Here is a 128,761-nt window from a genome sequence, read left to right on the forward strand (position 1 = left end):
CACATGACTTCACCTGCGTTACACTCGCAGCACGAACGCGTCACCAACAAAACACGCTGCCTTCGGGCAACCCAGGCATCCACGATAGCGTCACAGCTGCACAATACCTTAATAAGTTTATAATGGACCTATGGAACTATTAAACAATGAAAGAATGCCATGTTTGCCGAAGATGCATGCCGGTAGTGCATGGAAAACTTCGCAGTCCTGAACTTTTAACGCAATTCGTCAGTATTATAATTAAAAAATCACTTTATTCGATAACTTTTTTAGACTCCGCAGATTTTCTATTCAAAGTGCTTGTAAATAATTGTTGGTACGATTTCATATAATCGATCGTGCAGAAACGTCGCTTAGATTTAATTTAATCTTATTTTCTATGGTAACTTTGACTCGTTCTATACATATTTTTTTAATTTAAATTCTTGTACATAATACAAATTTTGTATACAATTTAATTTTCATGATGAGATTGTTACATATAAAGTAATTAGTGCCCTCGAATGTCGTGCCCTCGAATGTCGTGCCCTCGAATTCGCACCTCCGTGTCCTTGTTTCGCTGAGATTCTCACTTCTAAGATTGTTATGCTTCTTCCAGCTTCACAAATGCTTCTTGAAGCTATTAGGTTTCTCGTAAACTAATACATAAACCCTAATCACGCATCAAAAAATTCAGAGTTCGTTTATTTCAGTCATCTAAACTTCTACTAAAGAAGTTCATACAGATTACTTATGTCTGGCACTCATTGAGAGTTTTATCGTGTTCAGTAACACTGGTATATGTATGAGACTTCTAATCCATTTAAGGATATTCACCTTATTAAGACCTTCTTAATATAATGTAATCTACTTCTGATCTTAGATTGTAACATAGGTACATGGATACTGATGATATGACGCATTTTTAGGGATGACTGATGTAGATTCTAGTCGACGATGCACAATACATTTTCCCACTATGAACTTTGAATACATTTCGTCTCTAACTATCTATATAATTTTTTATTGTTTGCATTAATTTCAATTACTGATGTTTCATTCGAAAACCAATTATGGCTCTAATGTATTCGTTTATTATGAATTATTTTTACATAATTCAGAGTAAATTATATTTTACGATGGTTTCCGGTGTTCCTTATTTATGGAACTTATGAAATAATTGGTTTCAATTCATTGAAAAGTTCCCTAATGTTAATCTCACCGATATGGCCCGAACCTTAACAAAACTAATAACGGAAAGTGAAGAATATAATAGCCCCGAGAAAATTTTTCAAATTTAGACCTTCCGTAATTAGTTTTGTTAAGGTTCGGGCCGCATCGGTGTGATTATCATTTGGAAAATGTTCAGTAAATTGAAACATATTTTTTATAAATTAAATAAAAAAGAAAACAGCGGACGATCGTAAAATATAATTTACTCTGAATTATGCAAAAATAAATCAAAATAAACGACAATATTAGAGACATAGTAGGTTTTGCAATGAAACATCTGTAGTTGCAATAAATGACAACGGTGACAAGAGAGTGCATTCCCGACACGACTATAACTAATTTTTGATAATTCCATTTATAGGAATGAAATTATAAAATTTTTATGGAAGGGTGATCTATTCAATCTTATACATGGAACGGTCAATTACCTGCAATTACTTCTATATTCATCTCAAGAGGTTGTCGCATACGCGTATATTTAAACGAATTAACAATTTGTTGGAAATGAAAAACAGTTGGCTGAGCTGTGACCGGCACAGTATAGCACACGAATCTACTTCAATCTTTCAACCTTTTCCTTTACTTTTATTGGCCTTTCGGCTTTCAAAATATAAATTTGCAACTTCTATATTTAATATTTCATACAATTAGGTGCGCCGACATGAGTACATGGGTACTGATAACATAGCGCAATCTCTGGTATGACTAATGTAGATGCTGGTCGATATTGCAGAGAAAATTTTCCCACTTTGAACACATTTCGTCTTTAACATTTAATATATCTCATCTTATTGTTGACATTTATTGTAACTACTGATGTTTCATTCGAAAACAAATTATGGCCCTAATGTCTTCGTTTATTTTGAATTATTATTTTTAAATAATTCAGAGTACATTATATTTTATGATAGTCTTCTTTCTTCCTTATTTATAGAGCTTATAAAAATTGCTTAAATTTACTGAAGAATTCCCTAATGTTAATCTCACCGATGTGGCCCGAACTGTAATAAAACTAATAACGGAAAGACTAAATTTGAAAAATTTTCTCGAGGCAGTTTTCCTTCACTATGAGTGAAGGAAAGCGAGGCAAGTCTTTCATTCATTCTTATTCATTTATTATCATTAATCGTCGACGTCAGAGGTGGGGTACCAGCTTACGGTGACGTCAGACGTGAGGTACCAGCTGACGATAACGTCAGACGTGAGGTACCAGCTGACGATAACGTCAGACGTGAGGTACCAGCTGACGGTGACGTCAGGCGTGCGGTACCCAGCTGACGGTGACGTCAGATCAGACGTGCGGTACCCAGCTGACGGTGACGTCAGACGTGCGGTACCCAGCTGACGGTGATGTCAGACGTTCGGTATACCCAGCTGACGGTGACGACAGACTTGGCCCCCGATCTCTGCCGCGTCTACGTCGTGGGTGTACCCTGGCCTGCGCGTCGACTGGATGCCCGGCTTACTCGCGGGCCAGGCCAAACGGCAGAGGCTCCCCCGCCCGGATCGCTACCGGTCGGAGGCGCCTTTCTTCATTTTTTCGACCAAGGGTCGGGGATCCTCGGCCTTCCCTTCCCCCTACCCACTTCTTTGGCCGCATATCTTTCCTGAGGCACAATATGCCCTTCTCTCCTCTCACCTTTTCTTCCTATTCGTCCTTCTCCTGACCCAGGGAATCCGTCCCAAACCTGGCCCGCACCCCTGCTAAGTCTGCTCCCTCCTGCTTACAAAGCGATGTTACTCGTTCCTGTGCTCCACGTGCAACGCCTGGTGTCACAAGCGGTGCTCTGGCCTTTGCTCCATCAACTGGGTGGGGTTGATGACTTGCTCCATCAACTCCGCAGACTGGGCCTGCCCTACGTGCAGACGATCTGACCCCATCCCAGCCCCCCACCATCGTAAAATATATTTTACTCTGAATTATGTATAAAATAATTCAAAATAAACGAAGATTTGGGATTCAAAATTTATTTTAGACTGAAACATCAGTAGTTACAATAAATGTCGACAATAAAATAATATATATTTCATGTTAGAGACGGAATGTATTCAAAGTTGAACAATTTGCTGTGCATCATCGACTCGTGTCTACATTAGTCATACTTGAAATAGCGCTATTTCATCAGTATCCATGGACCAATGTCGGCGCACTCACCTTTCATTACGTACAGTATGTAGCGATGTATGCCAGAGCTAAAGTATTTTTGAAGGCTGGAAAGCCAGTAGAACTTAAGTGAAGAAATTTTAAGATAGCAAAATTTGTTTGTACTGCTCTTTCGGTCGAAACTCGGCCAACTGCTTTTCACAGCCAGCAAAATTGATTATCGTTTAAATCTGCGCGTTTACGACAACCTCGTGGGAGCAATAGAGTAGTAAAGGCAGGTAAATGAGAGTTTCATTTGTTTCATTTCTTCCTTCGGTAAACATTTTATAATTTTATTCCTACAAGTGGAATTATCAAATTTAAGTTATGGTCGAGTTGGGAATAAAATGCATTCTCTTAACATTACATAACATAGAGATGTCGGCGCTGAAGGGTAGGCCTGATGTGGCCTGTCGCCGATTCTTGAACTTTTCGTGACATGTTCACAGAAGATCTAAAATTGTGTCATTTGACCGGATCTTTCAGGACTGACGATAGTTTGAAATAGCTACTAGACTTCCACCGAGTTCGATATGGTGCAAGGCATTTCAAGTCTGAACATGTATTTTTCCATAGCTTTATCTAGTCTGTTCTTGAACGCGTTCATACTTGGAGCGCCAACGATGTCATCGGGGAGGCTGTTCCACATGTCGGTGATTCGAAGCGAGAAGAAATGTTGTCGCGTGGACAAGTTGCAGCGCAGTTTTTTAGTTTATAGCTGTGGCACTTGGTGTTGTGGCACTGCTCCAGGTCACCATGCAGACGTCGATAACTGAAGCATGAAAGCTTCGTAATCTTTAATCATTCTTCCTAAGATTTGCCCTTGAAGCCTTGAATTATCCTTGTTGCACGACTTTGAACACCCTCTACTAAATTTCTGTCCTTTTCAAGTCTCGGTATAGTTGGGCAGGCATTTTCAGTCGTGTTCAATTGACATTTTGGTATCATATTATCATACCAAACTATTATTATGTAAAGCATATATATTATTACTCTATTTCTATTGATATTGGTATAGTTTGGCCGGCATTTTCGTACGAGTTCTGACGTTGCTTGGGATTGATTATATATCTTTAACTAGAAAACCTCGTTATTTGGATGAAATTTCATAAATAAATTTTATTTTCATAATAAATTTAAATTTTCATAAATAAATGAAAATTTCACAACGTGTCAGTATTAATGGGTCCGTATCAGACTGGGCTTCAGTGCGCAGCGGCGTGCCACGCAAGGAAGCGTTCTCGGGCCTATTCTATTCGTTGCGTTTATAAACGATCTGCCAGAAGCTGTGTCTAGCGTTTGCTCGATTTATGCTGACGACACAAACATTTATAATACAGTGAAGAATATGTCGCAAAAAATACAGTTACAAGGTGATCTTGACAGGCTGGTTGACTGGGGTGATAAGTGGCAGCTGTGTTTTAACGCTGACAAATGTAAAGTTATCCACCGTGGCAAGAATAATGAACAGCAAGATTACAGTATGAGAAGACACGGTTGCAACGACAGAGTGATGAAGTCGAAGTCACCAATGGAAAAGGATTTAGGAGTGTATATCGGCAATGAGTTGAAATTTTCTAAGTATATTGAAGGTGAAGTTAATAAAGCCAATAAACGACTTGGACTGATCAGACGCTCTTTCGAGTTCCTCGATGCAGAAACGATGAAGCAGTTGTTTGTTGCTGTCGTGCGCCCGAACCTAGAGTTTGGAAACGTCGTGTGGTCACCGAAATTTGAAAAGGACGAAAATTTAGTCGAGAGTGTTCAAAGACGCGCAACAAGGATAGTTCCGACCTTGAAAGGCAAGTCCTATGAGGAAAGATTAAAGATTATGAAGCTTCCAAACCTCAGTTATCGACTTTTGCGGAGGGACCTCATTGAAGCATACAAGTATACTCATGGCTTATACAAGGTCCCAGAAGGATTACTAGAATTTGAAACAAGAACCAACACCAGGGGCCACGGCTATAAACTAAGAAAACGGCGTTGGAACACATCCATGCGACAACATTTCTTCTCGCTTCCAGTCACCGACATGTGGAACAGCTTCCCTGATAGCATCGATGACGCTCCGAGTATGAACATATTCAAAAACAAACTAGACGAAGCTATGCAGGAGCATATGTTCAGTCTTAAAATGCCCAGTAAATTACGGACCAGGCAATAAAACTAGCATCTATCTCAATCAATCGTCAGCTATGAAAAGATCGGTTCCAAAGGCCGGATCCCTTATGAATTCAAGTCACGAAAAGTTCAAGAATCGGCAACAGGCCATGGGCCTATTTCTTCAATGCTGACACTTTTATTTTACTTTATTCTATTCTTATAAAATACTGTAGTGCGCCGACATAGGTCCATGGACACTGATGACATTGCACTAATTCAGGTATGACCAATATAGACACGAGTCGATGATGAACAAAAATTGTCACAATTTTAACACATTTCGGCTTTAACATCAAATATATATTTTTTTATTTTTTTTATTATTTATAAATAAATATTTTTTTTTTATTTATTCGCATAACATTTATTCCAACAACAGATGTTTCGTACGATAAATTTTAATAGCTCTTATGTAATTAAAAAATTTATTTACATTAGTCAGAGTAACTTATATTTTACGATCATCTCCTCTATTCCTTATTCATAGAATTCATGAAAAATCCGTTTCGCTTTACTGAACATTACCCTTATCACACCGATGTGGCCCGAACCTTAAGAAAACTAATAACGGAAAATTTAAATTTGAAAAATATTCTCGAGGCTATTATTCTTCACTATGCAAGCCCTTCATTCATTATTATTCATTTATTATCATTCATCGTCGACGTCAGACGTGCGGTACCCAGCTGACAGTGACGTCAGACGTGATGTACCCAGCTGACGGTGACGTCAGACGTGATGTACCCAGCTGACGGTGACGTCAGACGTGTTGCATCCAGCTGACGGTGACGTCAGACGTGACGTACCCTGCTGACGGTGACGTCAGACGTGAGGTACCCAGCTGACGGTGACGTCAGACGTGAGGTACCCAGCTGACGGTGACGTCAGACGTGAGGTACCCAGCTGACGGTGACGTCAGAGATGATGTCAGGAGGTTACAAGCGCACGTTTAATAGTTCTTTAATTTGAGGCCACAGGCCACAGAGGACGCATTACGATGATAGTTTATGGTAACGTTGTCATGTCACCATAATTATGAGCCACCATCCATGTCACTATTAATTATAATTAATTAATGAGTGGCCCAGTGGTAGCCTACAGAGTGGCCCAGTGGTTACAGTTCAGAGTACCAGGATTGGAGCAGAGAGCTGCGGGTTTGATCCCAACTACCTGCGACAATTTCTGGTCAGAATCGGCGAGGAGACAGGGCGTTTAGGCAAAGCAGAACTGGAGCAGTGAGTTGCGAGATCGAGACCACACCGAGCTGTGAATGTTCTGTGATGTTAGGAATCGGCGACAGGCCTACGGCCTTATGAACGCTGATACCGCTGTATGTATGTACAAGATGATGGGGCCTTATGCTGTACGGTTACAGAAACTGTCTAGAGTTGGCTCATTCAGAACTCAAGCAGGTTCTCCTAACTGTCTTGCAGGCTCAGTATTGTAATATCGACCAGTTTTAAAATTGTTATTACGATATAAAACAAAACGTGAAGTGACACTTGTGCACCAAAACTGACATTAGGCAAATGTTGAGGTACTGGTTGCTTTGTAAGTTAATTATCCGTACTCATGGCTTTCTGATTCACTTCATTAGGACAAACTTGTATATTTTGTGTTGATCATCGCTTCGGAGGAAAGATGGAAGATGAGTGTTGTACATCGATATTTCGTGGCCGGTGGCCTTAAACTCATTTTACCTTAAAACTTATGTCATAATTATAATTGTTTTACTTTAAAACTCATGTCATATCCGTGTGTATGAAAAATGTGATATTGAAATTCTGTCATGAAGGGATTTTTACTGTAGTGAATGAAAGTTGAGATATTTTGGTCTGGCGAGCGAGATACGAGAAAAAAACGTGCCGAAACGTCGCACAGATTTAATTTATTCTTATTTTTTTATGGAAACTTTGACTCGCTCGATACTTGATATATTTTTATATAAATTATTGTAGATTTTACAATTTTCGTACACGATCTAATTTTCTTGTTGGAAAATCTTATATATAAAGTTATTCATGCCCTCGCATGTCTTGCCCTCGAATGTCGTGCCCTCAAATGTCGTGCCCTCGAATGTCGTGCCCTCGTGTCCTTATTTCACTGACATTCACTTCTCAGATTGTAATCATTCTCCCGATCATCACAGATCTGCCGCCATGTTTTACGGTTGGGAGGAGGCAGTCGGGATTAAATGACAGCTACACAAGTGCTTCTTGAAGCCATTAGGTTCCTCATAAACTAATACATAAACCCCATCACGCATCCAGAAAATTCAGAGTTAGTTTTTCCGTTATCCAAACTTCTACGATAGCGGTCATACCGATCCTACTTATGTCTGGCACTTATTAATTAAGTGTTTTCACGCATTCAGTAACATTCGTATATGTAAGAGACTTTGGACATGTTAAGAATAAGCACTCTAGTATATACTTGTCAATAAAAGAGAATGCAATTTTTACATTGAATCTTAATTATACAAAATTTTTAAATGAACCTAATTTGTTTGTGATATTAATTCAAAGATTACAACTAAGTTCTTGTACATTCACTCTGTAATGTCTAGAGTGTTTATTCGAAATAAGATCCAAGACTGAGTTCTCCAAGGAGAATGATTGGTAAATTTGATTTAAATTAGTTTAAATTCACAATTTACTTAATGTTTTGTTTACCATAAACTTGTAAATAATTTTAGACGCGGCTGCAGAATTTTGGAACCGGGCTATTAGGTTGCGCTACGCATGACTGCAATATAATTACCATCAGATGGCATCTGTATATTATTGGACCAGTTTAATATATAATATAAGAATACGCCCCTAAAACGAATATATAAGAACATATAAGACCTATATGACCACACCTATAAGAATACGCTGCACCTAAAATGTGACAAAAGAAGGAAAATTTGTTTATGTTGTAATGGCACGCACGCGCTGGTGAACGTCCAAAAACGCAAAGAAACTGACTTGAACTTCATCACGTACAAAGTAGCCTTTTTAATGAAGCTTTGGAAAGACCTTCAACCAAAACATTTAAGCTCGTAGCGCTTTATAGTCTCACCCAGTCTATTAAATTCTTAGTTGCACCGCACGCATATATTTTGGTATAGTTCGGCAGGCATTTTCATACGAATTCGGTTGACATTTTAGTATTATATTATTATGCCAAACTATTATTATTATACAAAACAAATATATTACAGCTATATTATGATTTGTGTTTGTACAGTTTGGCAGGCATTTTCATATGAGTTCAGACGTTGCTTGGGAATGATTATATATCTTTAATTAGATAACCCCGATGTTTGGATGAAATTTCGAAAAAAGTTAATCAAGGAAAAACCTCTTTATATTAACTCATAGAACTCCCATTCACTCCTCCTTCCTCCATCCTCAGTATTTACTATATACGAGTTGGATCGGTGGCAAGAGAATGCATTTTATAACTAACTATAATATAGCTGGTTAGCCTGGCGTTGTCGAATAACTTCTATTTGATAATTCCATTTATGTGAATGAAATTATAAAATGTTAATGGATAGAAAATCTATTCAAACTTACACATGGAACGGACATTTACCTGTCTTTATTCCTCTATTCTTCGCAAGAGGTTGTCGCATACGCGCAGATTTCAACGAATTAACAATTTGCTGGCATAAAAATCAGTTCGCTGAGCTGCGATGGGCACAGTAGAAGACGCAAGTAATTTAATCTATCAACCTTCCCGCTTAACTTCTACTGGCCTTTCAGCCTCCAAAAATAGATAAAACGTCATGAAGTTACGACCCACTCGCTAGTAGCGCAAATTCGTCGACACCGGTCCATGGATACTGCTGACATAGCGCAATTTCAGGTACGACTAATGTAGATACTGGTCGATGTTGCACAGAAAATTTTCCCACCTAGAACTTTGAACACATTTCGTCTTTATCATAAAATATATATCATTTTATTGTTTACATCTATGGTAACCACTGATGTTTCATTCGAAACTAATTATGGCTCTCAAATGTTCGTTTATTTTGAATTATTATTACATAATTCAGAGTAAATAATATTTTACGATGGTATCCTGTGTTTTATATATATGGAATTTATCAAAATTGTTTGACTTACTGAATAAATCCCTAATGTTAATCTCATCGATGTGGCATGAACCTTAACAAAACTAATAACGGAAAGTCTGAATTCTAAAAATGTTCACGAGGTTATTATTCTTCAATATGCATGCCTCTCATTCATTCTTATTCATTTATTTATTTAGAATCTCGGCCCAAGAAGGCCGAGTTTCTTAACCTCCTGATCTCCACGAAACCAGACATCATAATGGGAACCAAAACCTGGCTTAAACAGGAAAACAACAGTTCAGAGTTATTCCCTCCAACCTATAGTGTCTACCGACATGACAGGATGGGAGGCTGAGGGTACGGAGGTGCTCTTGTTGCTGGGAAATCCACCCTCATTTCCCACGAAATACCGATCAGTTCAGACGTTGCCAGGGATTGATTATATATGTTCAATAAGATAACTCGTTGTTTAGAATAAAATTTCAAAAATGTTAATCAAAGAAAAACCTCTTTATACTAACTCATAGAACTCCCATTCACTCATATCTCAATCCTCAGTTTTTTATCGGCTACAAGAGAATGCATTCTATTCCCAACTCTTACAATAACTTAAATTTGATAATTCCATCTATAAGAATGAAATTATGAAATTTTTATTGAAGGAAGACCTATTCAAACTTACAAATGGAACGGTCAATTACCTGCCTTTACTCCTCTATTCTTCTCAAGAGGTTGTCGCATACGCGCAGATTTCAACGAATTAACAATTTGCTGGCAATGAAAAGCAGTTGGTTGAGCTGCGACCGGCACTGTACCACGCGCAACTAACTCCATCTTTCCGCCTATTCGTTTAAGTTCTGATGCCCCTATAGCCTCCAAAAATAGATTCTATAGTTTTTTTAGGCGATTTTACCCTTTATGATCAAATGTGCCTACATATGTCCATGTATACTGATGACGTGTCGCAATTTTTGGTATGACTAATGTAGATACTGATCGATATTGCGCAGAAAATGTCCCCACTTTTAACTTTTAACACGTTTCGTCTTTAACATAAATATATTTTTTTTATTGTTGACATTCACTTAAATTACTGATGTTTCATTAGAAAACTAATTTAGGTTCTCAAATCTTCGTTAAATTTTAATTATTCATACATAATTGAGAGCAAATTGGATTTTACGATAGTCTACTGTATTCTTATTCGTGGAAATTATGAACAATTTTGTTACACTTTACAGAGAAGTTTCCTCATGTTATAAATCTCACCGATGTGTCCCGAACCTTATCAAAACTAATACGGGAAGTATAAATTTCAAAAATATTCTCGAGGCTGTTATTGTTATTCTTCACAATGCAAGCCTTTCATCGTCGACGTCGGACGTGAGGTACCCAGCTGACGGTGACGTCAGACGTGAGGTACCCAGCTGACGGTGACGCCAGAGATGATGTCAGGAGGTTTCAAGCGCACGTTTAATAGTTGTGTAATTTGAGGCCACAGGCCACTGAGGACACATTATGAAGATAGTTTATGGTGACGTTGTCCATGTACAATGATGGGGCCTTATGCTGTACGGTTACAGAAACTGTCCAGAGTTAGAATAGAAAGAATGGAAGTGTGGGCACTGAAGAAATAAGCCCATGGCCTGTTGCCGATTTATGTGCTTTTCGTGACGATTCCACAAGGGATCCTGCCTTATGAACCCGATCTTTCCAGGCTAATCCAGAACTGAAGCAGGATCTACTAACCGTCTTTCAGGCTCAGTATTTTAATATGACCAGTTTTAAATTGGTATTACGATATAAAACATAACATGTAGTGGCACCGGTGCACGAAAACTGACATTAAGCAAACGTTAAGCAACCTCACGTACGGCTTGCTTTTTAAGTTAGTTTCCCGTAATCGTGGGTTTCTGTTTCTATTTGTCAGGGCGAACTTGCTTATTCAATGATAATTCTCGATTCAGATTAAAGATGAGTAAATTGTATTGATATTTCGTGGTCATGCACTTGTTTTACTTATGTCATATCTGTGTGCTTAAAAAATGTTATATGGAGATGCTGTCATTTTACACGACTAGACAAACATATAATCTATCAGGAGATAGAAATTTTAGGACAAGTTGCTAGTCCTTATTTTAACAGTAGTTTCTATTTATGCTTCTTAATTTAGGCTTATTAACAAATTCTATAAACCCAGGGCGAGGATTTTTTCTTGATTTAATTAGACGACTTCCTATTTCCAACAGCGATAGATTTTGCTATGACTAAGAATCAATAGGACCATGAAATGTTAAACAAAATTTCCGTTTTTTATTAACGTAATCAAATCACTCGTACGCGTGATAAATATATAGCCTCTATAAAGAAGTGATAATGGCTAACTATTTCACAGACATTGATGATCTATGCCAGACAGTGAAGGGATTTTGTAGCGTAGTGGAAAAAAAACAATGAAACCGATGAATAGTGACAACTTGATACCACTGTACAATTATAGTCAATTTAGGTTATAGACTATATTATACAATATAGCCTACAATTATAAGCAATCCTATTAGAATGGATAAAAATTATCCTGAAGCATCTTCAATGGACATGGAAAAAGAAAAATACAAAAAACACAATCGGTTTAATTAAGCAGAATATTTTATTAATTTAAACCAAATATGCATTTAAACACACTTACTTAATTAGGTTTATAATCAACATTAACAACCAGCAGTTGAAATGTTCTTTAAATTGACAATCAAGTCACCGACGTGAGACTGGCGATAAAAATTATTAAATTAATTATATTGAAATGCTTAATTAATTATAATTTATCAAAACAATTAAGACTGAGATAACAACATCCAGGGCGGTAATGTCAGAGGCAATTGTAACAAGCAGAGTTTATTAATATATTTTTTAGAGAGGGAAATGTTCTTTATAAAAAATGTAGAGTATTTACAGATGGTCAATAAAATGGAACGCACTTAACACGGTTCGGCAAGAGAAAATTTCCTAGAGCACAAGCAAAACTTTTACTAGAGCAAAAAAATTGTCCTACAGTAAAAAAATCCTAGGAAAAAAATTTTCCTCGTGCATAAAAATGTTGACAAAGAAAAAATCCTAGAGCATTTATTATTATGGTACAAAATTCCATCAGTTGACATCTGTATATTATTGGACCAGTTTACCAGTTTCATGTATCACACGACTTCACCTGCGTTACACTCGCAGCACGAACGCGTCACCAACAAAACACGCTGCCTTCGGGCAACCCAGGCATCCACGATAGCGTCACAGCTGCGCAATACATTAATAAGCTTATAATGGACCTATGGAACTATTAAACAATGAAAGGATGCCATGTTTGCCGAAGATGCATGCCGGTAGTGCATGGAAAACTTCGCAGTCCTGAACTTTTAACGCAATTCGTCAGTATTATAAATAAGAAATCACTTTAATCGATAACTTTCAAAGACTCTGCAGATTTTCGATTCAAAGTGCTATAGTAAACAATTGTTGGTACGATTTCATATAATCGATCGTACAAAAACGTCGCAAAGATTTAATTTAATCTTATTTTCTATGGTAACTTTGACTCGCTCTATACATATTTTTCTCATTTAAATTCTTTTATATAATACAAATTAAAAATAGGGCTCTACAATAAATATACAAATACAAATTTCGTATACAATTTAATTTTCGTGTTGAGATACTTACATATACAGTTATTCGTGCCCTCGACATTCAGTGGCCAGTGCCCACTAGAACATGGTAGATTTGCAACCTTTTATTTCTTCGCGTAAGTTTTAGTGGCTTCTCAGCCTTCAAAAAATTTTTAGACTTAGCACCAATTACCATAACGATAAATCTTCCTGATTGCGCCGACATAAATCCATGGATACTGATGACATAGCGCTATTTTAGGTATGACTTATGTAGAAATGAGTCGATGATGCACAGAAAATTGCCCCACTTCGAACACATTCCGTCTCTAACATGAAATATTTGAAATTTATTTTTTTTATTGTCGACATTTATTATAACTACTGTTGTTTCATTCCAAAATAAATTTTGCCTCCCAAATCTTTGTTTATTTGAATTATTTTATACATAGTTCAGAGTAAATTATATTTACGTTGGTGTCCTGTTTTCCTTATTCCTGTAATTTATAAAAATTTTGTTTGACTTTACTGAATAGTTCCCCAATGTTAATCACACGGACGTGGCCAAAATTTTAACAAAACTAATAACGGAAAGTCGAATTTTAAAAATGTTCTCGAGGCTATTATTCTTCACTATGCAAGCCTCTCATTCATTTATATTCATTTATAGTCATTCATCGTCGACGTCAGACGGGAGGTACCCAGCAGATGGTGACGTCAGACGTGCGGTACCAGCTGACGGTGACGTCAGACGTGCGGTACCCAGCTGACGGTGACGTCAGACGTGCGGTACCCTGGTGACGTCAGACGTGCGGTACCCTGCTGATGGTGACGTCAGACGTGCGGCACCCAGCTGACGGTGACGTCAGACGTGCGGTACCCTGCTGATGGTGACGTCAGACGTGCGGCACCCAGCTGACGGTGACGTCAGACGTGCGGTACCCTGCTGACGGTGACGTCAGACGTGCGGTGCCCAGCTGAAGGTGACGTCAGACGAGCGGTAGCCAGCTGACGTTGACGTCAGACGTCCGGTACCCAGTTGACGTTGACGTCGGACGTGCGGTACTCAGTTGACGGTGACGTCAGAGATGATGTCAGGAGGTTACAAGCGCATGTTTAATAGTTCTGGATTTTGAGGACACATTGTGAGGATAGTTTATGGTGACATTGTCCATGTCACCATAAATGGACCCATTGTCCATTTATGGGTGGCCCAGTGGTTAAAGTTCAGAGTACCATGATTGCAGCCGAGAGGTGCGGGTTCGATCCCAGCTCTGTGCGCCAGTTTCTGGTGAGAATCGGCGAGGAGGCCGGGCGCTTTAGCACAGCAGAACTGAAGCAGTGAGTTGTGAGTTCGAGACCTCAACAAGCTGTGAATGTTCTGTGATGTTAAGAATCGGCGACAGGCCTACGACCTAATACACGCTGGAACCGCTGTATGTATGTACAAGATGATGGGGCCTTATGCTGTACGGTTGAGTTGGCACATCCAGAGAGTTGGCCGGTCCAGAGTTGGCACATCCAGAACTCGAGCAGGTTCTCCTAACCAACTTTCAGGCTCAGTATTTTAATATCGACCAGTTTTAAATTGGCATTACGATATAAAACAAAACATGTAGTGGCACCGGTGCACGAAAACTGACATTAAGCAAACGTTAAGCAACCTCACTGAGGACACATTGTGAGGATAATTTATGCTTACGTTGTCCATGTACAATGATGGGGCCTTATGCTGTACGGCTACAGAAACTGTCCAGAGTTAGAATAGAAAGAATAGAAATGTCGGCACTGAAGAAATAGGCCCATGGCTTGCTGCCGATTCTTGTACTTTTCGTTACTTGATTCATAAGGGATCCAGCTTTTGGAACCTGATCTTTCCAGGCTAATCTAGAACTGAAGCAGATTCTCCTCAACGTCTTGCAGGCACAGTATTGTAATATCGATTAGTTTTAAATTAGCATTACAATATGAAACTGAACATGAAGTGACACCGTTTCACGAATACTGACGGTAAGCAAATCTTACGGCAACCTCAGGTATTGGTTGCTTTTTAAGTTAGTGCCCCGTACCCATGTCTTGTTTTTATTTTCGTTTATTAGGGCAAACTTGTCTATTTTGTGATAATCATCGATTCGGTGTAAAGATGAGTAAGTTATATTGATATTTCGTGGGCATACACTTGTTTTACTTATTTCATATCTGTGTGTATCAAAATGTTATATTGAGATGCTAACCGTAAATGAACATTCTGAGGAAACCATAATTAAACATTTAGTCCTCGCGTTTCTCAATAAAAACCACCATCAAATCTATTTATCTTGACTATGTTGTGTGTTAGTTTATATTAAAATCTAAAATTAACCAATTAATTCAAACCGTGTTCACTAGAAATAGAGATAATTTCATGAGAATTTATTGCTTTGCACGTCAGACTTATTGAAGCTTCCCAAGAACGGAAGTAGTTAGGTGTTTAATGACGTCATGAATAACATAGCAATTACCGTGACACTTGCATGCAAAAATCTTATTATAACGTTTTCCATATTGCGGTATTGATACAATTTGGAGGAGGGCTAAAAATTTTTCAATATTCAATTCAACTATGCACAAACACACAGTTCAAACATACAAGCACCCAAATTCCAATTATTAAAGTGGTCTCAAACAAGAGAAATTTTAGACCATAAAACATTATTGAATAAAATATCATACAATCAAGTTTTGCAATCATCCGCAATATTTTTACCACTAAAACATATATAATCAAATGTTGCGCGCCTGGATAAATTTATTTAACAGACTAACTCTACTTAACCGAGTGAACCCCCTCATCAGCTTATATTTTGTACTTCGAATATAATCAGTGCATATTCATTTATAAAAAATTATAATCCACTGTAGGAGTTGTCATGTAAATGACGTAACAGCGAAGGAAGAAGTTTTGCCGCGTACAGTGTGTCCGTTTGCTTATTAAGAAAATTATTGATAATAAGTACTTTCTGGTCTTCAATCAAACCTGTATAAATGAAGAACTTCTGCTTAACTACACTAATACAAATTTTGTACAAAATTTAACTTTCGTGTTGGAATTATTATATATAAACTTATCCGTGCCCTCGAATGTCGTGCCCTTGAATGTCGTGCCCTCGAATGTCGTGCCCTCGAATTTCGTGCCCTCGCATGTCGTGCCCTCGAATGTCGTGCCCTCGCATGTCGTGCCCTTGAATGTCGTGCCCTCGAATGCCGTGCCCTCGAATGTCGTGCCCTCGCATGTCGTGCCCTCGAATGTCGTGCCCTCGAATGTCGTGCCCTACAGCTGACGGTGACGTCAGACGTGCGGTACCCAGCTGATGGTGACGTCAGAGATGATGACAGGAGGTTGGAAGCGCACGTTTAAAATTTCTCTAATATGAGGCCACAGGCCACAGAGGACGCATTACGATGATAGTATATGGGAACGTTGTCGTGTCACCATAATTATGAGCCACCATCCATGTCACTATTAATTATAATTAATTAATTGGTGGCCCAGGGGAACCTTAACAGGGTGGCCCAGTGATTAAAGTTCAGGGCCGTATTATCAAAACTTCGTAACTTTTTGTACTTCCGACAAAAAGTTACGTGTTACGTAAGTACACCTTAATTTTGGCATTATCAAAACATTCGTACGTAAGACTTAGCTAAAAGCGTATTATCAAAACCATCTGGCCAACTGACCAATCAGAGGCTTTGGATTTGTTTACATTCTGTGAAATTCGATGGCGGGAATCGATGCCTTCGATGGTATCGACTATCGAATGCTGTCTGTCGTTATAGCTCCTTGTTGGCCCAGAAAAAGCCGTTCTAAAATAGTTGATAACTCTTTTTAATAAACAGCGTGAGTTGAAGAAGAAATCTGTGTACGGTGCTAAAAATTATGGTTGGCAGAGATATAAAGTACCGACTAGAAGGAATGAATGATGAGCGTTGGGTTTCTGGCATTAACTCAATTGAATTTTTTTCCAATAGCACTGTTTAGCACGATCACATATTTTGATCGTGCAAATGTTACACGATCAAGTAGTGAAGCCATCACAAGTAGAGCCATCGTTCTATGCGTGTATAATCCGCGCTGTCGGATTATTAACAAAATTCTATCACAAGTCAAGGTGTTGCTACTTGCTAGTTAATAAATAGTTTCCTATCGCTTCAGCAGACACTATAACTTGTGCGGAACTCCACTTACGACACCTCCGAGCAGGCGTACAGTTACGTTACGTATCTTCCCGCGCAAATGTTTTGATAATGCCACCTCTAGAGTTACGTCATCAAGTCAGCACCTACGCCACTCGTAAGTCGATTTTGCGTACTTATGAAGTTTTGATAATACGGCCCCTGAGTACCAGGATTGGAGCAGAGAGGCGCGGGTTCGATCCCAGCTACCTACATCAGTTTCTGATCAGAATTGGCGAGGAGGCCGGGCGGTTAAGCACAGCGAAATTGGAGCTGTGAGTTGTGAGTTCGAGAGCTCAACAAGCTGTGAATATACTGTGGTGTTAGGAATAGGCGACAGGCCTACGGCCTACTAAACGCTGAAACTGCTGCAAGAATGTACAAGATGATGTGGCCTTATGCTGTACGGTTACAGAAACTGTCCAGAGTTGGTTCATTCAGAACTCAAGCAGGATCTACTAACCGTCCTTAAGGCTCAGTATTCTAATATCGACCAGTTTTAAATTGGTATTACGATATAAAACTAAACATGTAGTGGCACCGGTGCACGAAAACTGACATTAGGCAAATGTTGAGTTACCTCACCTACGGGTCGCTTTTTAAGTTAGTTGCCCGAACCTCTGGTTTTCTATTTCTATTTATTTGGGTAAACTTGTCTATTTTGTGATAATTATAGATTCTCGGTAAAGATGAGTAAATTGTATTGATATTTCGTGTTCATAAATATGTTTTCCTATGTCATATCTGTGTGTATAAAAATATTATATAGAGCTGCTTACCGTAATTAAATATTAGTCCTAGCGTTTCTTAATAAAAAACTTTCTCAGCGTCAAATGTATCCATATTTATTATATTGGATCTGAGTTAATATTGAAATCTAAAACGAACTAATTAATTCGAAACCGTGTTTGCTAGAAATAAGGATAATATCATGGGAATATATTGCACGTCAGACTTATTGAAGCTTCCCAAGAACGGAAGTAGTTAGGTGTTTAATGACGTCATGAATAACATAGTAATTACCGTGACACTTGCCTGCAAAAATCTTATTATAACGTTTTCCATATTGCGGTATTGATACTGTAGCGACCATGTATATACGTTTCCTCAAGTTACCCCCGCAACTCATATCCTGAAATTGTTGCTAGCCTATTATAATTTAGCGGAGTTGCCCATCAACTCTAACTCAATATCATTATTCATGTTATCGCCTTAAATAACACAATTAGTTATGAACTGGGATTGAAGTACTGTTAAATGTGAATTAGGTTTTAATTTAATTTCAGTAGTCCTAATTATTTACACATCTATAATAAAGTGCGCAACCTGGTCTGCAGACCTAGTTACATAAAATAGATGTCCGATTGTGTTTCATTCCGCGATACGAAATATAATTGTGAGACGCAGTCTGTTAACTAATTTACATACCTTTGCGTAGCCGAACCACAGGGCGTTTGAAACAATCAAACGTTTGGCACGAGTCATAGACTTTCAGGGACTCAATACCGCGCCGCTAGCATTCCCACGTCTTACAATACAATTTGGAGGAGAGCTGCATTTTTTAATATTCAATTAAACTTTGTATAAACTCACAGTTCACACATACGAGCACCCGAATTTCAATTATTAAACTGGGTTAAAACAAGAGGAATTTTAGACCATAAAACATTATTGAAAAGAAAAATTTTACAATCAAGATGTGCAATCATCCCCAATATTTCTACCACTATATATAAGCATACATAATCAAATGCTGCGAGCCTGGATAAATTTATCGAACAGACTAACTCTACCATGCCAACCCCCTTCATCAGCTCATCTTTTGTACTTCGAATATAATCAGAGTATATTCATTTTCAAACATAATCTCCCATGAAAGAGTTGTCATGAAAATGTCGCAATAATGAAGGAAGAAGTTATGCCGCGTACAGTGTGACCGTCTCAAGGACATTTAGGCAAGTCAGTCCATTCCACATGACTTCACCTGCGTTACACTCGCAGCAAGAACGCGTCACCATCAAAACACGCTGCCTTCGGGCAACCCAGGCATCCACGATAGCGTCACAGCTGCACAATACTTTAATAAGTTTATAATGGACCTATGGAACTATTAAATAATGAAAGGATGCCATGTTTGCCGAAGATGCATGCCGGTAGTGCATGGAAAACTTCACAGTCCTGAACTTCCAATTCAATTCGTCAGTATTATAAATAAGAAATCACTTTAATCGATAACTTTTATAGACTCTGCAGATTTTCGATTCAAAGTGCTTGTAAATATTTGTTGGTACGATTTCATATAATCGACCGTGCAAAAACGTCGCAAAGATTTTATTTAATCTTATTTTCTATGGTAGCTTTGACTCGCTCTATACTTATTTTTTTCATTTCAATTCTTGTACCTAATACAAATTTCGTAGACAATTCAATTGTCGTGTTGGGAATCTTATATATAAAGTTATTCGTGCCCTCGAATGTCGTGCTCTCGAATGTCGTGCCCTCGAATGTCGTGCCCTCGAAAAATGGCACGCACGCGCTGGTGAACGTCCAAAAACGCAAAGAAACTGACTTGAACTTCATCACGTACAAAGTAGCTTTTTTTAATGAAGCTTTGGAAAGACCTTCAACCAGAACATTTAAGCTCGTAGCGCTTTATAGTCTCTTCCTGTCTATTAAATTCTTAGTGGCACCGCACCCACATATTTTGGTATAGTTCGGCAGGCATTTTCATACGAGTTCGATTGACATTTTGGTATTATATTGCTATACGAAATTATTACCATTATACCAAACAAATAAATTATTATTATTATATTTTGATTGATATTGGTATGGTTTGGCAGGCACTTTTATTCGAGTTCGATTGACATTTTGGTATTATATCATTATACCAAACAAATATATTATAATTTTATTGTTATTGGTATAGTTTGCCAGACATTTTCGTACGAGTTCAGACGTTGCCAGGGATTGATTATATATCTTCAATAAGATAACTCGTTGTTTAGAATTAAATTTCAAAATGTTAATCAAAGAAAAACCTCTTTATACTAACCCATAGAACTCCCATTCACTCCTTTCTCCATCCTCAGTTTTTTATCGGCTTCCAGAGAATGCATTTTATTCCCAACATACAATAACTTAAATTTTATAATTCCATCTATAAGAATGAAATTATAAAATTGTTATTGAAGGAATACCTATTCAAACTTACAAATGGAACGGTCAATTACCTGCATTTACTCCTCTATTCTTCTCAAGAGGTTGTCGCAAACGCGCAGATTTCAACTAATTAACAATTTGCTGGCATTGAAAAGCAGTTAGTTGAGCTGCGACCGGCACTGTACCACGCTCAGCTAGCTCCATCTTTCCACCTGTTCGTTTTACGGTCTGATGGCCTTATAGCCTCCAAAAATAGATAGAAATTTTCATTTACGTAATGCAGCCAATTGATTTTAAGTGTGCCGACATATGTCCATGTATACTGATGACGTGTCGCAATTTTAGGTATGACTAATGTAGACACCGAACGATATTGCGCAGAAAATGTTCCCATTTTTAACTTTTAACACATTTCGTCTTTAACATAAATATATTTTTTTTTATTGTTGGCACTCACTTAAATTACTGATGTTTCATTCGAAAACTAATTTAGCCTCTCAAATCTTCGTTAAATTTTAATTATTCATACGGAATTCAGAGCAAATTGGATTTTACGATAGTCTAACGTATTCTTATTCGTGGAATTTATAAACAATTTTGTTACACTTTACAGAGAAGTTCCCTCATGTTATTAATCTCACCGATGTGGCCCGAACCTTAACAAAACTAATAACGGAAAGCATAAATTTTAAAAATGTTCTCGAGGCTGTTATTGTTATTCTTCACTATGCAAGCCTCTCATTCATTCTTATTCATTTATTATCATTCATCGTCGACGTCAGACGTGAGGTACCCAGCTGACGGTGACGCCAGAGATGATGTCAGGAGGTTACAAGCGCACGTTTAATAGTTCTTTATTTTGAGGCCGCAGGCCACAGAGAATGCATTACGATGATAGTTTATGGTGACGTTGTCCATGTGCAATGATGGGGCCTTATGATGTGCGGCTAGAGAAACTGTCCAGAGTTAGAATAGAAAGAATAGAAGTGTCGGCACTGTAGAAATAGGCCCATGGCCTGTTGCCGATTTATGTACTTTTCGTGACGATTCCACATGGGATCCGGCCTTATGAACCCGATCTTTCCAGGCTAATCCAGAACTGAAGCAGGATCTACTAACCGTCTTTCAGGCTCAGTATTTTAATATGCCCAGTTTTAAATTGGTATTACGATATAAAATATAACATGTAGTGGCACCGGTGCACGAAAACTGACATTAAGCAAATGTTGAGCTACCGCACGTACAGGTTGCTTTTTAAGTTAGTTTCCCGTAATCGTGGTTTTCTGTTTCTATTTGTCAGGGCAAACTTGCTTATTTTATGATAATCCTCGATTCAGATTAAAGATGAGTATATTGTATTGATATAATTCGTGGTCATGCACTTGTTTTACTTATGTCATATCTGTGTGTTTAAAAAATGTTATATGGAGATGCTGTCATTTTACACGCCTAGACAAACATATAACCTATCAGGAGATAGAAATTTTAGGACAAGTTGCTAGTCCTTATTTTAACAGTAGCTTCTATTTATGCTTCTTAATTTACGCTTATTAATAAATTCTATAAACCCAGGGCGAGGATTTTTTCTTGATTTAATTGGACGACTTCCTATTTCCAACAGCGGTAGATTTTACTATGACTAAGAATCAATAGGACCATGAAATGTTAAACTAAATTTCCGTTTTTTATTAACGTAATCAAATCACTCGTACGCGTGATAAATATATAGTCTCTATAAAGAAGTGATAATGGCTAACTATTTCACAGACATTGATAATCTATGCCAGACATTGAAGGGATTTTGTAGCGTAGTGGAAAAAAATCAATGAAACCGATTAATAGTGACAACTTGATACCACTGTACAATTATAGTCAATATAGATTATAGACTATATTATACAATATAGCCTACAATTATAAGCAATCCTGTTAGAATGGATACAAATTATCCTGAAGCATCTTCAATGGACATGGAAAACGAAAAATACAAAAAAATCAGTTTAATTAAGCAGAATCTTTTATTAATTTAAACCAAATATGCATTTAAACACACTTACATAATCAGGTTTTTAATCTACATTAAAAACCAGCAGTTGAAAGTCTTTAAATTGACAAATTCAAGCCACCGACTTGAGACTGGTGGTAAAAATGATGAAATTAATTATATTGAAATGCTTAATTAATTATAATTGATTGAAACAATTAAGACCGAGACAACAACATCCAGGGCGGTAATGTCAGAGGCAATTGTAACAAGCAGAGTTTATTAATATATTTCTAGAGAGGGAAATGTTCTTTATAAAAAATATAGAGTATTTCCAAATGGTCAATAAAATGGAACGCACTTAATACGGTTCAGCAAGAGAAAATTTCCTAGAGCACAAACAAAACTATTACTTGAGCAAAAAAAATTGTCCTACAGTAAAAAAATCCTAGGAAAAACCATTTCCAAGAGAAAAAAATTCTAGAGAAAAAAATTTTCCTGGTACAAAAAAATGTTGACAAAGAAAAAATCCTAGAGCTTCTATTATTATGGTAAAAAACTCCATCAGTTGACATCTGTATATTATTGGACCAGTTTACCAGTTTCATGTATCACATGACTTCACCTGCGTTACACTCGCAGCACGAACGCGTCACCAACAAAACACGCTGCCTTCGGGCAACCCAGGCATCCACGATAGCGTCACAGCTGCACAATACTTTAATAAGTTTATAATGGACCTATGGAACTATTAAATAATGAAAGGATGCCATGTTTGCCGAAGATGCATGCCGGTAGTGCATGGAAAACTTCACAGTCCTGAACTTCCAATGCAATTCGTCAGTATTATAAATCACTATCACTATAATCGATAAATTTTATAGACCCTGCAAGAGTTCGATTTAAAGTGCTTATAAAATAATTATTGGTACGATTTAAAAATGATCGACTGTAGAAATACGTCGCAAAGATTAATTTAATCTTATTTTCTAGGGTTACTTTAACTCGCTCTATACTTATTTTTTATTTATATTCTTGTACATAATAGAAATTTCTATAGGTTGGCAGAATTCCTTCTTTCAAACAGGTTTCATTGAAGACCAGAGAATTTGTTTTATTCGCAATTTTCTTATTAGTTTTTTCGATATATCGAACAATATTTTTAGTTTGAACTGGCAAATCGAAAATCAGGTTACCGATGGACATTTTTATTTCGTTAACGACGTTTCGAATGTTTCAATCATTCATTATCAAGTTAAAAGGCGCATTGAGTGATGGAATTGGGATCGAGATAAGTAGAAAATCAAGTAAATAGAATACTATTCAAAACACAGAATTGGTTAGAAATAATGCCTAGCCACTAAAATATTAAGAAGAAAAATCAAAAGAACAAAAATTACACCGAAAACAGTCTCAAGGTTCTGACAAATCCAGTAGCTTGAAGGTTGATGGCTGGGGTCCTATCCTTAATGATGAGGGCCTCAGCTATCATGAGTCGGTTGGCGTCGGGGCATCTCATGACGACGCTGGTGCATTCTTCCAGCACCGTACGAGTGATGGTCTCGTTGTGGGCTTCCATCAGGTGGTTCCTTGGTCCACCAGACTGAAGGTGGCACGTGAGACGTCGGCTTAATGTTGTAGTTGTGAGCCCGATGTAGTCCATATTGGGGAGAAGTCTACAACCTTCTCTATTGCAGAAAAACTTATAGACTACATTGGTCTCTTGGAAAACTCCGTTTTTTTAGAGTTTTTGTCTCTTGGGAGTTTTCCTTACTCCCAAGAGAGAGGAGTTTTAAAATTTGCAAATTACTTATTAGTAAATAGTTACTTACTTACTTACTAATTACTTATTACTATTATTACTAAATTTAAAAATTACTTATTAGGAGTTTTATTAAAGAAAGAGAGATTTAAGAGAGGTTAGTATGAGTTTTCGCGTTTTCAGCAACATTGATATATGTAAGAGACTTCGGATCCTGTTATGAATATGCACCCTAAGATATCCTTTTTAATAAAGCGATATGTGTTTTTTTACATTGAATTGTAATTCATGAAAAATGTTTAACTAAAAATAATTTGTTTGTATAAATAATCCAATTAACCTTGTTAAGAATACACACCTCAGTAATATCTGGGGTACTTATTGTTAACAAGATACTAGACTTCGTTCTCCAGGGAGAATGATTGGTAAATTTGATTTATATGAGCATAAATTAATAATATACTTAATGTTTTGTTCACCATAAGCTAGTAAATAATTTTAGACGCGGCTGCAGAATTTTGGAACCGGGCTATTAGGTTGCGCTACGCATGACTGCAATATAATTACCATCAGTTGACATCTGTATATTATTGGACCAGTTTAATATATAATGTAAGAATACGCACCTAAAAAGAAATATAAGAACCTGTAAGATAAGACCTATAAGAACCGCACCTATAAGAATACGCTGCACCTAAAATGTGACAAAAGAAGGCAGGAAAATTTGTTTATGTGGTAATGACACGCACGCGCTGGTGAACGTCCAAAAACGCAAAGAAACTGACTTAAACTTCATCACGTACAAAGTAGCTTTTTTAATGAAGCTTTGGAAAGACCTTCAACCAAAACATTTAAGCTCGTAGCGCTTTATAGTCTCTTCCTGTCTATTAAATTCTTAGTGGCACCGCACGCACATATTTTGGTATAGTATAACAATATAGTCATCGTTCGACATGCATTTTTATACGAGTTCGATTGACATTTTGGTATTATATTATTATACCAAACTATTATTGTTATAGAAAACAAATATATTATAACTATATTTTGATTGATATTGGCATAGTTCGGCAGGCATTTTCATATCAAGTTCAGACGTTGCTTGGGATTGATTATATATCTTTAATTAGAAAATCCCGCTGTTTGAATAAAAACTCAGAAATGTTCACATAAGAAAAACCTCTTTATACTAACGCATAGAACTCCCATTCACTCCTCCTTTCTAAATCTTCATTATTTTATCGGTGACATGAGAATGCATTTTATTCCCCTACTCGACAGTAACTTGAATTTGATAATTCCATTTACAGGAAAGAAATTATAAAATGTTAATTGAAGGAAAAGCAATTCTTTAACTTACACATCAAATGACAACACTTACACATGGAACACTAACTTACTAACAATGACACTAACTTACACATGGAACGGTCATTTACCTGCCTTTACTCCTCTATTCTTCTCAAGAGGTTGTCGCTTACGCGAAGATTTCAATGAATTAACAATTTGCTGGCAAAGAAAAGCAGTTGGCTGAGCTGCGACTGGCAAAGTGGCACTCGCAAGTTATACAATCCCTCAGACTCTTTGCTTAATCTCCATCGGCCTTTCGGCCTCCAAAATTTATTTTTACTTTTTTATAAACATTTCTCTTATCTCCATCTAGGAGCAAGTGCGCCGACATAGGTACATGAATACTGATGACATTGCGCATTTTTAGGGATGACTAATGTAGATATCAGTCGATGATGCACAAAAAATTTTCCCACAATGAACTTTGAATACATTTCGTCTCTAACCATATATATATTTTTGATTGTTTGTATGAATTTCAATTACTGATGTTTCATTCGAAAACTAATTATGGCTCTAATGTCTTCGTTTATTATGAATTATTTTGGCATAATTCAGAGTAAATTATATTCTACGATGGTCTCCGGTGTTCATTAATTATGAAATTTATGAAAAAAAATGGTTTCAATTTACTGAAGAGTTCCCTAATGTTAAGCACACCGATGTTGAACGAACCTTAGCAAAACTAATAACTTGAAGTCTGAATTTTAAAAATGTTCTCGGGGCTATTATTCTTCACTGAGCATGCCTCTCATTCATTCATATTCATTTATTATCATTCATCGTCGACGTCAGACGTACGGTACCCAGCTGACGGTGACGTCAGAGACGATGTCAGGAGTTTGCAAGTGCTCGTTTTACCCTACACCGCCTGCCATGAGCAACCGGGGCAATATTAGTAGTATATTAATATTACTAATATAATATAATAATATTAGTAATAATAATAATAGTAACCGGAGCAATAGTTTCACAAGCCTATTTCCCAAAAGGGATACGTTCTAGTGAGCACAAAGTGACTTGCACTGATGGTTGCCGCCACTTACGACAACATTAAATGTTCTCTGTTGCGTACTAACGTCCTCAGGTTACTACACTCAATAGTTTACGTATAATTTAAGTTGAAAGTTATGTTCCCGGAAAGTGACGTACTGCGGTAGATGCTTGATAGTTCTGGGTTTTGAGGCCACAGGCCACTGAGGACACATTACGAGAATAGTTTACGGTGACATAGTCCATGTGCAATGGTTGGGCCTTATGCTGTATGTTTACAGAAACTGTCCAGAATTGGCTCATTCAGAACTCAAGCAGGTTCTCCTAACCGTCTTGCACGCTCAGTATTTTATAATCGATCAGTTTTAAATTGGTATTACCGATTACGATATAGAACAAAATATGTAGTGGCACCGGTGCGCGAAACTGACATTAAGCAAATGTTAGGCCACCTCAGGTACTGGTTGCTGTTTAAGTTAGTTTCCTAAATCTGGTTTTCTGTTTTAATTTATCGGGGCGAACTTGTCTATTTTGTGATAATCATCGATTCGTATGAATGAGGACTGAAGTACATTGATATTTCGTGGCCATGAACTTGTTTTACTTATGTCATATCCGTGTGTAAATTAATGTTATATTGAGATGCTGTCATTTTATACGCCTCGAAAAGTATATAACATATCAAGTGATAGAGATTCTAGGACGACAAGTTGCTAGTCCTTATTTCAACAGTAGCTTCTATATATGCTTCTCAATTTACGCTTATTAATAAATTTTATAAACCCAGGGTGTGGGCATTTTTTTTATTTAATTAGATGATTTCCTTTTTCAAGCAGCGGTAGATTTTGCTATGACTAAGAAGCAATAGGACGATGAAATGTTAAACCAAATTTTCGTTTTTTATTATCGTATCCCAATCACTCGTATACGTAATAAATATATTGTCTCAATAAAGGAGTGATAATGGCTAACAATTTTACAGACATCGAAAACAGTGAAGGGATTTTTTAAATAAGGCATATATGTAAGAGACTTCGGATATTACTAGAAATAAGCACCTTAGTATATCCTTGGTAATAAAACGATATGTATTTTTTAAAATGGAATTGTAATTCTAAAAAAAATGTTTTAATAGCCCTAATTTGCTTGTATTAATAATTCATTTAACCTTGCTAAGGATACAAATAAATTCTTGTAGATTTACTCAGTTATGTCTAGGGTGTTTATTCTAAATAAGAACCGAGACTTCGTGCTCCACGGAGAATGATTGGCAAATTTGATTTATATGAGCTTAAATTAATAATATACTTAATGTTTTGTTCACCATAAGCTTGTAAATAATTTTAGACGCGGCTGCAAAATTTTAGAACCGGGCTATTAGGTTGCGCTACGCATGACTGCAATATAATTACCATCTGTTGACATCTGTATATTATTGGACCAGTTTAATATATAATATAAGAATACGCACCTAAAACGAATATATAAGAACCTGTAAGATAAGACCTATAAGAACCGCACCTATAAGAATACGCTGCACCTAAAATGAGACAAAAGAAGGCAGGAAAATTTGTTTATGTTGTAATGGCACGCACGCGCTGGTGAACGTCCAAAGACGCAAAGAAACTGACTTGAACTTCATCACGTACAAAGTAGCTTTTTTTAATGAAGCTTTGGAAAGACCTTCACACAAAACATTTAAGCTCGTAGCGCTTTATAGTCTCTTCCTGTCTATTAAATTCTTAATGGCACCGCACGCACATATTTTGGTATAGTTCGCCAGGCATTTTTATACGAGTTCGATTGATATTTTGGTATTATATTATAATACCAAACTCTTATTTAAGTATTAAAATCACTTGACTGCTTAAATCGCAAGTTTATCAAAAATTTAAAAGCAAAGAAAATAGCCAGAAAATTCACCATTTCTTAAAAAGTCTCCGAAACGTTTTCCTTTTTAAGAAATGGTGAATTTTCTGGCTATTTTCTTTGCTTTTAAATTTTTGACAAACTCTTATTATTATACCAAATAAATTTAATATAATTATATTTTGATTGATATTGGTATAGTTTGGCAGTAATTTTTATACGAGTTCAGACGTTGCTTGGGATTGATTATATATCTTTAATTAGATACCCCCGTTGTTTGGATAAAATTTCAAAAATGTAAATAAAAAATCTCTTTATTCTAACTCATAGAATTCCTTTCTCCATCCTCAGTATTTACTATATACGAGTTCGATCGGTGGCAAGAGAACGCATTTTATTACTAACTATAATATAGCAGGTCTACCTGGCGTTGCCGAATAACTTCTATTTGATAATTCTATTTATCGGAATGAAATTATATAATGTTTATTGAAGGAAGACCTATTCAAACTTACACATGGAACTCTCATTTACATGCCTTTGCTCCTCTATTTTTCTCAAATGGTTGTCACATACGCGCAGATTTCAACTAATTAACAATTTGCTGGCAATGAAAAACAGTTAGTTGAGCTGCGACCGGCACAGCAGGACGAGCACGTAAATAATATTTTCAACCTTTGCACTTAAGTTTTATGGGCTTTTCGGCCACCAAAAATAGAGAGCTTAACTGAGACTTTTTATTGGTAAAGACCAAAGTACGATCAATTGCGCCGACATAAGTCAATGAATACTGACGACGTTGCGTAGTTTTAGGTATGACTCATGTAGACACGAGTCGTTGTTAGACAAAATTTACCTACTTTTAACTTTGAGCACATTTCGTCTCTAACATTAAATATATATTTTTTTATTGTTTGCATGTATTTAAACTACTGATGTTTCATTCGAAAACTAATTATAGCTCTCAAGTATTCGTTTATGTTGAATTATTTTTACATACTTCAGAGTAAACTATATTTTGCGAGGGTCTGAAGAAGAGGGTTGGTTTTCTCTACTACTTTTTCAAATTTCACAGCAGCCATCCCTCTTCCTTAAAGTTATTTGAGCACGTATCGTGGGGGGTTGGAGTAAAGACTGTGAAGCTCAGATAGTTTATTGGAGTTGAAGAACTAAGACGCCGACCAACACCTGTCCGTGTTGCAGGGTTGTTAGAATAAACATGACATGAACACAATGGAATAACGAGATAAAAAGAATTAAGGAAAGAATCACTGTATCACTTGGTGATACAGTGATGACAGTTACACTGAAATATTTCATTGCATTATATGAATTTAATTCTAGTTAAGAACCTAGCATCTTACCCCTTAGCAGATGTTCACCTAACGACGTCGTCCAGAAAATAACGCTTAGCGATTGGCTAATATTTACCCGCTGGCGCGGTCTAGAAGAATTCACAATATTTGATTGTACAAATTGAAAATAGAAATAATTTCCTCGTTCACTGAATTTTAATTAGTCATAAACTACGCGAGTGTTATTCGTGTACGAGAATTGACAAGACTTAATGACCGAATATTTTATAATTATTTAATGGTGAAATGATGAAATGCGAAATAAGCAATCGCGTTCAAGGTAATGAAGTTACATGTAGTTACAGAGATTTATGATTGCCGAGTTTCAACGTTTAATAAAATTAATTACGGCATTGACAAGAAATGATTATTGACAGTGCGAGTTATGCATACGAGTCGCTGAAGACCTCCTGTGTTCCTCATTCCTCGAATTTATAAAAAATTTTGCTTCACTTTACTGAAGAGTTCCCTAATGTTAATCTCACCGATGTGGCCTGAACCTTAACAAAACGAATAACGGAAAATCTAAATTTTAAAAATGTTCTCGAGGCTATTATTCTTAACTATGTAAGCCTCTCATTCATTCATATTAATTTATTATCATTCATCGTTGACGTCAGACGTGCGGTGCCCAGCTGACGGTGACGTCAGAGATGATGTCAGGAGGTTACAAGCGCACGTTTATTAGTTCTGGATTTTTGGCCACAGGCCACTGAGAACACATTGTGAGGATAGTTTATATTAACGTTCTCATGTCATTATAATTATTAGCCACCATCCACGTTACCATTAATTATAATGGAGTCCAAGTGGTACCTACAGGGTTGCCCAGTGATCACAGTTCAAAGTACCAGGATTGGAGCAGAGAGGTGCGGGTTTGATCCCAGCTACCTGCTACATTTTCTGATCAGAATCGGCGAGGAGGAGGCCGGGCGGTTAAGCACGGCAGAATTGTAGCAGTGAGTTGTGAGTTCGAGACCGCAACAAGCTGTGAATGTTCTGTTATGTTTAGAATCAGAGACAGGCCTACGGCCTAATAAACGCTGAAACCGCTGTATTTATGTACAAGATGATGGGGCCTTATGCTGTACGGTTACAGAAACTGTCATTTCATTCAGAAAACAGGCAGAAACTGGCTCATTCAGAACTCTAGCAGGATCTACTAACCGTCCTTCAGGCTCAGTATTTTAATATTGACCAGTTTTAAATTGGTATTACGATATAAAACTAAACATGTAGTGGCACCGGTGCACGAAAACTGACATTAGGCAAATGTTGAGTTACCTCACGTTCGGGTCGCTTTTTAAGTTAGTTGCCCGAACCTATGGTTTTCTATTTCCATTCATTTGGGTAAACTTGTCTATTTTGTGATAATTGTAAAATCTCGGTAAAGATGAGTAAATTGTATTGATATTTCGTGTACATAAATATGTTTACCTATGTCATATCTGTGTGTATGAAAATGTTATATAGAGTTGCTTACCGTAATTAAATATTTGTCCTAGTGTTTTTTAATAAAAAACTTTCTCATCATCAAATGTATCCATATTTATTATGTTGGATCTGAGTTAATATTGAAATCTAAAACGAACTAATTAATTCGAAACCGTGTTTGCTAGAAATAAGGATAATATCATGGGAATATATTGCACGTCAGACTTATTGAAGCTTCCCAAGAACGGAAGTAGTTAGGTGTTTAATGACGTCATGAATAACATAGCAATTACCGTGACACTTGCCTGCAAAAATCTTATTATAACGTTTTCCATATTGCGGTATTGATACTGTAGCGACCATGTATATACGTTTCCTCAAGTTACCCCCGCAACTCATATCCTGAAATTGTTGCTAGCCTATTATAATTTAGCGGAGTTGCCCATCAACTCTCACTCAATATCATTATTCATGTTATTGCCTTAAATATCACAGTTAGTTATGAACTGGGAATGAAATACTGTTAAATGTGAATTATCTTTGCATTTATAATATCAACACAGACCTAGAATATTGCAACATTAAGTAATTTCAGTAGTCCTAATCATATACACATCGGTAATAAAGTGCGTAATGTGGTCTCCAGACCTAGTACCAGTAAATTAGAAGTAAGATTGAATTAAATTCCGCAATAAAAAATATAATTGTAAGGCGGTAGCGGAGTCCGTTCTCTGATTTACACGCCTTAGCTGTAAGACTGGGCGTTTGATTCAACCTAACGTTGGGCACGAGTCCCAGACTTTCAGGGACTCAATACCGCGCCGCTAGCATTCCCACGTCTTACAATACAATTTGGAGGAGAGCTGCATTTTTAATATTCAATTAAAGTTTGTATAAACTCATAGTTCACACATACGAGCACCCGAATTTCAATTATTAAACTGGGTTAAATCAAGAGAAATTTTAGACCATAAAACATTATTGAAAAGAAAATTTTACAATCAAGATGTGCAATCATCCCCAATATTTCTACCACTAGAGCATACATAATCAAATGTTGCGAGCCTGGATAAATATATTGAACAGACTAACTCTACTTAACCGAGTAAACCCCCTCATCAGCTTATATTTTGTACTTCGAATATAATCAGTGCTTATTCATTTATAAAAAATTATAATCCACTGTAGGAGTTGTCATGTAAATGACGCAACATTGAAGGAAGAAGTTTTGCCGCGTACAGTGTGACCGTCTCAAGGACATTTAGGCAAGTCAGTCCATTCCACATGACTTCACCTGCGTTACACTCGCAGCACGAACGCGTCACCAACAAAACACGCTGCCTTCGGGCAACCAAGGCATCCAAGATAGCGTCACAGCTGCGCGATACTTTAATAAGTTTATAATGGACCTATGGAACTATTAAACAATGAAAGGATGCCATGTTTGCCGAAGATGCATGCCGGTAGTTCATGGAAAACTTCGCAGTTCTGAACTTCCAATGCAATTCGTCAGTATTATAAATAAGAAATCACTTTAATCGATAACTTTTATAGACTCTGCAATTCGATTCAGAGTGCTTATAAAATAATTGTTGGTACGATTTCAAAATGATCGACTGTGGAAGTACGTCGCAAAGATTTAATTTAATCTTATTTTCTAGGGTAACTTTAACTCTCTCTATACTTACTTATTATTTAAATTCTTGTACATAATAGAAATTTCTATAGGTTGGCAGAATTCCTTCTTTCAAGCAGGTTTCATTGAAGACCAGAGAATTTGTTTTATTCGCAATTTTCTAATTAGTTTTTTTTTTTGATATATCGAACAATATTTTTAGTTTGAACTGGCAAATCGAAAATCAGGTTACCGATGGACATTTTTATTTCTTTTACGACGTTTCGAATGTTTCAATCATTCATTATCAAGTTAAAAGGTGCATTGAGTGACGAAATTTGGGTCGACATAAGTACAAGATCATGTAAATAGGATACTACTCAAAAAACAGAATTGGATAGAAATAATGTAATACCTAGCCACTAAAATATTTAGATGAAAATTCAAACACCAAAAATTACTCCGAAAACAGTCTCAAGGTTCTGACAGATCCAGTAGCTTGAAGGTTGATGGCTGGGGTCCTATCCTTAATGATGAGGGCCTCAGCTATCACGAGTCGGTTGGCGTCGGGGCATCTCATGACGACGCTGGTGCATTCTTCCAGCACCGTACGAGTGATGGTCTCGTTGTGGGCCTCCATCAGGTGGTTCCTTGGTCCACCAGACTGAAGGTGGCACGTGAGACGTCGGCTTAATGTCGTGGTTGTGAGTCCGATGTAGTCCATATTGGGGAGAAGTCTACAACCTTCCTCTATTGCAGGAAAACATATAGACTACATTGGTCTCTTGGAAAAGAGAGATTTAAGAGAGATTAGTATGAATTTCACGTTTTCAGCAACATTGATATATGTGAGAGACTTCGAATCCTGTTATGAATATGCACTCTAATATATCCTTTTTAATAAAACGACATGTGTTTTTTACGTTGAATTGTAATTCATGAAAAATGGTTAACTGAAAAAAATTTATTTGTATTATTAATTCAATTAACCTTGTTAAGAATACACACCTCAGTAATGTCTGGGTGCTTATTGTTAACAAGATGCAGATTTCGTTCTCCAGGGAGAATGATTGGTAAATTTGATTTATATGAGCTTAAATTCATAATATACTTAATGTTTTGTTCGCCATAAGCCTGTAAATAATTTTAGACGCGGCTGCAGAATTTTGGAGCCGGGCTATTATATATATATATATATATATATATATATAATCACCATCAGTTGGCATCTGTATATTATTGGACCAGTTTAATATATAATATAAGAATATGCACATAAAACGAATATATAAGAACCTATAATGTAAGACCTATAAGAACCACACCTATAAGAATACGCTGCAAATGAAGCTTTGGAAAGACCTTCAACCAAAACATTTAAGCTCGTAGCGCTTTATAGTCTCTTCCTGTCTATTAAATTCTTAGTGGCACCGCACGCATATATTTTGGTATAGTTTGGCAGGCATTTTCATACGAGTTCGAAAGACATTTTTGTATAAAATTATTATACCAAAATATTATTATTATACCAAACAAATATATTATAATTATAATTTGATTGATACTGGTATAGTTTGGCAGGCATTTTCATATCGAATTCAGACGTTTCTTATGATTGATTTGATTAATTAGAAAACCACGTTGTTTCGAATAAAATTTCAAAAATGTAAATCAAAGAAAAACCTCTTTCTACTAACTCATTCAACTCACATTCTCTCTTCATTTCTCAGTATTTATTATATACGCGATCGATCGGTGGCAAGAGAATGCATTTTATTACTAATTATAATATAGCGGGTTAGCCTGGCGTTGCCGAATAATTTCTATTTGATAATTCCATTTATAGGAATGAAATTATAAAATGTTTATTGAAGGAAGACCGATTTTAACCTACTCACGGAACGGTCATTTACCTGCCTTTACTGCTCTATTCTTCTCAAGAGGTTGTCGCATACGCGCAGATTTCAACGAATTTACAATTTGCCGGCAATGAAAAGCAGTTGGCTGAGCTGCGACCGGCACAGTGGCAAAGGCAACTAATTCAATCTATCAACCTTATCGCTCCTTTTTTGATGGCCTTTCGGCCTCCAAAAATAGATTTAATATCATCGTCAGACTATATCCCTTCCGTAGTTCAAAATAATATGCGCCGTTATAGGTCCATGGATACTGATGACTTGACGCAATATTCGGTATGACTTATGTAGATACGAGTCGATGATGCACAGAAAATTGTCTCACTTTGAACACATTTCGTTTTCAACATAAAATATATATTTTTTTATTGTCGACATTTTCAATCACATATGTCGACATATGTCGACATGTAACTACTGATGTTTCAATTCAAAATTAATTATCGCTCTCAGGTCTTCGTTTATTTTGAAATATTTTTTACACAATTCACAATTCCTACAATCCATTTTACGATGATTTCCAGTTTTCTTTTTACTTGGAATTTATAAAATTTGTTTCACTTCACTTAACATTTCCCTTATGTTAATCACACCGATGGAGCCCTAACCCAAAACTAATAACGGAAAGCCTAAATTTGAAAAATGTTCTCGAGGCTGTTATTCTTAACAGTGCAAGCCTCTCATCATTCTTAAAAATAGCGTCTCACAAGGAAATATTTTTTGTGTGGCGCGATAACACGCCTTCTTCGTCCAAAAAAGAGCCCTTCAGCATTCACAGGAGGGGCGGCGTCGGAGCCACGCCATCATGCGTGACATGAACAAGAACAGCAAGATTACAGTATGAGAAGACACGGTTGCAACGACAGAGTGATGATGTTGGAGTCGACAACTGAAAAAGACTTAGGAGTTAATGTCGACAATGAGTTGAAATATTTTAAGCATATTGAAGCTTATGTTAATAAAGCCAATAAAAGACTTGGACTGATCAGACGCTCTTACGAGTACATAGATGCTGAAGCAATGAAGATGTTGTTTGTCGCTGTCGTGCGTCCGAACCTAGAGTTTGGAAACGTCGTGTGGTCACCATAGCTAGGAAAGGACAAAAATTTAGTCTAGAATGTTCAAAGACGTGCAATAAAGATAATTCTGGGATTAAAAGCCAAGCCTTTTGAAGAAAGATTAAAGATTACGAAGCTTCCAATCCTCTGTTATCGACGTCTGCGTGGTGACCTCATTGAAGTATACATGTATACCCACGGTTTACACAAGGTCCCAGAAGGAATCCTAGAATTTGAAACAAGAACCAACACCAGGGGCCACGGCTATAAACTTAGAAAACTGCGTTGTAACACATCCATGCGACAACATTTCTTCTCGCTTCGAGTCACCGACATGTGGAACAGCCTACCTATAGCTGATAGCATCGTTGACGCTCCGAGTATGAACGCCTTCAAGAACAGACTAGACGAAGCTATGCAGGAGCATATGTTCAGTCTAAAAATGCCTAGCAACTTACGGGCATTGCAATAAGTCCAGCAGCTATCTCAAACAATCGTCAGTTATGAAAAGATCGGGTTCCAAAGGCCGGATCCCTGGTGAATCAAGTCACGAAAAGTACAGGAATCGGCAACAGGCCATGGGCCTATTTCTTCAGTGCCGACACTTCTATTCTATTCTTCTATTCTATTAAATTCTTAGTGGTACCGCACGCACAAATTTTGGTATAGTTTGGATGGCATTTTCATTCAAGTTCGATTGACTTTTTGATATTATATTAATAAACCAAATTATTATTATTCAACCAAAAAATTTAATATAACTATATTTTGATTGATATTGTTATATAGTTTGGCAGGCATTTTCATATCGAGTTCAGACGTTGCTTGGAATGATTATATATCTTTAATTAGACAACCCTGTTGTTTGGATAATATTTCAAAAATAAAAATCAAAGAAAAACCTGTTTATACTAACTCATAGAACTCACATTCACTCCTCCTTTCTCCATTCTCAGTATTTATTATATACGAGTTCGATCGGTGACAAGAGAATGCATTTTATTACTAGCTATAATATATCATTAGCCTGGTGTTGTCGAATAATTCCTTTTATAGGAATGAAATTATAAAATGTTTATTGAAGGAAAAACAATTCAAACTTAAAAATGGAACGGTCATTATCCTGCCTTTATTCCTCTCAAGAGGTTGTCGCATACGCGCAGACTTAAACGAATTGACAATTTGCTGGCAATGAATTGCAGTTAGCTGAGCTTCGACCGGCACAGCAGCACAGGCGATTTAACCAACCTTTTAACTATAGCCCTTATGTCACCCTAGCCTTTCGGTCACCAAAAGAAAGATATAGCATTTCTTATGCGTAAATTATTAACACAATTCATAAATGGCGCCGACATAGGTTCACGGACACTGATGATGTGGGAAAAGTTACGGTATGACTAATGTAGACATGAGACGATTTTGCGTATTAAATTGTCCCACTTTGAACACATTTTGTCTTCAAGATAAAATATATATTATTTCATTGTTTACCGTACAGCATAAGGCCCCATCATCTTGTACATACATACAGCGGTTTCAGCGTTTAGTAGGCCGTAGGCCTGTCGCCTATTCTTAACACCACAGTATATTCACAGCTTGTTGAGGTCTCGAACTCGCACCTCACTGCTACAATTCTGCTTTGCTTTATCTGCCCGGTCTCCTCGCCGATTCTGACCAGAAATTGTCGCAGGTAGTTGGGATCAAACCCGCAACTCTCTGCTCCAATCCTGGTACTCTGAACTTTAACCACTTAGGTCACCCTTTAGGTTACCATGCACTTGGCCCCCATTAATTGAATATAATTGATCATGACACGGATTTTTGCCCATAATTATGGTGACATGGACAACGTCACCATAAACTATTCACACAATGTGTCCTCAGTGGCCATTGGCCTCAAATTAAAGAACTATTAAACGTGCGTTTGTAACCTCCTGACATCATCTCTGACGTCACCGTCAGCTGGGTACCTCACGTCTGACGTCACCGTCCGCACGTCTGACGTCACCGTCAGCTGGGTACCGCACGTCTGATGTCACCGTCAGCTGGGTACCGCACGTCTGACGTCACCGTCAGCTGGGTACCGCACGTCTGACGTCACCGTCAGCTGGGTACCTCACGTCTGACGTCACCGTCAGCTGGGAACCGCACGTCTGACGTCACCGTCAGCTGGGAACCGCACGTACGACGTCACCGTCGGCTGGTACCGCACGTCTGACGTCGACGATGAATGACAATAAATGAATATAAATGAATGAGAGGCTTGCATAGTGAAGAATAATAGCCTAGAGAACATTTTTTAAATTTAGACTTTCCGTTATTAGTTTTGTTAAAGTTCGGGCCACGTCGGTGTGATTAACATTGGGGAACTATTCAGTAAAGTCAAACAAAATTTTTAAAAATTCCAGGAAAAAGGAAAACAGGACAGCATCGTAAAATATAATTCACTCTGAATTATGTATAAAATAATTCAAATAAACGAAGATTTGGGAGACAAAATTTATTTAGGAATGAAACATCACTAGTTACAATAGATGTCGACAATAAAAAAATATATTTCATGTTAGAGACGGAATGTGTTCAAAGTGGGACAATTTTCTGTGCATCATCGACTTGTGTCTACATCAGTCATACCTAAAATAGCGCAATGTCATCAGTATCCATGGACCTATGTCGGCGCACTCACTTTCAATTATATGGATTGCCATTCCTGCTGTTGTTATAGTAATTTTGAAGGCTGAAAAGCCAGCAAAACTTGGGCGAAGAAATTAAAAGAGTGCAAAACTTTCACGTGCTACTGGACAGTGGCCCAGTGGTTAAAGTTCAGAGTACCATGATTGACGCAGAGAGGCGCGGGTTCGATCCCAGCTCTGTGCGTCAGTTTCTGGTCAGAATCGGCAGGGAGGCCGGGCGGTTAAGCAAAGCAGAATTGGAGCAGTGAGTTACGAGTTCAAGACTGCAAAATGTAAATGTTCTGCAATGTTAAGAATCGGCGACAGGCCGAATGTCTAATAAACGCTGAAACTGCTATTATTATTATTATTATTACTGTCCAATCACTACACTACCTTGCCTAACTCTAGCTCCCTGTCTAACTCAAACTCTTCTTCCTCTTATCACCTGTTAAAGAGAGCACGCCACGGCGGAGCCGTGGTGTGCTCTCTTCAAGAAGACGCCACGTCTTCTTTCTCGTCAAGAAGAAGACGCCCGTGGCGTCTTCTTCTGGCGTTGTACCGTGCCACGGCAGAGCCGCGGAACACGACAGAGCCGTGAAATACGGCAGAGCCATGTAAGATGTAAGATCATTTCATTCATTTGTAATAAGATCATTATTCATGAAACCGAGGGGTTTTAAAAAATCGGCTACAAGTCAATATAGATTCCCAAAGCATTGGTTTCCCACATTGATCTATATGCACATAGACCTCCTCAGAGAGGTGGCCCAACAACCAATTCAAACTGTGCATCCTAACGCTGAAGAAGTTTAAGTACGTCTTGGTAATTGCGTAATTAAAAGACAATGGTGCCCCCACCTGGGACGACGACAAAGGGAAGAAGATCGAGCATGCCCGAAACGAAGCGAACAAAAGCAGAGCCTCCCTCCCCCCACGAAAGCCATTACCAGGTAACGCATACTAATTTATTATGAACTAAGAAAAGCAATTCAGCACCAAAATGCAAATTCGAATTATATTCATACAATTCTATTGCCCAGTCCGAAGCAATGTCTTTTGATACTAAATTAAGTAAAATGATAATAGTGAAATTTATATGTAACGAAACCAAAAGAAATCAATACAAAGAAAGAAATTGAATAAGATAAAAATTCCCAGCCCAGTTAGTGGCAATAACCATGCCCTAATCAGCGCCTCACATGGGGTTGTATAAGTAACTGACAAGTGACCGAAAGTCCAGCCTTGGGGGGGGGGGCAGCCTGGAGCTACTGTGGACTCAATAGCTAAAGCAAAGTTCTGCTCTAAACGCACAGAAACAGGAAAAAACATGACCCTCTATGGGCGGGACTCTGAAGGAGATGAAGGTTAATTTGCAGTAAGAGGAAAAAGTAGCACCCCGCACATGAGGCAGTCATTACCTTGACACTAATAAACTGTGAATAATACTAAACTGTATGGAGTGCTCTTTTTTCCATTCTTTTTTCCATTGCGAGCGACGCTATCTCAATCAATTAGTCAGTTATGGAAAGATTGGATTCAAAAGGTCGAATCCCTTGTGGAATCAAGTCACGAAAACAAGGTTAATTGAATTATTAATACAAATAAATGAGGTCTATCAAAACATGTTTTTAACAATTACAATTCAATGTAAAAATAACACTACGTTTTATTGAAAAGGATATACTAGGGTGCTTATTCTTAACAGGATACGAAGTCTCTTACATATACCAATGTTGCTGATAACGTGAAAACTCCAATAATCTCTCATAAATCTCTCTCTCTCTCTTAAATAAAATTCCTAATAAGTAATCTTCATGACGGCTATCGTAGAAGTTTAGCTGACGGAAAAAACGAACCCTGAATTTTTGTATGCGTGATGGGGTTTATGTATTAGTTTATGAGGAACCTAATGGCTTCAAGAAGCACTTGTGTAGCTGTCATTTAATCCCGACTGCCTCCTCCCAACCGTAAAACATGGCGGCAGATCTGTGATGATCGGGAGAATGATTAAAATCTGAGAAGTGAATGAGGGCACGACATTCGAGGGCACGACTTCGAGGGCGTGACAATAGAGGGCACGACATTCGAGGGCACGACTTCGAGGGCGAGACATTAGAGGGCACGACGTGATGAAGTTCAAGTCAGTTTCTTTGCGTTTTTGGACGTTCACCAGCGCGTGCGTGCCATTACAACATAAACAAATTTTCCTGCCTTCTTTTGTCACATTTTAGGTGCAGCGTTTTCTTATAGGTGCGGTTGTTGTAGGTCTTATCTTATAGGTTCTTATATATTCGTTTTAGGTGCGCATTCTTATATTATATATTAAACTGGTCCAATAATATACAGATGCCAACTGATGGTAATTATATTGCAGTCATGCGTAGCGCATCCTAATAGCCCGGTTCCAAAATTCTGCAGCCGCGTCTAAATTTATTTACAAGCTTATGGTGAACAAAACATTAAGTAAATTGTGAATTTAAACTAATTTAAATCAAATTTACCAATCATTCTCCCTGGAGAACGAAGTCTCGGATCTTATTTCGAATAAACACCCTAGACATAACTGAGTAAATGTAAAAGAACTTAGTTGTAATATTTGAATTATTATTACTAACAAATAAGGGTCATTTAAAAAAATTTTAAAATTAGGTTTCAATGTAATAATTGCATTCTCTTTGTTAGGCTTAATACAAAAAATGGTAAACGGATTGAACTTTTATTGAGGAACTTGATCCCATAGACGACTGATCCCAAGCTTGAGGAATCAAGACGCATCCACAGAAATTAGGAAGGAACCAAGTCCCAAAAAATAACGCTTGCTAGCTGGTTCATACAGGCTCGCCGACGTTACACAGACGAACAAGCCCGGCCCAACATAACTGTGGAATCGAGAAATAACCATCAAATATATAATTAAGTAAAACCGTATTATTAGTTCAACGTTTCAACAAGATTTAATAAATTCGCACATGGAAGCAATAAATTTACCAACCCAGAACATCCAGAAGGATCTTTAAATTCTGAGCCAGGTACAGATGACGGTTCCAAAAAAGATCGCAAATACGTATCCCACCAGACTCGCAGTTATTCTATTGAACAAAAAAAAAGGTATGGCTGTAAAATAAATGGTAACAATAATATAAACTCAGTACTAACCTAAATGTATGTCGCACTATTTCAGAATAGCATCAGCCCGCACCAACCTTAAAATCTTTTGCCAGTAAGCGGATTTAGCTGTAATTTTAAGAGTCAATTTAAGAGGCCAAGTTAAGGGAAATAATGAAAGTAGAAGAAAGAGAGGGCAGACTCCAAAATTAACAAGTAAGTTAAGCTTAAGAAAGCATCAAGCTTTCCCAATAGGTTAGGTACAAATATTAAAGTTATTCTAGTAAAAGCAGAAGCTCAAAGTTAAGGTGGTTGAGCCACAAGAAAAGGCCAAGCCCAAATTTAGCACTAGAGTCCGCCCTTTCCTAACCAAAGAAAGCACGATCATGCATTATTACCGTAAATAAATAAAACGAAAAACAAAGAGTGATCACTCAAAATAATAAATAGCAATTAAGAAGGAATGTCGTTATATACACTCCTAACGGAGCAACATTAATGTGATGTTTACACCACCAAGTCTTACAACCAAATCATACTATTTACAAACCCATGCCTAACGATAGGCATGGAGAAAAGGATCAAATTTAGATCCTAAGGAATGTGGAAATTTCTAACATCTTTTATTAACAAGTATATACTAGGGTGCTTATTCTTAACATGTCCGAAGTCTCTTACATATACAAATGTTCCTGAATACGTGAAAACACTCAATTAATAAGTGCCAGACATAAGTAGGATCGGTATGACCGCTATCGTAGAAGTTTGGATAACGGAAAAAACGAACGAATTTTTGGACGCGTGATGGGGTTTATGTATTAGTTTATGAGGAACCTAATGGCTTCAAGAAGCACTTGTGTAGCTGTCATTTAATCCCGACTGCCTCCTCCCAACCGTAAAACATGGCGGCAGATCTGTGATGATCGGGAGAATGATTACAATCTGAGAAGTGAATGTCAGTGAAATAAGGACACGAGGGCACGAATGACTTTCAAGGGCACGACATTCGAGGGCACGACATTCGAGGGCACGACATTCGAGGGCACGACATTCGAGGGCATGGCATTCGAGGGCACGACATTCGAGGGCATGACATTCAAGGACATTATATGTACATTCGAGGGCAAGACATTCGAGGGCACGACATATCCAATTAGTTTGAAAAAGGAAGTCATCTAATTAAATAAAAAATGCCCACACTCTTGGCTTCTAGAATTTAATTTACGTAAATAAAGGAGCATAAATAGAGTCGCTGTTGAAATAAGGTCTAGCAACTTGTTGTCCCAGAATCTCTATCATTTGATAGGTTATGTATTTTTCTAGGCGTTTAAAATAACAGCATCTCAATATAACATTCTTAATACATAAAGATATGGCATAATTGAAACAAGTGCATGGCCACGAAATCTCAATTCAATTTACTCATCTCTACTCGGAATAAATGATTATCACAAAATAGGCAAGTTTGCCCTGACAGATGTAAAAAGAAAACCATGAATACGGGAAACTAACTTAAAAAGCTACCCGTACGTGATGTATGTCATGTGGTAGCATAACATTTGCAATGTTAGTTTTCGCGCACCGGTGTCACTACATGTTTTATTTTATATCGTACTACCAATTTGAAACTGGTCGATTTTACAATACTGATCCTGCAAGATGGTTAGAAAATCCTTTTTTTTGTGTTCTGAATGGGCCAACTCTGGACAGTTTCTGCAACCGTACAGCATAAGGCCCCATCATCTTGTACATACCTACAGCGGTTTCAGCGTTTATTAGGCCGTAGGCCTGTCTCTGATTCTAAACATCACAGAACATGCCCAGCTTGTTGAGGTCTCGAACTCGCAACTCACTGCTACAATTCTGCTGTGCTTAACCGCCCGGCCTCCACGCCGATTCTGATCAGAAAATGTAGCAGGTATAGCTGGGATCAAACCCGCACCTCTAGATCTGCTCTAATCCTGGTACTTTGAACTGTGATCACTGGGCCACCCTGTAGGTACCACTTGGACTCCATTAATTAATTATAATTAATGGTAACATGGATGGTGGTTAATAATTATAATGACATGAGAACGTTAATATAAACTATCCTCACAATGTGTCCTCAGTGGCCTGTGGCCTCAAAATCCAGTACTATTAAACGTGCGCTTGTAACCTCCTGACATCATCTCTGGCGTCACCGTCAGCTGGGTACCGCACGTCTGACGTCGACGATGAATGATAATAAATAAATATGAATGAATGAGAGACATGCATAGTTAAGAATAATATCCCCGAGAACATTTTTAAAATTTAGATTTTCCGTTATTCGTTTTGTTAAGGTTCAGGCCACATCGGTGAGATTAACATTAGGGAACTATTCAGTAAATTGAAACAAAATTTTTTATAAATTCCAGGAATGAGGGACACAGGAGGTCTGCAGCGACTCGTATTCATAACTCGCACTGTCAATAATCATTTCATGTCAATGTCGTAATTAATTTCATTAAACGTTGAAACTCGTTAATCATAAATCTCTGCAACAACATATAACTTAATTACCTTATACTCGATTGTTTATTTCGTATTTCATCATTTCACAATTAAATAATTATAAAATATTTGGTCATTAAATTTCGTCAATTCTCGTGCACGAGTAACACTCGCGTAATTTCTGAATAATTAAAATTCAGTAATCGACGAAATTATTTCTATTTTTAAATCGTAGCATCAAATATTATTAGTTCGTTTTAGACCGCGCCAGCGGGTAAACATTAGCCAATCGCGTGTTGGCGTCAATTGCTGGACGACGTCGTGGGATGAACATCTGTTAACGTAAAAAACAAATCTGCTGGTAAAACGTGGTAACGTGGTAAAACAAATCTGCTTAGGGGTAAAATAAATCTGCTTAGGGGTAAGATGATAAGTTCTTAACTAGAATTAAATTGTTTTAATGCAATAAAATATTTCAGTTTAACTGTCATAACTGTATCCCCAGGTGCATTTCCTTAATTCTTTTGATCTCGTTATTCCATTGTGTTCATGTCATGTTTATTCTAACAACCTTGCAACACGGACAGGTGTTGGTCGGCGTCTTAGTTCTTCAACCCCAATAAACTATCTGAGCTTCACAGTCTTTACTCCAACCCCCACGATGCTGGGGGACTATCTCTGTTGTAACTCACGTACTGTCTTGCAGGTTGTTACTTGTTTAAAAGACAAAGGAATCACACATTTACTTCAAATACTGGTTATGTAGATATGCGTTGTGACGTACAGTGCACTCCAGCTGAAGTCTAAAACCTGAATGAATAAAATCCTGGAAATGTACTAAACCTAAATTGCGGAACAGGAAAGTCTAAATTAAAATTGAATAATCGTTGCTATATAATAAGAATTAATTTATAATATTCCTTAACAACGATAAGTGCTAAAGTAACTTTAAGGGAGAGGGATGGCTGCTGTGAAATCTGAAAGAGTAGTAGAGAAAACCAACCGTCTTCTTCAAACCCTCGCAAAATATAATTTACTCTGAAGTATGTAAAAAGAATTCAAAATAAACGAAGACTTGAGAGCTATAATTAGTTTTCGAATGAAACATCAGTAGTTTAAATACATGCAAACAATAAAAAAATATAAATTTAATGTTAGAGACGAAATGTGCTCAAAGTTAAAAGTAGGGAAATTTTCTCTCTAACAACGACTCGTGTCTACATCAGTCATACCTGAAATTACGCCACGTCATCAGTATCTATTGGATTATGTCGGCGCAATTGATCGTACATGTCGTCAAGTATGTTTTTTGATGTAATCTTTTTTTGGTGGCCGAAAGGCCCGCAGAACTTAAGTGAAAAGGTTGAATATTGTATTTACTTGTATGTGCTGCTGTGCCGGTCGCAGGTCAACTAACTGCTTTTCATTGCCAGCAAATTGTTAATTAATTGAAATCGGCGCGTGTGCGACAACCTCTTGAGAAGCATAGAGAAGTAAAGGCAGGTAAATGAGAGTTTCATGTGTAAGTTTTAATAGGTCTTCCATCAATAAACATTATATGATTTCATTCCTATAAATGGAATTCTCAAAAGAAGTTATTCGGCAACGCCAGGCTAACCTGCTATATTATAGTGAGTAATAAAATGCGTTCTCTTGCCATCGATCGAACTTTAATAAATTCTAGTACATTTAATCAGTAATGTCTAGGGTGCTTATGCTAAATAAGATCCGAGACTTCGTTCTCCAGGGAGAATGGTTGGTAAATTTGATTTATATGAGCTTAAATTCCCAATATACTTAATGTTTTGTTCACCATAAGCTTGTAAATAATTGTAGACGCGGCTGCAGAATTTTGGAACCGGGCTATTAGGTTGCGCTACGCATGACTGCAATATAATTACCATCAGTTGACATCTATATATTATTGGACCAGTTTAATATATAATATAAGAATACGCACCAAAAACGAATATAAAAGAACTTATAAGATAAGCCCTATAAGAACCGTACCAATAAGAATACGCTGCACCTAAAATGTGACAAAAGAAGGCAGGAAAATTTGTTTAGGTTGTAATGGCCCGCACGCGCTGGTGAACGTCCAAAAACGCATAGAAACTGACTTGAACTTCATAAATATATATCATAATTATAATTTGATTGATATTGGTATAGTTAGGCAGGCATTTTCGTACGAGTTCAGACGTTGCTTAGGATATTATATATCCTAGAAATATATCCTCCTTTATATTTATATATCTTTAATTATATAACCCCGTTGTTTGGATGAAAATTAAAAAAAATTTTATATACTATATAAAAAATTCATACGAGTTCGATTGACATTTTGCAGATGACGGTACCTCACGTCTGACGTCGACGATGAATGACAATAAATGAATATAAATGAATGAGAGGCTTTCACTGTGAAGAATAACAGCCTCGATAATATTTTTAAAATTTAGACTTTCCGTTATTAGTTTTGTGAAAGTTTGGGCCACGTCGGTGTGATTAACATTGGGGAACTATTCAGTAGAGTCAAACAAAATTTTGATAAATTCCAGGAATAAGGAACACAGGACACCATCGTAAAATATAATTTACTCTGAATTATGTATAAAATAATTCAAAATAAACGAAGATTTGAGAGTCAAAATTTATTTTGGAATGAAAAATCAGTAGTTACAATAAATGTCCACAACAACAAAAAAAAGATATTTCATGTTAGAGAAAAAATGTGTTGGGACAATTCACTGTGCATCATCGACTCGTGTCTACATTAGTTATACCTGAAATAGCGCTTTGTCATCAGTATCCATGGACCTAAATCGGCGCACTCACGCTCCATTAACGTTATGACCTTTGCACGGCTGTATAATTATTTTTGACGGTTGAAAAGCCATTAAAACTTAGGCAAAGAAAGGAAGAAATTGCAAAACTTGCCTGTGCTTCTTTCTCGGGCGTAGCTCAGCCAACTGCTTATCATTGCCAGCAAATTGTTAATTAGTTGAAAACTGCGCGTATGCGACAACCTCTTGAGAGCAATAGAGGGTAAAGGCAGGTAAATGAGAGTTTCATTTGTTAGTTTGAATAGGTCTTCCCCCAAATAAAAATTTTTTAATTCTATTCCTATAAGTGGAATTATCAAATTTAAGTTATGGCCGAGTTGGGAATAAAATGCAATCTCTTAACATAACATAGTGATGTCGGCGCTGAAGAGTACGTAGGTCTGATGTGGCCTGTCGCCGATTCATGTACTTTTCGTGACTTGTTCACAGAAGATCTAGAATCGTGTCATTTGACCGGATCTTATCAAGACTGACGATAGTTTGAAATAGCTACTAGACTTCCACCGAGTTCGATATGGTACTAGGCATTTCAAGTCTGAACATATATTTCTCCATAGCTTTATCTAGTCAGTTCTTGAACGCGGGGAGAAGTTGCAAATTTTGTCGCGGGAAGAAGTTGCAGCGCAGTATTTTTAGTTTATGGCCGTGGCCCCTGAAGTTGGTTCTTGTTTCAAATTCTAGTAATCCTTCGGGGACCTTGTATAAACCATGAGTATACAGTACTTGTATAATTCCATGAGGTCCCCACGCAGACGTCTATAACCGCGGCTTGGAAGCTTCATAATCTTTAATCTTTCTTCATAGACTTGCCCTTCAAGCCTGGAATTATCCTTGTTGCCCGTCGTTGAACATTCTCTACCAATTTTTTTTCCTTTTCAAATTTCTGTGGGCACACAACGTTCCCAAACTCTAGATTCGGGTGCACGACAGCAACAAACAACTGCTTTATCGCTTCTGCATCAGAGGAACTCGTAAGAGCCTCTGATCAGTCCAAGAAATTTCTCACCAAGAAGGTGACAAATTATACATATATATCCATATATACTGATAACTTTGTGCATTTTGAGGTAAATGCATATAAAATTTCCCCACTTTTAACTTTGAACACATTTCATCTCTAACATTAAATAGATATATTTTTTATTGTTTTCATGTATTTCAACTACTGATGTTTCATTCGAAAACTAATTATGGCTCTAATGTCTTCGTTTATTTTGAATAATTTTCACATAATTCAGAGTAAAATATACTTTACGATGGCCTCCAGTGTTCCTTATTTGTGGGATTTATGAAAAAATTGGTTTCAATTTACTGAAGAGTTCCCTAATGTTAATCACACTGATGTGGAACGAACCTTTAGGAAATTAATAACGGAAAGTCTAAATTTGAACAATGTTCTCGAGGCTGTTATTCTTCACAGTGCATGCTTCTCATTCATTTATATTCGTTTATTGTCATTCATCGTCGAAATCAGACGTGAGGTACCTAGCTGACGGTAAAATGGTAATACGATATAGAACATAACATGTAGTGGCACCGGTGCACGAGAACTGACATTAAGTAAATGTTTAATTACCTCACGTACGGGTTACTTTTTAAGTTAGTTTCCCGCACTCGTGTTTTCTGTTTTCATTTACTAGGGCAAACATTCCTATTTTGTGATAATCGTCGATTCGTGTGAAAGATGAGTGAAGTACATTGATATTTCGTGGTCAAATTTCTTGGACTGATCAAATTTGGACGTCACCAAGAAGGTGACGTAATTAAGGGTCACTAATGACATCACGACTTGACAAAGTCTCTGAATCGTATGACGTAATCGCCTTAAGTATATGCAACTTAAAAGGAAGTTAGGAGCAGAACTATGAGTCTATAGTTCATTTACTTAAGCTAGTCATAACTAATCACTGAAGCTTTAATGCACTTTGCAAATGTTCATTTACTCTGTTTAAATGTTGATATGTTAAAAGGGAATGTGGATTTTCGTATATACGAAATCATGTAAACGCTGTTTTCTTTATATTTAACTTCATCTAATTCAGTATTAACTCGTGAAACATAACAAACATGAATAAATTCCACGTGAATAACGGTAACATAACGAGCAAAGCAAACTCGAAATGCTGTTGCTGTACAAATGGTACTTTAAGCAACGACGTGCGTGAACGTAAGACGCATGTGCGTGAAACGTACACATAGAGTCCATAGGCAGACAGCCTTCAGCTGTAGTCATGCAGCTAACTATAGACGAGCTCACATCGTCTTAGACTCCGGCACTGAGACCAACACGCTGTGTCGTAATACTCTATCTCCTGTGTCCTGTAACTTCTACCTAGTGTGTCATGTAAACCTATCTGTAACATCTGCTCTTAGATACACGATTTTTCATAAATTCCATATATAAGGAACACTGGAGACCACCGTAAAATATAATTACCTCTGAATTATGTAAAAATTATTCAAATAAACGAAGACATTAGAGCCATAATTAGCTTACGAATGTAACATCAGTAGTTGAAATTCATGCAAACAATTTAAAATATATATATTTATTCTTAGAGACGAAATGTATTCTAAGTTCAGAGTGGGAAAATTTTCTGTGCATCATCGACTAGCATCTACATTAGTCATATCTGAAATCGAGCCATGTCATCAGTATCTATGTACCTATGTAGGCGCACTTTCTTATCATGATCGATAAAAATCTTTAAAATATGTAATGAAATTCTTTTTGGCAGCCGATAGGCCTATGTAGTTAAGCTAAATGTTTGAAAGATTTTATTACTTGAGTGGGCCACTGTGGTGATCGCAGCTCAGCCAACTACTTTTCATTGCCAGCAAATTGTTAATTCGTTGAAATCTGCGCGTATGCGACAACCTCTTGAGAAGAATAGAGGAGTAAAGGCAGGTAAATGAGATTTTCATGTGAAGTTTGAATGGATCTTCCGTAAAAAAACATTTCATAATATCATTCCTATAAATGAAATTATCAAGTAGAAGTTATTCGGAAACGCCAGGCTAACCTGCTATATTCACGTTAGTATTAAAATGCTTTCTCTTGCCACCCTCGAACTCGTATATAATAAATACTGAGGATGGAGATAGGAGTGAATGGGAGTTCTATGTATTAGTATAAGAGGTTTTTCTTTCATTTAAATTTTTGAAATTTTATCCGAACATCGGGGTTTTCTATTTTAAAATATATAATCAATTCCAAACAACGTCTGAACTCGATATGAAAATGATTGCCAAACTATATTAATAACAACCAAATTTAATTATAACAAATTCATTTGGTATAATAATAAGAGTTTGGTATAATAATATAATACGAAAATGTCAATCGAACTCGAATGAAAATGTCATTCAAACTATACCAAAATATGTGCGTGCGGTGCCACTAAGAATTTAATAGAATAGAAGAATAGAAAGTGTCCGAACTGAAGAAATAGGTTGCCTGCCTGGTTGAACTGTTGCCTATCCTTGTACTTTTCGTGAATTAATTCCATAAGGGATCCGGCCTTTGGAACCCGATCTTTCCATAACTGACGACTTGATTGAGATAGCTGCTGGACTTCTTGCTTGGTCCGTAAGTTGCTATGGCATTTTAAGACAACATATACTCTAGACTCCTGCGTTTGAAATAATTTTCTCGAAATGAACCGGGACAGACGAAACGAGACGAGAAAATTCCGGGAAAAAAATAACGGGACAGAGGGTAAAATTTGTCCCGGAATAAATGTATGAACCGAGACAAGACTTCTGTCACGGACTTTAAAACTTGTGTCCCGGTAAATTATGAATCGGGACGAGACAGACAGATTTGAAACGAGACGTAACGAGACGAGATGAGATTTGCCTTAATTATTTAAGGCAAAACAAGTTTTTCGATTACGATGCGAATCATTTCAAAAACATGGGTTGAAGAATGACAAGCTAGCCCTTAATTGCTAATAGGGCCATAGACAGTTGCCAGTTAAATTGAGTTAATTGCAGATTTAGCAAAATTTGTCTGACTAACTGACATGGCAGTTAATTAGTGGTCCGACAAACACCGCAAACCTGTCGATGTATGGCTGAATATTGAGTAAAAAATGTTACTCTTAAGTCTTAACTAAGGCTTCGATGGCACTTATGGGAACCGTACGATCGAGTACGAGTACGAGTCGAGTTCATTATGCGTTCGGAACGAGTTCAGGCGACATGGAGCGCATAGGGAGTAGGGACGCAGTGTCTAGATTAGTCAGCCAATTAGTAGACAGTGGAGTGGAGTCCTGGTAAGATATTCGTAATAATAATAAAGCTAGTTTTAGATTATCTCTACCTTTAGTAAAATTTTGTGCTACGCCTCCAGGAAATCTTCACAATTGCGCAGTTTCCTGAATTGTTATTAAACGCTCGTTTAATGTTAGCCTATTTAGAAAGGATACAAATGGATATTTCGAGTTCTTTTTTGAAGATCAAACTATTATATTTGTTCAAACTTAAATTTTCTAGTATTTTAAAATGTTTGATTAAGGCAAGATCGATGAATCTGTTTCTGTGATTGAGCAGGAAGCAAATCAAAGTCTGTCCAGTCAGCCGATGTCACCAGCTAAGGCTAGTATGGCCTCCAAACCACCATAGAACACAATTTTTAGAAAAAAAACGTGCATTTCCATTTTATTTGCCAGTCAAGATTAAGTACCATATTAAACCACAACAAGTATTCGTAGCAAAAATCAATTCAATTGCCGAGCTCCAATTAGAATAGTAAAATGGTTCCGTCTCAAGTTATCATATAAATGTATAGATGGTAAGCCAAAGTTTACACCACATCAATAATTGATTCGTCTCGTTATGTCTCGTTAAAATGGCGTTAAATTCCGGGAAATATTAAGCTACCTATTTTAACCGGGATGTCTCGTCTCGGTACCGTCCCCGAATTCCTACGGAGGGCTGAAAATTGCCCCGGTTTTTATTGCGAACCGGGACAGAGCCTGCTGCCTCTTCTCGTCTCGGATAAAAAAATACCAAACGCAGGAGTCTAATATGCTCCTGCATAGCTTCGTCTAGTCTGTTCTTGAAGGCGTTCATACTCGGAGCGTCAACGATGATATCAGGGAGGCTGTTCCACATGTCGGTGACTCGAAGCGAGAAGAAATGTTGTCGCATGGATGTGTTACAACGCAGTTTTTACTAGTTTATAGCCGTGGCCCCTAGCTGGTGTTGGTTCTTATTTCAATTCTAGTATTCCTTCAGGGACCTTGTACAAACCATGAGTATACTTGTATACTTCAAAGAGCTAGGTCACCACGCAGACGTCGATAACTGAGGCTTGTAAGCTTCATACTCTTAAATCCAGAGCTGCACGGGCAGCGCTACTTTGAAATGTAGCGGCCGCTACCGCTACCGCTACATGCTCTAAATGTAGCGGGTGCTACCGTTACCGCTACACCCACTAGATTGTAGCGAGCGCTACCGCTACCGCTACAGTATAATGTAGCGCCGCTACATTTGCAGCTACAATGGCCAAAATTATTGGAAATCTCTAAATATTTATTGTTCTGCTATTTGGATTTAGTCATAAACATTAAATGATAATAAATAAGACATTTTCAAAACATAGCAATGCAATTTTATTGCAACTAGCTTAACCGAACTAGTACGGGTTAGATACAGTAAATAAAAGTTAGTTATTTTTATGTTCTACCTTCCCTACATGGATGTCTACTTTAATCTACCAATCTCAAAAATTATCCACATATACATATAAAAAGTCAGTCTTTTATTTGTATATATATGTGGATTATTTTTGAGATTTGTAGATTAAAGTAGACTTCCATGTAGGTGAAACAAACAAGGTGAAACATAAAAATAACTGTAAGCAAACTGAAACATGGAAAAATACCTGTAAGTGGTAACTGGTAACAATTTAAAACAAGTAACAACTAACATGTTGACACTAATAACAGGCTGAGGTTGACAACATTACACCGAAATCTTTCGTGCAGTTTAATTCTGTAATTTAGAGTATGAATGTATCATGCTGGTTTTTAAATAATATTTAATACTATTAAGTAAAATCTAATGGCTTTATCTATAAATGTACCGGTAGCGTTGTAGCGGCAAAACCTCGTGTCGCTACTTAAATATGTAGCGGGCGCTACCGCTACCGCTACATTGCCTTAATTGTAGCGCCGCTATCGCTACCGCTACTGCCCACCACTGCAAGTTAAATCTTTCTTCATAAGGCATGCCTTTTAATCCCAGAATTATCCTTGTTGCTCGTCTTTGAACACTCTCTATTAAATTTTTGTCTCTTTCAAGTCTCGGTGACCACACGGCGTTTCCAAACTCTAGGTTCGGACGCACGACAGCGACAAACAACTGCTTCATCGCTTCAGCATCTATGTACTCGTAAGAGCGTCTGATCAGTCCAAGTCGTTTATTGTCTTTAATAACTTGAGCTTCAATATGCTTAGAATATTTCAACTCATTGTCGACATTAACTCCTAAGTCTTTTTCAATTGTTCAATTAAATTGTTTAAATTAAATTGTTATTGTTAAGTCTTCAAATTAAAAAATATATATATTTAATGTTAGAGACGAAATGTGTTCAAAGTTCAAAGTGGAGAAATTTTCTGTGATTAGAACGTATTTATTACGCATACGGTGATTGGGATGCGCTTATAAAAACGAAAATTTAGTTTAACATTTCATCGTCCTATTGCTTCATACTCATGGCAAAATCTAACACTGTTTGAAATAGAAAGTGTTCTAATTAAATAAAAAAAAGCACAAGTAGAGCCGCTGTGGAAATAAAGACTTGCAACTTGTCGTCCTAGAATCTCTATCACATGATAGGTTATATATTTTTCGCGGCGTATAAAATAACAGCATCTCAATATAGCATTTTTTAAACACGCAGATATGACATAAGTAAAACAAGTGCATGGCCACGAAATATCAGTGGACATCACTCATCTTTCATACGAATGGATGATTATCACAAAATAAGAATGTTTGTCCTAATAAATAGAAACAGAAAACCGCGAGTGCGGGAAACTAATTTAAACAGCAACCCGTACGTGAATTTGCTTAACATTTGCCTAATGTCAGTTTTTGTGCACCGGTGCCACAACATGTTTAGTTTTATATCGTAATTCCAATTTAAAACTGATCGATATCAAAATACAGAACCTGAAGGACGGTTAGTAGATCCTTCTTGAGTTCTGAATAAGCCAACTCTGGACAATTTCTGTAACCGTACAGCATAAGGCCCCATCATCTTGTACATACATACATACAGCGGTATCAGCGTTTATTAGGCCGTAGGACTCTCGCCGATTCTTAACATCACAGAACATTCACAGCTTGTTGCGTTCTCGAACTCGCAACTCACTGCTACAATTCTGCTGTGCTTAACCGCCCGGCCTCCTCGCCGATTCTGACCAGAAATTTTTGCAGGTAGTTGGGATCAAACCCGCAACCCTCTGCTCCAAACCTGGCGCTCTGAACTGTAGCCACTGGGCCATCATGTAAGGTACCACTTGGCCCTCATTAATTAATTATAATTAATAGTGACATGGATGGTGGCTCATAATTATGGTGACATGACAACGTTACCATAAACTATCATCTTAATGCGTCCTCTGTGGCCTGTGGCCTCAAATTAAAGAAATGTCAAACGTGCGCTTGTAACCTCCTGACATCATCTCTGACGTAACCGTCAGCTGGGTACCGCACGTCTGACGTCGACGATGAATGTTTATAAATGAATAAGAATGAATGAGAGGCTTGCATGGTGATGACTAACAGCGAAAATATTTTTCAAATTTAGACTTTCCGTTATTAGTTTTGTTAATGTTCGGGCCCATCGGTGTGATTAACATTAGGGAACAATTCAGTGAAGTGAAACAATTTTCATAAATTCCATAAGTAAGGAACACTGGAGACCATCGTAAAATATAATTTACTCTGAATTATGTATAAAATAATTCAAAATAAACGAAGATATTAGAGCCATAATTAGTTTTCAAATGAAACATCAGTAATTGAAATTAATGCAAACAATAAAAATACTGTATATATATTTAATCTTAGAGATGAAATGTGTTCAAAGTTCAAAGTGGGGAAATTTTCTATGCAACATCGACTCGTGTCTACATTAGTCATACAAAAAATTGCGCAACGTTATCAGAATATATGGACATATGTTGGCGCACTCCATATATAATAAAATTATAGTGATAAATAATAAAATATTTATCGAAGAAGACCTATTGAAAATAGCGAATGAAACTCTCATTTACCTGCCTTTACTCCTCTATTGCTCTCAACTGGTTGTCGAATACGCGCAGATTTAAACGAATTAACAATTTGCTGGCAATAAAAGGCAGTTGGCTGAGCTTCGAACGGGACAGTAATAATAATAATTATAGCGGTTTCAGCGTTTATTAGACCTTAGGCCTGTCGCCGATTCTTAACATTGCAGAACATTCACAGCATCTTGCGGTCTCGAACGCGCAACTCACTGCTACAATTCTGCTGTGCTTAACCGCCCGGCCTCCTCGCCGATTCTGACCAGAAACTGGCGCACAGAGCTGGGATCGAACCCGCGCCTCTCAGCGTCAATCATGGCACAAAACATTAACCACTGGGTTACTGAACTGCCCAGTAGCACATGGAAGTGCTGCAGTCTATTAATATCTTGACCTAAGTTTAACATGCTTCTCAACCTTCAAAAATACTTTAAATACAGCCTATATAGCGATAAAATTACTTGAACGTAAATGCGCCGACATAACTCCATGGATACTGATGACATCGCGCTATTTTAAGTATTACTAATGTAGACACATGTCGATGATGCACAGGAAATTGTCCCACTTTGAACACATTCCGTCTCTAACATGAAATATATTTCTTTTATTGTCGACATTTATTGTAACTACTGATGTTTCATTCCAAAATAAATTTTGACTCCTAAATCTTCGTTTATCTTGAATTATTTTATACATAATTCAGAGTAAATTATATTTTACGATGGTGTCCTGTGTTCCTTATTTATGGAATTTATAAAAATTTTGTTTGACTTTACTGAATAGTTCCCCAATGTTAATCTCACCGATGTGGCCCGAAATTTAACAAACCTAATAACGGAAAGTCTAAATTTAGAAAATGTTCTCGAGGCTATTATTCTTCACTATGCAAGCCTCTCATTCATTTATATTCATTTATTATCATTCATCGTCGACGTCAGACGTGCGGTACCAGCTGACGGTGACGTCAGACGTGCGGTACCAGCTGACGGTGACGTCAGACGTGCGGTACCCAGCTGACGGTGACGTCACGCGTGAGGTACCCAGCTGACGGTGACGTCAGACGTATGGTACCCAGCTGACGGTGACGTCAGACGAGCGGACGGTGACGTCAGACGAGAGGTACCCAGCTGACGGTGACGTCAGAGATGATGTCAGGAGGTTACAAGCGCACGTTTAATAGTTCTTTAATTTGGGGCCACTGGCCACTGAGGGCACATTGTGAGAATAGTTTATAGTGACGTTGTCCATGTCATCATAATTATTGGCCAAAACCCGTGTCACAATTAATTATATTTAATTAATGGTGACCAAGTACATGGTACCCTACAGGGTGGCCCAGTGGTTAAAGTTCAAAGTACCAGGATTGGAGCAGAGAGTTGCGGGTTTGATCCCAACTACCTGCGACAATTTCTAGTCAGAATCGGTTAATAGGCCGGGCGGTTAAGCAAAACAGAACTGGAGCAGTGAGTTGCGAGTTCGAGACCGCAACAAGCTGTGAATGTTCTGTGATGTTAAGAATCGGCGGCAGGCCTACGGCCTAATAAACGCTGAAACCGCTGTATGTATGTACAAGATGATGGGGCCTCATGCTGTACGGTTACAGAAACTGTCCAGAGTTGGCACATCCAGAACTCAAGCAGGTACTCCTAACCGTCTTTCAGGCTCAGTATTGTAATATCGACCAGTTTTAAATTGGTATTACGATATGAAACATAACATGTAGTGGCAGCGGTGCACGAAAACTGACATTAAGCTGATGTTGAGCTACCTCACGTAAGAGTTGCTTTTTACACAATTTAATTTTCGTGTTGGGATTCATATCTATAAAGTTATCCGTGCCTCGAATGTCGGGCCCACGAATGTCGTGCCCTCGAATGTCGAGTCCTTGAAAGTCATTCATGCCCTCATGTCCTTATTTCACTGACATTCACTTCTCAGATTGTAATCATTCTCCCGATCATCACAGATCTGCCGCCTTGTTTTACGGTTGGGAGGAGGCAGTCGGGATTAAATGACAGCTACACAAGTGCTTCTTGAAGCCATTAGGTTCATCATAAACTAATGCATAAACCCCAGCACGCATACAAAAAATTCAGAGTTCGTGTATTTCGTTCATGTAAACTTCTACGATAGCTTTCATACATATTACTTATGTCTGGAACTTATTAGGAGTTTCCACGTTTTCAGTAACATTGGTATATATGTAGGAGACTTTTGGACCTTCTTAAGAATAAGCATCTTAGTATATGCAAGTTGGTATAAGGCAATGTATTTTTTAGATTGAATCGTAATTATTAAAAAAATTTAATAGACCTAATTTTTTTGTGTTATTAATTCAATGAACCTTGTTAAGAATACACACTCTCTTCATTTTCTCAGTATTTATTATATACGCGATCGATCGGTGGCAAGAGAATGCATTTTATTACTAACTATAATATAGCAGGTTAGCCTGGCGTTGCCGAATAATTTCTATTTGATAATTCCATTTATAGGAATGAAATTATAAAATGTTTATTGAAGGAAGACCGATTTAACCTACTCACGGAACGGTCATTTACCTGCCTTTACTCTATTCTTCTCAAGAGGTTGTCGCATGCGCGCAGATTTCAACGAATTAACAATTTGCTGGCATAAAAGCAGTTGGCTGAGCAGCGACCGGCACAGTAACCACCCGTGTTATACACTCTCAACATTCTCCCTCAAGTTCTATGGGCCTTTCGCCCTCCAAAAATATATTTTACGCGAGGAGGTGCAGTAGGAGGTGCACAATTGAGAAGTTTAGTGCGCCGACGAAGGTCCATGGATACTGATGACGTGGCGTAATTCTAGGTATGACTAATGTAGACACGAGTCGATGTTGCACAGAAAATTTCTCCACTTTGAACTTTGAACACATTTCGTCTTTAACATAAAATATATATGTTTTTATTATTGGCTTGTATTTCAACTACTGATGTTTCATTCGAAAAATAATTATAGCTCACAAGTCTTCGTTTATTTTGAATTATTTTTTACATACGTACTCCAGAGTAAGTTATATTTTGCGATTGTCTGAAGAAGAGGGTTGGTTTTTTCTTCTACTCCTTCAGATTTCACAGCAGCCGTTCCTCTTCCTTAAAGTTATTTGAGCACGTATCGTGGGGGTTGGAGTAAAGACTGTGAAGCTCAGATAGTTTATTGGAGTTGAAGAACTAAGACGCCGACCAACACCTGTCCGTGTTGGAAGGTTGTTAGAATAAACAAGACATGAACACAATGGAATAACGAGATCAAAAGAATTAGGGAAATACCCTTGGTGATACAGTTATCACAGTTACACTGAAATATTTTATTGCATTAAAACAATTTAATTCTAGTTAAGAACTTAGCATCTTACCCCTTAGCAGATGTTCACCCCACGACGTCGTCCAGAAAATGACGCTTAGCGATTGGCTAATGTTTACCCGCTGGCGCGGTCTAGAAGAATTCACAATATTTGATTGTACAATTTAAAAATAGAAATAATTTCCTCGTTTACTGAATTTTAATTAGTCATACATTACGCGAGTGTTATTCGTGCACGAGAATTGACAAGACTTAATGACCGAATATTTTTTAATTATTTAATAGTGAAATGCGAAATAAGCAATCGCGTTCAAGGTAATTAAGTTACATGTAGTTACAGAGATTTATGATTGCCGAGTTTCAACGTTTAATAAAATTAATTACGACATTGACAAGAAATGATTATTGACACTGCGAGTTATGCATACGAGTCGCTGCAGGTCTCCTCCCAAACAAAATTCAGATGCGGGTCCGACTCTGAAATAGGTACCGCCCAGGACTCGGGGCGCGCGTAAATCAGCGTCTCTATGTCCGCTTTTGGTTCTCCTTTTCGTTCCCTAGTCAGACAGCTACGAGAGTCTGCTCCCTACTCTGGCGGCCACTGGGCGGTACGTAATGAGCTCGCTACAGGTTCCGCGAGAGCTCTGGCCGAGTCTGCCAAAAGGATAAAAAAAATCGCCCCCCCCCCTTCCTCCCGAGTGGGAGGAATTAGGGAGGGGCGTTCAATGCATACTATGCTTCTTGTCAATGCCTTTATTTCGACCGCCAAAAATAAATGATCATACAAGACAACTCTGGTCAAAGACGCAGTGATGAGGGCTAGTACAGTGTTGTAACAGACGCAGGGATGAGGGCTAGTACAGTCATGTAACAGACGCAGTGATGAGGGCTAGTACAGTGATGTAACAGACGCAGGGATGAGGGCTAGTACAGTCATGTAACAGACGCAGTGATGAGGGCTAGTACAGTGATGTAACAGACGCAGTGATGAGGGCTAGTACAGTGATGTAACAGACGCAGTGATGAGGGCTAGTACTACATGATAGTGTATCACACAATTAACAATAAACCATTGACTAGGTAGGGGTACCAATTTCTAATGGAAACCTTCGCATTGACTGCAACTCAATATTAATCCACTCTCCAACACATGACGAGTAACGCCTCTGCATCAAACTTTCATCAGGTAAAATAATTATATAAATAAACAGAAAAAATATTTCCTGCCATGATCAGCCCAATAGTTATAAAAATAAAGTCCATTTCATGAATCAAAACCGCAGCAACTTATAAGCTATTTCCCTCACAATCACACAATTAATTCGTTTATAAACTCAAGTTCAAGAAACACAAATTAAATACTTGGTCGTTCCTGGCACAAAAACACTACGATGATATTTAAATTCCTTTGATTCTTCACAACCAATAGTAAAAATAAAGGTGATCAGAGAATACTTCTTTCCTGGTCAGCAAAATTTACTCGCCAAAAAATTCAGTTCACTCGTGCCTTCAAAATTGCATAACTTGTACGCTATTTTACTCGCTCTCGCACATTTGTCAATGATCAAAATACAAGCAGCCTGAATTTGATACGTGATCATTCCTGGCACAAAGACACTACAACAATTTTCAAATTCCTTTGCTTCTTCAACAATCTAACACTAGAAACTGTAAACACGATACCTCGTAAAACTGAAAATCGAGACCAGGAATGCAGCATATTCTTTGGTAGAAGAATAGTTGTTTTCAGCATGAATTGAGAGATTTCGACTTCCTGGGGTATGTTTCTCGGTGTTGTGCCAATGGTAGAGCACTGAAAAGGGTGCCCCGGGGAGCTGTGGTTTGCGCAGCGGATGCTCTGCAGAAACTGCTGGAGGCGGCGTTAAGTGAAAACAGTACTCCATTAGCGTGGGGTAGATTGCTGTCATTTGGGTGGATCGTGCTGCGGCAGCCGGAGAGCAGCGGTTCGTCTCACTCACTAACCACAGTAGTCAAGAGGCAGATTCGAGCATTTATTGAATCTGACCATCTGGTGGCTCCGGAAGAAAGAGTGAGGCGGGAGTCGGGAAACGGAAGTCAAGAGCTCGGAAGGCGAGTGGCCAGCAGGCTGGACGATGGTGACATAAGGGGGGCTGTGCGTATGCTGGCATCATCGGATGATATTGCCACGAGGGACGATAGAACCCGAGAAGTGCTCCGGCAGAAGCATCCTCCGGCACCTGAGGACCTATCTCTCCCTGAACCTGCAGGAGAGGACTACCCACCTCCTTCTATCGTAGGGGAAGGGGATGTGAGGAAAGCCATCGCTTCCTTCAGGCCGGGTCCGGCAGGTGGCCCGGACGGGCTCCGACCGGGTCATCTGGTGGCCCTGATTTCGCGGAAGGCGGGTGAGGCGGGCGCGAGGCTACTGGCCTCCCTTACCGGGTTCGCCAACCTGGTGATTGGAGGGCGGGTTCCTGAGTTTGCAAGACCGGTGTTCTATGGAGCCACTCTTTGCGCCCTACGGAAAAAAGACGGGGGTATTCGCCCCGTAGCGGTTGGGAACACCTTGCGTCGCTTGGCTACCAAGGTTGGAGCATGGCCATTGTCTCCGTTAATAGGGGAAGCACTTCAGCCGGTCCAATTGGGGTTCTCCACCAGGGGTGGGTGCGAGGCAAATATGTCTTGCTTGTGGTCTGGGCAGCAGGTGCACGAACTGTAGAATTAGGGTTTTAGTTTTGTACTTTTGGAAACATTCAATAACTGAACATTCCCATCCAAAAAACTTTTTAAGAACACTCAAACTTTGGTAATGCTTTGAAGGGTATTGAATTTGGTCTAATGTCATCGATTCACATTTTTAAATTATGTATATTCACAAACCTATTGGAAGGGTTCTCAATCTTCCTTGCTAACAGACCAGTCCTGCTGGTGAGGGGTCTTGCAAGGTCGGAGAGTCGATCGCCTAGAACAGGTTCATGTTATACACAACGAAAATTGAAACCTCTTCGCAAGAAACGCTCGTTATTTCTAATAAACTCACAAAAAATGTAGCAGCTATTCGATGATTTAAAATAGGTACTCGAATGTTGAGTCCAGACCTAACCCCTGTTAGACAACAAGCTTTGCAGGTATACGCCCTGCTCTCCATTCAAAAGCAACCAACACAACAGTTATCGTGCTGAACACTCGTACCACACACAAGCAAACATAGGATGATTGGACATCTGTCTTCAGGTAAGTCTAAAACCCAAATCTTGCCTTCAATATGATCCGATTCATCTGATGATGACTCAACCCTGTTAACACCTGGCACTTGACTGCGATTTGTTACTTGGAACGTGTGTTGTTCTTGGACAAGCTGACTTACTCCACTTCCTGATGAAAAAGTTTTAATAGTTGTTACTACCACAAATATGTGATTGGTCCAACATTGGAAAAATTTGATGAATCAATGGATTACTTACCACAACATCATTTATGGGTTTCTGGCAAAAAGTAATTGATCCCTGTTATATCAGTTTCATATATTTATTCGTGAACAAATTCTGGTTTCTGCCTAAAATATTCATACCCGAAAAATGCGTTGATCCTGTTAAACCTTTCTTCTTTTCAGACTCCGAGGCACTGATGTCAGTGTGTGAAATATCCCCCATCACCATTTTTCGCTCACACCGTGCAAAATCATCTGGAATGATAATCATTTCATATTCAATTTATTCATATAGAGGCAGTAGCGAAAAACATCACACTCAATTTTATTGGTAATCAAATCTGAAAGTGAATATTCACAGAGAAGCACTGACTAATAAAAATTCTTTTATACATAGAAACACCTCATACTAAACTCAAATCACAAAGAAAAAAATTATATTTGTATGAAATAAATATGTGAGAAAATCTTCATTAATTTNAAAGTGAATATTCAGAGAGAAGCACTGACTAATAAAAATTCTTTTATACATAGAAACACCTCATACTAAACTCAAATCACAAAGAAAAAAATTATATTTGTATGAAATAAATATGTGAGAAAATGTTCATTAATTTGTGACACACCCGACTCTTCGGCAATCCTTGATATGATGAATTTCGGCCATGTAGCAGGATTTGGAGATGTGCAGGTCCTCGCTAACCATTCCACGTCACCATCAGATGGCCAGTAACAGTATGGCTTTTTACCTCCTTCTAAAATCCATTCTCTTGGCACAATACTCCATTGCTTGACACAATTTCTTGGCCCACTGGCAAAGTAAACCCCTAGAAATTTCTTAAATTTGGAACGATAATTTAGGATGAATAATTAGATTTTATACGAAGGAAGTTGATTTGATTTGACGCTCTGTGCATATTTCTACGTCTTCTCTTCTGCGCCACATGCAGCTATCACGTTATTTCCTCCTGTTGTTTAGTCGAGGCCAAGCAGAGTATGGAAAAATGCAAGAAACAGACAGTAAACGGGCCAAAATTCCCTAAAATACTTGCAGGTTGTGCCTAAAGACGAATCGGTATTAGTTGTTGAATTTTGATGAAAAATTTATGTGTGTTTTTTTTCACCAGATGGCGGCCTGGCTCCTGATTGGTCCATGGCGGTTGTGGAAGCTGAGAGGGAAGACCGGGTGCATTTGGGGACCTCATTGAAGTATACAAGTATACTCATGGTCTAGGAGGAGATCGAGTCTCCCTTCAAACTATCGTCAGTCATGAAAAGATCCGGTCAAATGAATCGGCGACAGGCCACATCAGGCCTACATTTCAGCGCCGACATCACTATGTTATGTTATGGCTGTCGGGCTGCGAGCTCACTCAGCTCTGTAGCATATAACGTTTCCTGTATTCTTAATAACTAGCCGCTAAGAAGAAGCACGTTTTAGAAGTCGTGCTCCGTACGCCTTCGTTCCTGTTTCATGTTCAATATGTTGGTCCCAATAAAGCCTGTTCCGTGCTGCCGTGTTCTTCCCACCTTTCACGCGCGTAACTTCATACATTACACTGGCGACGAGTAATTCGACTGGAGAAGATAAAACGGCACAATGGCACCTTATATTGGGACTATGGCAGAATTCGATCCCGAAAAGGACGAATTTGAAGTGTATATAGCACGCATGAAGTTGTTCTTCACTGCGAATACGGTGTCAGAGGCTAAAAAAGCTTCCGTGTTTTTGACACTAGTTGGAGGGAGGACCTACTCAGTTCTTCGTGATTTGCTTCATCCAGAAGATCCCGGTGAACAGTCATTTGACGTATTGGCAGCTAGGCTGTTGGAACAGTACGCGCCTAAACGTAACAAAATTGCAGAACGTTTCAAATTTCATAGATGCAAGCAATTGCCTGATCAAACGGTCTCAGCGTATGTTGCTCAGCTTAAGAAGTGTGCCAGTACATGTGACTACGGGACTTTTCTAGAAGAATCGCTTAGAGACAAGTTAATTGAAGGTCTCAAAGAGGCAACGCTTCAACGAGAATTGTTGAAAAAATCCGACGTAACTTTCAAGACAGCAGTTGAATTTGCCCTTGCTTTCGAATTAACAGTGAAAACGTCCGATGAAATGCAAGGACTGAATGTGGTAAAAAGTACTGGAAGCGACGCCATTAATGCAGTGTCTTCAAGCAAGATAACTAAGGCAAACAATCGTAATGTGACTCGGAAACGCGGGCCTAGCGACCCGGAATCGAAGCAACCGAAGCCATGTTTTCGGTGCAATGGACGAAACCACAACGCTGCAACATGCCGATTCAAGAATTATAAATGTAATTCGTGTGGCAAGACTGGGCACCTAGGTAAGGCCTGCCGGAACAAGGTCCAGGCAGTAGATGCAAAGGAAGAATCTTCGCACATGGAGCTGTACCACATTAACAGTGTGGGGTGCTCACCATACGTCGTCAACGTGCAACTGAACGGCAAGCAAGTGGAAATGCAGGTTGATACCGGCGCAGGAGTCAGCATCATATCCAGCAAGAAGTATAACAAACTCTTCAAGGAGCCACTTAAGCCTGCACAGTGCTTACTATCGACGTATTCAAACAGCGTTTTGGAAGTACTTGGTAAGGTTGCTATGGATGTGGTTCATGCTGGGAAGAGGTTAAAATTGAATATTTTTGTGGTTCGCGGCGACGGTCCAACTTTGCTTGGTCGCGATTGGCTTAAGCAATTAAAGTTAGACTGGACTGCGGTATATAGAATCAATTCTTTGGATGACATTCTAACTATGCCTCTGTGTTTGATGGTAGCCTTGGTAAAGTTAAGAATGTTAAGGTTAATGTTCCATTGTTGCCCGATGCTCAGCCCAAATTTCTAAAATCCAGACCTGTGCCTTACGCTATGAGAGCGGCTGTTGATAAGCAGCTGGATGACATGCTTAAAGATGGGGTTATTTATAGAGTGGATCACAGTGAATGGGCAACCCCTATAGTTTGCGTTCCTAAAAAGGAATCCACACGTCAGCAAAGAAAGTGGAAGCTGTTAAGCGTGCGCCTGTTCCCAAAAATGTCACTGAATTAAAGTCGTTTCTTGGTATGGTAAATTATTATGGTTCATTTTTGCCCAATTTGTCAACTATGTTGCATCCGATGCACAAGCTTCTCAAAAAAGGGGAAAAATTCGTGTGGAATAAGCTGCTTCGATGCCAGTTGTCTTCTAGCTGTCGCCTGAAGGGTTGTGCGCCTCTGTTGCTCTAGCTAGTCCTCCTTGCAGAGAAAGTATAGATTTCTGAGCTCGTTTCTGGATTGACTTGTGTTCATTGTTGATTAAACACTTGTTTAATTTTGTATTGTGCATTTTTAGGCAACTATTTTTAGGCCCGAAGCAAGTTTACCTAAAAACACAAGATCCTTTAACTCTTAGCAACAAGGTATCTCTGAAAATTTGCAATTTAATAGAATTTCATCTTGTTTAATAATATCGCATACGTCAACGAGTATACAATCCAAGATCCAGCAATTTCCAACGTGTAAACTGGTGAGTATATACTATTATGTCATACATGTACCATAGATTTTAGTACGATAATTCGTACTGTCTTGCCAGCGCTGGACGTTGGGGCCACTCGTAATTCTGCAGGCCGTGGCATCAAGCACTGAGCCCTGGCACTAGGCGCGGTGGGTTTTAGTCACTTAATTTGGTCCGGGTCCGGTGGACCGGTACGGGTCCGGGTTTTAGTCTTTACCTGTGCCTGACTGTAAGCAGCTCCCATGGCATTTATGTAATATTAACTATCGTCTGCAAACTTGAACATTCGTTTGAACAAGCCCTTGACATACGTTCATACCTCTGTTTAATGTGCTTTGAGGCATGCTCGCATCACATTAACCTTCCTCAAAATGTTGATAACGTAAGCAAAATGTGCGACTTTAAGCCCAAATATTTTAAGGATTTTGCAGCTTAAAAATTGATTAGAAGGTAATTGCATTGTAACGTTACTAACGTAATGTCGCGCGTCTGGCACCACATCGATGTAGGGCAAGATATATACCTCGTGGAAAGGTGCAAGATTTCGTTTGCTCTCCATCAGAATGAATCTTGACCGTTCCTGCAAGCAGATCACGTGTTTGGTGGCTCCTCTGCCCTATCTTCTTGGTCATTGCTGGAGGGTATTGATTATGCTTACATCCGAGCATATGAAGCTAGTAAAGCGTCTCATGTTGACTTCGAGGAAAACAAACACGCTTTATTTTGGTCTTTGTAGAGAACCCTGTATGAATAACAGAAAGTTTCAAGTTACACAAATATAAGTACATAGAAAAAGATTATTATCATTATAAATCACTTCAGCTATTTAACAGAGTAATTACTACGCAATTACTGTGGCTACCTTTAGGTAATTACTCTATAATAAGAGGTTCCGGTGAAATAAATAGAAATATTAAAAGTTGGAATGAAGCTAACTACTGTTGTATTCATCGAGGTGACGTTCATAGATAAAAAAATCTTATTTTTACAATTTAAATTTAATTCAGAATTTTTAAATATTTTATTACATTAATCCAAAATCCTGAACGAGACCGCTACACTAGATATGACCTTCGCTCTTTACACCTCAAGACACAGTTATGACTGCTCTATCCTACGCGACTGCAAGCACCAGAAATGTTCATGTCGTCCCTATCTTTGTCCTTGTATATACTATCTTCGAGACTGAATAAATAAGACTCCTGGGTTACAGCCCATTAAAGGCGAGAACATTGTGCGTCTCTTGATGCGTTCATTAATATTTTTTAATTTGTAGAAGAAGAAGAAGAAGAAAAAGGAATAGAATCCTGTTGTGACCTGTCAGCAAACAAAGGCAGCGTAGCAACGATGGAACTTTTGTAGCTGTTACTTATGTATATTCAGGTTACCTACTGGAGAAAAATGAGATATCAAGTTGAATTTTTCTATTTCAAATGTTTGAATAAATTTTTCGTTATTTAATCATAATTCATAGCTGTGATTCTGTAAGTAATGCTTCATTAACATAATTATTGGAACTTATAGTAATAATTTGTAGATTTTTTAATACGAAAGTTTATAATTTTATGCATGTACTAAAATTGAAGGAAATCTGAATTCAAAATTTCATACCCGTGCACCTCTTTAAGAGATGTGCATCGTCTGCTCGATACATATACTGTACATATAAAAATATGTAGAAAATAGTGAAACTTTATTAGGATTTTTGATGACGAAAACATGGAAATGTTTAAACCGAAATCGTTGTATCCTAACTAATGATTGAAGAAATTTATTGAGATGAAATGACAGCTTTTACTAATATTAACTAACTAGAAATGAATAGAAGTTTACAATGTACAGAGTATATCAAGTCCTTACCTTAATAGCAGTTTACCGATGTATAGAGGATATCAAGTCCTTACCTTAATAGCAGTTTACTGATGTTTAGAGTATATCAAGTCCCTACCTTAATAGCAGTTTACTGATGTATAGAGGATATCAAGTCCTTACCTTAATAGCAGTTTACTGATGTTTAGAGGATATCAAGTCCCTACCTTAATAGCAGTTTACTGATGTTTAGAGGATATCAAGTCCTTACCTTAATAGCAGTTTACTGATGTTTAGAGTATATCAAGTCCCTACCTTAATAGCAGTTTACTGATGTTTAGAGTATATCAAGTCCTTACCTTAATAGCAGTTTACTGATGTTTAGAGGATATCAAATCCTTACCTTAATCCATTCAAAACCTTTGTCGACTTCTCGAGTTCTTCCCTCCTCCCCCAGGATGTCTATATCAACCATGAGATAGGGATAATTAACTTGGTATCCACGTATCTACTTAAGCTTAATTCAAAGGACATTTTCTGTTAATTTTATTCAAAAGGAAATAAGCAAACAGATGAAGTGTGCAATAGCTGCGTCAGAAATGGCTGGTGACTGTCCGACGCTGCATGCGTATATAAAGTGTGAGTTCTGCTTCTCGCTCTCATGGTTCTGTGCTTGCCAACGCCAAGATGTTTAGCTCAAAGTTCATGGCCTTGTTTGTAACATAAAATAAATACAATGCAATCTTCAATTTACAAACTCTCATTTCTTAGATTTTTGATATATGTTTCAATGCGGGTAATAAAAGCGTTAATTGTGAAGCCCAGATTTTTCTAGTGGAAATTAGTAGCGATTAAAGTGTTTCAGAAATTATAAAAAAAAAAAATTAGTACCTATTCGAAAGTGAACTTCACCTCTGAACACGGCCGTAATTAACCTCGTTCAGACTTAGTGTTTATGTTCATTGCGCGAGAAACTCTTATTAGACTAAGTACTCAATTGTAAGTAATTTATTATGTGATTTAATTTACTGATTATTTTTTTAAGTGATTATAATCTTGTTCTATTCGTGATGTTTGGCATGACTTCTAGTTTATAAAGTTATCGCTACCGTCAGATGTAGAATTTTATTGAATTAATTATGTGAGTGGTACAAGTCGAATCAACAGATTAAACCACCCTAATTATTATTTTGAAATAAAAATGGAGTTCTAGCTTCGCTTCTGTATTGAATTACAGTTCAATTCACTGTTATTACCCCGCAAGAAATGTTTCCAGTTATTGCAATCAATCGCAACAACAACACAGATAATGTTGTAAAACATCATCGTTGAAGACGTTGTACATGTTAATCTTTTGTTGCTACTTTACTCATCTGATCGAAATGCTTGAGCCAAAACCTAGTATTGATTTGTTGTTGCTTATCAAGTTCTCTTGATGATGAAGTCAAATTGTTGAAACCTCAGTAATGGGTTTTTATATATAGAGTTAAGATCGAGCGCGCGTGCTTGCTTTTTTAACTACATGCAAATGGTTTTTTTCTTGATTCTAATTGAATGAGAGTTCATGCCTTTCGTTCAGAACATGCAATCTTTGGCGTCTTTCCACTGATAGAATTTCAACCAAGAACAGATTAAATTTGCATGCAATACGTTTGTGTGTGTTTATTAAAAATGCAAATATCAACATAGCTTGATTGCATGTTTTTTGAACTTCTCAGAAGTGATACAAAATTGTGAAGAATATTCATGCAAAAGCCATAAGAATCATGTGTGATTAAACTACCGTAAAAATAATGCTTTCCTGGCTTCTAACGAAAATTACAAAGTCATAGCGAGTTTTCTTGCAGCGATAGAAAATAGAACGCGGATTTAGAACGCAGCTTTACTATGCAAGATTGAGGCTGTGGGCATTGCTTGTTCGATCTTGTAGCGCCGCAGGAATCCCCACGACCCGGAAATGATCATTTCTTTGATGATAAAAAATTAAGTAGACAGCGTCTGTCACGAGCGTCTAGCCCATGCAGACACTCGCGGATGGGTCAATAAAAATCGGACTTCGTTATTCTACTTCTTATTGTGAGTGCATCTTCACATGACGTCCTCTGCAAAACAGAGTTGCTTCAGAAAGCAATATTTATATTAGTCATTAGGGTAATTCCTCTGAACGTCAGCCGGCAACGACTGAGCAAGTTAAGGCACTTGAAGAATTTATTCCGATTTCTACCTAGGCAAAAGTAGTCTTATTACATGAAGATAATATTTGATAATATTTGAAACATCTCTGCTCACATCACTGATAAATCAGGTAGAATTTAGACATCAAAATTATGCATAGTTATTAGAAATTGACTAACGGTATTCATGTTATCATGAGATAACTTAACACCAGAATTCTTATAGAATACATGTCACATATGATGAGTCGTAATACTGAATATAGGACAATTAAGTTAGAGCTATACTCGCCACTAAAAGATTCTACCAATTTACTGTTTGTAAGAAACAAGTTCGCTGAATCACATTACAAACAATTTGCTATGAGAACATTTTTAAAACACGAACAAATAATAAGTCACGCTTAATTTACTCACGATATTTTGCTGTTCCTGCGCGTCTCATTGATTTGTTTGCCCCGTAGCAAGGGACGCCATCGATGCTTCTCAACCGCCAAATTTCAAGTAACCTGGAACGCGATGTCTGTGTACGCGGATAATAAAAATATTATAACTAAAGCTAATGCTGGGATTTATCCCGGCACAGCGTCGAATAAAAACGATATCCTCACGACGAGATCAAGCTCAAGTGGAAGAGATGAGAGGATACTACGTGTGCTTGCTTAAATATCACGCTGCTTGTTTTAGGTCTCATTCACCGACCTCATGAATGAAGCTTCTTCCTTGTATAGATTGTACAGGGTGTTTCAGAATTAAGTAACCCTTTTAATTTGTTAATAAATAAAAAACTAAGAACGTTATGAAGTTGAAACTTGTTTTATTTAAAAGAAGAACATTTTCATGGTAATATTGTATCATAGTTACGTCATTATCCTGTATAGCTTGCTAAATTTATATTTAAAAACTAGGATACAATATTACCATAAAAATCTTCTTCTTTTAAATAAAACAAGTTTCAACTTCATAACGTTCTTAGTTTTTTATTTATTAACAAATTAAAAGGGTTACTTAATTCTGAAACACCCTGTATGTAGAGCTGGGCAGTAGCGCGCTACATGTAGCGGCCGCTAGTAGCGGCCGCTACATTTTCAGTAGCGGTAGCGGTAGCGGCGCTACATTTAAGCATTTGTAGCGGTAGCGGTAGCGCCCGCTACATATTTAAGTAGCGATACGAGGTTTTGCCGCTACAGCGCTACCGCTACATTTATATATAAAGCCTTTAGATTTTACTTAATAGTATTAAATATTACTTAAAAACCAGCATGATACATACATAAAATAAATTACAGAATAAAACTGTACGAAAGACTTCGGTGTAATGTTGTCAACCTCAGCCTGTTACTAGTGTCAACATGTTAGTTGTTACTTGCTAAGTTGTTACCAGTTACCACTTACAGATATTTTTTCATGTTTCAGTTTGCTTAGTTATTTTTACACAGTTATTTTTATGTTTCACCTTCCCTACATGGATGTCTACTTTAATCTACCAATCTCAAAAATAATCCACAAATATATACGAATAAAAGATTGATTTTTTATATGTATATGTGGATAATTTTTGAGGTTGGTAGATTAAAGTGGACATCCATATAGGGAAGGTAAAACATAAAAATAAGTAAATAACTAACTTTTATTTACTGTATCTAACCAGTACTAGTTTGGTAAGGTTAATTGCAATAAAGTTGCATTGATATGTTTTGAAAATGTTTTCTTATCATTAAATGTTTATGAGTAAATCCCAGTAGCAGAACATTAAATATTTAGAGATTTCCAATAATTTTTTCCATTGTAGCGGCTAATGTAGCGGCGCTACATTCTACTGTAGCGGTAGCGGTAGCGCCCGCTACATTTAGAGCATTTAGCGGTAGCGGTAGCGGCGCTACATTTTAAAGTAGCGCTGCCCAGCTCTGATTGTATGTTATGAAGACAACAGTACATATCTGAATTACGATGTACGTGGTAATGCCACACATATATGACGAGTTATATATTGTAGAGGTTTTGTCAACCCCTACGTCGTTTGACGTGTTGCTTGAATTCAATTCAAGAACGTGTGAAGCATTTGGCATTTATGCAATAATGGATGAATTATTGTTCATATGCAGTATTAATTGTGATGGCTGTACAATGCAACGCGCACATGTATATGTATATGTGCACCTATATATACGTATACAGTATATATACTGGTATACCCCCGCTTTGTGTTTGACTAAAGCGTGTATACCAGTGGTTCCCAAAGTGGGCGATATCGCCCCCTAGGGGCGATGGAAAGATTTTGGGGGGCGGTAAGGACGAAGAGGGCGGTAGGGGGGCGGTAGGGGGGCGGCAGTCCGAAATCGAAGTCAGAAGTTCGAACGTTTGTTTGACGATTTGTACGCAACACGTGCAGCACATGACTCCCAGCGATTTTTTCACTAATGAACTAATGAACTTAATTCGATTAAACTTGGTACACGTATTCATTAGGACCTAACGGTAATGTTTAGCTCGTAAAATTTTTTTGATTTTTGCCGTCAATTGTTATTGCCATAGTTATATGGCAATACGGGCCGAAATTTCACAGTGATCAAGGAATTTCTTCCAAACTACTGAACAGATTTGAACGAAATTTTGAATTTACAGTCCTAACTACCGAACGGTAACGTTTAGCTCGTGAAATTTGTTTCGATTGTGCCTTCGTTCGCGAGTTTTTTCTTCATTTCACCCTCATTCCTGATTTAAAAACAGCAATACGTGCTTAAATTCGCAGTAATCAAGAAATTTCTTCCAAACTACTGAACAGATTTGAACGAAACTTAGTATTTAAATACGTACCCTCAGCAACGGTGATGTTTAGCTCGTTAATATTTTTCGTTTTGCCTTCTTTTGCGAGTTATACGGCTATACGTGTACGGATATACGTAAACGGCTCCTGGTTAAACCGGACGGTATAGAAAAGCCGGTCGTTCCTCCTATATACATATCTGTATAACTCGCCAACAAAAGCAAAATAGAAAAATTGTCACGAGCTAAACATAACCGTTGGGAAGTTAGGTATTTATATACAATGTTTCGTTGAAATCTGTTAAGTAGATTAGAAGAAATTTCTTGATCGCCGCGAATTTAAGCGACAAATTGCCCGGCGATACGTGCCGAATATAAGGAAATGTGAAATCAAGAATGATGATGAAATGAAAAAAATCGCAAACGAAGGTAAATCGAAAAATTTTCATAAGCTAAAATATCACCGTTTGGTAGTTAGGAATGTATATTTACAATTCCGTTCAAATCTGTTCAGTAGTTTGGAATAAATTCTTCGATCACTGCAAATTTCGGCCTGTATTGCAATATAACTCACGAATGAAGGTGAAATTTAAAAAGTTTTACGAGTTAAACATCACCGTTAGGTTCTGATGAATACAAGTTGAATACATTGAGCTACGTTCATTATTTTGGGAGATATTTTTTGATAATTGAATTTAGAGATTGGCTGTGAGACCGACCACGAGTCTGGCCGAAAATTTACCCGAGACGTCCTGGGTTTCTAGTGCTGAAACAGTTAAAACAGTTGAAAAACATATTGGTTCACTAAATGGGGTTCTATTCGTGAAATACACATGTTTGTTTAACCCTTATCTTTTAAAATTGCAGCGTACTAAATTTCAAGAAAGAGGCGTATGTTTCTATGTGTCTGTGGGGGGCGCTAGAAATTCACTAGGGAGCCAAAGGGGGCGCCAGCCTGAAAAAGTTTGGGAACCACTGGTGTATATAAACACAATATACTGATTGTCAAACTCAGTTGCACTGAGCACACATGCAAGACAATAATTGTTCGCCCTCCATTCTCATAACAATTATTGCGGAAATTTTCAGAGCTTACATGTTCATTTTGAGCGTCGACTTGTTTGAATATGTTTGTTCTAAACTTCTAACGAACAATTACATATCAAACCACGTAGGTATACTTCCTCACTTTATTTAGATTTTCGATCAACTTTAGAAAGTAAATTCTCTTTCTTCCCGCGTAGTAACTCGTGTCATGTAACTACAGGCACTATTGCATCATTCTTATTCAGAACCTACCTACAGTTGGATTTTTGTCCCGTTGAGGAACTCTAGCCTGAGCGTATTGCATTACAGTTTGTATGTTGTGATCAACAAGCTCGGTACCGCGGCCCAAGCTTGTCGTCGGGGCTCCCTACCGGCAATATCATATTCGCTTCTTACTCGTATTGGGCAGTCAATTGCAGCCAGCTTGCTGAACTGCAAGTTGAGATGTGTTTTCAAGAAAGGCACGTACATTCGTACATGCATGGCAAGTCGCTCCTTAACGACTGCGATACATCACCCTTACTGGCGCCTTCGTATGCTCTACGAAGTAAACTGCACGCCAAATTTATTCTGGTTATTTATTACCTTTTAAGTTTCGACAATCTGGAAGGCTAGGCGTTTCTTTAAACCGTCTTTGCTTCTCGATCTATAGATGTATGGCTTCATGAACTTTCTTGTGCGCGCGTGCAGCAAGGCTTATATACACTTGTATATAAGCCTTGTTGGCATACAGTTGGCAAATTGTTGATGATCAGTTAGGGTTTTGTGAGCCTTACTACAGGCCTTGTATTTTTCCATCATTTGTTTAAATCATGCAGAAGTTCTAGAGTATAAGGCAAAATAATCGTTTCCAGAATGCATGCCTACTTTTCTGACCCAAGTGGCTTTTCTCATCTTAATCTTGAGTAATATACAAGTGGTAACATTCTATGGATCACTTTGCGCGATAGAACGGACAAGTTCTTCTGCTATATTGAACGGGTTTTATATGTCAGGAAACGTAATTAGCGCTGCTGTAAAACCCTCAATGCATCAATTTGGAAAGCAAGGAAAATCTGCTACGAACAATGACACAAATCAAACGCAATGTCGCTGATTTGCACTGCTAAATGTCCTTGCATGAGGCGCCGATAAGCTTGCTGAAATAAGCGTGATCTTTTTTTAAAAATCTTGGCCGATCTATCGTTGGCCTGTTATAAGCCAATGATTTGTAGCCGTCTGCTACGTAGTAACTTTTAACTTGGATGTGCTTGCATGCATTTTACTAGTCAATTGTCTCCGTTTGTTGCTAACTTGATCAGTGCATAAAATGAAGGCATTTCCTAACTAACTTTTTGAAATTTTTTTCTGGGTATCTAGCATTATTTGCTCCGAATTATCCATTTTTCATTTGTTGTAGTGAACTAAATAAGAGGATAGTAACTCCTGTTTCGTCTGTCGTAGAAGAGACAAAATGACTTGTTGCTTGAAATTCGTGCGAGAAATTCAAATTAGACCAACTTCAATCTTCTCGTGTAAATATGGCTAATTTTTGAAAAATAATCTATAAGTTTATTTAAATTCTTGTATACATTCTTATGCTATAAGTTCATGTGAAATAATTAAAGTCAAAACAAATCGAAGAATTCATGAAGTTCATTTTTTTTCGTCTGATATCAATGAATAAAATAATTAATTTTATCAGCTAGCGAAATACAATGTGCAATAAGCCACGTGTGTTCATGCTTTCCAAAAAAAATCCTGTTACATCACTATGATATTAATTACCTTCACTTCAAACTGTTTCACGTAAATAGTGCCGACCAAATGACCATTTGTCTCTACTGACATCAATATTCGTTATTGCGCACTTTCTTATAGCGTTCAACTGAGATTTTATACACTGTGTACGTTGCTTGCGTGGCCGATAAATGGAATTCTCTCCGCTTAAGTGTTGCCTCAAGGCATTCGGCCCTAATTAATTATAATGTGTGAGTGGGAAACAGGAGTTCCCGCTACAACGTCCATACAAAGTGTACATTTACCCGCTTGCCGTGTCTCTCAACTATGCTCGTCAAGTTGAATATTGAGTCAAACAGCAGGCTTTTTAGCGGCGTCTCTGTGATGACACGATTTTTATGCGAGCGCATCGGAAGGATTTTCCAGTCATCTTGAACACGAAATCAAGTGTGGAAATGTTGCGCTTGCATGGTGATGAATTAGGTATCGCGCAATTCTTGTATCATTGAAATATCGATGTCTCATCGCGTTCCAATTCTTGCTTTACATGAGAAATCGATCACTCGGAACTCGGAATGAAACAATGCCGCTCGAATTAAAATAATTATTGTACGAATTGGGTGGCAGCTCTTCAGTCTCTTTTTCTCTCTTCCGGAGACTTCATAGTTAAAACTGACATATTCAGTCTAAACGCAATTAATACTTTCAAAGTTTCTCAATATGAAAAAATAAGATCTTGATTATCAATCATTATTTTCGACGCTTAGATTTTACAGCGTTTTGGACTTGAATCCTAATGAATTTAGCTTCTCGGGGGAAGTGTCACGAAAATTTCGCAAATGTGCTTCAAGCCTATCCTGAAATAGTGACTTTGAAACTTTATCCTTTAACTATAGATTTCAGATAATGAGATCTAAATCATCTAGGCTAGGATATAACTCCATTTTTAGCGCATTTTCTCATTTATGAAAAAAGCGCTATTGTGCTCGTTATGTCCGTCTGTCTGTCCGTCTGTCTGTTTGTCTGTCTGTCTGTCCGTGACCTCAAGTTTTCGTCGACGAGAAAATGCGCTCTCTATCACTCACTGCAGTGAGTATTGAGTTATACTTTTTATCATTACTACGCATTTTTTACTGTTTGCAATTCAAGTTCCTCGATTTTCGGAAACAACAAATCGCGTTACCTATTATTCTATCTTATGACTTTAGCTGAACTTGTTTCCGATCGTCCCGTGGTACATGGAGGTAACCAATCAAACGCCGCCGTTTGATGCCTCTTTTTGGCGGATGTTCATCGTGTTCTATTAATGAAATGATTAGACCTATGATATTTATATCAACTCAGTCCTGAATTTATGTCTTTACGAGTAGCGTTCCGTGTCCAAAATCGGTCAACGGACGAGACTTGATTTTCTTAGAGTTATATATTGACATTCTGATATATTAATCATCGCTAGCACTTCCTCCCTAGTATTTCTTTGCATTTGGCCCGTAATTAAAGGTAATTCCATGCTGATGATTTGCATGTGAACATTGTCGTTTTGTTTCATTTGTATCGTTTTCTTCACATTTTACGAACAATCAACGGATAGCCTCTCCTGCATTTACCATGTAACCAAGTGTGGACGGAAACATCTCCATAATAATTGTCTGGTGATACCTTGTAATTAACTTTTATTATGACGGTTTATACTTTGCGTTAACCTATCAATCGCAGAGATGTCCTTTATTGTAGAGTTTACGAGTCTCGAGCGACCGAACACCCTGCCACAACTCGGAAAAAAAATATTTCAACTGTTTGATGGGCGGAATAAATACTTCTTTTTTGCCCGTACTTTGTTTGAGTTGTTCCTGATTGCATTGTATTATGAAGATATGAAGATAAATAAATTTATTCTATTAAGTGAATCAACCCACGTGCGCTTGATGTTTCTTAGGCGGATGTGTTTCGCAAAAAGGCTATTTTAAAGTACAGGCTTATTCTAAATGATGGACCCAATTTAATAAATTCGTATTTATTTAGACATAACTTCAAAATGAATAATTTATACACTAACGTAAAATGAAAGATTTAAAATGTTTTTTCCCCTATTGAAGCGCAGAATTGGAGGGCGGCGGTAATTGCAGCAACTTCACTCTCTCTATCACTATCAGTCACTTTCTGAACTTTGGGTGGACACAGAAAATGAAGTTCTGGCTCTCCACTTCTGGCCACCGAGATCACCTGTTCTCACCCATGTGACTATTTCTTATGGGGCTACGTCAAGGAAGCTGTTTACGTCCCGCTTCCAACAGCTCTGGTTGATCTGAAGAACCGTATCACTGCTACGGTGCACTCTATAACAGAAGATATGCTTTCTCGTGTGTGGGACGAGTTTGCTACCGTGTAGATGTTTGCCGAGCAGCATAAGGGAGACATATTGAACATTTCGTAATATTTAAATAACTTTGAATCTTTCTCTTTCCATTTAGTTATAATTTTTCATTTTGAAGGTATTTTGAATAACTACAAATTTGTTGAATTGGGTCCATCATTTAGAATAACCCTGTAAAATATTGAAAGATGTTGGATGAAGATTCTATATTTTCTTGTTCCTCATTAGTCTAAAAAAACAAATTTATTGACAGAAAAAGGAAAATATTATTCCTATCGTTCCTGATTCGCTTGAGCTCCCCATTATTCTGGCATAATAAATTCAATTGTTATGTTACCCTCCAAGAATGTTCGTTACCCCTTAACATACAAAGGTTATTTCACAACGTAGCTTACCTATTAATTAAGGGAGGTCCTGTAACCCCATCATTTTTGCCAATTTAATTGGATGAATATAAGTCAGATTAGTCATATGGGATTACAGGGCTCATGAAACAACATTATATTGATAAGCAGACAATTTTCTTAACCTCAACACATTTTATTTTCATTTAAATGGCAGAGTGATATCTTTAATACAAAATCATTTAAACAAATATGACTGCATCATTTTATGAAGAAATTAATCATTTTTTAAAATCTTTTATTAAAAAGCATTTCTAAATTGAAAAGCATTTCTAAAAATTAACACTGTATATAATATATGAAAACAATATATGTGATGTGACCAATCAAGCGAAAAGTCAGGATAAGCAGAAAGGAGGCGTTCCCCTACCCCTATAGCTAGCTAGCTTCTTTTTTATTTTTTCTGATTTTAGTCAAAAATTTTTTGGCAGAGTAAATATATGTTCTTAGACTAAAAATGATGTTGAACACAGAAAAATAAAAAAAATGAACTCCAACAGTTATGACAGGATCACCAAAAACGACACTCATATAGGGTCTCGGGAGGACCTCCTTGGTTGTTAACGGTTAATCCTAGGTCATTTCATAACAAATTCTAGGTCATAACTAAGAATTTGTCTCTACAGGAAGCAGGTTGCGTGCTACTGAATTATATAACTGGAGGCATGAAAATTGCATGATCTTATCCCTGTATTTCCATGGAAAGAGAGTATATAATATCGACACTCTTGACTCGCAGCAGAGCTGTGACCACAAAGCTGTAGACTTGATACAACTCTCTACTGGCTGAACTATCTTTGGTTTAATGATGTGTTGTTGACATGAAATTATTCACTAACGTGAAATAATTTATGTTGATCCATGTTTTAATGCAATTATTCATTAAAAACTTATGTGTTTGACGGTATTGTTCAATTAGAAAGTTTTAACACATCAATAAATTCAATATGGAATTATTTACACTAAACAATAAGAAGTCTTTATAGCCCACTTATTACTCCTGACAGATTAGCTAATTCATTTGCTCAAGTTTTGAGATATATTTCTCGTGCACCATTCTTCAGTTGCTGTTACTTTACGCAATGTCTTTGGTTCATTTATGCCTGAGTTAACTATTGAGTTTTACAAGCTACGCTTAGGAGCGTTAAGACCAAGAAAATTTCATAAATTGCTTTGAAATTATAATTGCTGTAAGGTTCTGATTTTTAGATCAGTTAATATAAATAATTTTACCGACCATAATTTCGTTAATTTCTTTTTGAGTACGTCATTTATTTGCGCCACTGCCATAAGGACGAAAGCCAACATCTTATGCCTTACTCATTGATGTTTTTATCTTCATTACAATATATCATATAAAACATTATAGCATATAAGCATTAAATATAGCATGCAATAAAGCATTTCCTATCGCTAATCAATATAGTGCAGTAATCTGCGTGACCGCGCTGTCATCCTACTAAAAAATATCGTTCACTTCTATACGGGCCGGCTATACCCGACGGTATGTTGTCTCCGATAGGCTCGCCGGTTTAAAGCCTGTTTCTGAACCGGCAATGCAATCACCCTGCCATGCCGGCACTCACCCTACGACTTTCTCCACATCATCGCATGGCTCTTGGGTCTGTGGGAGCCGTCCTTGGTGCTTGCATGGGCTTGCTTTAGATACCCTAGCTCGTCTGGTCGTTGATCAACCTCAACTTGTTTATGAGGGCCAGGTAATATTTGGCAGCTGCTGCTGAGCTTAATAATTTGGCTGTGTGTAGACTGCGGTGAGACTGTGCCAGGAACAAGTTCTTCTTGCCTGTTCCTTGACTTATTACTGGCCTCACGCTCATGACTTATTGCTCTTTTTGATGCATGGCTTCTCATTGCCTTCGAAATTTGCGTGTTTCGCGCTTTGTTTCTCTTTTATCGCTGTTTACTATGTTGTTCTATCAATAATATCTTATTTTAATTCATGCGTGTACATTGTCGTTACTCACTCAGGCCATAATTATTATTGACCTCAGGATTTGATGTGTTGTACCTGACATTTCCTTTAGAATATATCTGCCAATTACTGAACTTTGATTTATCTATAGTCTCCTTACTATGGCCTGACTTAGGCCTTGGAAACGTAACGATGTCATCGACATTGCAATCTCTTCTCTCCCTTTGCTCGCGGAAATCCTCTAGGCCATGTTGGTTGCGGCACAAACCTTCATGCTAATGCAAGACAATTCCATGGTGAAGTTTATATTTTTCGAGTTGCCAATAACATGTGATTATTAATTCACAAACACATGAACGAATGTGACTCTTGATCGATGGCTCTGCGTTAGCTTATGTTAAGTTGAACTGCAATAAAAAGTGCATGAGTATAGAACTCTGCAGTTTTCAACGCAAGCTTCTTTGCATGTACGTCTTTTCTATAGCATTTTGCGCGTTAATTAAATTAAATATTCAATAATTTAGTTTGATAAAAATTCTAGTAATTTTCATAGGTCTACCTTACTTCTTAATAACTATATATTCATTAATTCGGAGGTGAATAAATAAATACCCTGCTACCTCTTCGTAAAAGGGTTATTTTAGTAGTAATACTCGTATTACTAATAGTACTTGTAAAAAGCTAATGAAGTGAGAATAATGTCAGAATATTTATTTCTTCCGTATATACTTTTTCTCCATTCGGATATGAAAGCTACTGCGTCACTGTCGGTATAATGTGAATTTTGACGTGACTAGTTTAACGGCTCCCCATTTTTGCTCATCATTCACTAGATTGTCAGTAAATATGGCATCACGCCACTCATCATCAGCCTACAAATTTCAGCCATAATATAGTTTGATAATCAGAGTTTTCTGGAAGAAATTTTTACGCCAATACTTCCGCAGAAATTTACTAAAAAATTTTGGACAAGTAGCGGAAACGTTTATTCCCGGATCTTCACATGGCGTGTTGTTTGGTTCCTGCCGTTAGCTCAAATTCTACATATACGTTGATTCAATTCAGCAATTATAATTGCGAAAAAGTTTCGTGCTGCCATTTTTTCCTCAGAACATTTTGCTTGGTTTTTCTGGCACGGTATAAAGTCTGCCCCTATCATCTGTACTAATTTTTTTAAACTATGTAAACTATGTAATAAAGCATTTTCTATTGCTATTATTAATCGCCAGACATGTATAGAAGTCTACATAAGTTATGAAATCTCGTGCTCCACGCCAGCCTCGTACGTTGACAGCGCCCGTCAGCCCTATAAATCAAATCAATGCAGTCACCTCAATGTTGATCGATACATATTCAACAAATAATATATCTAATTTTACAACATCACGAGTGTCTGCTTGAAAAACGTGCTATTGCTTGCAGCCAAAACCAAACCATAACTGAAGCGCTGAAGTTCTTGCTGTCTGCATGGTCGAGCTCTCAAAGCCAGTTTTTGCAAGGATGGCTCGCAAGAAGTGGCTTTGGAACGTTTTTTTTTTATAAAAATAGCCTCTGCTAACCTTTGCGTTTTTAGGTTACCTGTTGGAGTGATATTACGCCTACTCAATGAAAACCACAGCTCAACTAACTCGTGTCACTTTAGTTGCATTGCGTTTGGCATTCACTATGATGTTTTGCGTTAAAGCATAGTTTCAAAATTATCGAATTATACAAATTCTACAAGCTTTTGCAACACAGAGACGAGCTTTAAATTTCAATAGCAATGCATCTAACGCCTACTTATGTTTAGACGTATGAGATTTGTCGATGTGTTCGCAAACTTGTATGGAAATAACTGTACATATAAAGTACTAGTTAGTTATTACATCCACGATAATTTATACGTTGCAATAACTTGTGATCTACGTTTGCTTACATTTTTAGAGATTTGGTAATAAATACTATACAGTTTCAGCCTAAATACTATGCAGTTTCAGTGTTGAAAATTAGGTAGCAACTTAATTTGGTGAGAAAATTTTACGCGACTGGAGGCGGATCTTGGCCATGTTTTCGGAAGCGACTCATGCTTCGCTGTGAAAGCTTCTTTTCTGTGAGAATTAAATCTGTGAAGGACTGAGCACGTTAGAACTTATTCCTGGCGAATAAAGTTTTTTGTACGATTTTTCAAAACATGATCACTATGTTTCGAATGGATATCGAAAAAATGCCTTAATTAATGAGAATCAGAGTTAGATAAATTTCATGCATTTTAAGGTTTCTTAATTGCCCTCATAAAATATTGGTCTTGAAGGACCGTTACATGCGTTTGCAATAAGTACTAATGCAAATCAGTAAAGCCACCAGCTTGATCATCAGCGAACTAATATTGAAAATAATTATCGAAATGTCGAAGTGTGTAATAGGTATTTTGACACTTGCGGCTCAAAATGGCAATTAATGGGCTCTAGTTTTTCTTCACTTATTATTGTATCATATTCGATTTCATGTCTTCCGCTTGATTTTTCAATGCATATTCCTATATATAGTGATGGACGGTTCATGAACATCCTTCCGGTGCAAGGAATCTGGCCCGCAAAAAGTGATTGCGTGCGAGAATTTAAGCTCACATGCAGCGGCAGCCTCTTGCGCACGTGTCTCTCGAATCTTAGAAGCAATTATTTAGTTTAATTTAGCACGTACAGAAGTTTACAGTTTAATTTAGCACGTACAGAAGTTTACAGTTTAATTTAGCACGTACAGAAACAAGTGGGTAATCTGAGACGATTTTAAGCGCATTTTATCATTTATGGAAAAAATGCACTAATGTGCTCACCATGTCCGTCTGTCTGTCTGTCTGTCTGTCCGTCTGTCTGTCCGTGACTTCACGTTTTCGTCGACGAGAAAATGCGCTCTCTGTCACTCACTGCAGTGAGTACTGAGTTATTTTTTCATCTTTCTCAGTGATGCGAACAAAGGAAGAGAGGTGTACATTTATATTTGCACTGTACTTTTATGATTTGGTTTTTTATGTCAGTTTTCTTTTTCTTGACTTAACACAATATGTCGCACAAGCAGCGCCAGATTATGTGCTCGCATGATTCATTACAGGATAATGATAGTCTTGTTGCATTAATTTCATATTGGATTGTTTCAAATTATTTCTTAGCGTCATATTTTAAATTCATCTGTGCAGCGATGTGTTAGCTGTGTAGCATAAGATTAATTTTCTCTTTTTAGATAGCTAAAGCTGCGCAGTCATCTAAATATCGATAAATTATTGAGCTCGTTAAGAATTTATCATCGAATTTAATTCCCAATTAGTGCTTGTTAGCAATGATAAGAAAGGTATGGTGCTGAGAAATATTCAATAGCATAATTCTTCTTTTATCGAAAATTCAATACCTTGGGGTTAAATCGAAATTCTTTCCATTTTATTAAGGAAGAATAACAGTAATTATATCTTAGTCACTGGGAAATCAACTTAACTGACAAGTTACAGCAGTGAAAGGGCAGTAGATTTTACTTATTCCAAACATGAGCTTTCTGCAGATGAAATCCATGTCAAACACGTAACAAAATGAAAGAAATAACCAAATAGAGAAAAATTTGTGTTATTTTAAATGAATAGCTTTCGAATGAAATGTTTTTTCAGCTTAATTCCGTTTATCAAATATTTTAAAGTGAAGCAATCGGTCAGTCATGCGCACATTGAATTATGATAAAAATATGTATTGCCTATACAGCGGGATATTGTCATCAACCTTCAGTTAGCCATGCTAACCATGTACATGTCACAACTCCAACTTTAGTATGCATATGGAAAAATCTATTATAACGACTTTTATTTCTAAAAGTTGTGCAAATCTGAGCAAGATATTTAAATTCGGTGTTCCAGAAATTTCAATTTGAATTGAATATTCATTCTAAGTCGCCAATACGTTAACTGAGGCAAGTGCGTATCACTGATACCACAGCTGATCAGTTAACACGTATATTTTATTTGCTGCTATGAAGATGACCGCTTTGTGAGATGCCTTGCTTTTGACAAGCTTAATGTTATTTGTAACGATTTGAAGGTTTCTAAGATACAAAAGCTGAGATTCCATAATTGTCTTCAATTATCAACTACATACAGTTTATTACTGCTGTTAAATATACACTATATTCTCAATAAATATAATTAATGGACCTGTTTTTTTAAAGCCCCTGAAAATAGATTCTGTGTGACTATGTGTTTGGAAAAATTGTCCAGTTTTGGGTGCTACGCTCCTAGCGGCTAAACTGAAATCGTTCAAGGGCTCCTGCTACTTGATTTAAAATTTTAAATTATATTTGAGTGGCACATTTTCACCCCGGCATCTCCTCTCACCGACGCTGCACACTTACTCGCAGCGCCGTACACGATCGCAGCGCCACTGTGGCGAGACACAGCAACGGTCTGATGCGCAATTTAGGATTGCATTTGAACCACGTATTAGGTCGTCGGTCATTCGGTACGGCGGCCATAAATCTTCCTCAGCTCTCCACGGCGCATTTGAACCTGTGATTTGGCCAAAATTATCTTTTTGTGCTGCAACAGTCGTGCGATAACTCCAGGATTCTCAGTGCGCTTCATTTTCACTTAAATTACTGATAAAAGGTTCGAAATTCATATTTCTCTTGTCTCTTTGTGGACACGTGAATTGATTTCAGAAACGAACGTCTTTCTTATGCATTTTTCTCAGTGAAACTCACAATGGGGTGTCAGTCGATTGAGTTCTTTCTTTGTTCCGTTTAATGCATTAATTATCCCAGGGCAAATTTTGTCGTTGCATTTGAAAACTTTCATTGAATATTGCTCCGGATTTTAGAACAGCATTCGATGCTTTATTGTTGTTAATTTTATTTTCTTAAGTGCCGCAATGACAAAGCATTCTAGTTACTATATTCAGCAACGAAGTATATCTTCGATTTAATATAATTCCCCTTGCAAGCAGGTTTATTTAAAATTGTACAATTTAAAAATAGGTACACAAATAAAGTCGTAGTAAAATAGCCGAGACATATGTTTCACAGTCTTGACTTTGTGATCGGAAACATAATCAATAAATGTAAAGGACTCCTTAATTTTCGTATGCTCAATCAAAGGGATCATGTAATTCCGGCTGCGTATGCTTATCGAATGGCCCAGAACGCTTATCACTGCTCCTGCGTGCACTTACGCTCGCACATCTGCTAAAAAAATATATTCTGCTGAAGCTCATTAGTTTTTATAATCATGTGTGACTGCCTCCTACTAATGCTGAGTCTTTTATACTCGTTACTGCGTCAAAGATTTTACCTGGATAGCAACTACTGACCAATATCTGGATCAATTTGGAATTAAATTTCGCCTCATTATTTCGTGTATTAGTGAACAATTATTAACTATGCCTACAACTGTGACCGATTTTTGCAAGCCTTATAATTTGAGCCTCATATTTGGGGTTGCTAAAGACAAATATCGCCTCTCGACTGCCTGACTGAAGAGTCAAATGGTAAAAACAAATTTCAATTTGGCCTATTAAATGAATCTTTAAAAATTTACTTATGTGTTCATTATTTCATCACTTCCAAATAACTCGAGGGAAGCTGACTCGACCGGACATAATTCATATATCGAATATATATAGAGAGAATTTTTTAATGATATTATTTTAAATCCTGCGTTTTGAATTTAAACTTCCAAGAAATTCAAATGTTGGCTAATTTAGTTCAAAACTTGTATTCTGTCCGAAAAAAACAGGGTGTTATATGTCCGAGAGTAGTTTGTGCATTCAAATTCTCATGAGTTTACCAGCAGACCCAGTTAGCTATGAGTCTACGGTGTCACTGAGAGCTTGCCACTGTACTGTGTACTATACATGTACTGTGTAATGTACTTAGGCTTTGGGAAGTGTGTTATGTGGACAAAATGACCCATTATTTTTGTTAGTGTGAGAACTATTCTGTTATATCTGATCTCAGATTGTTGTACTCTGAGATCAGATCAGTCAAGGTCTCACGGATGGTTGTGATGTATATTAACCCAATTTTAAAACTTTTTGAGATTGCTTTTTTGCTTACTAAATTTCTTGGATTTTCATGGGGTTTGGACATTTTCCTTCCTTATTTCTCTTTAATAATCACATACAGTAGCTTACTAAACAACTGATTATGCCTGTCACCAATATCAAGCAAACGTCGGCGTTCATGCACCAAAGTCTAAGTCTAAATTGTTAATGGCATCAAATTTTTGCTTCGCTTTTTAATGCACTCGTGGGAGGGAAGGCAAGCTCTTCACATTTTTAGCTATGAGCATTGCATCCTAAATTAATATCATTGACTACCATAAAAATTTTGATAGCAATGAAAATGTCGAGCAAATTTGCCATAATTTAATTAGAAATTACTCGGAGCCCATTACTGTTAACTGTTCAAAACTTCGTATACAATTATAAACAGATAGTACAAAATTACTGAAGGAGATCAGATCTTAAAAACCGGATGGTACTTTGCTGCCAAAACATTGGCAAATAATAATAGTGGTTCAGCTTGGTACTTTCTTTGCTCTCAATTTTTCAAAGTAATATAGATGGAGTGTTGTTCTGATGTATTAGGCTATTAGGCTATTATAATTATTATTATTTATATATCATGAAAAATTTTCCAGTGCTGATTTAAACGATTAATTTTAAGAGTGTAACTTATGTCTCCCTTGCTTAGAGCATCGTTATCATATTCCGCGTAACAGTGCTTGCATCATATATGAAATGCAGAACTTTTCCAACCTTGTGGAATTAATCCAGCCTTGTGGAATAAATTTGTTTCAATTCCAATATACCAATTATTAAAAAAATTATGTGGCAGGTCATTTCATTATATATTTTTAAATTGCAGCTCATCTTCTTGCAAAGCTTTTAAAACTCTCATACTGAGTTGTATTCATCATATCCATCGTATACAAACAATTAATATTTGAGAATCTAATAGACTTCCCATAGAATAAAATACAATAGAATAGAAGTGTCGGCATTGAAGAAATAGGCCCATGGCCTGTTGCCGACTCTTGAACTTTTCGTGACTTGATTCACAAGGGATCCGGCCTTTGGAACCCGATCTTTCCATAGCTGACGATTGATTGAGATAGCTGCTGGACTTATTGCCTGGTACGTAATTTGCTAGGCATTTTAAGACTGAACATATGCTCCTGCATAGCTTCGTCTAGTCTGTTTTTGAAGATGTTCATACTCGGAGCGTCAACGATGCTATCAGGGAGGCTGTTCCACATGTCGGTGACTGGAAGCGAGAAGAAATGTTGTCGCATGGATGTGTTCCAACGCTGTTTTTTTAGTTTATAGCCGTGGCCCCTGGTGTTGGTTCTTGTTTCAAATTCGACCCATGGCACAGCATGAGTCGTCGAGGGACCATCGCTATAAGTAACGCCTCCACAATATAGCGAGAACTGCGCATTTCGCTAATTTACGAGGGATTTCTCATGCATTATTCTAACACTTCAGTCAAATGTCCTGGGCGTCGATTGAGCCGTTGTTGCTGCCTCGCATTGTAGCTCCTTCTCCACCTCCTGTAACCCTCAAAATCGAGGTAGGGAGGCCTCTTCCCCAGCTTTTATCGTCCCGTGCAGTGAATCACGTGGAAACGTTCAGTCGTCCACGACTTGAACGCGGACCCGAAATCCATTACGCAGCTTCCAACAATTGTCGCTTATGAAACCTGAATTTCCTGCCACTGAAATGCAAAAGTTGCATAATTGAATACCGTGCCCCAACACTTCAGTAATATTTCTTCTGAGTAGAAAATCTTCCAGCACCGGGAATATAAACTGATGTCCATTGGTTTAATTTCTTTTTGTCTCCAGTAGCTCACTATTTGGCTTTCATTCATTTTTTAGATGAAAGGGAGTGCATGTGCCCACCCTCGAAGAAGCGCTCAAGGAAATTTATGGTTACTATGCAGCTGGTTAGAGATCTTTTACGGGCAGTTGTCAAGGGCAAAAAATTTTATATCTAGCTTGGCGCGCATACGTCGAATTAGATCAACATCAAAGAGGTATTTCTTGGTATTAAATTATTTATTGTAAATCTAAACAAAATTGGGAAAGTGCAAATTTACATCAAACGCTCAGTACCACATTTCCATATATGAAATCCTGAGCAAGTTGCGCGTGCTTTTAAACTTTGAAAGAATTGACATATAACACTTTGATATCATCTGTGTGACATACCGGCATTCCGTTAACTTATTCTCCAATAAACTGCTGATGATGATGCCGGTCGATGCTTGGTTGTGTTGACAATGATGGTTCAGTGACCTGGGGCCTGTTAATGGATTATTATTTTTTTTGCTGCGTACCAAACGCGTACTGGTACGAAGAGCAAGGCTGATAGGGGAGCCGTATAGCGCCTTCAATGAATGATAAGGTCTTTGTTATATGCGATATTTTCTACGCGTCGTATGTGCACAGGCATAAGGTTAAGATTTAAGAAACAGATTTTGAGGATTAGTTGAACGTTGTGCGTCATATTAGATTTGTAGGTACACGATGATGAACTTGATACAATTCCTCTAGATTCACGTAACTCAATTAAGATATTGATTAAATCACATGCACATCTTACGGGATTGTTTCGACATCATCAATGTTTGGCGCGCAACTCATAGGACTTAAGATTTGACGAAGGACACTGACGAAGATAAATCTTAGTCAGTGTGTGACGCACAGCTTTTATTATTGTGTTAGAATCGTCATTTCGTGATTGAATTCTGTGAGTGAATCACAATCTTACCATTGAAAGTGAATTTTATTATATTGAATCAATACTGATTTTAAATGACATCGTCAGTTCATGATAAGGTTGGTTTGTAGATTTATTAAGAGGTTAAATAGTAATATCGAATATAAACGCCAATTTCGCTGATGTAATTTTACTCTCCATTTAATTGCACAAAACGCACTGAAAACGTAAAAAAATTTACATTAAAATAAAGTATTTATTTGTGGATTTTTCTGTTAAAATCTCTTCAATATACATGCTAGCAAGTTATCTTGATACTCGGTGGACCGTCGTCAGATTTGTTTTAGCGAGACAGGATGGTATCTCCAAGGAATAATAAATGTTAGAACAAATATATATTTCTTATTGAATGCCTGAAATAGGGCATTTTCTCGATGTTTCAGCAGATATTTTTGAATCGAGCAAGGAGCCCCAGCTGGATTAATATTGAATAAATGAACCTCCGTTCCCAGAATTAAACACCCCGGAGGGGGAACTGTCTTTGAAATTATGTCTTAACTCGTCTTAGAGTGAGTAATATACAGTCTCAAGAATTTTGTCCAAAGTCGTCTTGTAGTTGGTGGTTTAGTCTTTTAAATCGAATCAGAATTTGTGTGATATGCGGTCTCTGGAATAGCAAACTAATTCGTCATTGTTGCAGGTGTGGTCTAAGGAATTACATCAAAATTCCGCTCTGTGGAAAGTACGGTTGCTGAAGTTGTTTCGGAATTCGTCATTGTAGGAGGAATAGGTCAAATGAATTGTGTCCCAATTAGTTATAGTGGTAGGTACGAAGTACGAACCCTGCAATCGTAGTGGATTTCCTCTTTGCGGGAAGTAGGGTTCGTGAAATCGTTTCCAATTCGTCTCTGTGTCTCTGAAATTTTATACGCACTAATACGTCATTGTCGTAGGTGCAATCTCAAGAGTTGTGCCGAATTTTCTCCTGTGTGGAAGGATCCGGCTTGCGCAACTTTATCAAACATTATTATTTTACAAATTATATAATTATTATTACCTGTGAGATTAATTGTTCAAATTCTGTTGTTGTACCACTCGGTCATGGGATTATATTGATTTTGTCATCGGTTAAATGAGTTTGAATTCCTAGAATTCTGAAAATATATCCACTCAATATTTTTCAGAGAAATTTAGTCTCTTTAGTATGCCAGGTAAATTGATTGTTATTTTAACTTATCGCGTGTCAGGATATCAACAGTGTGTAAATTTAAATGCAATGTAGCATCCCAGTTCAATAATTTCATCATGAGTCTTGAACCAAGCTGCTCCAATATATGTCACACTTGTCATTTCTAATGATATGGCTGGTAATAGTGCGAACATCATTTTTATATGGCACCCAACCTGCAATCTTTCCAGTACACTGATAATCACAGTGATAATTTTATAAGATTAGAATATTCGTTCATCTACAACGATATAGCTTATGCCAAAAATCAATGATCTTGCAATTTTACTACACTCGTTATAATTAGTTGAGGTACTTTCTAAATCTATCGTAGACGAGATATGAGACAGCTGATTAATAAATTTGCACCCACCAGATGTGCAATTGGGTTTCATTTCCTTGACCTGATTCGTGATCTGATAATTTATTAATCCATTTAAAAGTACAATCGGCATTCAAGTACAATCCATGTTATTTAATTGGCTCATTCATCTAGAAGCTCATTACTTTCATTGACCAACAGGTTTCTCACCTATTGATTTATTGAATACTTATAGGCAAAATGTTGGTTGAGCTAAAAATTTATCGTAATTTTCATAAGCATCAATACCACAAATTACCAAGCAGTGTCTATAATAATTACATAAAATACTTCGTCTTACCAGTGATTTGGAGAATTAATGACTTCTTTACTCACTGCGAATTCAAGCGACGGTACGTGTGGATGATCCGAACCATCGTGGATGATTGATCAGCACATTTTTCATCGTATTCAATTGCAGTATAAGATAAGATGTTTTCTTTTGACGCTTTCTTTCACCCAGAAAAACTACCCTGACCATCAAAATAATATTCGACGTCTGCTTCTCGGCTGGATGCCGCGCCCTAAGTAAACATGACTTATAGAGGGCGATGCATCTTTTTGTCTTGGTTTTCGAAGGGATCACATTCGCCTCTCAGTCTGCGGGACGGACAACAACAAGACAACAACGCCTCTTTACCGATGCTTGATGTGACCGGCCGGTCGTTCTCCAAGAAATCTAGTCGTACTTCTAAATTGGTTCCATTAACGTATCCTATTGTTAATGTATTATATCCTAATGACGTATTGTATCATATTGACGACTTGTATTCATGAATCTTATTTCTAGAACTCTAAACTTTGATTTCGATCACTAATTATTTTGTTCGATTTATGATAAATGATAATGTATGCATTTGTAGCGTGTGTCACAGTCTGTACAGGTAGAGGGGCTACTCATGATCAGTACTCATCTAACTATTGGCAGTAATAGTTTGTAAACGCTGCTTCATTTTTCATGAGATTAATACTGAGGTTTTACAAAGTTTAAAGCTGATCTTAATCTATGTGTGTATGTAAAACAATACAACAATATATCGCGTGAGAATAAGATCGTGCTTTGGAATATCGAATTTACCTTTTGTCTCCATAATATTTCCAAAACACCTCCATTGACCATCGAATTCACCGCTAATCTCATAATATAATATAATATAATCTCAGTACGAGAATAAAAACTGATAATTACTGTTACTCAGTGCTATATGTAGTTTTCAATTCTCATATATATCATCGTATAAATCACGAAGCATTCAATGCAGAGTGCAATTTTGTTGATTGCATGAGAATCGCTTTCCATTTCATAAATTAATTTTCCGCAAATCGTGGGTAATTGAGACCCAGTAAGTAAATTGTGCTGAATTGTCGCTTGAAATTAAAGTGAAAGTTGTCAGTGCGTTTGAGCGATGAGTTCCTAAACGCTTGAAGAACCTTAAAGCCTAAAAATCTTCAAACTTCTAGGATAAAATATTATGGTCAGCTGAGACTAAAATTGAGTTGTTTGGTCGGAACTGTGTCAGTCGTGTTTGGAGACAGAATAATTCTGCGTTTCACCCGAAGAATACCTCACAACAGTGAAGTTTGGAGGTGGCAGCATAATGCTTTGGGGTTGTTTCTCTTCTGCAGGCCCTGGGGAATTGGAAATCATAAAAGGAAGGATGCATGAACTTCGAAATGTATCTGGACATTCATGAGAGATGTCTCGTGAAGTTTGACGAAAAATTGAGCCTTCCTCGAGGTTGGATATTCCAACATGACAATGACCCAAAGCACACGGCTTGGGCAATTCTTGCATGGTTTCAGGAGAGGGACATTGAGTTATTGTAAGCAAATAACCTAACCTAGCTCAATCCAAATGAAAATCTGTGGCGGGATTTGAAATTGAGGGTACAGGAGAGAGATCCAAGAAATCTTATCTAATTGAATGTAATATGCAGAGAGGGGGGCTAAAATTCCTACTAGCATACAGTATGTGTTAATCTTGTGAAGAAGTGTTCTAATCGGTTTGAAGAAGTTTTGGCTGCTAAAAGTCACATGACAAGGTTTTGAGTAAATTTGTTTCCTATTGGATTCTTTTCGAACATTTACAATCACCAAGTCAACATTTAATGATATTGTTGTTTTACTATGATATTTGTATTTCCCATGTAAATTTACTTGAGAATCGTGTTCGATTATTTTATTTCGTTGAATAAGCTTTAATTAAACAAAGTTTTTCCTGTGTCGGATACTTTTTTCACCCTCTGTACTTCTTTCCCACCTGTAAAATGCAGCTGTATTGAAGCAGAAGTTTACTTAATGCAGATGAGTGCGTCTGATATAATTTCTTGAAATGAAAATTTTTCTTTCCGTATATTCTCTACACTTTACGAAGAAGCTAAATTCAGCTTTCATCTTGCTGGCTATTTTTAACAGCTAAAATGGACACAAGAGTCCTTGCTTATTGCTGGTGGCCGCATGATGTTCGAGAACAACTGGCTGCGCGTTTTTCTCTCAATATGCCAGACACTAGTGAATACAGGCTGTACAGTCAGCCCAGATGACTGCCAGACTTTAGTACGTACAGTCAGGCATGCCTATTGCTGCGCGCTCAGTAAACAGTACTGTTCTCCACTGCATATGCATATCGCTGCCGCCAGCCATAGCCTGATCTTAGCGTGGGTCTTCAACACTTGGCTCAAGTTGCTCGCCGAGCGCCATGGTTGTATTGTGTTGTGACTCTCTCTCCTCTTCTCTCGTGCCTGCCGCTCAGAAGTGACCGCTTGTTTTCTCAACAGTTTTATAACAAAACTAAAACAATTGATTTAAATTATGATTTTTGAAGTAAGAGAGCACATACTATTGAATGCTTTGTAATAATCATAATGTAATGTAATATCTCGAATGACAATCCTTGATTTATCAGTTCCTGCCTCAATTTTGTTACCAAGTCTACCTAAGACTAATTTACCACCAAAACCCAAAAAGATTCTGCTAAAATTTTATGTTACAAATTTCTTGAAAAGCTTGCGGGTAATATTTTTTGTTTATATTGTAACGACTACATTTATCGTTATCTATTTAATCAGTCCCATAACTCATACCATGCACGATTCCTAATCCTGAATTTTACTACATTAAAAATTCAAAACAAAATTATTGTGGTACGTTGATTTCTTCCATTATTTAAATTGAGAAGGCATTCTGACTTTGCAATAAAAAAGTGCGTAACATCAACCGAAATCTTTATTACTTAAAACGCTCTGCAATGGTTCTTCATTTGTGTTTTTCTTCATTTACATTAAAAACGTGGTTTTTTTAAAAAGTTTTTTTAAGTATTTTATTTTCTACTTTTTAGTCCACAAGAAAATCGATTAAGACTTGATTAAGTATGACTTGACGCACGTATCGATGATACGCAGCGTCAGCGCCTGCTCGTCTATAACGTGAGCGCCCGCACGGCATACTATATGTATATACTATATATATACTTTACTCAATTAAACCAATTTAGGTCTCTAATTGCTAGTTTTTATGATTGTATCTGAAATTGTTAGGCTAAAATAGCCTGCATGCCGAATTTCAGATCTCTAGAACAATCAGAAGTGGGCTAATTTTCGTTGTCAATGTTAACAACAAACAAACAAACAAATAAACAAACAAACAAACAAACAAACGCGAAGCTAAGCTAAGAAAAACGTGTTAAAAAGTGCGTAACATCAACCGAAATCTTTATTACCTAAAACGCTCTGCAATGGTTCTTCATTTGTGTTTTTCTTCACTTACATCTGCCGCATGATTTTCATCGTATGTTTCGACGTAGAGAGTGGATGCGTTGTGCTTTCGTGTTCCTGGAAAATAAAGTGTTTGATGTTGGATTCAACGTCACATTTTTCCGAGTATTGCAAATTTTTATCCCTTAATAATTTCTTCGCTTCGAATTTGTTCGTTTATTCTATATGACTTATGGTAGTGTTTTAGAGTATTCTAATTAGGAGAAATTTTTTACTTAATTATACTTCACAGTAAAATCTCTCGTGCATATGTAGAGCACTTGAAAACCCGGGAGATAGAGTAATTGAAACAAAGTTCATGCTTATTATTATATATTTTTTCATAAATGCTTTGTCCTTGGCATGGTGCGTGTTTACTGTTTGTTTTATAAAAGTTAATTATAGCCGTCTGACAACACTGTTCCGAAAAACATTTCAAGTTCATCGTGAGCTAGAGATGCAAAAATTACTTTTACTTGCAACTCATCTTGAATAATTATTATTTCAATCTTGTATCATAGCTACTGCTCTTCTGTTGCATAGCTACTGAACGCCTGAGGTGTTATGGTATATAGTGTAGTAATATGGTATTTCCTGATGTCAGAGGCTTTGTTTATGAGCCTCCCAGCACAAAACTGGCGCCACTTGCCTGCAGGTCTCAGGTGTTGGGTTCAGTTCAACGTAGACGAATACCTTACACTCTTCTCTGACACTCGCGTGAGGGTGGATGACTGGATGATGTCTCGTGTTAGCGACGTGGTATTTGCGGTTCCTCGTTTTATTTTCTATTTTCCTGTGAATACCTCGTCTCTACGAGATGTTAACGCTTCATTTTTTTGTTGCCGTGGTCATTTAAAGAGCCTCCCGTCCCATGCGGGAAGGATGATTTTCGGGCGATGAAAATTTGCACTGAATGAGACTTTTTCACTGACTTATAATATTAAATTGCAAGCTACATTTCAGTATTTTAGATATTTCTTAACTGGTCTATATTTTGTGCTGCTCTGAATTCTTCAACAACATCCAAACGGAATATCAGAGGCTCTGGAGATCCCTAAGTAGCTTTCATTAATGCATTTTATATAAATCTTATGGAGCACTTAGTCTGTGTTATCAATTATTTTAGCGCTTCAAGAGGCTACTACACACCCAAACAAAATTTATGACTGGAACACCCATGTTTTTAAGATCGTTATCGGCGGACGCCATAGGTGGAGCAACTATGATTTATACAGTGAATGATTTATACAGTGAATATACAGTGCTTATGATTTATACAGTGAATTAAGGGTGGCGTGCACCACCTATCCCACACCTATAACATGCCTGCATGTGGTCACGTTTGCGCTCAAACTTTGCTTCCACCAATAACTGGCACCGGCGGCGCACCGATGAGCCACCGATGGCCATCTTTATAATGAAATCGATAAAAACTCTTCTGTTAGTTTTAAATCAGATGCATTTTCATTTACTGATATTGCTTCATACAATCACCATTCTGAGGACTACGAATGCAAATCCACAGTGGCAGTACAAGTAACAATGTCAGACATGTAGCAGGAACTAATTACAACAGTACCAGAAATATACTTCGAGGTTAATCGACTTAAAGCAAAATCCCTGCCTGCAGGATTTACTGGAGAGATTTACTGGAGGTTTTGATATTAATTAACTGTGTGCAAGAAATATTGTAAATAATTGAACATACTGAACTGAAGTTTAATTAACCTACTTTCGCTAAGTTTTTCAGACTGTTATCTGAAATCTTCAATGAAAGATATATGTTGTAATGGACAAATCAAGCTGATATTATTTTGCCTCACGGATCACTTTTTAGAAGTCGTTCAAATCCTCATGTCACTCTCTGGCAGCACGTCGAGCTTTCCTGCGTGTCTAGAGGGCCAGTGACGTCGGTAAAATCATCAGAAGCAACATCAGGCAACTCTACCGTTCAATGAAATCCAATATGATCTTCATTAGGAATAACTTAGAATGGTCTGATAACTCTAATTTTTCTGAAGTTGCGTTATATTACGTAACACTTTGTCTCATATACTGTAGTAATTGCAGCCATGTTCAGCTACCACAATCCTAAATCTTATTCATAACATGTTCAAAAGATTAATTTGATTATTCATTTCAGACATAATTGAGTGAACTACTTTCCTGTATCTTGAGATGCCTTATTTTCTGTAAATTTCAAACCCCTGTGATCTGTAAATTGATGTCAGAATTAACTCATTTACTGTGAACAAATTTATACGAGTCTCAATCGTGCCATACGCGTGAGCCTATTAAGCATCTTCGAATTTACCTCATGAAATTTATATCATAAATATTAAATAGCACAGATGACGGTTACCGTCTCATAATAATAATACATATACTGCTTCAATTGTGCTTTTCTTCTACTCAAGTTCCCGGGGAGTTTTATGTTTGTCACCAATGCATTTTGGTGCGTGATGGACGACTCTAACTACAACTACTACGACTGATGGACGACTCTATGCTCATCATATATGAATGGTAGCGATTTAAAAATATCAGGCTATAATTTTTGGCATCTGTTCAATAAATTAAACATGAAATGCGTTTATTCGTGTTTGCCAGACAACTCGTTTTATTTTCCTTGACATGTGGTGCGTTTATTGATCTTCCTTATTCTCCCTTTCGTATTTTCGCATGCTCTCTCTAATTAAATAAAGTAATGTTCCATTTGATACAATTTGGTAGAATGATAAAAACCACAATTTTATAGTCACTGCGGAACGATTTTTCAAGACCTTCCACTGATAAAAGTCGAATTCTAATGTAGAATTTGGCTACAGTTTTGAAGAACAGATATATTAGGATTCATAGATTTGAAGAATTATACTATACTGCGCCTCGATGTGCAAGAATAGTTCTTTCGGTATCCATGACAATGTTTAATCGTCTGGACTTGATGACATTTTGCTAAGAATAAATATTTAAATATGTTGAAGAATCATACCTGATGTCCCTTGTTCAGAACGTCTGCGTGCCGAGACAGCGAAGCGGGGGAAATAATGGGAGCGTATCTCAGCGACCTCTGGGACTCAGCAGCCTCTGGGGAGCAACCTACCACGAAACGAAAGCAACACTGCCCCTTCTGCAATAATCATGGCATCAATAGGTGCGTGCTAGCGTAATCAGGAGATGCTGCGACATTTAGTGATTGATTGCGATATCATGTGGGCGCTTGCTTCTTGCAAAATTAGAATAGTTGATAGGCTGAGAATCCTGCCTAGATATTTTGAATACGCATGAAACAATGACTACAAACAGGAATTTTTGATTATTCTGACATGTACTTATCACTAAAATTTTACTTAATACTTTTTGGCGGTTTTGTAATATGTTTTATAGTATTCCATGTTTCTCAATAACCTCTCTATGTATACGTCATTGTTATGATTTGATGGCATTTTAATTAAATTAAAAAGGCATTTTAATTTTGCAATAAAAAAGTGCGTAACACTAACCGGAATCTTTATTACTTAAAACGCTCTGCAATGGTTCTTCATTTGTGTTTTTCTTCGCTTATTTCGTTTTCAAATTTATAACGAAATACTGAAACTAAATTTAATTCACTTTAATTTGTCTACCTATTTCTTTATAGTAATCACGGCTTCATGAAGGTTTGTAGAAGTATTTTGCAAAGTGATTTTCAGTCGCAGGGTGGTTTTAAATTATGGTATCCGAATAACTTTGTCGACCAGTACTTGTTTTCAAATTTATACCCTGTGTTATTTCTATCTACGCTTTTATTGATTTTACGTCCGACTATATTTGAGCCTGGATGCAAAAGAACCAGATTCTAACAAACAATTGCATGAGCTTATTACAAGTCTGATAAAGATAGTTAATTTAGACTTCCGTAGTTGTAGCTAAAATTTGAACCAATTTTTTGAGCCAGTTTATAAAATGACGGTATTGCCACTATTCAGTCAAGCCTTTTTAGTTGTGTCTAAGTGTACAATTTTGAATAATATAATAATTTAACGTAAAGTAATTAACTATTAACGTATTCAGGGTGAAGAAGGGGCACGTATGCGAGTACAAAGACTGCCCCTGCATGCTGTGCCAGCTCACGGCGAAGGCGCAGGTGACTTTTCGCCTCCAACAGGCGCGGTGGCGCCACCAGGAGCTTGAGATGGCCAAGAATAAGCTCACCAGCAGGCAGGTATGACTGGTCCTGGTGAATTGATGTATATGTTATTTAAAAAAATAATTAAATTCGAAAATTCAAAATTATGGCGCCACCAGGAGCGAGAGATGGCCAAGATAAGCTCACCAGCAGACAGGTCCTGGTGAATTGATGTAGTACAAGTTATTTCAATACAAAATAATTAAATTCGAAAATTCAAAATATCTGTGGGCTGGAGCAGAAGAAACAATGTAAAAATATATTAAACAATCTAACGGAATAACAATATTTCGCCAGTGTAATGTAAGAAAGTCAGAGCGAGCTAGAATATCCGAAAAATATTTGTTATATTCACAGTGAACTAAGTTTGTTTATGCCTAGTCGAACAAAAATTTTGAAAAATTGCCCAGTTATCATCATTTCTATCAGGTTAAGTGATTGCAGTTTATCAATGTAACAATATGATTTTCAGTTGTGTGCAAAATGCCGTAACCACGAGAAGTTCTCCAAAAAACATGGCCTGAAATGCGAGTTCGCAGATTGCAACTGTGCATTATGTCTCCTGACCGACAAGTGTCGGCTTGTCATGAAGCTTCAGATGAGAGTGCGACGGGAGAAGGTGACCTCCGAGGTAAGATTTTGGCACTTTAATCTGAACGTGATAGCCTGTTCATTTTAATATGAACCTTTTCGTACACAAGGATTTGATTATTAATTAGTGTCGTGTCAGAATTGCAATGTACAGGGTGTACCAGAATTAATTGACCCTTTTAATTTGTTAATAAATAAAAAACTAAGAACGTTATGAAGTTGAAACTTGTTTTATTTAAAAGAAGAACATTTTTATGGTAATATTGTATCCTAGTTAAAATATTGTATCCTATTACAATATTTTATTATTGTATTAGTTAAAATATTTATTATGTATTAATAACATGTATTAGTTAAAATATTGTATGTAATATTGTATCCTAGTTAGTTATTGTATCCTAAAAACTAGGATACAATATTACCATAAAAATGTTCTTCTTTTAAAAAAAACAAGTTTCAACTTCATAACGTTCTTAGTTTTTTATTTATTAACAAATTAAAAGGGTCAGTTATTTCTGGTTCACCCTGTATTAATATGCACCGCAATCTAGAAAATCTAGTTAATACGCTTGATGGTGCGTGTACAGTGAACAGCGTTTTACTAAACTTATAGTGATAGTTCAATCCTTCATTTCCAAGGTCACAATCGAATAACAGTAATGCGGCTTTACTATTCAAGTTTCATTTGTGCCATTTTTATTTACATGTAACCTTGTATTTCTACAAGGTTATATGTATACACAGGTTATATGTACTGTATATTATATGTATATCACCTTGTACTTCTCTTATATTTCTCCAATCAAGTGCATTTATTCTACAAGTTAGCGATTATCTTTCTGAAGTGTATTATTTTCAGCCACAATCGCACACAATTGCTTAACTTCACCCCTTCCTTGCATTTCACAAGAGTCGTTTCGTCTACAGATCTCAAAGGAAACAGATGACGACGAAGACAGTAATGGCCACGGAGGATCTCAGAACGATGGAGGTGAGGTCATGGAAAGGGACATCTGCGACGAGAAGAGCATTGAACAATCTATTGCTGAGGCTAAAGGTACTTATACACGGGGCGATAGTTGAGTCGAGTACAGTTTTGCAGGCTGAGAGCCTGTACACGAGGAGAATGTTTTCAGTACAGTGCGCTAGCGCCTGTGCGACGTTGGGAGTTGTCGAGTAAAGGGCCTTCTAGACGCTCAATATTATTGCGCAATATGGTTTGCACAATATATTGACGGTAGCTCCTAGACGCTCAATATTACTATTATTGCGCAATATTACTGAGCATGTAGGGACCATATTGATGGGTTGCGCAATATATTGTGCAATTACGCCCCCAGACGTGCAACCGTACTGCGCAAACAGTGCCAGCCAGACTCACGTAGCCAACATATTGAGCGATAATGACTTGTGCTGCGTAATAATTGCTGTGTCAGCAAGTCGTAAAAAAGTAAGAGAGGCTCGCAAAAAGGTAGAAAACTGTCGAAACAGTGGTTTATCAACAGAGAGAAGTTCACCCACGAAAAGCAGTTTTTAATAAGTTATTTGTTCGTGTTTCAGGTACCATCTACAAACCATGAATGGAAACAAATTGCTCAAGACTTTAACGATCAATGGAATTTTTCTAATTGTTTGGGACTAACTATAAAAAAATTTTCAGCATTGTGATGATGGCAGTGGCCAATGCAAACTACGAGTTCCTGATTGTTGATGTTGGAGTGAATGGGCGAATATCAGACGGTGGTGTAATCAGTAACACGAAATTCGGGCGGCGCTGGCGGCTGACAATACATGGAAAATTCCAGAGCCTGCTCAACAGCCAAACAGCCAGAAAATTTTGCCCTTCGTTTTTTGGCAGAAAGTCGTGTAGTCGAAAATACATTCGGAATATTGGTAAGCCGATTCGGTGTTTTACAAAAGCCGATAGCACTTTCTCCAGAAAAGGCTGGAAAAGTAACCTTGGCATGTTGCTATTTGCATAATTTCTTGCGAAAACGCCAATCCCGAGCCTATGTCACAACGAATCTTATCTTGTGGACTGTGAGGACTTGCAGGCGGGAATAGTCACGAGTGGATCGTGGAGGGAAGTTGTCAATGAGATAACACCACTCCCGTCAAACATCACATCCAGAAACGCAACTAACAAAGCTAAATTAGTTAGAGATAACTATTCGAATTTCTTCAACAATGAAGGCCAGGTTTCATGGCATAGAGCTGGGAGACCCCGATATACCTCGATGAATTCCAGCATAAATTCTTCATCAGCTTTCTTAACATCTGCCATGATGTAAACCACGTTGCTAAAATGACGCGTAGATAAGCGTAGAACTGCTCCATACGACCACTGGGGACACACTGACAAAACATTACGCAATATAGCCCCTACACGGCACAATATCTTCCAGTTTGCGCAATATATTTACAAGATTCTGAAAATCACGCAATATATTGCGCAGCCCGTCAATATCGCCCCTAGACGGTCAATAATATTGTGCAAACCTAAATATTGCGCAATAATATTGTGCGTCTAGAGGCCGCTTAAGGTGTGTGCATGGTGGAGCAAGCGAGAGCTCCAAAGATGTGCGCGCTACAGTGTGCAAGAGAGAGCGCGACGCATCCATACTCAGTACGAAGGCCGAGCCGCTACTGAGCACACCAGTGAGCAGTGACGGGCAGTGAGTAGTGACTAGTCTGTCTATAAACAACTTGAGCTGCTCTGGGTGCAATGCCTCCGAAGACGTCAATCATCACAAATTTTAGTTGCGTCGACTAGTCGACGCAATTATTCGTCTCGTGTATATGCACCTTACAGGTGCTTATACACGATTCAGAAGCGATTAGCTGTTGCATTACACCCAGAGCAGCTCAAGTTGTTTCTAGACAATTTAGTCATTTTAGAGTGCCCACTGCCCCAGTAGCGGCTCGGCCCTCGTACTGAGCATAGCTGTGTCGCTTTATCTCTTGCCCACTGTAGCGCGCACAGCTTTGGAGCTCTCGCTTGCCTCCACCATGCCCACACCTTACACTCTCCTGTAAGGCAAGAGTAGGAGAGTAAGGCTACACTCTCCTCGTGTATAGGCATCGCCCCGTGTATAAGCACCTTATGGCCACTCTTGCCATAGAAGCTTTACACAAACATTTTTGACTGCCTTCTCTCGCAGGCGCCGTTCCACGCACGAATAAAAGCTCTGCAGTCAATTCTTAATTATTAGAACAACATATTAGGGTAAATACACGACACCGTGAAGAAAGCAGTTAATACATGACACAAATTAAGAAAGTTTCTACTGTCCTGTAATATTGTTGAGAATTATTAGTGTAAGGAGACAATGTTCAATATCATTCGACCTTAGATATTTCCTCATTGATAAAGAACGCAGTCGAACTGACAGAAGTGCTGATGCTTACTAAATCGATGCCGCCAAGCTTATTTTTTTATTGACGTAGCATTTTCTGCAGCAACGGCATTCCCTTGTTGCAATATCAAAATTTTTTATGAAATATCTCATCCAGCCAGCACGTATATGGTTTTTCCTTCGTCATAAGCACAAATGCTACGATTCGGAATGCCACACCAGCATTATCTGCTATTTAGTTCTGGTGATACATATAATTAACAAGCGATATTCCTTATGAGTTCTATGTCTTATTGAGGATAAATAGAATAACTCAATGATTTAACTGCAAGCGCTACTAGAAGAAGACGTTACAAGTTTTCCCTGCACGATCATCCTATTAGGATCCGACCTGTTAACTAGGTCTAAAGACATAATTGACTTCAGCACGAATATTGTTGCATTTACGCACGATGCACCAACGAGCGGTATAATGAAACATAGACGCACGCTGCAATGCAAGTGCCGTGCCGCCATACGAACGAGAGTAGAACAACAGAAAAAAGAAAGAACCATAAAGAAACGAGAGTAGAACAACAGAAAAAAGAAAGAGCCATAAAGAAACGAGAGTAGAACAACAGAAAAAGAAGGGAAGCTCAAGGCCAATCCCAGCTGCATCTCAGACGCTTAGAGTGCATACACAACGCAAGTTCGTTCTACCCGCAGATTCTCCTGTAGTATTAACAATTCAATGCTATGCAATTGCTAATGGTACTTACCGTTTTACCTTACGGAAAATTAAATAATAGCACATATATAGCTTCAATTCTCGTAACAAATGGCGATAGACGATGTCACGTATTATTCATGGATGCAACAGACTAAAATGCAAATTGAATGCTTTTAAATACAAATTCTGAATCCGATACCAACCTTCTAATTTTTTTGATCCGTTGAAATTTTACGCGTGAAAACGTGATCCATTTTTCTCTTGATGAATTTCCGCTAATGATGACCAATAGGTTTATTGATATATTTTATTGTTGTATAGTCACATATTTTCCGACTGGTACGCGCGAGTATTTTCTCCAAATATAATAATTTAATTTTTTGCTGACATGACGTCGCATTTTACTGCTGACGTCGCGTCGCCTTATAAGTCGAGACTATGTTTAGAGAAACAATAGACAAGATTGTAGTCTATCGTCGTTCTAATTTTGTTGTGAATTTTGTTCTCTATAACGTTTCATGTTGCAACGCAATCTCCGTAGCACTAGTTTGATTTATTATTTAAGGTGTTATTATTATGACAGAGTATGGTGCTGCGATTTATATAGTTGTATTTATTGATGTGGTATTTTTCAGAGACAACGGCAGCTAGGAGCCTTGGTACTTCTCAACCAAAATGGTATAGGCTGTGCGACAAGCTCTGCGGCAAGCTGTGCGGCAGCCACTGATCCATTACTTACAATCGTCTGGTCGTCGAGCAACTACAACCATTACAAATTGTAGAGGGATCGATGTTCGTCAAAATTGAAGATACACGCCAAAAATTCTGTCTAACGACAATGATAAACTTGATCACTGTAATTAATGGTGTGGTGAGTTAAATAATATTGTGTTAATTACTTAATCCATGGCAGGATAGATTGGTGCTATTATGTCGACCGAAATACGACTCAGTAAAATTATTCAAATGTCCCTCCAGGGCATCCACGAACTTTCGTTGGGGTTGAAACGCCAAGCTAAATTAACGAGTGTGCTCGAAAAATTTATTACTTTGAGTGACGTAATCGTGTCTAAAATTACCACAGACATTTGTCTCGTGTCAGTGAGCACTAATCTTAAGGGGAGAGTCTGGGGAAAAATCGATAAATTTGGCTTTTTTTCTTCGCTCATTTTGTAGCTGCAGAAAAGGCGCATTTAACGCAGCAAACCGCATGTACGTGCGTGTTTTAGTTTTTGCGAAAAGAAATTTCAAAAATATATAAATGAACATTTTTTATTAATATGTACAAAGATTTTTTTAATTTAATCGGTATTTATAGAACATTATTTTCGTTAATTGCAAAGTGTTCGCACTCCTTTGAAAGCTACAGACAAGACGCGTTCAACAAAGCTAATATCATGGATGCACATGCAATAATTTTATTATTCAAGTTAAACTGGACAAGAATAAGACGCGTGCTGGTACCCTAAATGCAAATAATTGGCAATGGGAAAGCTTGGGCTACAATATCAAGCAACTTTTGTGGCATATTCTTCTTTTTTTCAATAAATTTTACTTTTTTGGCTCCCTCGAATAATTACCATTTGCAAAATCCACCATCTTGAACATCTATCTCCTCCTATGATTTTCAAGCTACATCATTGAGAGATATGCCATTCGATTCGTAAAAAAATATCTAGCGATCCACCGATGACATTCCTGATTTCGTTTTAGTTTGGATCATATATTGAAAAAACGAGGGAGGTGAAGAGAAAAATGAATAAATCAGAAAAAAAGCATCATAAAAAAAATGATCAGTCGATCGCTAGATATTGTCTTTACGAATCGAATGATATGTCTCTCGATGTTGTAGCACGTTAAACGAATGATTTTTCGAATAATTTGCACGAAAAAAAAATTATTCATTTCTGTTTAACATTTGTGTACCAAGTTTCAAAATGATCCATCCGTAAATAAAAAAAAGTTGTATATGACCCAGACGCTCCCCTTAAACTAAAAATGCACCTATTAACCAACAATACTGTATTAATGTGCGCCTTATAAAACTATTCGCACTGAAATATTTATACGTACAGGCGTCAACGATAATTTTGGGTAATTTCCTCTTTAAGCAAATCTTCAATGGCTTCAAATGTTACTCAATACGTTACGAGAAGCACTTCGACGTATTTAAAATTCGACGATATTCCTAAGTCGCTTCACTAACATGTCATTTTATGATGAGTTCAGCCATGATTTCTAGCGCGTGTGATTTATAGAGATTGAAAGTGAAAATTATAATGATTTAGAGAGATTATCTTGAATTATAGCAATTGTAATAATTTCTAGGATTTTCCGATATGCTTATTAGCTATCGATGTAAGCTATGATTTAACTTTTCCTCGGTTTAGCTTACTTATGTTATATTTCCGATGTATACTTTTGATTTACGCGAAATTTCAATTTCATTTTTATTATGTAATGCATTTTTAACGACTTTGTTCCCCATCTCACTGTTCCAATGGTCAAGATTGTATTAAACAACTCAACGTAAAGTCAACTGAACTTATGAGCTAACGAGTTTCAGTAACGTTAGCGTACATACAAAGAAACGATACTCTTTCATTTTAGGATCTCGTTTTTTTATTCGATATCACATTACAGTTTCTCTCTTTTATATTATAAATATCTAATGCCCGTGCATTTCCGAGCGAGAACTTGGTCACGAAGGCCAGCGTCATGCTGTCTCTACCTTGGCATTACGACGCCAGCTTCAAGGCGAGTCAGTGACTTACTCGACGCTTGCCACGTGACAACGTTGACGTCAAAGCTTGCAACAGCTTTTTAATGCTCTTCTCATCTGCGTATATAAAGGAGACGGCAAGCACAGATCCCGTGATGCCAATAAATTTACACAACGGAAATGTGACGGCCATCTTCACCAAAATCTCCTCCGTCTTACGATGGCATCAAGATTTTTTCCTGCTGCACTCATTGAAAAGTTTCTATGCGGACTGCCGAGATAATTGACCACATCCATTTAGAAAATTTTTATCTAAATCTCGTCAAAACCAATTTAGGTCAGAATTCATCTTATTTGACTTTCGAGGAGGTTCAACGAGGAAGTTCAGTTCAACCCTCAGTGCAGTTTAACCTACTGACCTATAGTTATCTGACCTACTGATCACGCCGTCAAGAGACTGATGGAGTAGCAGTCGTTGATCAGAGACCTGTTTCATTTTAGCAAACGACTTAGCCTTATGTTGACTCAGACTTTGATAAACTAATGTATATGAATAAATGAATTAAGAATGTTTTGATTTTGCCTAGTATCTATTCATGCGCAACGACTCTTTAATGTTTCCACGTTTACTGTTCACCGTTAATTCTCTAGATTATTATCCTCTGTATTAATTCCTATCTAAGTTAGCTTAATCTTCTACTTTGTTAGTACTTTCGAGTGTGTTGCTGTGTTTATCTAGAGAGCAAAGATTTTTTTAGCGCATTCATAACGATTTGATTAACGTCGTCGAATGTCTCTATAAGAATTTAGTGATCGGCGCTTCATTCTTGTTTGATACATTTTTTACCAGTTGAATTCTTTTTGTTTATTGTACGTTCTTAGATTATGACTTCTTTGCCTGCTATGTAAGCTGTTGTTGTCAGACTCAGTATACAAGTCGTTCGTGTCAAATTGAGGGACCAATTTCCCCGCGGTAGGGAGGTCGTTACCATGAATCTGAACTTTGTTACTTTTAAGATTTCTGACTATGATGAGACAGGAATATTATTTTTTTATTCGCGAGTAGAACTATATCTACACTACTTGCCTATAAACTTTGATATTCATGCTTGCCTATGATCGTTGGTTTAACGTTCTAACGCTTGCTAAAGTTCTTGCTTGCTATAACGCTTTAACGTTTTTGCTTGCCTATAATCTTTGGTTTAGCGTTCTAACGCTTGCTAAAGTTCTTGCTTGCTATAACGCTTTAACGTTTTTGCTTACCTATAATCTTTGGTATAACCTTATAACGTTCTCGTTTCTTTAGATTTAAGAACCTACGGATCTTTGACCCTTGTTATGTTCACATAATTTTCTCCGAACTGTCTAATTGTTTTATCCAATAGTAACTCATGCTACATGCATGCATAGTTCATTGACATGCTACGTATTGCGTCAACTTGTCATTACGTTTATTTTGAATAGCACTAAATTCGAGAGCGTTAACTTTTTCGTTTTGCTTTTGTAATAAAGATTGAGAACGATCCCAATAACTTCCCGTAGGGAGGAATGTGCAAGGAGACGATGTATAATACCATTCGTCTTTAGATAATTCTTCATTTATAACTTTTTTGTTGAAAGATAGTCTTCTTCAATGCGATATGTTCATAAATATATCCTTGTGTTATCCTTCCCTGTTTATCAAGTTACGTCCATTGTGACGTCAAATGGCGAAGCTATAAAAGCTCTGTCTCGTGCGATTAACTGCAGTTTTGGGCGAGGACCGTTGGTATAGCCCATTGCTCATGTTCCCCTCTAACAGAGTAGAGATTGACAAGCGTATATCCTCTAAATTTATTCTTACTTCAATGGGACGCCGAAGACATCAATGTATAAGCTCCAACTTATTGCCGTGTATCACTATAGACTGAACTGAAATTTGATCCTAATAAAATTCATATAATCGTTACGCTATCAATTCACTATCCTCGAATCATCGCCTCAACTGGACCAACCCTTGGGTCTTACTTGATTACTATTCATACAAGACGTGCACAGAAACGCACATCGTACATTAGAGAAAATGATTAGGGCACAAAAACATTTGCTTCTCCTGATAACATTATATGTAGTATCTGTTGAGAAGCTAGGAGGATGTTAGTTGATGAACATTTTTTAATTTGTGGATTTATGAACAAAACTTTTCATTTCAAATACCCGGTCCATGTGAGTAAAGGACGGCTATCTGGGCAGAAACCTGCTCCAACCCTGATTTTAGGCCTGTAAGGAATCTTTCAATTGCACTTCTAGTAATTAATTGTGAAATACGATTTCATGAAATACCATCTCCTTCCATACGAGTCCCATCAACGGCAGTTAACTGTATGATGGAGTTAGCGCACTTCTTCAACGACACGGTCATCACGCCCAAAAAGTCTGCTTGGTTCTTCGTTTGAATTCTTGAACCAACTGCACAAGAAGGATTTTATAAGTGCATTAGGGACTTCTGATAATAGAAACGGCTTGCAAATACCACTGTTCCATGCAATAAATGAAACTGAAAACTCCAAGAGCCACTGAAATTGCATCTAGCCAAAGGCTCAAATGAAAGAGTCACGCTGAATTAAACATACAACGAAAACAATCATAATATGTTCATTGTTGAATTGAAGTTATGCAGCATTTTACAGATTACCGAATTTTCGAACAATTTATGATATATTTTCAAGCAAACCTTATTGCTTATGAAGTCACACAACTGCAAACAAAATGACTGCGCAAAACAGGGAAAACATTCTGATTCAAATTAATTCACCTGATGAGGGTCGGACAAGCACGGGTGCTGCTTCTTCATGTCTTTCAGAGACGGAACTTCGCTGATGATGTACCGCCGCCGATCTGGGAACGTGCACTGAAGAGAAGTATTGATAGCAAGGTGGTTGGGAATCTTATTTTTGCACTTCATCTTCATATATTCAATGTGAGCTGCGATGCTGGCGTCCTTCAGGCTATTCACGAGCATCAAGGAAGTTGGCACATCTGTGGGAAATTTTTCCCACCATTAATAATTTTTGTAGTCGTTTGTAAATTTGTTGTCTATATGTCGTTTTCTGTTCATGTTGCATTCACAGTTTTGTTGTATTCAATTTAGTTACGTAGTTGGGAGCAGTATCCGCTAGGTTAGTGACTCCTTTCTAAGCATCCATACCGTTCAGACGTCCGATCTCGTATCGTGGCTTGTTTCAAACGCAGCAAGTTCTCAATTATTCAATTCTGGACAATATTCACTTCAGCCAGCAGCGCAACAGGAGCTACTGCTATTCTTATTGTCTGTTTGGTTACTGTTGCACTATTTTTTTGTTGCTGCAATGTTGCAATGCAGCAACAAATGCAATGTTGCTTTTTTTCATATTAATTATTTACGCTCTATGTACAATTTTTTTCTGTGGTACTCTAGACAAATCAATATTCAATTATTATCTCAAATTTCTAATTAGCTACGTGGTCTCTGATATTGGCAGAGGAACTAGTTTCCTGTGCTGTGACCCACGATTCACCATCTTAATCTTAAATTTTCCAACGTCAAAATCTCAAACTGTCCTTTTCTATTTTTCCGTTTGGAGTACCTCCCTTTAACTGATTTCGTCTATATTTCTAATTTGCCTCTTACAAACTGCATTAAGTACTAAGATGCACCAAAATCTTAGGTTTGTCAATTTAGTTATTAGTTGATTATTGGTTGATTCATAATTTGGAATTGTCTGCTACATAGCTAGTTTCTGATCAATTAATTGTTTAGTAAGTAGTTTAATTTTCATTTCAGTATCTGGGACTCGTCGGGGCAACACCATTAAGGAACTTTTTTGCTGCTGCAAACGGAATTACTTCATTGAACCGCCCGTTCTTCAAAGATTTCTATACTACAGCATATGAATTATCAAATTCGGCTCCTCATACAACTGGCCCGATCAACGCCAGTTGCACGTTAAATTAATCTGAATAAATATCAGCTGACTCTATTCTCTTTATTTGTCCGATTGTGTGAGACAATCTTTATTACTCACACATCCAAAAGCAAGGGATGTATCATTTTCGGTGTTAATTCAGTCTTATTTGTTTTTAACATTTTGATTTTATACTTCATGCACTCAAACTTAGGGAGATTGTTATCCACCGTTCTTCTCATGTTTCAAAACTTATGTGAAAGTTTGTACTTCCGGTAAGTCTGAAAAGTTCGAATAGTTTAGTAAAATAAAGTTTCAGCTAAATAAATCATTATTGAATAGTGGACGAAACTTCAACCAAAATTAATTCAACCAATGCGGTTTTAGCAAATAATTTCTATAGCACTGCTGCACGATCAAGAAATTCAATCAAAATGCACCAAGCATCCAGACAATTGCATGCATACACATTCACTGTAGATCCAAAAGACAGACTAGTCTCTTCAAAATGAAATCAAACGGTAGGCAAGCTTATAATTAATGATGCAATACAACTCACTTCAGCAAATCCGTGAGACAGTCCATTGCCAAGGTTCTCGCTTCGAGTCACCGACATGTGGAACAGCCTCCCTGATAGCATCGTTGTCGCTCCGAGTATGAACATCTTCAAAAACAGACTAGACGAAGCTATGCAGGAGCATATGTTCTTCCCAGTGTTAATTAGCAAAAATGAATGGCCCTCGATCATTTGAATCTTTTCGACTATTTAGTATGGGCTATTTTAAAGTGTAGGGTCTGCCGAACACCTCATGATTCTTTGGATAATTTGAAGTCTAAATTGAAACAAGAATGGGACTTGATCCCTCAAGAAATGCTGCCAGTCTCCTGTGAAGCTTTCCAGCGTAGGTTGGAGGCGTCTTAAAAATAAGGGTGGTCATATTGAATAAACATGTTAGAGAAATGTATAGGTAGTTAGTTCTTGGCTATTATCTCCCAACTAAAAATCAATTCACCTGTTCGTTTCATTGAGAAATAGAAAACATACGTTGCCATAAATATGGCGAACCCTATATAGAAGGCAAAAGAATTGCCAGCTCCTGCGTTACACCAGAATTATTTAGACAAAAAATTGTAATAATGTGTTCCAACATATCGCTGCGATGAACAAAAAATTCATCTTAAAAAGAATAAAACTAATTATACTGTAGTTTCCTGCAGCAAATCTTTCATATGTGTTACTTGAAGGTGTTCACAAAATAAATATTTTATTAATTCATAAAGTTACTTACGTTGTAAAACAAGTCACTGCCTCGTACAAATGCTGGACAATAATTCTTTGATATGCAGCCAGAAGACTTTGCTTACTCTTCAAAGCTTGGCGTAGAGCAGGCTGAAATCTTTGGTGTCTGGTGTGAATCTTGAACACAGTGGGCCAATGCTTTGTATTAGAACTTCCACTGGACATGCTTTCTTGCCCACAGTGGCATTTGATGGACCAGGTTGATACTTAATAGGACCGGGTTGATAGAGTAATTCGTAATATCCTGTTCCAAATGAGTCTTGGAAGTAGAAAGATCACGAAGTTCTAGTATAGTATAGTTCTAGCAAAGCTGAAAACCAAGAGGGAAGCCTAACAGTATCATTTACAGACGCGAAGCGATGCTGATTGTAACCTATACGCAGAAGCTCGAAATCAAGCTAAAGAAAGCTGTCGCAACGCAATTAAAACCTTTGAAAAATTTAATGCCTAAAATGGAAAAAACGAAAGCTTTCTATTTGTACTCTAGCTCGTAGTGCAAGATAAAGGACGGTATTTCTGATTTGAAAGTAGATCAACGAAAGATACCCTCTAGCTCAGGGGTCTCCAAACTACGGCCCGCGGGCCGGCTCCGGCCCTCGGCTAGGTTCCATCCGGCCCGCCGATGATATCTCGCATTTCAACATAATGTGTACAAAAATCGAGCGTGGCGTTTATTTCTGGTTAAGCATGAACTAAAAAACAGTAAAAATGCGTGACTGTTGTCTCTAAAATTTGATAAATTATTCACAAATGTTGCCACGAACCACCCAAGACCCTTTGATTGAGGAGAACATTATCGTCCTGGTCTGCTTGCCAGTGTGAACCCAAGTTTGGAAGTGTTTCAGGTGATGATGTCGGGACCAGGTAAGAAGAGAAATGTGGACACTGAATGCCGTGAATTCAAGGAAAAGAGGGGTGCATACTACTTTTTTATCGAGTCTGATGAATTGGCAACATAGCATTATGATTAATATGCAACGATAGTATTGCAGAGCTGAAAGAGTGCAACATTCGGAGACATTATGATACAAAACACTCATCAAACTATTCGCAACTCAAAGGAAAGCTTCTTACAGGCATGCTGAAAGCTCCGAGGCACAACTTGGCAGCGCAACAATTTTTGTTCGAAAAAAGAACGTCGAGAACGAAGCTGCAACAAGAGCAAGTTTCCGTGTGTCACATCTTTTGGCAAAGCGAGGAAAGCCCTTTGCCGATGGTGAGTTAATTGAATTGTGCATCATTGAAGCAGCCAACGAACTCTGTCCGGAAAAAGTAGACTTGTCTAAAACTATAAGCCCTTCGGCAAATACAGTTGCCTGTCGAGTTGAATATATTGGAATAAATATAGTGTCTCAACTCGAAGAAGAGGCCAGATAATGCAAGTACTTTTCCCTCGCGCTTGATGAATCAACTGATGTCACTTCTACCTCGCAGTTGCTGTTTGTTCATGGGGTCAGCAAAGATTTCGATTTGATTGAAGAGCTGGCCACTGTGCACGACATGCATGGTACAACAGGCGAAGAAATTTTCGAAGAAATCGAGAAATCTCTCCTACATTACTGCCTCGAGTGGCAGTGAATGAATGAAGGTGTAATCACGAATCACGAATGAAGGTGAAATGGAAAAAAACTCGCGCACGAAGGCAAAATCGAAAAATTTTCACGAGATAAACATCGCCGTTCGGTAGTTAGGAATGTGTGATCAAAATTTCGTTCAAATCTGTTCAGTAGTTTGGAAGAAATTCCTTGATCACTGCGAATTTCGGCCCGTATCGCCCTATAACTCAGGAATGAAGGTAAAATTAAAAAAAAAAATTCACGAGCTTAACATCACCGTAAGTTATAATGAATACGTGTATCAAATTTCATCAAATTACGTTCATTAGTTTGGGAGATATTCCATGATCGTAGTATTTGGAAATTGGCCAGGAGACCGGCCGCGAGTCATGCCGTAAATTTGTCGGACGTGTAAATAAACCCAAGAGAGGTTACAAAGCAAATTTAGGTGGAAAACCCCATTGCTGGGAGTCGTGTGCTGCACGAGTTGTGTACAAATCGTCAAACAAGCGTTAGAATTTCGGAATTTTCCCCCCTATCATTTTTTTTATTTTTTTATCCTTTTCGCCGCCCACTTTGGTAACCACTGGACTAGACATAGCTATGCTATTGGAAATTTCCGACGTTTATAAATTGTAACGACGTAAATTATAAGGTCGGTGGCCGTTTTAAGATTGGAAATTCCAATCGATTACAAATTTCCCGTAATCTTGCCAGTAACTAATCGAATATATATCTTGATCATCAGACATGCATGCACACAAATTAGTTCAGCACCAAGGAAGGCACCTTACGTTAGGCGCCCCCCAGGAAAGAGGCTTCCACGTCGACAATACACCTGAAAATTGACCAGATGCGTCATCAATCAGAACGTGACGTGTAGAACGCTCAAATCTCGACCGCAAGAACATCTTATGGCAAACCTTCCACAGACTCGTCTAGAATACAGCTGGACGTCTTCGGCCTGTTTCTCATCTTGGATAGCGCTAACGCGCGACGCAATAGCGCAACGAAAAAAGTATAGACACTACTCATGTTGTGTCCATCTTCACGAGCCGTCCATCTTCGTACTTACAGCCTCAAACACTCATTATGGCGCTTCATTGCAATCAGGGGAACGTGCAAACACAGGTACAGCAATAGTACAAATTTAGTTGGCTCCCGCAACCAATCCGAATCTTCAATTTCTCTCAACTAAATTCAAACCGAACACTGTTACAGAGACCTGCATGGAGTGACATTTAAATTGCCCAAACGCCAGTCACTTCGGGGGCGTTTTGGAGAGAAAGATAGGCGCGATAAGAAGGGTATTGGATGCAACAATTCTTCAACTTGGCAAAAAGACTAAGTCGCGATGAATTTTCTACTCCAACAATCGACTGCGTTCGTTAAAAACACTCCTATGTGGGAGTTGTCGTGTGACCCACAGGGTCCGCTACCCATTACTCCAGCCATGCTTCTTACTCTGAAAGACGACCCGAATCCACCCCAGATAGATAAATTCAATACGAAAGCTGCAATGACCCACAGAAATTCTCGTTGGCGTAGAGTCCAATATTTATCGGACCATTTCCGGAGACGCTGGCAGGCCACTACATTCAGAACCTGCAAGAACATCGGATACGGCGTCAGCGAAGGCCACTTTAAATTTAAACGAGGTTTTTTTGTTGAAGGATAAAAAGTGTTGGAGGAATAACTGGCCACTCGGCATTATTAAATCTGTTCCGCTGAGTTCGGATAACCTGGTTCGTTTTATAGTCATAGATGCCGTCAACAGAGACCACAGCCATTACCAATCTAACCCGAATTTAATACTTTAGATAACAGAATTTATGCGAAATCTAATTGCGTTTGAAGCCTGAAGTTTACGAAGCTACATGGCCAGCGATCAGGTCGCAGGCAGGCATAGGAGGTACGCTACTGCTTCGGCTGCCGGTTCAAATCTGAATTAATCTAAATTTATAGGCACGCATGCTCGTCACCATGGGCAGCAAGTAAAGGAGGCAATGCGTGGTACGAGAGTTGGCAATTTCTTACTATAGGTGGTTGTGGCTTGAAGATGTTTGAACAGTTCATTAATTTCAGGGATTCGATGGAAAGTTTCAAAAGAAATAACTTAGTATGCTTCATGGACGTTCAAAAGTTGCACTACAAATTTTGGCTGCACCTGAAAATGCTTTAATTAAAAAAGAAGCTGCCCGAAAGATCAAGGTCTCGGACAAATCTACTGCCGAACTCGCGGCCGGTCTCATGGCCAATTTCCAAATTCAGAGATCAAGGATTATCACCCGAACTAATGAACTCAGCTCGATGAAACTTGATATTGCTTCGTTCGATTTTGCATTTCAGAGGCCGATTTTTAAATTTGTATTGACAAAGAGCCGGTGATGCCAAACACGCCCTGCCTGACCTGGAGGGTGTCTACCTGGCAACTTTCCGAACACGAGCCATAGTCAAACATTTCCGGGCATGTACCATAGTCAAACCAATGCTGTCAGACACCACCCGTGTATCAAGCAGAGTGGCGCTGGACTCTCCAGGCTTCCAGATAACCATGTCTGGTTTGAGGAAGATACCCTCGTAGGGCAGCATGGGCTCCTGGACTACCGTATAGCTTCGTCGCAACCGACCTGAGATAAATTTACAGACGTTATCGTGACGCCTCACCCTGAGACCAGGCTCTACGGGGTAGACCTGAGACATGTGGCAACGACGCCACCTCTGCGCCCGCATAATGGCGTGGGTTACACCTCACCTTCACGGCTTTGATGTAATCACCACCGCTCAGCAGGCGAGTCAGTATGGAGACCCAGGAACTACCCCGGGGGTAGGCCGAGGCCTGGGTCAAAGCCCCGCCACCATCGACGGTATAGCCCAGGGCTACGTCATATAGGAATTGTTTTCCATATACATACCCATTCATGGCTCTATCATGTCACCATTAGGCCTATAGCTTCATATTTCTCGGACGTCACGCAAACTTTTAGCTAGAGCTTTAAGATATAATTTGTACATAGTTATAGCTCCAGCATGTCATTCGTACCTAGTAATAGCGCAAGCATGTTACTATAACACATGTAGTTATGTAGATGCTTGCGTTTTTATTAAAGGGTTATTGAAAATTGTCTATAAGCGTTCTTGATCGGCTTAATCATGCTTTTATTGTTCTCCTTCAGAATCACATGTATTGTGTCCAAAATTATGGCTCCTTTTCAGAATCCAAAAGATTTTTTCTTCTAGAAGTCATCCTGGCGAATTTTCGTGAAGCCACCTCGGTTAAGCTGAACGAACAGGCCTCCAAGTGTCTCAAGTATGCATCTAAATAAACTTTCCCTGGGTATTTCTGTGTCTTTTGCCAAGTAGTAGGAAAAAGGTGACATGCTAGCGAATTAATTACTGCTCATAGTTGAATTTCATGTCAGATTGATTTAAAAATCACAGGTTGAGGAGCGTATGAGAAAATAATGTAAGAATAATAATAATAATGTAATAAAATAATGTAATAATAATTGTATGAGAAAATAATTCAAAGTTACAGCCACATCGCAGTAGTAACATTAATTGAACGTTGCATATTAACGTCAGCACGACGTTTCAAGAATGGCGTTGCTTCAATTTTAATTCTCAACCTTTTTTCATCGCGATACCAACATCGTATTGGGTAGTTGTTTTAGCGTCAATTCAACTAGCGTAGTCCTTCTGGGAGTGTCTGCAGGCATTAACTGTTCCGAGTTTAAGTGACGCTCAATGTCAAGATTTCCCTCATCATTCCAACAGCCAGCGAAATAATTTGGCGCTTTTTTATAAAGTCGCAGCCGAGCGTGATGCAATACTAAAGGCTGCGCTCGACCACTAATGTTTGAGAGGAACCGCCCTAGCATGATAATTTTGTACGTATAAATGAAGAAAATCGAAGCAATATTAAATCTACCCAACCTCCCATATTTTGACAACCGATCAATCGGATCTCGAAACACCCTAATGATAGTTGGGCAACTGAATGCTGGGCTGTACGACTGTTTCTGCAACCTCCTTGTGATCAATTTCTTGAATTATTTGTTTTGCTACGGCCACTGCAGAAGCCCTTCTCATATTCGACTACCTTGATATTAACAAGACGAAGGATGCGCAAAGACGATCTAAAGTCTAAACGTTTCATACTAGTGCATAAATGCAATGTTAAGTTATTCTGATCTAATTTGGTAAACACAATAGTAAATTATAATACAGGCTTACATATCATATTTTATCTTACGACACTGGTCGAATAAATTAATGACTTCAATATCATCGGAAAGTATAGGTATGAGAGTTGACGAGTCAAAGAAGACAATCCTAATATAAAGAAAGCGATACCATAACATTGCAGCTATGTTTAATTGTCGACGGCTGCCAGCGTGCGGCTCTATAATGTTTGACTTTATAGAATTCATCACGCCAAAATCTACCGTTTTTAAGCATGAAATTCAACTTAAATATTTTATTTGAATTAAATTGCAAACGGACATAAATTGTAAGTTGATACTAATGATACATAGGAATTTAAGTTTTCTCAAGATACGCTTGTCCCTGTGATGAATAACAGCCTCGGTGTAGGATGGTCTCATTATCCGCTCGCAATAATCTTTACATTCTATTCCGCTCGCCTGATATCTGAATGTTCGTGCACTTATGGAAGATTCAGCCAATGTTTCCCCAGTCCGGATGGCTTCCTTCATATATTGACTAAAAAATAATGAGACATGAATGCATCTGTTCTGTAGATAAGAGTGCACGCGGGATTTTGAATATTTGCATACATAAAACACTCAATCCTTACATTTTTAAAAGCTTTTATTAATATTTCTCTCGTGTAACGCCTGCGAGAATTTATCTCTCGCAATACCCCAAGGAATATATCGAGACGGGCTTTTCTAACGGCGAGCTGGGATAGTTTCCGGTTAATGAATGGAAGCCAGCACAGTTATCAATATTCTGCGGGGTATCAACTGCATTTTTATGTCCTATATGATGATCAAACTTTCAGTGAATATTGTTAGTTGATCTTACACCGGCATGTAGATATCACTTCCCACATCCTGTTCAGAACTACTTCTCAACTACTTTCTAATTGAATGTTACAAAATTCCAATGAATGTTACTCGATGGACGTCCATTATAACTGGTAACCCCAAGCTAAATACAATTCAATTGCGAGAACTTGAACTGATAATGTGAGATTCAGAAGCTCTATCGTTCATCCAACTACGGGTTTGCAAATGCAAAATCTTTGAGCGACCCCAACTCACTCGCATGATTTTCACGTTCACGTCTCATTCAACCAACACATTAAGTTCATTCGAGAAACCGGTTACTAAAAGCCGGACATATATAATGCATTATTTTATTTCAACAGATATTCCAAAAGAATATAAAATAAACTCCAAAACAGTACTAATGAAGTGAGCCGGATAATGTATGGCGGCAAATGAGCTCTCGCACACCATGTAGAGGTTACCTAATATCTGAGGGTGCGGACTACACGCGATCGACAGTGGTGTTTTTCTTTTGTTCCCAACGCAGTAATGAGCACACAAATCGAATATTGAAAATTGAAGTGAAATTCTGCGTAAACTTTTGGAGTAAAAGGCGGACGGCAAACTTCTCGAAGCATGCAGACTGTAACCGCGAATTAATAGAAATAGAGAAATAAAAGTTTGGGCAGAATTCCGATAATATTTTGTGTGCACAGCGGTAAGTTTTGAAACCGACCTTCATACCTATTACAAGTATTGGCGTAGATATCAAAGCGCTCAAGCGCATTCAACATGCAAGTACTCGGCATACTTTATTTAGGGTGGCGTTCACTTCGATTGCACTCTTCATTCATCTCAATCAATTTCTGGTTGATGTGAAAAATCCTTACCTGTGCACGATTCTTCAATTTTCAAATAGTTGTTATCCGCAGCCATCAGTTTTTATACCAAGGAATAACATTTTTGAGGCAATGGAACGTGAAAGAATCGCAAAATGTTACAATTTTCTCAAAGTTAAACACCCATACAAAAGCTACCAATCAATGCATGTTCTTCTAATCGATATCTATTTGCCACTTCAACACTTGCAATATCGTTTAGACGCACATTCTTAGTGAAGAAACTTTAAGTGGAACAGTGAAGGGAAGAATACAAAAACAAACGTTCCCCTTTGATACCAACAAGTGGCAAATTGCTGCAATAACGCACAGAAATAAATCGAAAAAGCTAATGAATATACCAATTAGGTAAGAGAAACGAGTACCATTTACTGAGAGCTGACACACTATGGCATAACATCAAAATGGCATGGGATTTTAGTTTTAAATGATAGAGGATACCCCAAGCAAATGGTAGAGAAATCTTTCAGTGCCTCCAGAGCGCAACACTTCATTCTAATGAGAACAAATAAACAGAAATCAGTTTCTTGGAATGCACGAAAAAATTGTTCGGAGAGCCAAAGCAAGAACAAGAGAGCTGGTCCCATGCTATCCCAACTCAACATAAAAGCAGTTCATTAACAACGATGCTAGCGTACGTAACCATATGATATATTAGGCGTCGTAAAATAGCTATGGGAGTCCAGGAATACGTAGTTATGGGTGTCGTGCACTCTTGGTTCAGGCGGTGGCAGTCTTCAGTGTGGCCTTCTGCACCTTGTTGATCTTGTCTCCCAGGCTGACGGCCATGCCCTGCACAGACAACGTATATAGCATCAAAATAGAGCATCTTTCCTTAGCTATATAATCACCATTCAAAAGTAGTATAAATAAACGTTCTAAAATAATAACTGAAGCGAATTAACAACAACAGGCATTAAAGAACACATGTGAAAAGCTCGAGAAAATCTAGCAAAGTTAGCTGTTTTCCTAACGATACGAATTAAAAATAATTAATTGAGTAATTCCACGTGCTCGAACACAAAAAAATATATATATACTTACTTCACAAGCCGTAGCTAATTGAATTTTATGCCTATTAAAAGAACAACATATGTAATTTGCAGTTTTGTCTTGCGAATTTCCAAATAAAGAATAATAATAAAATATAATAATAATTAACAAGTAAAAAACAATAATATGTTTCAAGCAAATGCTAGTAGTGTATTATGAACGAAATCGTCAATAAACAAATCTTATTTACTAGTTTATCACATAGAGTTGACATTTACACACACACCTTCATGTTCCAGTAGGCAAAGTTATTTAGCTTTATTCAAGAAGTGAGAGCCACCTTTAAACCGAAGCTCCTAACGTCAGAAATGTTACTGGCCACTCTATATCTCGATGTTTGAAATTGATTTATATTGAATTTCTGTTCTAGACGCATTTAATAATAAATTGCATACTTAGCCATAACTACGATCCCTTCAAAATTCCAACTAATTTTCTCACCAAAAAAAAAAAAGAAAAACACGAATCTCATTCACCGAAGCATCACTAAAGTCAATACTGCTGTCTCTGAACTTGCGTCACAAAAATAGATGAAGTTCTTGTTTAACTCCAAGTATCGGAAACATATGCAAAAATATCGGCCTTTAGATATGAACAGCATTGAAGACGTACAAAGTAACCGAGGACAAAATAGCAAGACAGCATCGTTGACGCTCCGAGTATGAACGCCTTCAAGAACAGACTAGACGAAGCTATGCAGGAACATATGTTCAGTCTTAAAATGCCTAGCAGCTTACGAGCCAAGCAATGAATCCAGCAGCTACCTCAATCAATCGTCAGTTATGGAAAGATCAGATTCAGAAAGCCAGATCCCTTGTGGAATCAAGTCACGAAAAGTACAGGAATCGGCAACAGGCCATGAGCCTATTTCTTCAGTGCCGACAATTCCATTCTATTCTAAGACTCGAGCTGCCCCACCTGGCTCTTGGCCCTGATGCGGATGTGACCCACAACAGAGTTGTCCTTGGAATTGAGCGGCGTCTCGATGCTGAGGTTGGCAAGCGCGTCCTCGCCGAAGATGGAGCGCGCGTACAAGTTAGCGGCCATATAATCCCCGAAGCCTTGAAGCGCACGTGCAGGTGTCAGGCACTTCATGTTGGTGGATTTGCAGAGGTAGTCAAGGTAACCCTTCAGCTCGGTCATGTGGGTCGCTACTGTCACCTGAAATACCAAGATGCATTATTCACAATGAAATACATGTACAAAAAAATTGCACGTGAACAAAGTGTCAAGGCTAATAAAACTAATTGTTTAATAAGGTAGAGGGTACATTATAAGAGTAGTAGGCTTGTTACTGGTTCAGAAAATCGTGATGCGTTTCGCGCTGAAGGACTTCGTTCTTTCAAGTTACGCGGACAAGTCGCACTCATGTGGTGATTCGGTCCATTCTGGTGATGATCACAGTTTCTTTGTTGCCAGTGCAGATGCTTACTTCTCATCACTCGGTTCAGCGATTAAAGCACGGTTACTGCTACTGTTCCACTATAGTGAAGTTGGTATATAGCGTCCTCTTTGCATGCAACTTTACCTGACAGCTTCTGCACTTCAGACTCCAGCTCGATAAGGCTTCTAAGAAACTTAGACGCCGGCTTATTACATTGCTTGGAGCAGAAATAGTGGAAAAGTGGGTCAGTTTTTCCAGTATCATCACAAATTAAGTTGTAGGCTTGGTCATCTATTTGCTCACAGCTACAGTGGTACCATACAAGGCAGATACCATACTAAACCATAGGCAGGTACCATACTAAACAGATTCGAACGAAATTTTGATTATACATTCCTAACTACTGAACGGTGATGTTGAGCTCGTGACAATTTTTTCGATTTTGCTTTCGCTAATGAGTTTTTTATTTATTTTTTATTTCAACAACTTTCGTGATTTCACACTTCTTTATTCGGCCCCTATCGATAGGTAATTTGTCGCTCAAATTCGCGGTGATCAAGAAATTTCTTATGAATTACAGAACAGATTTAAGCGAAACGTTTTATATAAATACCTAACCTCTCAACGGTGATGTTTAGCTCGTGATAATTTTTTCTATTTTGCCATCGTTCGCGGGTTATAGGGATATAAGGAGAAAAGACCGGCATTTCGACCTGCCGGCTTAACTTAAACAGCAATGCTTACTCAAGTTCGCAGTGATCAAGAAATTCAACAGATTTGAACGAAATTTAATATATAAATACATAACCTCAGCAACGGTGATATTTAGCTCCTGACAATTTTTTTTAGATTTTTCCTTCGTTAGCCAGTTATACGGCTATCCGTATCCGGCTCTTGGTTAAATCACGAATGAAGGTGAAATGAAAAAAAAAAACTCGCGAACGAAGGCAAAATCGAAAATATTTTCACGAGCTCAACATCACCGTTCGGTAGTTAGGAATGTGTGATCAAAATTTCATTCAAATCTGCATGTTCAGTAGTTTGGAAGAAATTCCTTGATCGCTGCGAATTTCGGCCCTTATCGCCCTATAACTCAGGAATGAAGGCAAAATAAAAAAAAAATTTTTCACGAGCCTAACATCACCGTAAGGTATAATGAATACGTGTATCGAGTTTCATCAAATTACGTTCATTAGTTTGGGAGATATTCCTTGATCGTAGTATTTGGAAATTGGCCATGAGACCGGCCGCGAGTCCAGCCGTAAATTTGTCGGAGATGTAAATAAACCTAAGAGAGGTTAGAAAAACAAATTTAGGTGGAAAATCCCATTGCTGGGAGTCGTGTGCTGCACGAGTTGTGTACAAATCGTCAAACAAGCGTTAGAATTTCGGAATTTCCCCCCCTATCCTTTCCACCTTCTTCCTCACCACCTCCCAGATCTTTTCACCGCCCACTTTGGTAACCACTGGACTAGACATAGCTATGCTATTGGAAATTTCCGACGTTTATAAATTGTAACGACGTAAATTGTAAGGTCGGTGGCCGTTTTAAGATTGGAAATTCCAATCGATTACAAATTTCCCGTCATCTTGCCAGTAACTAATCGAATATATATCTTGATCATCAGACATGCACACAAATTAGTTCAGCACCAAGGAAGGCGCCTTACGTTAGGCGCCCCCCAGGAAAGAGGCTTCCACGTCGAAAATACACCCGAAAATTGACCAGATGCGTCATCAATCAGAACGTGACGTGTAGAACGCTCACATCTCGACCGCAAGAACATCTTATGGCAAACCTTCCACAGACTCGTCTAGAATACAGCTGGACGTCTTCGGCCTATTTCTCATCTTGGATAGCGCTAACACGCGACGCAATTGCGCAACGAAAAAAGTATAGGCATTACTCATGTTGTGTCCATCTTCACGAGCCGTCCATCTTCGTACTTACAGCCTCAAACACTCATTATGGCGCTTCATTGCAATCAGGGGAACGTGCAAACACAGGTACAGCGATAGTACAAATTTAGTTGGCTCCCGCAACCAATCCGAATCTTCAATTTCTCTCAACTAAATTCAAACCGAACACTGCTTCAGAGACCTGGAGTGACATTTAAATTGCCCAAACGCCAGTCACTTCGGGGGCGTTTTGGAGAGAAAGATAGGCGCGATAAGAAGGGTATTGGATGCAACAATTCTTCAACTTGGCAAAAAGACTAAGTCGCGATGAATTTTCTACTCCAACAATCGACTGCGTTCGTTAACAACACTCCTATGTGGGAGTTGTCGTGTGACCCACAGGGTCCGCTACCCATTACTCCAGCCATGCTTCTTACTCTGAAAGACGACCCGAATCCACCCCAGATAGATAAATTCAATACGAAAGCTGCAATGACCCACGGAAATTCTCGTTGGCGTAGAGTCCAATATTTATCGGACCATTTCCGGAGACGCTGGCAGGCCACTACATTCAGAACCTGCAAGAACATCGGATACGGCGTCAGTGAAGGCCACTTTAAATTTAAACGAGGTTTTTTTGTTGAAGGCTAAAAAGTGTTGGAGGAATCACTGGCCACTCGGCATTATTAAATATGTTCCGCTGAGTTCGGATAACCTGGTTCGTTTTATAGTCATAGATGCCGTCAACAGAGACCACAGCCATTACCAATCTAACCCGAATTTAATACTTTAGATAACAGAATTTATGCGAAATCTAATTGCGTTTGAAGCCTGAAGTTTACGAAGCTACATGGCCAGCGATCAGGTCGCAGGCAGGCATAGGAGGTACGTTACTGCTTCGGCTGCCGGTTCAAATCTGAATTAATCTAAATTTATAGGCACGCATGCTCATCACCATGGGCAGCAAGTAAATGAGGCAATGCGTGGTACGAGAGTTGGTAATTTCTTACTATAGGTGGTTGCGGCTTGAAGATGTTTGAACAGTTCATTAATTTCAGGGATTCGATGGAAAGTTTCAAAAGAAATAACTTTGTATGCTTCATGGACGTTCAAAAGTTGCACTACAAATTTTGGCTGCACCTGAAAATGCTTTAACTAAAGAAGCTGCCCGAAAGATCAAGGTCTCGGACAAATCTACTGCCGAACTCGCGGCCGGTCTCATGGCCAATTTCCAAATTCAGAGATCAAGGATTATCACCCGAACTAATGAACTCAGCTCGATGAAACTTGATACACTTATTCATCAGACCAAACGGTGATGTTTAGCTCGTGAAAATTTTCCCATTTCATCTTCATTCGTGAATTATACGGCAATTCGGGCCAAAATTTTCAGTGACCAAGAAATTTCTTCTAAAATACTGAACAGATTCGAATGAAACTTTGAATATACAAAACTAACGTCCCAACGGTGATGTTTAGCTCGTGACAATTTTTTTCGATTTTGCTTCGTTCGATTTTGCATATCTGAGGCCGATTTTTAAATTTGTATTGACAAAGAGCCGGTGATGCCAAACACGCCCTGCCTGACCTGGAGGGTGTCTACCTGGCAACTTTCCGGACACGAGCCATAGTCAAACATTTCCGGGCATGTACCATAGTCAAACCAAAGCTGTCAGACACCACCCGTGTATCAAGCAGATTGGCGCTGGACTCTCCAGGCTTCCAGATAACCATGTCTGGTTTGAGGAAGATACCCTCGTAGGGCAGCATGGGCTCCTGGACTACCGTATAGCTTCGTCGCAACCGACCTGAGATAAATTTACAGACGTTATCATGACGCCTCACCCTGATACCAGGCTCTATACGGGATAGACCTGAGACATGTGGCCCAATGAGGCAACGACGCCACCTCTGCGCCCGCACAATTGCGTTGGGAGAGCAGAGCGCACACCTAACCTTCATTGCTTTGATGTAATCGCCACCGCTCAGCAGGCGAGTCAGTATGAAATGGAGACTCAGGAACTACCCCAGAGGTAGGCCGAGACCTGGGTCAAAGCCCCGCCACCATCGACGGTATAGCCCAGGGCTGCATCATATAGGAATTGTTTTCCATATACATACCCATTCATGGCTCTATCATGTCACCATTAGGCCTATAGCTTCATATTTCTCGGACGTCACGCAAACTTTTAGCTACAGCTTTAAGATATAATTTGTACATAGTTATAGCTCCAGCATGTCATTCGTACCTAGTAATAGCGCAAGCATGTTACTATAACACATGTAGTTATGTAGATGCTTGCGTTTTTATTAAAGTGTTATTGAAAATTGTCTATAAGCGTTCTTGATCGGCTTAATCATGCTTTTATTTTTCTCCTTCAGAATCACATGTTGTAATGATCTTTCGTGCCGAGGTTAAATAATGATCTCGAGTTAACACAATTAATTTAATATTGATGAAAAGTGAACACTTAAATTAAGAACATTGAACAGAACAAAGTTGACTTGAACATATGGGCATCTTTATAGGGAACAGAACGATCTCCCTTCATAGGCTAGGGCACAGCATGGTAGATGTTCGTCACAACACAGTACCAGATTATATATGCACAACACTGAATCTTCTTGATAGCCTCTTGTGATCTTCTATCCGGGTTGACTTCTCCCTACATGAATAAAATCAAATTTATAGTTAGTCGAGTAATTCCCTACTAGATATCTCACATTGTATCAACACACCAAATAAATACAACATTGATAAATATCGACAGTTACACATACCTCTGCAGTTGTCTGAATTCTCTAAACTAGTCCTTGCTTGGATCCCACAACAAGTCAGCCCTGAATTCTCACACTGCTACGGGATCGTCAACACCATAACTTATTCTACGTCCCACACATTAGTTACTATTGTTCTTATTCTTCCCCTGTTTCCCACAGTAGACCTGAATATTCAGCTAAGATCCCTACACATGTATTGTGTCCAAAATTATGGCTCCTTTTCAGAATCCTAAAGATTTTTTCTTCTATAAGTCATCCTGGCGAATTTTCGTGAAGCCACCGAGGTTAAGCTGAACGAACAGGCCTCCAAGTGTCTCAAGTATGCCTCTAAATAAACTTTCCCTGGACATTTCTGTGTCTTTTGCCAAGTAGTATATAGGGAGAATGTGCGATAATAGCGAATTAATTACTGCTCATAGTTGCATTTCATGTCAGATTGATTTAAAAATCACAGGTTGAGGAGCGACATTGTATGAGAAAATAATTCAAAGTTACAGCCACATCGCAGTAGCAACATTAATTGAACGTTGCATATTAGCGTCAGCACGACGTTTCAAGAATGGCGCTGCTTCAATTTTCATTCTCAACCTTTTTTCAACGCGATACCAACATCGTACTATTAGGTATTTGTTTTAGCGTCAATTCAACCAGCGAAGTCCTGCTGGGAGTGTCTGCAGGCATTAACTGTTCCGAGTTAAAGTGATATTCAATGTCAAGATTCCCCTCATCATTTGAACAGCCAGCGAAATAATTTGGCGGTTTTTTATCAAGTGGCAGCCGAGCGTGATGCAATACTAAAGGCTGCACTCGACCACAAATGTTTGAGAGGAACCGCCCTAACATGATAATTTTGTACGTGTAAATGAAGAAAATCGAAGCAATTTTAATTCTACCCAGCCTCCCATATTTTGATAACCGATCAATCGGATCTCGAAGCACCCTAATGATAGTTGGGCAACTGAATGCTGGGCTGTACGACTGTTTCTGCAACCTCCGAATGATTATTTGAATTATTTGTTTTGCTACGGCCACTGCAAAAGCCCTTCTCATATTCGGCTACCTAATTGATGTTAACAAGACGAAGGATGCGCAAAAACGAAATAAGTCTAAACGTTTCATACTAGTGCATAAATGCCATGTTAAGTTATTCTGATCTGATTTGATGTGCAAAATAGTAAATTATAGTACAGGCTTATATATCATATTTTATCTTACGACACTCGTCGAATAAATTAATGACTTCAATATCATGGGAAAGTATAGGTATGAGAGTTGAATCAAAGAAGACAATCCTAATATAAAGAAAGCGATACCATAACATTGCAGCTAAGGGTGAATGGTCGACGGCTGCCAGCGTGCAACTCTATAATGTGTGACGCTATAGAATTCAACACGCTTAAATCTACCGTTTTGAAGCATAAAATTTAACTTGAATATATAATTTAAATTAAATTGCAAACGAACATGAATGTAAGTTGATACAGAATAATTATTCTTAGGTTTTCTCAAGATACGCTTGTCCTTGTGATGGGTGAACAGCCTCGGTGTAGGATAGTCTCATATAATCCGCTCGCAATATTCTAATGACCAACTCCGGATATGTTGACTCAAGTCCCCAGTCCTACATATTTTGACTAAAAGAATAATGATGCATGAATGCATCTGTTCTGTAGATGACATGAACGCGGGATTTTTAATATTTGCGTATTTAAAACACTTGTTAATCCTTAGTTTTAATAGCTTTTATTAATATTTCTCTCGTGTAACGCCTGCGAGAATTTATCTCTCGCAATACCACAAGGAATATATCGAGACGGGCTTTCTAACGGCGAGCTGGGATAGTTTCCGGTTAATGAATGGAAGCCAGCCCAGTTATCAATATTCTGCGGGGTATCAACTGCATTTTTATGTCCTATATGATGATCAAACTTTCAGTGAATATTGTTTGTTGATCTTACACCGGAATGTAGATATCGCTTCCCACATACTTTTCAGAACTACTTCTCAAACTCTCTAATTGAATGTTACAAAATTCCAATGAATGTTACTCGATGGACGTCGATTAGAACTGGTAATTCCAGGCCAAATACAATTCAATTGCGAGAACTTGAACTGATATATTGTGAGATTCAGAAGCTCTATCGTTCATCCAACTACGGGTTTGCAAATGCAAAATCTTTAAGCGAACCCAACTCACTCGCACGATATTCACGTTCACGTCTCATTTAACCAAAATGAAAAAATTATTAAGTTCATTCGAGAATCAGGTTACGAAAAGCTGGACATATATAATGCATTATTTTATTTCAACAGATATTCCAAAAGAATAAAAAATAAACTCCAAAACAATACTAATGAAGTGGGCCGGATAATGTATGGCGGCATATGAGCTCTCGCACACCATGTAGAGGTTACCAAATATCTGAGGGTGCGGACTACACGCGATCAACAGTGCACGGTGTTTTTTTCTCAACGCAGTAATGAGAACACAAATTGAATATTGAAAATTGAAGTGAAATTCTGCGTAAACTTTTGGAGTAAAAGGGGGGCGGCAAACTTCTCGAAGCATGCAGCCTGTAATCGCTAGTGAATAGAAATGGAGAAATAAAAGTTTGTGCAGAATTCCGATAATATTTTGCGTGCACAGCGGTAAGTTTTGAAACCGACCTTCATACCTATATTACAAGTATTGGCGTAGATATCAAAGCGCTTAAGCGCATTATACATGCAGGTACTCGGCATACTTTATTTAGGATGGCGTTCACTTCGATTGCACTCTTCATTCATCTCAATCAATTTCTGGTTGATGTGAAAAATCTTTAGCTGCGCACGATTCTTCGATTTTCAAATAATTGTTATCCGCAGCCATCAGTTTTTATACCAAGGAATAACATTTTTGCGGCAATGGAACGTGAAAGAATCGCAAAATGTTACAATTTTCTCAAAGTTAAACAGCTATACAAAAGCTACAAATCAATGCATGTTCTTCTAATCGATATCTATTTGCCACTTCAATACTTGCAATATCGTTTAGACGCCTATTCTTAGTGAAGAAACTTTAAGTGGAACAGTGAAGGGAATAATACAAAAACAAACGTTACTCTTTACTACCAAGTGGCAAAATCTTGCAATAACGCACAGAAATTAGTCGAAAAAGCTAACGAATATACCAAGTTAGTAAGAGAAACGAGTACCATTTACTGAAAGCTGACACACTATGGCATAACATCACAATGGCGATGGGATTTTAGTTTTAAATGATAGAGGATGTCAGGATGTTACCTCAAGCAGGTTGAGAAATTTTTCAATGCCTCCAGAGCGCAACACTTCATTCTAATGAGAACAAATAAACAGAAATCAGTTTCTGGGAATGCAGGAAAGAAGTGTTCGCAGAGCCAAAACAAGAGCAAGAGAGCAGGGGCCGTATTATCAAAACTTCGTAACTTTTTGTACTTCCGACAAAAAAGTTACGTGTTACGTAAGTA

At 37.9% G+C, this 128,761-nt stretch overlaps 4 protein-coding genes across 4 annotated transcripts; 2 read left to right on the forward strand and 2 right to left on the reverse strand.

The window, feature by feature from the left end:
* Positions 1–61,303: 61,303 nt before the first annotated feature.
* On the reverse strand, positions 61,304–62,939 carry LOC125179543. Its single transcript, XM_047885614.1, has 5 exons — positions 62,732–62,939; positions 62,247–62,360; positions 61,934–62,050; positions 61,556–61,637; positions 61,304–61,388 (listed from the first exon to the last, which is right to left on the reverse strand). The coding sequence occupies exons 2-5, from the start codon at positions 62,332–62,334 to the stop codon at positions 61,304–61,306; spliced, it is 372 nt and encodes a 123-aa protein (XP_047741570.1). The 5' UTR covers positions 62,335–62,360; positions 62,732–62,939.
* Positions 62,940–63,605: 666 nt separating this feature from the next.
* LOC125179544 lies at positions 63,606–65,765 on the forward strand. The gene is made up of 2 exons (XM_047885615.1): positions 63,606–64,908; positions 65,700–65,765. The coding sequence occupies exons 1-2, from the start codon at positions 63,706–63,708 to the stop codon at positions 65,763–65,765; spliced, it is 1,269 nt and encodes a 422-aa protein (XP_047741571.1). The 5' UTR covers positions 63,606–63,705.
* On the forward strand, positions 65,313–104,033 carry LOC108679779 (protein male abnormal 3-like). Its single transcript, XM_018168507.2, has 6 exons — positions 65,313–65,630; positions 96,931–97,074; positions 97,974–98,124; positions 98,561–98,719; positions 99,607–99,670; positions 103,380–104,033. The coding sequence occupies exons 2-6, from the start codon at positions 96,968–96,970 to the stop codon at positions 103,469–103,471; spliced, it is 573 nt and encodes a 190-aa protein (XP_018023996.1). The 5' UTR covers positions 65,313–65,630; positions 96,931–96,967; the 3' UTR covers positions 103,472–104,033.
* A 13,913-nt stretch (positions 104,034–117,946) lies between these two features.
* On the reverse strand, positions 117,947–120,394 carry LOC108679790 (coatomer subunit beta-like). The gene is made up of 2 exons (XM_018168518.2): positions 120,131–120,394; positions 117,947–118,951 (listed from the first exon to the last, which is right to left on the reverse strand). Exons 1-2 carry the CDS (start codon positions 120,353–120,355, stop codon positions 118,880–118,882), a joined length of 297 nt encoding a protein of 98 aa, XP_018024007.2. The 5' UTR covers positions 120,356–120,394; the 3' UTR covers positions 117,947–118,879.
* Between the last annotated feature and the right edge of the window lie 8,367 nt (positions 120,395–128,761).

Source organism: Hyalella azteca, unplaced genomic scaffold (assembly GCF_000764305.2).
Source record: "Hyalella azteca isolate HAZT.00-mixed unplaced genomic scaffold, Hazt_2.0.2 contig2563, whole genome shotgun sequence".
In the NCBI taxonomy this organism is placed as follows: domain Eukaryota; kingdom Metazoa; phylum Arthropoda; class Malacostraca; order Amphipoda; family Hyalellidae; genus Hyalella; species Hyalella azteca.

Excerpts from the sequence above, each read along its gene's own strand:
- LOC125179543 (XM_047885614.1), bottom strand. The coding sequence starts at position 62,334 with ATGGTGATGGGGGATATTTCACACACTGACATCAGTGCCTCGGAGTCT. Across the intron at positions 62,051-62,246 it reads AGGATCAACGCATTTTTCGG|GAAGTGGAGTAAGTCAGCTT; the intron begins GTATGAATATTT and ends CTTTTTCATCAG. Across the intron at positions 61,638-61,933 it reads TGAATCGGATCATATTGAAG|GCGATCGACTCTCCGACCTT; the intron begins GCAAGATTTGGG and ends AACCTGTTCTAG.
- LOC125179544 (XM_047885615.1), top strand. The coding sequence starts at position 63,706 with ATGGCACCTTATATTGGGACTATGGCAGAATTCGATCCCGAAAAGGAC. Across the intron at positions 64,909-65,699 it reads TGTGTTTGATGGTAGCCTTG|CGCTGGACGTTGGGGCCACT; the intron begins GTAAAGTTAAGA and ends CTGTCTTGCCAG.
- LOC108679779 (XM_018168507.2), top strand. The coding sequence starts at position 96,968 with ATGGGAGCGTATCTCAGCGACCTCTGGGACTCAGCAGCCTCTGGGGAG. Across the intron at positions 98,720-99,606 it reads GGGAGAAGGTGACCTCCGAG|ATCTCAAAGGAAACAGATGA; the intron begins GTAAGATTTTGG and ends TTTCGTCTACAG. Across the intron at positions 99,671-103,379 it reads AGGATCTCAGAACGATGGAG|AGACAACGGCAGCTAGGAGC; the intron begins GTGAGGTCATGG and ends GGTATTTTTCAG.
- LOC108679790 (XM_018168518.2), bottom strand. The coding sequence starts at position 120,355 with ATGACCGAGCTGAAGGGTTACCTTGACTACCTCTGCAAATCCACCAAC. Across the intron at positions 118,952-120,130 it reads GCATCAGGGCCAAGAGCCAG|GGCATGGCCGTCAGCCTGGG; the intron begins GTGGGGCAGCTC and ends TTGTCTGTGCAG.